The sequence below is a fragment of the Malus domestica genome, chromosome 02, assembly GCF_042453785.1.
Source record: "Malus domestica chromosome 02, GDT2T_hap1".
Taxonomy (NCBI): Eukaryota; Viridiplantae; Streptophyta; class Magnoliopsida; order Rosales; family Rosaceae; genus Malus; species Malus domestica.
In genome coordinates this window covers 14,900,052-15,044,230 of record NC_091662.1, presented here as the reverse complement: position 1 = coordinate 15,044,230, position 144,179 = coordinate 14,900,052, and the positions used below count along the sequence as shown (strand labels likewise).

At 37.7% G+C, this 144,179-nt stretch overlaps 8 protein-coding genes and 1 pseudogene across 9 annotated transcripts; 6 read left to right on the top strand and 3 right to left on the bottom strand.

Moving 5' to 3' along the window:
• The first annotated feature begins 24,572 nt into the window (after window positions 1-24,572).
• LOC103445095 (filament-like plant protein 7) lies at window positions 24,573-31,021 on the top strand. Of its 2 annotated transcripts, XM_029092027.2 has the most exons (8): window positions 24,573-25,235; window positions 25,362-25,500; window positions 26,966-27,110; window positions 27,194-29,612; window positions 29,727-29,781; window positions 30,077-30,509; window positions 30,613-30,698; window positions 30,894-31,021. In XM_029092027.2, exons 2-7 carry the CDS (start codon window positions 25,393-25,395, stop codon window positions 30,654-30,656), a joined length of 3,204 nt encoding a protein of 1,067 aa, XP_028947860.1. In that variant the 5' UTR covers window positions 24,573-25,235; window positions 25,362-25,392; the 3' UTR covers window positions 30,657-30,698; window positions 30,894-31,021. The 2 variants fall into 2 exon arrangements, with proteins under 2 accessions (XP_028947860.1, XP_070672067.1); XM_070815966.1 differs by lacking the exon at window positions 30,894-31,021 and having other exon boundaries at window positions 30,613-30,876.
• A 266-nt stretch (window positions 31,022-31,287) lies between these two features.
• Window positions 31,288-34,032, bottom strand: LOC103445096 (protein IN CHLOROPLAST ATPASE BIOGENESIS, chloroplastic-like). Its single transcript, XM_029092038.2, has 11 exons — window positions 33,873-34,032; window positions 33,688-33,771; window positions 33,166-33,240; window positions 33,029-33,071; window positions 32,902-32,959; window positions 32,616-32,783; window positions 32,473-32,535; window positions 32,286-32,380; window positions 32,103-32,184; window positions 31,716-31,826; window positions 31,288-31,626 (listed from the first exon to the last, which is right to left on the bottom strand). The coding sequence occupies exons 1-11, from the start codon at window positions 33,985-33,987 to the stop codon at window positions 31,486-31,488; spliced, it is 1,035 nt and encodes a 344-aa protein (XP_028947871.1). The 5' UTR covers window positions 33,988-34,032; the 3' UTR covers window positions 31,288-31,485.
• A 3,756-nt stretch (window positions 34,033-37,788) lies between these two features.
• LOC114820757 (protein ENHANCED PSEUDOMONAS SUSCEPTIBILITY 1-like) lies at window positions 37,789-44,378 on the top strand (annotated as a pseudogene).
• Window positions 44,379-74,174: 29,796 nt separating this feature from the next.
• Window positions 74,175-75,837, top strand: LOC103445094 (uncharacterized acetyltransferase At3g50280). The gene has a single exon (XM_008384061.4). It carries the CDS (start codon window positions 74,276-74,278, stop codon window positions 75,626-75,628), a length of 1,353 nt encoding a protein of 450 aa, XP_008382283.2. The 5' UTR covers window positions 74,175-74,275; the 3' UTR covers window positions 75,629-75,837.
• Window positions 75,838-80,908: 5,071 nt separating this feature from the next.
• On the top strand, window positions 80,909-81,535 carry LOC103416124 (uncharacterized acetyltransferase At3g50280-like). Its single transcript, XM_008354383.4, has one exon. The coding sequence runs from the start codon at window positions 80,909-80,911 to the stop codon at window positions 81,533-81,535; it is 627 nt and encodes a 208-aa protein (XP_008352605.3).
• Window positions 81,536-98,121: 16,586 nt separating this feature from the next.
• LOC103403246 (histone-lysine N-methyltransferase CLF) lies at window positions 98,122-105,880 on the top strand. Its single transcript, XM_008342074.4, has 17 exons — window positions 98,122-98,377; window positions 99,030-99,134; window positions 99,239-99,558; window positions 100,376-100,537; window positions 101,116-101,200; window positions 101,372-101,527; window positions 101,612-101,659; window positions 101,735-101,806; window positions 101,904-102,613; window positions 103,098-103,233; window positions 103,348-103,571; window positions 103,768-103,899; window positions 104,728-104,818; window positions 104,994-105,041; window positions 105,117-105,245; window positions 105,330-105,407; window positions 105,487-105,880. The coding sequence occupies exons 1-17, from the start codon at window positions 98,315-98,317 to the stop codon at window positions 105,676-105,678; spliced, it is 2,751 nt and encodes a 916-aa protein (XP_008340296.2). The 5' UTR covers window positions 98,122-98,314; the 3' UTR covers window positions 105,679-105,880.
• Window positions 105,881-110,820: 4,940 nt separating this feature from the next.
• LOC103403236 (PI-PLC X domain-containing protein At5g67130) lies at window positions 110,821-114,335 on the top strand. Its single transcript, XM_008342067.4, has 9 exons — window positions 110,821-111,145; window positions 111,228-111,350; window positions 111,499-111,636; window positions 111,858-111,956; window positions 112,058-112,361; window positions 112,444-112,664; window positions 112,752-112,838; window positions 113,111-113,548; window positions 114,060-114,335. Exons 1-8 carry the CDS (start codon window positions 111,023-111,025, stop codon window positions 113,288-113,290), a joined length of 1,275 nt encoding a protein of 424 aa, XP_008340289.2. The 5' UTR covers window positions 110,821-111,022; the 3' UTR covers window positions 113,291-113,548; window positions 114,060-114,335.
• Window positions 114,336-114,758: 423 nt separating this feature from the next.
• Window positions 114,759-117,812, bottom strand: LOC103403226 (F-box protein At5g67140). The gene is made up of 5 exons (XM_008342057.4): window positions 117,010-117,812; window positions 116,726-116,872; window positions 115,570-115,705; window positions 115,376-115,474; window positions 114,759-115,275 (listed from the first exon to the last, which is right to left on the bottom strand). Exons 1-5 carry the CDS (start codon window positions 117,096-117,098, stop codon window positions 115,066-115,068), a joined length of 681 nt encoding a protein of 226 aa, XP_008340279.1. The 5' UTR covers window positions 117,099-117,812; the 3' UTR covers window positions 114,759-115,065.
• Window positions 117,813-124,900: 7,088 nt separating this feature from the next.
• On the bottom strand, window positions 124,901-125,786 carry LOC139190418 (uncharacterized). The gene is made up of 4 exons (XM_070810694.1): window positions 125,579-125,786; window positions 125,436-125,510; window positions 125,246-125,354; window positions 124,901-125,138 (listed from the first exon to the last, which is right to left on the bottom strand). Exons 1-4 carry the CDS (start codon window positions 125,771-125,773, stop codon window positions 125,059-125,061), a joined length of 459 nt encoding a protein of 152 aa, XP_070666795.1. The 5' UTR covers window positions 125,774-125,786; the 3' UTR covers window positions 124,901-125,058.
• Window positions 125,787-144,179: the final 18,393 nt, after the last annotated feature.

Sequence of the window (144,179 nt, the reverse complement as noted above, 5' to 3'; positions counted from 1 at the left end):
CATCAACCATGTAGGTTTTGTCCACCTTGTGTCTACAATACTACAACAAACAAAACCCAATCTAAATGGAACTCTGTTGCTATTGTTCCATACGTAGAGTTTAATTCCTAGGAATTATTAACTTTTGGGTCGAACGGGTATTTATGTTGCACATATCAAAAAATATTATAAATGTTGCACATATAAAAAATATTATAAGGTAGGATATTATGTTCTTTTTTTCCTCTGATGTTTCTCTCCATAGTCAGTCCTCCACCACTGATCCTACTACTCGGCCCATTACGTGTCTTTTTTTGGTGGCGCATTTTGATGTTGGATGGTTGTTAAAGTGCTTTTAGCACTATTTCGTAGGACTATGTGAGTGCTTTTTGTGACACACTCACCCTATTTTCCATTCATCCAGTTTGTTCGTGGGTTCTTCCTCGTAGTGGTGGCGGCGGATCGGCGATGGTGGCGCAGCTGGTGTGGTGGAGTCTACATTCTTCTATATCTAGGTTTTTGTTGTTGTGGGCTTACTATTTTTGAGCTTTTCTGTTTTATTTACTTTTGGATTATGCTTGTATTTGAATTTTCTTTGAACTTTCTATTTCTTATATTAGTTTTTCTTATTAATGAAACGTCTCTAGTTTGACAAAAAAAAGTGACTTATTTTTCTAATCATTCGTCAATCCATGAACAACAATTACAGCATTGTTTAAAGAAATTCAACTTTTTTTAAGTTGGAGGTGTGAAAATTTTGTAATGCAATGATGTGTTGCATACATTTGTTTTGGATCCACTAGACCACCAAATATTATGTTTCATGCATTTAAAACATACGAATCAAGCCGCTGTTTCTACCGATATATATTGCATATATATAGCATATATAGTAAGAAAACTCTATTAGTGTTAGTTAACGTGTAATAGTTCCTAGTGTCACGGGCCATGTGCTAAAAACAAAGAAAATGCCCAAGACATCATATATCTAAGCCCATGAAGCCATGTCTTCATGGAAGCTTCTGGAACGTCCCGGAGAAATCAAGAACGTGGTGGAGCATTCAAGATAATCTTAGGGCATTCCGGAACATTCCACACAAGTGTACATATTTAAGCCTCACCTAGAATAATCTAGATTAGGCAAGTTGTATCTAGAACTATGCTAGATATTTTTGGATGTAAGTAGGGGATTCTAGAACCCTCCATTGAGGAGGTGACTTAGGCCTATAAATAGGAGGTAAGGCCATTTGGCCAAACCATCCAAGAATTGTAAGCAATTGTAAAGTTCTCTTAACTTTCAATACAAAGCTTCCTTTCTCCCATCTTCTAAGTGATCTTAGCATTCTCCAAGCAATCTTAGCTTTCTTTGTGATTCGATCCGGGGAAGCGAGGCTTCGAAGGCTTACTTAGCTTGTTCATCGAGGTATTCAAGTCTAAGTGCCGCACGGGCGGAAGGCTTAAAGAGTCATCCCGTGACAGCTGGTATCAGAGCCAAGCTCGTGAATCACTTGAAGGAAAGTAGGATATGGCAAGTGGAGAGATGGTGTCCGGAGTCTCCGATCTAAGGGAGCGTACTGCCGAGGTCCAAGACGTTGCCAAGAGCAAGCCAAAGTTAAAGGACTTGCAAGCATCGATGGAGACCATGGAAGAGCGACTTGAGAAGGTGGAACGAACCATACTCGAGTTCGATACTCGACTTGATGAGGACGTTGTCGACAAGGAGGAAATCCAAACCATGGTGGACGATGGTAAGGATGAATTGCGTGGCTTGGTGGAAGGGCTACGAGATGAGCTCCTTGGCGCTCTCAACACCATGGCAGACAAGATGCGGAGGGAAGTCCAGGTTCACCTTGACAACATAGAGGCAAGGTTTGTGGCGCTTCAAGAAGAGATAAAGGACACAAGGGAACTTAAGGGAGATGTGGCGTTTTGTAAAGAAGCAGTTGTGAAGCAATTCGTGCAAGGGCCGAGGGAAATCAAGGCGTTGGACTCCAAGGTAATCGACTCATTTAAACCCAAATCCTATAATGGGAAGAGGGAAGCAAAGGAGCTCGACACATTCATGTGGAACGTGGAGCGATACTTCAAGTACCTGAAGCTTGAAGATGACGAGTCCAAAATCTCAACGGCAACCATGTTCTTAGCTGACAATGCCCTTATGTGGTGGCGTCGTCGGAGCATGGAGATTGAGCAAGGTACGTTCTCTCTCACCACTTGGGATGAATTTAAGAAAGATCTTATGTTGCACTTCTATCCCCAAAATGCCAAGTACGAAGCCAAGGAGAAACTAAGGTGGCTCAAGCAAACGGGGAGCGTCAAAGACTATGTCAACGCCTTCGTGAGCTTGTTATTCGAGGTGCCCAACATGTTAGAGGAAGACAAGCTCATGTACTTCATGAGTGGACTGCAAAATTGGGCAAAACTCGAACTACAAAGGAGACACGTGCAAACATTGTCTGATGCCATTGCCGCTGCCGAATCCTTGATTGAGTTTAAATCAAGCCACCAAGGTGATTCCAAGTCCACGGGGAAGAGGGGTAACCATGAGAGAAGTGGGGGAGAACATAAGCCGAAGGACAAGGCCGAGACAAGCAAACCGAAGGAGAAGAAAGCCGATAAGCATGACAAAGGCAAGGGTAAGTCTTGGCAACCCACTTGTTACCTATGCGACGGCCCTCACATGATGCGAGATTGCCCACAAAAGAAGGCCCTTAAGGCCATGGCTTTCAAGGAGGACAAGGCCGAAGAGAGTAACGATGCAACGATGGGATGCATCCGTCTACTGAATGCCATCCAGACAACCCTCCCACAACCTAAGGCTCAAGTTGGGGGAGGATCATTGTTCGTCGACGTCAAGACTGGTGACAAGACGACGCGTGTGTTGGTGGACACGGGAGCAACACACAACTTCATGACGTCGGAGGAAGCCACAAGGCTTGGCCTCCGAGTCACAAAGGAGCCTGGCAGCGTGAAGACGGTAAATTCCGCCGCCACCCCCATTGTTGGAGTTGCGCGTAATGTGCACGTAGACATTGGCACATGGAAGGGAACGATCAACTTCACCGTAGTCAAGATGGACGACTATGGCGTAGTCATTGGGTTAGAGTTCATGGACAAGGTACGAGCCTTTCCCATTCCCTTCTACAATATCTTATGTATCCTAGCCGACGGGAGACAACCTTGCCTGGTGCCATTGGAAAGGCAAGCCAAGAAGTGTACCCAACACTTGTCGGCAATTCAATTTGCCAAATCTTGGAAGAAAGGCGAGGCCACATTTCTTGCAACCCTAATGTTGAATGAAGGGGAGGAGAAGTACGGGCCTTTGCCGAAACAAGTGGAAGACGTCCTTGCGGAGTTTGCGGACGTGATGCCTAAGGAACTGCCAAAGAAGTTGCCACCAAGGAGAGAGGTCGACCATGCGATTGAGTTGGAGCCTGGTGCTAAGCCTCCCTCCAAATCACCTTATAGGATGTCGCCACCCGAGTTGGCTATAGGGCAACAACCCTTGACCCCGAACACGGTCGTGACTGGCTACACGGGGAATAGTCCAGCCGTTTTCAAAACCGCTAAGGAGTGGCAATTAGCCCACGAACTTGCTCGAGCTCATTTGGAGAAGGCTTCAAAGAAGATGAAGAAATGGGCGGATCGCAAGCGAAGGAATGTGGAGTTCCAAACTGGCGACCAAGTCTTTGTGAAGCTCAATGCGTCTCAGCACAAGAGTACTCGTGGCTTGCACAAGAGCTTGTTGCGGAAATATGAGGGACCATTCCCTATCATCAAGAAGGTTGGCAAAGCCGCGTATGTTGTGGAACTCCCACCCCGCCTCAAGTTTCACCCGGTGTTCCATGTGAGCAACTTGAAGCCTTATCATGCAGACAATGAGGAGCCAAGCCGAGGTGAGTCTCATCGAGCACCCCCTTTGATGACGGAGGCATTTGACAAAGAAGTGGAGAGCATTGAAGCCAAGCGTGTCGTGGTGCGACCAAGACAACCAAAGCATGTGGAGTACTTTGTCAAATGGAAGGGGCTACCATACTCCGAAGCAACATGGGAGAAGAAGACGTCCTTATGGCAATATAAGGACTTGATTCAGACATTCGAGAGGCAAGAGTCGACGAGGACGTCGACGGCTTAAGTGGGGGAGGATGTCACGGGCCATGTGCTAAAAACAAAGAAAATGCCCAAGACATCATATATCTAAGCCCATGAAGCCATGTCTTCATGGAAGCTTCTGGAACGTCCCGGAGAAATCAAGAACGTGGTGGAGCATTCAAGATAATCTTAGGGCATTCCGGAACATTCCACACAAGTGTACATATTTAAGCCTCACCTAGAATAATCTAGATTAGGCAAGTTGTATCTAGAACTATGCTAGATATTTTTGGATGTAAGTAGGGGATTCTAGAACCCTCCATTGAGGAGGTGACTTAGGCCTATAAATAGGAGGTAAGGCCATTTGGCCAAACCATCCAAGAATTGTAAGCAATTGTAAAGTTCTCTTAACTTTCAATACAAAGCTTCCTTTCTCCCATCTTCTAAGTGATCTTAGCATTCTCCAAGCAATCTTAGCTTTCTTTGTGATTCGATCCGGGGAAGCGAGGCTTCGAAGGCTTACTTAGCTTGTTCATCGAGGTATTCAAGTCTAAGTGCCGCACGGGCGGAAGGCTTAAAGAGTCATCCCGTGACACTAGGCAGTACAGATGATTGAATTAGTATGAAATAACTCTCTAAGTTCAAGGTATTTTGAAAGTAATGGAGAATGATTTTCATTTTGAGAAAATTAGACATAAATAAGTTTTCTTCCTAATAATTAAGTTTTCTTCCGATTTCGAGGAAAACTAGAATAAATAAGTTTTCTTCCTAATAATTATTCATTTTTTTATTTAACATGCCTTAAAATAGTTATTTATGCATTCTAAAGCAATCCTTCGAAACAAGCCTTATCCCGACTCTTATCCTATTGTATTGTGTAGCACATTCCTTATTCCTAATTTTGACTCACTGTATGAAGATTCTGTGTTTCTTTTCATGCTTCTTCACCGGATGCTGCTGCCCGCAGCTGCCGTACTATAGAATCTCACATCGGCGGGGTGAGGGTTGGTTCCTGCCTTATATGTACATGCTCCTCACTTCCTAGCATGACGTGTTTTGGGTAGTGAGGTTCTCTTGCCCAGGAACAAATGCGTGAAGGCGTGGCCCAAAGCAGACAATATCATGTTAGAGCGGAGTCGGGATGTGACAATTTGGTATTAAAGCCAGACTCACCGTCCGTTCGAAAGTGCCGACGAGGACGTCGGTCTCTCTTAGGGGTGGATTGTAAAATCCCACATCAGCGGGGTGAGGGTTGGTCCCTGGCCTTATATGTACATGTCTCTCTTCCTAGCATAACGTGTTTTGGGTAGTGAGGTTCTCTTACCCAGGAACAAATCCGTGAGGACGTGGCCCAAAGCGGACAATATCGTGCTACGGCGAAGTCGAGATGTGACATGTACTGCAAACTGCAGACTGACCAACTCATAAAATAAATTGAAAATATGACTTTAGCCTTTAAAACTTAATTTTCTTCACATAAAATCCAATAGTACATGCAAAATAATTTACCTACATAATAAAACAAACCCAATAGATGCATAATACATGCAAAATAATGTATCTACATAAAAAATAATATTTTTTATTCAATACTAGTTTACCTGTTATTTGTACATATAATAATAAAATGTGCCCAATATATGATACATACAAAATAAAACACCTACATAATGAAGAATGTTATTTGATTCAAAATTAATTTGCCTATTATTTGTACATATATCTTATAATAAAAATGTGCCAAATATATGTAATAATACATGGAAAATATTTACCTACTAAATAAAAGAATGTTATTTGATTCAACATCAATTTACCTACAAAATATGGACCCGGCTTCTCTGCCCTCCCAGTTCCCATCCCCTCCTATTTTGTGCGGTCACGGTTAAGCTACGTCAACATTTTATATTGATTTTTTTTAAAGAGATAATAAGACAAAAAGCAATAGTGATATAAAATGTTGACGTAGCTTAACCGTGACTGCACAAATAGGAGGGGATGGGAGTGTATGGGAACTGGGAGGGCAGAGAAGCCAGGTCCACAAAATATATGTTAGTTGCTCATCATAAATTTACATATAGGTAGATTAATTAGTATAATATGTTTAAACATATATGTAGTACTATGCATATATATATATATATATGTGTGTGTGTGTGTGTGTGTGTGTGTGTGTGTTTGAACATATATATATATATATATATATATATATATATATATGTATATGTATAGACAGAGAGCTTAAGGGGAGGGATCCCCATTTTTTGAAAAAAATGGAGATTAGGTGTGGGGCCCACTTCACATCGAATTTCAACGATCCGAACCGTCTATTTTGCTAGTCTCGATTCATAGATCACCCTTGCAAAAATTCAATTCAATCCGAAACCATTTGCCTATTTAATTATCAAGATCAAATTTCATTTTTTCTTATATAACAAAGTATTCGTTCATTTCCTTGAACCCAAGTAGATGTCTTAAACATTTCCAATTTAGCTAATATTTTGCAAGGGTGATCTATGAATCGAGACTAACAAAATAGACGGTTCGGATCGTTGAAATTCGATGTGAAGTGGGCCCCACACCTAATCCCCATTTTTTTCAAAAAATGGGGATCCCTCCCCTTAAGCTCTCTCTGTATGTATAGATATATTTTTTGAGCTTATGGTAGTACTATATACATTTGAACGTGTGTGTGTGTATATATATGTTAGGGGTAATAACATGTGTAATAACTATTTGTTCATTGTAATTAAGGTGAGTAATTACATTTATTGATTTATTTTGAATATTGTGGTACAAGTTGTAAATATCTTGTAATAATAGGTCAATTATTTTTCTATTTGGTAGTCATTTTCAAATTTAGGTTTTATTTGAAAGTTTATAACTAGGTGGGTTTTTTGTCTAGAAAATAAGAGTTACAAATATCTATATTTAAAGAACCCTGAAGTAAAATGTTACAGTTTACATTACATTATCTCTTCACATGTACATGGTATTATTATTGCTTACAAACAATAAAATTGACCCATCAGAAACAGTCACCTTTAGACACAGATAAGTTTTTAATTAGGGCGAGGGGAACCAAATGAGTGAGATGAGAGTGAAAAGAGAAGGAAAAAAACGTCGACAAGGGCAAGAGAGAAAAAGACTTGAAGAATTATGCATGCCATAATCCCCATGCATTGTGCCCTTATTTATACTAATAATAGAGAGATAATTCTTACTCTCCAAGTAATACAATTACAACTAAGAAATTATCTAAAAGATATTGTAGAATCCTACACATTATGATTTACACAATCATACTCCCAATGAAATTAGGATAGCAACACTTCCCCTTGAGTGTGTAAATACTCAAATAGATGGTGCATCAGGTATTCATGTGATGATGTAAAAATAATTGGTGACGCCATTCCGTCTAGTCGGCACAATGAGCAAACGCGAGTCTTAAAAATAAACAAAAGAATGCATAAGAAGTGAAACTCACAAAATATCGCTATGAACAAACCCAAGATAGGATTAAAAAAACTCATAGTCTAAGGAGAAAAGTGAGAAGTTGCATTAAGTCAAAACTAAACGCCATGCAAGTAGAACACACACAAGAGTATGAACAACCCAAGATAGGTGCCTCGTTAAAATCTTGTTAGGTAGCAAAAATTCAATGGGAAAATGCTCATAATGGGTAGGGAAAAAGAGTACATTAAGATCAAGTAGTATCTTTGCTACAGATGATATATAAATTCAATTTCTCCGACGAGCAAGCTTAGCAAAGTGTGCTTGTGGGTACATGATCCTTACTTCAAATAAGGAGATGCTTCGTGTAGTACGTGGCATCACTGTTCAACAAGTGTCCCAATTGGTCATGTCAAAGCAAGTAAACTGCTCAAATCAACCAACTCCAAGCCTACCACATGTGGTGTGTCCTAGTTAAGAGGCAACTCATTGATCCCAAGCTTCATATTTTGGAGGTGGTGCAAAGATATTCCACACTATTTTCTTCGGTGGTTTCATTCATGATTATTGCTTTCTCGAATATCCTTTAAACTCAACGAGGTTCTTTCGGAACAGAGTGTATATAAAGCTCCTTAACGGGTATTCAATATCATTCATACAACAAGCAATTGTGTCAATGCCATTTATCAGGTGGATAGACTTGAATTTGTTGTTAGATAGGTGATTTAGGTATGAAATTAGTGTGTGTAACAGTACATTCATCTAGACAACTAATTTCCTCACATTTATACCCTATCACGTGTTAATTGAATTCGGTCACATTTGTAAGAAACATGATTCAATCAACTCATGTTCGATAACAATATTCATAACATTACCATAACTAAAACAATTACCAAACTTGAATCCGGGAAGATAGGAAATTGTTCACAAAGTAAACCATAATTTACTAACAGGATTTGACCAATTTGGCCCTTCAATTTCACAATTTTGCTTTTCCAAATATGTTACGTAGAGCAAAATTAGTCTCATAGATTGACTATGAGAATGACTCAACAACATTGGTAGGGTTGCTGATGCACAAAATCAGTGAGGACTTTGGTACAACAAAAAATGTTAAGTTTGTAACCTTCGCTAGACTGTTTCGGTCACTAGTATGGATAAGTATGTAAATGGATAGAGACAGGGAAGCAAACACAAGATGTACGTGGTTCACCCAGATTGGCTACGTCCACGGAGTAGAGAAGTTCTCATCAATTGTGAAGGGTTTACACAAGTACATAGGTTCAAGTTTTCCTATAGTGAGTACTAGTGAATAATTTAGTACAAATGACATTAGGAAATATTGTGAGAGAATGATCTCTATTTATAGAAGAGAGTTTCTAGTTTCATTCTGACATTGACATGTGTCGTGTTATGATTGACTTCTAATGTTGACATGTGTTGCGCTATGATTGGTTTTTTATGTCGACACGTGTCGTGCTGTGATTGGCCTCCTGGTTTGAGGGAAACTCTTCTGGGTCCTTGACGGTATAACGTTGACCGGTGCTCAGTAGTTTCGGGATTGGTCAAGTATGGTACAAATAGTGCTCCCCTAAGTTCACGAGTAAGGGAAGCTCCTCAGTTGGGGACTTACAAGATCCAAGCTATTGAGTAATCACGAAACTTCTAAGTACCGAAGTATGGTATCATTTTCACTTACCTTATCTGTCTCATATGTAGATGTGGCATCTTCTCTAGAAGTACTTTTCCTTTATCCAGGGGTGGTATATTTAATCGATGAAGATGCACAAGGTAATGTATCAATTTCACTTGAAGCTTACTTGTAGTTTTGGGCTTGGTTAAGTGTGATACAAACCTTATAGTAGGAGTCCCCCAAGTCGCCGAGCTAAGAGATTTGCTGAATGAGGTAACAGACAAGGTAAGCAATCAGACTTCAAAGCAAGCAACCTGGATCGGAGGTTCGACTTCGACTTCCGGTTGATTGTTCTCATTTTCCTTGTGTCATAAACAACAACAAGGATAAGGAGAAGCAAATGGAGAAGAGATGATATGAGATACTTTTGCTTTTGAAGAAGTAACTTTCCACAGGCTTATTCTTGAATTGGGCTGGAGGGTTTTCTGGTTTCCTCCAGAGTATAAGGCCGACTCAAGAATTTGAGGGTCAAAACACATCCATCAAATCTAGAGTACGTTCAACCCTGATGATATGAGATACTTTTGCTGTTGAAAAAGTAGTGGATGTATAGGCACGTGTTCTGTTACGCTTGTCTCCACATGCTTCCTTGTATCCTTCTCACTTGCCTTATCTGTTCCTTAGGTAGATGTGGTATATTCTCTAGAAGCATAAGATGTTGAAGATGAGTACTCGAGAGCAATGCCAGGTAAGTAATCAGGCAAGGGGTTCCAGGCAGTCAGTTCCTGATTAGAAGCTTGATTCCAAGTGCTGACTGATTGCTCTCTTTCTCCTTATCTTGCAGGTAAGAACAAGGCCAAAGTAAAAGACAGGGAAAAAGCATGATATGGGATACTCTTGCTTTTAACCCTGATGATATGAGATACTCTTGCTCTGGTGTGGCTTGTTTGCTTATCGGGAGGAAACGAAGCTGAGTATTTCGAGAGACTCTACTGAAAGTGTCCTCTCAGATGTGAAGAAAAGTTGAGCATTTTTTTTATTTGCAGGTCTGCTTGGTTGTGGAGGATAGAGGTCGACATATATAGGAGTCTCCCTAACAACAAATAGTAGTGTTATTCCTTTACCCTTCCTGGTCATAGCAATGTAGTGGGAGCTGCAAGCTTCACGTGTTTTAACTTTGTTAGAGCACTTTGAAAAAGTGGTCTATGGTATCTGGAAAGCTGATGTTGCATGTGAAGGTTGCAGACAAGCTTTATCCAAGGAAATCTGGCTCTCGAAGTTCGGAGAGCGGTGCCTCTTCGGTTTTCGAACAAGCAATCATGTCGGGGTTCTAGCTCTCGAGATTCAGAGAACGGTGCCTCTTCGATTTTTAAGAAAGCAATCATGTTGGGAGTCTGACTCTTGAGATTCATAGAGCAGTGTCTCTTCGATTTTTAAGAAAGTAATCCTGTTGAAAGTCTGGCTCTCGAGATTCGGATGGCGGTGCCTCTTCAATTTTTGAGCACGTAATCTTGTTGGGAGTCTGGCTCTCGAGATTTGGAGAACGGTGTCTCTTCGATTTTTGAGAAAACAATCATGTTGGGAGTTTGACTCTTGAGATTCGGAGAGCAGTGTCTCTTCGATTTTTGAGAAAGTAATTCTGTTGGGAGTCTGGCTCTCGAGATTCGAAGGGCGGTGCCTCTTCGATTTTTGAGCAAGCAATCTTGTTGGGAGTGTTTTCTCGAATGTGAGTAAAGGTTGGAGATTTTTGCCAGTCTGCCTTGCCACGGAGCACGGAGGTTGACACACATTGGGACTTTCTAGTTATTAACCAGTGGTGCTATTCCTTTACCCTTGTGAGTAATAGTAGGGTAGCTGGACCTACAAAATTTATGTGTCTAACCTTTATCAAAGATCTTTGGCAAAGTTATCTGTGGCACCCGAGGAGCTGATGTTGTGCGTGGAAAGTGGTGCCTCTTCAAAATCCGGAGAGTGGTGCATTTTTTATTTTTGAACCAACGGCCGTGTTGCCCTTTCTTTTATAAGGGCACCAATTGTGTGCAAGAAGTACATTCAGAGAGTTATTGCTTGTAGGAATTTTTCCCTTATGTCAGAGATTTATTGCACCTCATTTCTCCTTCATCATTTCTATGAATGTTTGGTCCATCCGACCGTCGTTTTGACTTGAACTTTGGTAAAGAGGCAGTCATGCCTTCTCAAGACAACATATGGCGCCCATCCTTCTTATCCCCTACTGGTCCTCTTACCGTTGGGGACTCTATGATGAAGAATGATATGACCGTTGCGGTGGTGGCCAGGAACCTTCTCACTTTCAAAGATAACAGACTACTTTCCAAATGGTCTGACGAGTTTGCTGTTAAGGATTCTCTGGCTCTCAGTGTTCAGTGTGCAGGTTATGTGTCTAATATGGCCCAACGCCTATTTGCTCGAACCCGTCAAGTTGAATCATTGGCGGCTGAAGTGATAAGTCTCAAACAGGAGATCAGAGGGCTCAAGCATGAAAAAAAACAGTTGCACAGGCTCACACATGACTATGCTACAAACATGAAGAGGAAGCTCGACCAGCTGCAGGAATCTGATGGTCAGATTTTACTTGATCATCAGAGGTTTGTGGGTTTGTTCCAAAGGCATTTATTGCCTTCATCTTCTGGGGCTGTACTGCGTAATGAAGCTCCAAATGATTAACCTTCGGTGCCTCATCCTTCTGGGGTTCTGCCTAGTACTGAGGCTCCGAAAAATCACCCTATGGTGCCTCCTCTTACTGGGGCTCTGCCGACTGTTGAGACTTCTCCTGAGCAACCTTTGTGAAGGCTCCCTCTCATTTGTTTATTTTGATTCATGTATATGTACATATTTGTAACTTATCGGAGATATCAATAAACAAGGTTTGCTTCATTTCAACGTATTGTGTTAAATACACCAAGGCCTTCTTCACTAAGTTCTTTGAATTTTTCCTTTTGTTGAATCTTGTATGTTGAAGTTTTATGAGTGAAGCATATAGGTTGAGGTAATGCTCCCTTAATTTCCCGAGTGAGGAAAACTTATCGGTTGGAGACTTGAAAAAATCCAAGTCACTGAGTGGTCATGAGACTTCCGAGTATCAAGGTGCAATAGCATATGGTAAAAGTCCCCCAAGTCTCCGGTCGAGGGAGTTGACGAAAGATGTGTTTTGCTAGTAGCCAAGTTTCCAAAATAAAAAAACTTCACCATTTTCCTTTCTAAGTGGTAGCCCAAAACTCCTCCTTCATATATATTTGTTATGAAAGTTGTTAGGTCCAAAGAAGAGGAGGCCTAGGCAATTTTTTTATTTTTTGAATTTTCGAATTTTCGAATTTCCGAAAAAAAAAAATATATATATATTTTAAGCTTTATAGGTGAAGCTTTGAGGTTGAAACTTTGTTGGATACCATGAATTGATTTTGCTTCACACTATCTTGATCAAGATAGTGTGAAGCTTTTGTAAGTGAAGTTTTTGTGGGTGAAGCTTTTGTTGGTGAAGCTTTTGTGGTGAGGGAAGCTTTTGTAGGTGAAGCTTTTGTGGTGGGTGAAGCTTTTGGTAAGTGAAGCTTTTGTTGGTGAAGTTTTTATGGGTAAAGTTTTTATGGGTGAAGTTTTTATGGGTAAAGTTTTTATGGGTGAAGCTTTTGTAGGTGAAGCTTTTTGTGGTGGGTGAAGCTTTTATGGGTGAAGCTTTTGTAGGTGAAGCTATTGTGGATGAAGCTTTTGTAGGTGAAGCTTTTGGGTTGAAGCTTTGTAGGTGAAGCTTTGGAGTTGAAGCTTTTGTTGGGTACCGTGAATTGATTTTGCTTCACACTATCTTGATCAAGATAGTGTGAAGCTTTTGAGAATTTGTAGTTGTCCTCCATTGATGAAGCTTTGTTGAATTTCCCCTTCTTTTTTTTTGGGGAAACTAGAAATTTGAAAATGTAGGAGAGACAACATATACAAATTTTGCTTCCACACTGTTGAGCAAGAGATTGTGATGCAAGCCACACCTTGTAACCATATAAATTGAATTTGCTTCGAACAGTCTTGAATTTGCCTCAAAGGTTTAAGAATTGTAGTTGCCCTCCATTGATGAAGCTTTTGTTGGCATCATAAATTGGTTTTGCTTCACACTGTCTTGATCAAGTGTGTGTAAAGCTTTTGAGAATTGTGGTTGCCCTCCATTGATGAAGCTCTTGTTGGCACTATAAATTGGTTTTGCTTCACACTGTCTTGATCAAAAGTGTGTAAAGCTTTTGAGAATTACGGTTAAACTCCTTTGATGAAGCTCTTGTTGGCACCATAAATTGGTTTTACTTCACACTGTCTTGATCAAGAGTGTGTGAAGCTTTTGAGAATTATGGTTGCCCTCCATTGATGAAGCTCTTGTTGGCACCATAAATTGGTTTTACTTCACACTGTCTTGATCAAGAGTGTGTGAAACTTTTGAGAATTGTGGTTGCCCTCCATTGATGAAGTTTTTGTTGGCACCATAAATTGCTTTTGCTTCACACTGTCTTGATCAAGAATGTGTGAAGCTTTTGAGAATTGTGGTTGAACTCCTTTGATGAAGCTCTTATTGGCACTATAAATTGGTTTTGCTTCACACTGTCTTGATCAAGAGTGTGAAGCTTTCTACGAGTTGTAATGTTTGCATTGTTATAGAGGGGAAATGTCTGAAGCAGATGCAAGAGGGCTGAATAGCTTAATCTTCGTATGCCATGCACTAAAGTTGTTGTTGGCTTGCAATAAGACTTTGTTGGTGACTATAACTCTTGTTAGGCATAAATGCTCCCCTAGTTGAGTTGTCAAGCTTGAGGGTTTTTAATTATTTGTGAATGCTAGGAGTTCACATGTACAAGTTGTACCACTCGTCTTCTGGTAGGTGGATTGAATGGTGAATTGCTTTCATCACTTGGTTAATGGTATGAAGAGGTGTTCCATCATCACCTTTCATCACATTGCATCACCTGGTTGGTGGCACGAGGATGAGTTCCTTCTTCACCTGGTTGGTGGCATGAATGGCAAGTTGCTAAATGATATTAGAGTACGGGTTGTACATTTCACATCTGGTTGGTGGCATGAAGAAAAGTACGAGTTGTACATTTCATCACCTGGTTGGTTGCATGAAGATGAGTTCCTTCGTCACCTAGTTGGCGACATAAGTGGCAAGTTGCCAAATGATATTAAAGTACAGGTTGTACATTTCATCACCTGGTTGGTGGCATGAAAATGAGTTCCTTCTTCACATTTCATCACCTGGTTGGTGAGAATAAGGGCAATGTGTTGAGGCACATTGTAGCAAGTGTCGAAAACACAAAGTATATCGAACCCTTTCGAATCACAGTTGGCTTATGTATGGATGTGTTGGAATGTATGATGTTTATGTATGAATATGTTGGAATGTATGATGTTTATGTATGAATGTGTTGGAATGTATAATGTTTATGTTGATTGATATGAGTGATGCTTATGAATGTTTTGCTATGCATGAAGGGATCCATGCTTTTGATATGTGAACCATGTTGGTTGTAACACTTAGTATCACATACTTTATGTCAAAGTACATATGTTGAAACTCTGAGTTAGAGTATAAGGGTAGGTCAACGTAGACCAAGTATTCCAGTGCTAGGAACACAAAAGACTCAGAAGAAGTTTTCTGAATTCCCTTTTCTTTAAATATTTGCCGAATGGCTTGTGTGACAAAAGATCTCAAGCGGTTGAAAGTCAAAACATTTGTAATGTATATGCCTTCTTATAATAGCATTTCCTTCAGTATCTAGTCCTCCACTTTGAAAGAGTGAGGCTTGGCCCCATAGTCATAATAGTCGACGGTACGTTCACCCCTGGTTGTCTTGATACGAACTTTTATCCCTCTTGTTGTCATGGGCTTGCTGAGAGTAAAAATTCTTCCTCTTACCAAGAGACAGATACGTTTGGTGACTTAGCGAGTAGCTAAATGAGGTAGAAGATGATGCAATGGGTGTCTGAATGGCCAATATCTTCTCACTTGGTAGAACTTGACTTCCACTTCCCATTTGTTGATAGGGGTTAACCATATGGGGGTTCCCTTGGTATGTTCTTACTTCGGCGGAGGCGTGGTTGTAAGTCTGTGTCATCACCTTAGAATAAGTCTTCCAAGTGTTGGCATTGATCATGTACTTGAAGAAACAATCACGTAGGCCTGCTGTGAAGGCCTTGAGGGTGGTCTTGCCATCTGCCTCAGCGCAGCGAGAATATTCATGGCTGAAGCGACCGGCATAGTCTCGTAGTAACTCGTTCAGCTTCTGGCGAATAATGTACAAGTCATCTACAGAATGCAAGTGATCGGTCTGGAAGATGTGTTGAGAGACAAACAGTTTCTTCAATTCCTCAAATGAGTCTACTGTCTAAGATGGAAGATGGCAATACCAGTTTAGAGCTCCGCCAGAGAGGGTGGAGGGGAAGAGAAGACATCACTCTTCGTCGGTGTACATCTGATATGCCAAGGTGGACTTAAAGAGGTTAATGTGTTCAATTGGGTCCTCTTTTCCAGTATAAAGTTGTAAACCAAGCTTTTGCTTTGTCTTCGCTTGGAGGAGGGTGTCGAGGATCCTTCTTATGAGAGGGTCAGGCCTGGGTTGGTTCCAGTCAGGTATCTCGGCCTGACATTCGGCCTTTAACTTGTTTACTTTCTCAATGAGCTATAGGATAAAGAGGTCCTGAGTGGAGTCATGTACCACTAGAATTTTCTTTCGTAAGTCTCCATCGCCTCTTGGAAGTAGGAAAGTTTAAGCAAGGGTGTGTGGTTTTTTTCTTGGACTCGTCGTACTGACTTCTAGGGCGAGTATGTTAGAATACCTCATAGTCCCCCGTACCTTCATGTTCCTCTGGGACCTGTCGTTCCTTTCCTAGATTAGCAGCTGGCCTGGGTCGTGGGAAGGGACCGAGTCTTTCATAAACCCTTGGGTCATTGATCTTCGAGCATATGTGGAGAGGATTCTCTTGACGTTGCTTTAAGAAGTCTTGGGAGTCACGATAAATAACTTTCGATCCTTCTTACCATTCAGCAAGTCCACTTCTTCTACTTCGGGTCGAAGCATCTGGGTTGAGAGAAGTTTCATGTTGATCAATGTTTTGATGATTAGCTCGCTCCTCATCAGGGATACCCATGTCAGATGGAGGTGACCCTCCATGTTGGGGGGCACCTAGATGATGGTTGATGTCCACAAGGGTAACGAGCTCGCGTGTTTGAGTACGCCTAGTTTCGTCAAGCGTCTCAAAGAGCTTCTCATACTGCTCCTAGAAGACCTCATTCTTCATTGTTATCTTGTTGTTCTAAGCTTCTAGCTCATCGACTTTAGCTTGAAGAGCAACCCTCTTTCCTTTATTCTTTCGTTGCTTCGCACTAGGTGTAAGAGGGGTGTCATTCCGTGTGTTGTGGCTTCCTTCGCTCCCCATGTTGGAGAAGGATGCCTGATCAAAAGAGAGTGTACGAATGGTGGAAACCAACTTGACAAAGCTGAAGAGAGTGGGAATAAGTGTCGTTCCCACAGACAGCGCCAAATGTTGATGCACAAAATCAGTGAGGACTTTGGTATAACAGAAAATGTTAAGTTTGTAACCTTCGCTAGACTGTTTCGGTCACTACTATGGTTAAGTATGTAATTGGATAGAGACAGGGAAGAAAACACAAGATGTATGTGGTTCACCCAGATTGGCTATGTCCACGGAGTAGAGAAGTTCTCATTAATTGTGAAGGGTTTACACAAGTACATAGGTTCAAGTTCTCCTTTAGTGAGTACTAGTGAATGATTTAGTACAAATGACATTAGGAAATATTGTGAGAGAATGATCTCTATTTATAGAAAAGAGTTTCTAGTTTCATTCTGACATTGATACGTGTCGTGTTGTGATTGGCTTCTGATGTTGACACGTGTCACGCTATGATTGGCTTCTGATGTCGACATGTGTCACGCTGTGATTGGCCTCCTGGTTGGAGGGAAACCCTTCTGGGTCCTTGACGGTATAACGTTGACCGATGCTTAGTAGTTTCGAGATTGGTCAAGTATGGTACAAACAAAGGTCACAAAAAAGTTCATAACCAATGATCTCTTTTATCGAAACAGAAATAGATTATGCAAGATCAAGGTTCCAAAATATTCCCTTATTCTTGAAGTTTTGGATCTTAGGTGTCAAGAATTACGCTTATGGTCGTGATTCCACCATTTGGCAGGCTCTAATTCTACCATATTTTGTAAAACAAACTCTAAAGTGGATGAGAGATAGACAAACTCACATGCTTGTTCGGTACTCCCCAGCTGAAGCTAGATAAGCAAATTCAATAAATGTCTGTCGAAATAAAGTCTTTTGTTTGGTACCCCTTTGCCGAAGCAGAGCATTTCCTTATGTACACTTTTACCGAAGCAGAGCATGTCCTTCTATACATCCTTGCTGAAACAAGGCATGCCATTAGGTGGGTTTCATACAGAAGCTAGGCCAGACCTTCCGGTAGACTCTAGCCGAAGCTGGGTATATACAATTGGGCATACACCAACTTAAGTCAGGTTCATACCATTCGGTACCTCCCAGCCAAACCAATGAGGTACCTCTCTTTCACTGTTGTGGTAGTATCAGATTCGAAAATTTGGTAAGCTTCCACTTTCTATACTACTGCTTCAAGAGCAAGTTAAAGACATAGAAGGACAAGAAAAATCTTCTCCAATCAAAATTTGAACGAATTCTATAAACTTTAGAACTATATTTATTCATGGATGTTTTGCTTCAAGCAAGATCATTTTTCATGATCAAAGAGTACAATTAGTTTTTACCTAAATCGAGGCTAAGGGATGGCCAGATGTGGCAGGACCTAAAAGTTTCGATCGGTTTAAGTTTTATAGATTCTAAGGTGGATTCAAGCCTGCAATGGTTGATGGGGAGTCTATTGGTGGTCTTGAAATTGCCCAATTCAACAAGGATTGACGAAATCACTCGTTATATTCTCTTGAGTTCTAACTAAGCTAGAGGATTCCTCGATTTGGCTTCGAGCTCGAGGGCTCTGTTTGTCTCTGGGTTCGGGGCGAGGATAATGAGTTAGTGGCGGTGGTATTCTTGCTAGGGTGAAGTCAATGATGAGGTGGTTTGTTGTCCTAAAAAAGAATAAGAGAAAAGAGTTGAGGGAGAAAGAGTGACTCGGGAAAGGAGAGAAAGAAGTGGGTCCCACCAACTGACAAAACAAGATAGAACAATAAAGAATATTGGTAGTGCACAGACGAATTGTGAAATTACAAGAATGCCATTGACTTCGTTGTTTCGAAGATTCTTCGTTTTACTCCGAATTTTGTTCCTCTTGAGCTCATGCCTTCATAGTCACGAGAGCTACAAGAATATGCTAAGAGAATGGATCTGTTCACTGTGTGTGTGTTTGGGTCAAGCCAAAACAATAAATTAATTATGCATTAGGCCTAATTAGAAAATGATAAAATAAATTAGCCAACTTGTCTAACAAGTCCAGCTAGCAAACCAACAGTACTACAGTCTATAGCCAGTGATACTGACAACTATTGATGTCTTGAAAAACAAGTTGTGGAGTTCCGAGAGGGCAAAATTGCCATTTAGCCCTCACCTTGAAATGTACACAACTCGTTTGTAAGGACAAGTACTATCTAAGTAAGACGAGAAGAGGGACAAAAAAAATAAAAGAATTCAGATGTTTACATAGGATTTCTACTTTGCCCGCTAAAGGCATTTTTGTAATTTTATAGCATCCGGAGATAAAATACAATAAATCTTAAGACGAATGTAATAGATGTCTCGTCATGCTTTCATGCTTGGATTCCTACACACTGAATGGGCTTTGATTGATTATTTTGGCATGGGCTGCACTGCAATCATTTCCATAAGTAGAAGTTACTTGGTCTTTAAAGCCAAGCCTTTCTTGTCACCCAACCACCAAATTTAGTCTTTTCTGTTTTCTAAGCTAAGCATATTGCCTTCATGTGACATGCATTTGGGTTTTGCTTGCAACTAAAGAATTTACCCAAAATAAATTATCTTTGAAATATTGAAAAACTGGCTAGGTTGGTGGCAAACAATGTACCCATCTCTTTTCTTGCAATTTTGGAGTTTTTGAAAGGCGGTTTCTAATAGTTTGCCTTAGGTTTTTGAAAACACCAAAAGTGGTATATGGGAAGTGATGTTTGTCGACTCCAATTTAGAATAATAGGTCTTAAATTGCATGCTGTCAGTCCGCAAAGAAGGAAACCCAACAACGTTTTAGGGTTTTAGGTTCGGTGGGAGGTTTAGCTCAAGCTAGGGCCAGGCCTATATAACCTAAAGCCCTAGAGAGCTTCAGCTGCAGAAAGAGGAAGATCATATGACCCAGTAAGGTATGAGCAGTGATTTGACTTCCATGTCTGTTGCGGTCAATTATATAATGATATATAGTGTTCTATCCCGTGTTCTGAACACACTGAAAATCTCTCGAACTTGACATCTATGTTCCAAAACTTCAATGTTCTCAATAACATAATGGAAGAAGCACTTGAAAAAAAAAACTAGCTGTAATTAAAACCACACAAGTGTTTCAGCAAGACTTGAGTAAATGGATCACTTGCTTACCTTTTGCATCAAACAAGTTATGGGGAATCTTCAATAGTGGTGTCATATAGTCGGTCATGTAGAGCAAACCAGTAAGACGAGTTTGAAGCCAAAACATAAATCTACACGAAAAGTACATAGGCAAAATATCTTGTTTCGTGCAAAATTATATTTACAATCTTCAAGCCCATCTCTTAAATGGTTTCTTTCCACCAAAAACAAAAGAACCCTAAGTTTTCTAGATGGGTTTTGGGTTCTTACAAATTTTGGACCTTCCTTTAGCTATACAAAGCTTGACCATAGTCTGTATGATATGTTTGGGCTTCAGGGAGGAAGCCCATATGTATTGGGAAATAGCAGAACCCTACCTCAATTTGAATCTTTTGGTGTTTTCCTACCCTTCATTGTTTTGATACAATTCTATTGGAGAAAGGGATTTCGAATATATCAAAGTTGGATTTAGACATCTCATTTATAAGTGTAGCAAAATACCATTAGAACATGGTCTTATCTCAAATTTTTAAATGCCAAATGATGTGGCAACATCTCATTAATTTGTTTCTACTTGTGCCCATTTTCATTCTCATTTATTTCTATCTCGCAATTGACGTGATACAACTTATTAAATTGAATTGGATTAGATTCAATTTGATTCACACCAAAACTCCATCATCTAATCCAATCATGCCAATTTTGAAATTTAGAGATTCAATCCAATTTTTCAAGTCACTGAAACGATCAAAGTTCTTAATTTCTCTGCACTCAATCCCTACTTCTCACTTCTTTACTTTTTTTGTTTGAAAATAATGCACGATAGCTTTTTATGAGTGCAAATGATAGCTTCCTTTCATTTTCACACGTACATGTAATAATTAAATTGAGTCAAATTTCGAACCAACTACTCACTAAATTACTGTTGCAGTTTCTAGGTTGAATGCATTTACAAGGAGAATAGGCCAAATGGTACCTTAAAATTCACAACTCTAAGGTAGAGAACTAGATGTTTGCTCGTTAGGTGTGGGATGTGACTTTTGCCTTTATCAATCCTTGTTTTGGTAGGAAGGATATATGTACTATCTTGTTTTCATCAGATTCGAAAAGGGTAATATTATCCACACATTCATTTTTATTTTGTATAAATCATTTTCAATTTGGATTGAATGACAACTTCCCAAAATTTCATAATTTTATCTTTTTTCCTTTAAAACTCAAAAGTTGTAATATCGTTGCCAATACAAGTTGTATGTTTATGTTGATATTGTATTTGTTTCAAAACAATGTCGTTTCATATTGTTTCAAAAATAAATTATACTAGAATTTTAAGATCAATCAAACCCAAACATGACTTAATTTTAATAAATCATAAGTAAAGGTCATCAACTTGATCGCAAGTTTTATGTTTGAATAATGTGAAGTTCGTTGGTCTAAGTCGTCAGTCATGATGATGAGCTTATTTGGAAGTTCTTTTTAAAATGATTGAAATTGCTTGTAGAGAAAATATTTTTGGATTCTAATAGCACTTGAAGTGCTTCTTTCAAGATTCATTTGCGTTTTTATTAAAAAAAAATTTTTAAAAATAATTTCACTAAAAATATTTTCAATTATTTTAAAAGTACTTCCAAACAACTCTATCATCGCACATCATGCCTTAATAGAGTTAGCAACAACCGTCCAATTTTACCAAATTTGTCAAGGACATATAGTTACTTGCCACCTGAAATTAAATGTACCAAATGTATTTAATATCAACTTATGATAACTCCACCAATTGTACGTATCACGTGTGGTTGTCTTTTGTTGTACCACCCTATGCACTCGGAGCCAAACAAGACAACATATATATAAAAAATATCTACACTTACATAAAATAATTGAAACACCAACAAAGAGCGTGAGAGATCCAGTGATAAAGGACATGAACTAAAATTTTTTAATAAACAAAAAATGTGAGAAGTTTTGGATTCGATGCTCCGAGCTGGTGAGTCTGCTTGACTATGACGATAGGCAGAGTGAAATTCCCATAGCCTCTTCAAATGCCGAAACAGATAAATAACCGTGACTTATCATTCGTTGTCTTATTTTTTTAGAAAAATAAAAAACAAAGAGTGTAACATGGGTTTTGTCTTAGTGCTTCGTAGCATGTACTACGAAAAAAATATTAAAAATATTTTAAAAGATGCTCGAATATGTTGCGATGAAGTCCTAAAATAAGTTTGTATAAAGTAGATAGAAATTAAAAGTCGAGAGAAGAGTTACATAGAGTGAGCGAGGTTGATTAAATTATGAAATTACTTAATCGTACATAATTAAATTCAAGTTTTAGACAACTAATAATTTTTTTTTTCAAATTAAAATGAGGTTTTAGAGTCATAGGAACGATGCTAACATTACAACGAGTTTGCAGTGAGTGAGCCTAACTGGCGACCACTCAGATAATGACATGTGTGTAATTGTACTTTCTCTTATAGGTTTTTGTAACTTTTTTTTTCGGCTTCTAGTTGTATATTTTTTTTGACAATCGATATTATTTACATTAAAGATGAGGTGGTGAATTTAGTCTCACAATGAGCTAGTAATAATGTAGTTTAAATTCACTTTTAGCGAGAATCAAATTTAAAAGCTCTCACTTATCACTAGATCGTACTATTAAGTGGTAATTTCCAGTTGTATTTAATTTAAGAAAAATCACATGTCCTAAACCCATATCTAGATCGAATTCCAATTCAGATCCAGTTCTCTGTCTCCCCATTAAATGATCTTCGATAGATTTTTTTTGTTAACAGAGGTTGAGACACAACATTAAAATGTTGAGGGAGAAATGCAAAGGTCTTCTGATTCAGAATTTGTTTGATGTGAAATTCATATTACATTGAAATTGAATGAAAACTTATATATGATGAATTGTATTTTGCCATGAAAATATGAATTTCCGGAAAATATTTGTTGGTGCTAAAATGGAGAAGCAGCCTTGCAATTGTTGGCTCTCGGTTTCTAATTTTTTCTAACTTTTTTTTTAATCAACCGTTCAATTTGAAATGAATGAATATTAACCGTTTAATATACACTGTCTAAAGATTTAGTGTATATAATTATAAAAAAATAATAATAATTTGTTGAGTCGGTGGCAATGGCATTCGACAAGTAGTGGTTCGATGTCGATTTTTAATATCATGAGTGGAAAAAGAGTTAGCCCAGGTCAACTATTTGATTATGGTTATTGATGTCTTGCACTTCAGCTTTCTGACTTGCCTCCACAAAACTATGGGCTGATTTGGTATTGCTGTACTTTGAAAAAAAGCTGCTGTGAGAATAAGTGGCTGTGCTGTGAGAATAAGCGGCTGTGAAATAAATCAGCAGAGCGTTTGGTAAACGTTTTTGTAAAAGTGCTTTTGGAAAAAAAAACAGTCTGATAGTGGGTCTTTTCATTAAAGGAGCACTTTAGCTCCATGTGCTTTGAAAAAAAGCCAGTTTTCCAAAGCTGCAAATAGCAGCTTCAACTTTTTCCTTTGATTTCAGCTTATTCTCACAGCAGCTTCCAAAATAAGCCTTTTTTTTTCAGTTTACCAAACACCTAAAACCCTCACAGCTTTTTTTCATAGGTGCTTTTTTTTTAAGCACCTCACTCCCAAACTAGGTGTATATCACCTTTTACATCGCCAATTTTAGACTTTAATATTTGGAATTAACTTGGCTTTTAATAGTGGAGGAGGAGTTCCTCCTCAATTCATTTCATAGCCGATTCACGAAATTTCATATTTGTAAGCTATGTTTTCTCAGAAGTCGTTGTAAAGCGTATAAAGGACAATACTCTTTCCTCTAATTTTTTGTGATTAATTCTTTATTAACTCAACTTGAATTCTTCATGCCATGAAAATCTCTATATATTTTTTTTTCAATCGTAATTTATTACTAACATAATGTACACGAAACAAGAAGTTCACTGACTCCATCACCATTCTAGCTAGAACAAAGAAAACACCCCCACTTATACAATAAGTGGAAAAAACAACACTAATTGGTCACATGTAATTGTTTATTTGCACGTACATAATTTACTTCCCTTCGTCCTCGCAAGAAAAAACTTTCTTTCAGAGTTTTTTAAAGGAAAATTAAAGGAAAATCTAAAAAAACTTTAGTTTTAATAAAAAAAATGACAAATAAAGGTGTAGTGAATAAAAAAACTTTAGTTTTAATAAAAATGTGATTTTTCATTAAAATTGAACAGTACCAGAAGTGTTTCGTTAAAACTTCATTTTTTAAAACATTTAAAAAATTGGGAATATATATATATATATAATAAGTAATTTTAGATGAAAAAATTAATAAGCATGTGCCAATTTTAATATTCAGATATTAAGTATGATTAAATATAATACGATTACATTTAGATAATATGTCATTCTAAATATTCTGACAAAATCAGTCATGTTTAAATGCGTAGTGTTAATATCTTCACTGTGCGTAAAACTCATTCTCTGTAATCACGCTCACAATGACTAATGCTAGCACATATTGCGATTGTATTGGATAATAACGTACAATTTTTTTTGTTCTTAATTTTTTCCAGGAAATGAAGTATCAAAATCAAATTAACCACCACCAGATGGTCCAGTGTTGGGAACAAATTTTAGGCCCTATCTCATAGCACATTTTGATTCCGGACGCTACTGATTTGCACGATGGTGGTAAAAAAGAGATTGAAATGTCTACGTGAGTCTTTATGGCCCCCGAAAAGGTGGACTGCCATTTCTACGCTAAGAGGAGAAAATGAACTTAACCTCACAATGAACTAATAATAATGTAGTTCAAATTTTTCTTTAACAAGAATCAAACTTAAAACATTTCCCTTACAACTAAAAAGCAATATCACTGTACCGTAGCATCAGCTGGTCTTATTTTCAAAGAAAACAGTATCAAAATCGAACTATAGTTCACAAAAAAAAAAAAAAAAATACAGTCGCAATTGTTGAAGACCGTTGTCAACAAGGACAACGACTTCCGCTCTTCCAGTCCGTCGGATGAACGCAAAAAACGACCAATAAATAAACGGAACTCGACGACTCACCAGCTACACGTACGCTTCGGCTCTCGTGTCAGAAGCTCAGATCCATTTCCGGCTCCCCCAACTGTATCTTCCTCCATACTCCTCTCTCTCTGTCTACATTTTCCCACTCTTCACTTTTCCCGCATTTCACTTTTCCTGTTTACCAAACACACACCCTCTCTCTCTCTGTCTCTCTCTCTCTCTCTCTGACTCTCACTTTCTCTCTCTAGGAAAGCTAAAGCTTGGTGGTTGGGTCAGCCTCCATTTCGTTATCATCAACTCCTCCTTCGAGTCCGCTCTCTCTGCAACCAAATCAAACTGTCGGTGGTGGGATCGGACTTCGTTGATGGTTTCTCTCTCATAAAATTTCTCTCTCTAATTACCGCAATTTCTATAGAGAAATAGAAATTTCAGCTCCTCTGCATTTTCTGGTATTGGGATTTTGCTCGTTCATGCAATGCTCACCTGGTTGGTACTTAATCTGTTGATTTTTTCTTTTGGGTGTAATTATTTTTGGGTTTTGAAATTTGGGTTTAATCTGTTTGTTTGCATGCATCTGGTTGTGATTGGATTGAGTGGTTGTTTGGATTTTAGAGAGGCAGCAAGTGGGTTGGGGAGGTGAATCATGGACCACAAGCCATGGCTTTGGAGGAAGAAATCTGCAGATAAAACCAATTCAGCAGCAGCAGAAGGAGACAAAGTCAATGTCTCAGTCAAAGGAAATGGAGAGGAGGTACACATTTTCCTTAACTTTTATGTTAAATTCATAGTTTAGTGAAATCCATGATGTTTTATTCCAATCTACATTACCTGTAAGTAGGAGGGGTATTTTGATATGGATCAAAGTAACTAAAAATTGGACATATTTCAAAAATCAAAAGTTAATAAAAATTGGACCTATTTCAAAAGTAGGCCTATAAAATTGGATCTATTTCAAAATTTCCCTAAGTAGAAATGTTTATGGTTTTTCTTATGCTATTATGCTAGTTCCCCTTAAAAGGAACACTTATGTAAGGTCCAAGGTTGTTCTTGTTCCTTGGAGATTCACTTGAGACATTCTTAAAATCGAATAACTTCTTGCAGTTCAAACAACTATATTGGCATAAGGAGGCCATTTTTTTTTTTAAGAAAACTGGTCATGCATTACACTAGTGAAAGTAGAAACAGGAAATTGTAGCAAAGGTGCTTAAGCTATACCATAAGTTTGGTTTTGGTCCCTGAACTCTACTAACAGTTGCTCTCGTCCTCGAATTATGCCCCGTGTTGCACTTGTGATCCTTTTGTTAAGTCCTTCGACTTTTGTGTTAAGTTAAGGGGTAAATTGGGTATTTTAAGGAGTTTCGATCATACGCACGAAGTTTTGTGAATAGGTCACGAGCTATTTTAAGGAGTTCCTCCTCAATCCCCTCAACTTCAAGGAAAAGTTTTGGAGAAACTATTAGTAGAGTTCAGGACGAAAACTAAACTCGTGGTATAGATCAAGTACCTTTGCTAAAAGTTAGTCAGTATATCTTAGTGGGTTTTGATGACCAGAGAATAGAGATTTTACAGGAGAGTGGGTCAATTTTGACAAAATTTCCTTTTCAATATGTTAAGCCTTCAACTTTTAGATAAATATTTATATCAATCAGAAGTTTTCCCGCACTTAGTGGGAAAAGGCTTTGTTGTTTGTTGTTGTAGAAGTTTTCGACCGCAAGAACTGTGATATATCTTAAGGTTAAAAAACTAGTGCTAAAGTTTCAAAGTTTCTCCTATGTCAGAAATTAGCATTAGAGAAAGACACTAAATTGGCCCCAATTATCTATTCCACAAACCAAGCCTACAATAATATGATTGTCAATCAAAAGGACAAACCTGCGTGGGGTAAATTTTATAGAGACATCAGGTATGCGTCCCCTGTGGCAGCGGGGATTCTGAAACCAGTTTTAGACTTTTGATGATCCTAACCAGTCAACTGCTGTCAAAAAGGATTTCCTCATAATGTGTACAGTTTTTCTAAGAGAGTAATGGTAATTAGTTATCATCGTTTACGGATGTTTATGATTCCTGTTGTTTGAGGTTGCTACATATGTTTTCATTCAGAACTATGTTTTTTTATTCTTATTTTTTATTTTTAAATAATTTTCAGAACTGTTCAATATTCTTGGAGGCATTAATGATACTATTTTTCACTTTACTTTGTTTGCTTTCTTTTTTAGGTAGAAGCACTTCAGGCTGAGAAGGCAGAACTGGAGAACAACCTGAAAGCTCTAAGCGATAAGCTTGCTTCAGCTCTCTCTGAATGTAACAGTAAAGATGCACTTGTGAAAAAACATGCCAAAACGGCACAGGATGCTGTTCAAGGTAATTCATGAGTCGAAAAGTTCCAATAATCTGTGCATTTTGTCAGTATATTGTCTTCATTTTCATATGGATGTTTTATATAGGCTGGGAGAAGGTGGAAGCAGATGCGGGGTTTCTGAAGCATGAATTAGATAAATCTTTCCAAGTCAGAGCAGCTGGTGAAGAAAGAATAGCTCAATTGGATGGAGCCCTCAAGGACTGCATGCAGCAGCTACGATTTGTTCGAGAAGAGCAGGAGCAAAGGGTTCACGAGGCTATGATGAAGGCATCAAGAGAATTCGAGAAATCCAAGATGGCGTTGGAGGAGAAGTTAGCAGAGACTACTAGAAGGCTTTCTAAAATCGGTGCTGAAAACACCCATCTTAGTAACGCTCTTTTAGTGAAGGATAAGTTGATAGAAGATTTAAGAAAACAATTGACACAGGTGGAAGCTGATTTCAATGCACTCACGCTCAGATTAGAATCCACTGAGAAAGATAATGCTTCTTTGAAATATGAGGTACGGGTGCTTGAGAAAGAGCTTGAGATCCGGAATGAAGAGAGAGAATTCAATCGTCGAACCGCTGATGCATCACACAAGCAGAATTTGGAGGGTGCAAAGAAAATTGCAAAGTTAGAATCAGAATGTCAGAGGCTGCGGCTTCTAGTCCGGAAGCGGTTACCAGGCCCTGCTGCTTTGGCAAAAATGAAAAATGAAGTGGAAATGCTAGGACGGGACTCTGTTGGCATGGGGAGGAGAAAGTTGAATGACTCCACAGTTGATAACTTTCCTGAGACTCCCAGCAAAAAGGTTAACATTTTGACTGAGCAGTTATATGCTATGGAAGAAGAAAACCAGACTCTCAAGGAAGCACTCAATAAGAAGATAAATGAACTCCAGTTCTCCAGAAACATGTATGCCCGTGTAGCTTCTAAATTATCGCAATCTGAGACACCGCTTGAAGAATCATTAAAGGGCCAGGCAACCATGGAGTCAATGAGGAGTAATCTTCTGTCACAAGAAGTCTCTGTAGCATCTATGTCTGATATTGGCAGCGATGATAAGGTTAGTTGTGCCGATTCATGGGCATCTGCCTTGATTACAGAACTGGAGCACTTCAGAGCTGAAAAACAAAAAGGGTCTCTGATGAACAAAACTGTAGGAGCTTCAGACATAAATCTGATGGATGACTTTGTTGAAATGGAAAAATTAGCAGTCGTTTCTGCTGATAAACAAAGTGCTGGTTCTCCTGTTTCTTCAGTCCAGGCATTTGCGCGCCCCTTGGAATCTGAGTATTCCTCCGAACTTGTGGGCAGCCAGATGGTCCCTATTTTGGACGGTGAGTCAGGCTTCAGTTTGTCAAACAGGGAGACCAGGTTTAACAATATTGTCAATGGCAAAGCTCCTCATTGGGTTGAGGATATAGTGAAACTGGTGATGGAGCACAACCGTGTTGCAGGAAGAAGCCCCGAACAGATACTTAAAGACTTAAGAATAGCTTTGGCATGTACAGAAGATCCAAAGCCTGGTGAATTTGTTAATGCAAGGACAAATCGAAGCCATCTTGATGCATTGAATCCTTCCTCCGTTAAGAGCTGCACCTCATGGAAAGGTTCAGATAAATCTCTAGTAAACGATTCACCCAGAGGAGTAAGTGATGTGGACATCTCAAACCCACAGAAGAGTAATCCGCAGTTCCAGCCAGATCTGAGTAAGTCATTATGTAAAGTAATTGAGCTTATTGAAGGAATCCACGTTCCATCTCCAGATTATAACCCAGAGAATGGATCCAGGAAGGACGGAAACGTGTCGACATTTAAAAACTCGGAAAACGCAGGCTACATGGTTCGTGTTTTCCAGTGGAAAGCTTCTGAACTCGGTGATCTTTTACAACAGTTTGTTCATGCTTGCTATGATCTGTTGAATGGAAAGGCTGGTCTCGAAAAATTTGCCAAAGAATTAACTGCTGCATTGGACTGGATTTTAAACCACTGCTTTTCACTTCAAGATGTTTCAAGCATGAAGGATGCAATTAAGAAGGAATTTGATTGGGATGATACACGAAGTGAAACCGAAGGAGAAGTTGGAGCGGTTGGTCACTTGTCAAATGGCCATATTATACAAATAGAAGAGCTGCAGGCCAATCTGGTAAAGGAAAACAGAAAGTTAAAGAATGAATTGGTGAATTTAGAATCTGCAAGGAGAGAGTTGGAAGGGAGACTTCAGTCGGCCAGTGATAAGAGCGAATACCTGATTAACCAGCTCAAGGAATCTGAAAAAGCTATTGCCAGCTTGAGAACAGAGTTACAATGTTTAAGAGAGTCAAAGGAAATCGTTGAAGATCATTTTAAAAATCACAAGATGATGAATGACGATCTTGAAACGCAGCTTACTGAGGCCAGAGTTGAATTAAACGAAGCTCTCCAAAAGTTTTCATCCCTAGAAGTTCATCTGCAGAATAAACACAACTGCTGTGCAGAGTTGGAGGCTACATGCCTGGAACTGCAGCTTCAGCTTGATAGGTACGAATGCTGATATAAACCACAAATACACACACACACACACACACACATACGAATTACAGCTTTACTCATCTACAATATTCATATGCATTTGACGTATTTTTTTATTGGCAGTGTGAAGAAAAGCCCAAATTCCAATCTTAATCAGGAGGAAAGGAAAGCCCAAAATGTGAGTTAATATCCTATTGTTTTACATGCATTTACGTTTGTTTGAGAATCTTTAATTTGTGAATGGTAGCTAATAATTCTACGGTGAAACAGTAATCGCACTAGAAACACCATCGAGAGTGATCGACTTAAATGTAGACTGAGAATTCCGTTTTGAAAGAAAACTACTGCAAGCGAAAAATGTTTCTACCGTGCTTTCTTGTCATTCAGCTGCAATATTACACGAGTTACTGTTTTTACAGTTCAAAGAATTTTGATTCTGAAGGTAAATATTTATTTTCCCCTGAAAATTTCAGGATTGGGAGATAGCAGCTGCTTCAGAAAAGTTGGCCGAATGCCAAGAGACAATACTTAACCTCGGGAAGCAGTTGAAGGCAATGGCTTCACCAAGAGAAGCAGCCCTTTTCGACAAGGTCATCACTAATCCTTCTGATACAGACACCCCCACAGCCAAAGCTGCAAGCCAAACCCCACACAGGAACTCAAACCAACGATCCTCATTACTAGATAAAATGCTAGCAGAAGATGGTGCTAGCGTCAAGGACTATACGTCTCCAACGACAAAAGAGGTTGGCAGTAATTCGACTTCCACGTTCGGTCCTAATATCCTTGTTCTAAATAGTAAATACCAGGATGACAATGCAGCTGTTGGTTCGTTAGCTATAGTGCCCAGCAAGAAATGGGGAGGTGGGAGCCTATGGAGAAAGCTAGTGTGGAGAAAGAAGAAAGGTAACAGCCTAAAGACACCCCTTCCGATTGGCCCATGATCAAATCTCAATCAAATGATAACGCGATAACAATGTCGGTGTTCCTTGCTGTGTTTTGATGGCAGTTTTGTTTGTTTCACACATGTATTTGGAAATAATAAGGATATGACTGCTGTTGGTGATTTGAGAGATTGCAGAGTGCGTCCGAGAGGTAATATTTTGTGTATTACTCGTGTATATATATATCATGGATTTGTAGGCAAATCGGAATTTGAAGCAATGTCAGCACACGACGTGTTTGACAATTGTGTACCCCATCATGTATTTTCCAGTTTTTGCACACGTGTAATCTTCCAAGTAAATAAATATGTTTCTCTTTCGTCCTGATATATTTAAGTTTCTGCAGAACCATTTTAACATCAAGGAAGGATTAGCACCATTTTACAGCTGATCAAGCGGAGTCCAAAGTTATTACTTTTATTTCGGTCCGTTTAATAACCATTTCATTTTTACTTTTTAGTTTTTGTTCATTTCTTCCACTAGCCTTCACTTTTCTTCATTTCTCCCTTCTCCCACATACCATTCCTCTATCTATAATATACAAAAATTAAAAACAAAATGATTACCAAACGAGCTCTTGGATTTCTATAATGCGGCTAATGCCTCAGCAATCTGGACAGGAAATCAACCAACTTTCACAATAAAATTAGCAAAAAAAGTTACCCTAAAAATGCAGATTAAGCAAAGGCATAGTTTGATAATATTATTTAGCTTCCTGGAATCTGGTAATGCCTCAGCAATAGAGAGAAAAACAAACAGAATTTAGAAAATTAAGAGAAATGTGATGTAACATATAATGAGTAAAAAATATAAAGAGAGACAAATTCAGAAAGACGGTGCACATACTAATTACTCAGCACAAAAATCGTCTCCGGTCATGGAGCCAATTTCATGACACTGTATATTCAGTTTTAACATAAATCTCTTTATCTCCATCATCAATCTCTGTATAATACGAATCCTGCAATATCCTGGAGGCCCGCCTCTTTATATCGATCAGCAACCTGCCAGACATAGTCATCCCAAGTCCCGTCAATGGAAGCTAGATCCAGCAAAAATGCTGCTTCATCCAATGCAACCTGCAAATGATGGAACTCTGAGGATAAGAAATTTTTCTTTTTTTTTTTTTCCTATTCTGAGAGTTAATAAGGAATGACGGGTACAAAACCTGCGCAGGGGCCTTTCCCTTTTTAAGATCCGCCTGCCTTCCCTCCTCTGTCACCTTCTCCTTAATGTACTCTATTTGCTCGTCCTCCCATTGCGCTATATTAGCAACTTCCTGTATCGTAAGTACTCAAGTGAATAATGTCGTCGGTCGTACCCAGTGCACAAGGCTCCCGCTTTACGCAAGGTCTGGGAGAGGTGAATGTCGGCTAGCCTTACCTCCATTTTATGGAGAGGCTGCTCCCAAGTCTCGAACCCGAGACCTACCGCTCATGGGCGAAGGCACTTGCCATCGCACCAAGTACTCAAGTGAATAATGTCACAAAAAAAAAATTCATGCAGAGGAACAGGGAGCTGCGACAATCTAGGAATGATCACCAAAAGTAGAAACCTGATAGCTGCAACCCAGTGTCCACCATGGTGATTTTAGAGCTCCCCTAGCGGCGTCTTTAGCTTCAACAGTACGCCCGACCCTATAAAACATTTGATTTTAGAAGTTGGAACTTGAGTGATTCAACTGGCTAATTCAGAACAAATGCATGGGGGAAAGTAGCTAGCAAAGTTTTCTACGAACTTCAGCAAAACCTCAGCATTGAATACGTAAGGCCGTGCAAAACCAGGAAAATGTTCCTTCTTCGTATAGAACTCTCCCGTCACCAAGGCTGAAACCTTTCAAAAGCACACAAAGGAATTAGAATTGTAGATACACACTAATCAAAGATGCCTATAGGCAGTAACCAAAGTGAGGTGATGAATCTTACATAGTCCCCTTCCTCAAAATGCCACTTCACTTTGCGCTCCAAGACATCTGGAAATAAACCAACCTGAAAAGGAACCATTTGTTAAAAGAAAATAAAGGAGGAAGTGAGGTAAACAAAGTAAAATATAGAATTTTCTTTGGTACTTTTCTTAAAAGGTAGAAATCTAGTTTTGAAATCTGCGACTTTGCAAAGTCACCCTTCGTATAAAGTTTCTCCCCAACATCAGCAGAAGCTTGAAAGAGCTCTTCATTTCTTTCTTCAGAGTTCTTAGCATCTTCTTCAGCTAGGATTCTGTGAATAAATTGGTCCACCTGCGGATTAAAGATTGGACGTCTGCTCTGAGAAGAGTTGTATAGCGAGTACATAAATGCATTCACAGTCACATTTAGAGATGTATCGCACTTGCACCACTGGCATTGCTTCACTTACATTCTTGGCTAAAAGCCACACCCCATGCTTCCTGACCTCAACGACTGGCATGTCCATACTGCAGGCATTGGACTAGATGAATCAAACTTTTAAAAAAGGATCAAATTTGTTCTTTCCAAACACTTACCCTGCCGGAGCTGTAGGCCACCGGAGCAGTGCAGTTACAGCACCTATTGACGAGGAAATATTTACAAAATTAGAACAGGCAACTCCTGGGATAATGGGATTGGTCAAATTCCAAATACAAGTAAAGGTTTTCCATACCTGAGCTGTTTCTCGCAAGTGGTATGGCAAGGGGGATTAGCCCTTCCTTGGCTCCCGGAGAAACAATAGATTCACCTGTTCCATAGCAATGTATGTGAGAATTTAGTATTTACATAGAATTTCCATTAGCAATGTATGTAAAAAGCTCCTCTGAGCCAGTCCTTTGCAAACAAATCTCAGTCTGACATGCGTGCAAAAAGTTTTGTGATTTTAACAAGTTAGTTTGCAAGTGCGTCAGACCGTAATTTGAAACTAGGAGCTAAGCACTGTTCCATGTGAAATAACTCTAAATTATAGACCAACAGTTAAACACATTGTCACATGTTGTACTATAATCCTGAGAATGTAGCTAGGCAAATTGTTGTACTATAAATCATTGTCTTTTACAAGTGCCACTGTCACATTAGCATAATTTAAGGTAACAAACCAACATATGCAAATCCGAAAACACAACAAAGTGAGAGAAACCCAACAAATTGATGATGTTTGATGTTAGAAATGTGAAAACTTGAAGAGACCCACCTCTTGTCTTGAGCATTCTCAGCAACTGGCTCAAATGCTGCGGCGGCTGAGTGGAGGCAACCTCCTTGATGAAAGACACATGGTCTGCAATTTCCGACCACAAAATCAATTCCCAAACTTTAAAAAACAGTAACATTAATAAGCACTTTCTAAAAAGATCCAAGCCAAACAGTGCCTTAAGTTACCTTGCGTGACAAAGGAATAAGAGCAGCGCGGCCGAGCTCTGCCGTGCCGAAGAAGCACAGTGGGCAGAGCGGTGGCGCGAGAGCCTCCGCACACCAATCCGCCGCAAACTTTCATTTTTGTGGGTCTCTGGTGCTCTCTGGTTTGTCTTTTGTTTATCTTTTATCTGAGCATCAAAATTCTCAGCCACATTGGATTGGGCCACAAAAATTCTAAATTGACTACCCAGCCCAGGGAGAAAAGCCTCTGGCCCAGAAGTGCTATCTTGGGCCTCAACAAAAGGCATAGAGTTGTGCAAGTGTGTGCTTTCAAATACAATAAACTCGCTCGTAAGCAAAGGTATAGCTGAGTTTGTTCAGAGTATTCACCATTGTATGCTAGTTTTAAATTCGATTCACGTGTCTAAATTTTGAGGTAATCAACTTTTGTGTACATGAAAAAAATTGAGGTTTTAAGTAACCTAACAACTTATAAGCCCTTGCATAGTTTAGTTTTTCTGATTATGACTTTGTCCTCACATTCTTACACGCCCCCTTATTTGTGGAGAATTTTCAAGCTTAATACGTGGACAACACAAATTAGACGATTTTTAAAATATGCATAATAAAGGACCAAACTTTCTAAATTCCAAGGATCAATTGGAGAATGCAGATGGATTCATTGCAAATACTAGAACACATTTAAATCTACAGACCCACATAAATAATCACAGAAATCACACCAAAATCACCACCTAATCATCAAAATCAATGAACAATCCCACAAATTACTCAATGGCCTTTAGCAAAAATTGAATTTAAATAATAGCAATTAAATCCCAACGAAAAAGTAAACAAAAAGCCAACATACCAGTAAGAAGGGCCCAAACAGAACGGCGCGGGTTTGATGCTGGGAAATCTTACTTGTTAGGTTGGGAATTAGGGACGGGGAGGAAGCCGAGAGGTAATGGAGGACAAGTGGTCCTCCCATCATATTTTAATATTTTTTTTTCAAATTAAGCCCAATTGCCCAAACACACCGTTTCACTTACTTTTCTAGGACCGAAACGACGTCGTTTCATCCTGGACTTAAATAATAATAATAATAATAATACTAAGTTTTCCCTTCCCTGCGCAACTGTGGAGAACTGCTGCAGTTGCAGCAATTGTGAGCTGCAATCCGGTGAAACCAGAGGGGCGATGGGGCAGCAAACCATGATTTCTGGGCATGTTTTCCGGTGAGAGGAGGGGCGGACCCCTCCATGCGCCTTAACAACTTCGCCACTGCGCGCGCTTGTTTGTGCAGCTGCAGCAAAATACATGGCTTGTCTTCATTTCCGGCGAGAGGAGGGGCGGTTACTCGCTCCTGGGCTTCATTTCCGGCGAGGGGAGTGGCGGCCGCAACTTCTCACCCTCACATGGCTTCGCCACTGTATATATACACACACACAACATATCATAAACAAGTGAGCAAATATTTTAAAATATATCATCTTCTGTAATAATATTATAACACATAATATACAAGCTTGTGTTTTGGAACATGTAAAGTCTCTTCATAAGCAACAATTAAGGAGACTTCAATTTCAGCAATTGGACCTCTTTTCAAACACGACTGACATTATCCTCGTTCAACTGACGCCATATATTAGCTGCATAACAATTACTGACAAGTTTGCTAGTGCAGTTGCCGTGGAACACTCCTTGGATATAATTTCTTTTCTAATGTAATTCACATCTCAGCCTCAAAGTTAGACTTAGTATTTGTTCGGTTAGGGTGACAAAGAATTTAGGTTACAATAAAATAGAACAAAACCACCGTACTTTAGACCAAAAATATGGTTCCACCAACAGATCGATAAGTTAGAACCTTTAGACATGACAAGAAGTTACGTACATGTTTGATAACCATTTTGTTTTTACGTTTTAGCTTTCACTTTTTTGGTAGGAATAGAAGAGATGTAGTAGGGAGAAAAGCTGGATAAGCAAAGGTACGTGACCGAAGGGTGGTGTATAAATTTGGCAAGCTAATGGGTAGCCATATTTGATCGTCTCTGCATAAGGAAAAAAAGAACATCGCGGTTTCGAAAATATAGAGAACGCAATGGGAGGCAGTGGCGAAGCCACGTGAGGACGAGGAGTGGCGACCGCCCCTCCCCTCGCCGGAAAACACAGCTGAAGCCGAGGTTTCGCCCCTCCCCTCACCGGAAAACCCAGCCCCCCCATCTCTGTTTTGGCACCGGTGAACTGGTTTTGCTGCTGCGTGCAGCAGCACTGGGTTCTTTTTTTTCCTTTTAAATTAATAAAAAATTTAAAATCTGGCCCGCATGTCCCAAAGTTAGGCCCCTCCATGTCTCATGTCTGTTTCAAATTAGTGCCCCTCCACGTGAAACTTTCAATGTTTGAAAAAAACCAAAAAAATATATATGTATTGGGGGGACCGCGTGGCATGTCCCCCATTCCTTCACTTAGTCAGCCCGCGTGTCATGCTTTACCATTCCAAATTTCTCCCTTCCCCAATCAGAGAGAGAGAGAGTGCAAAGCTTCTCCCAAAATCTCAGCAGCCTGAGCCTGCAGCCAACGCCCAACCCCAACGGAACGGAAAATAAATCCCCATTGGCTGATTTCTGTTGGCTTTTTGCTGCTAACACTAGCCACTCCAGCCGCTAAGCCGACTTCTAGCCTTCAATTTCAAAGGTAAATTTTTTAATTCCTAAATTTATAATCCCTAACCCTAATTAATTATTTAATACGAATTTTGTTTAATTAGTATAGAATCATATGGTAATGCACTAATATGGTTATTGATTATTGATATGATTCTATGATTATTGATTGATATGAAATTATGAAATTATTTTTTAGGGTGAAAATTAAAATTTGAATTTTTGATTAGTTGTATTCATATGATTAGTTGAATGAATTTTTTATTTATTTAATAATTTATATGCTTATTGGTATTGATTAATTGAATTGTTGGTTGGGTTATTATGCATATTAGTATAGTCTACTCTAGGATTAAGAGTCTAAGATTTTTTTTTCTTTCCATTTTACAGTTACGTAATGGAACGGTACTATAAGAAACAATGCTCCTCCTTCAAACATTTCGAGTAGTCCTTCTCCTTCAAATATTCCAAGTAGTCATCCTCCTCCTCCTTCAAATATAAGAAGTCCTCATTTGAATATTCTGAGTAGTTCACAACAAAGTGAGCCCACTGAGTTGGATGAGATATTGGCTAATCTTCATGCAGACCCTGGATATAGACGTCGAATGCTTGATTATCCACCTAATTATCGTGAAGCAATTCGTAGGCACTATCTCCAAAATGATCCTTGTCAACCTAGAGACCACATTATGTTTGAGTCCGGTGAATAATTTTGCATCTTTTGACAAAGCAAAAATTGTTCGTTTAGCTCAACTTTATCCTCAAGATTTTGATCGTATGGACCTCATGAATCTTCCAATTCAACTTGACAATTACATTCACGATATGAAGATGCATAGTGAGTTTTCATCATTGAGAGGAATTGGTGATCTTGCAAAGGAGTTGGTGAAGACTGGGAGGTGTGCAAGCTACATATTAGTGTATAAGCTTCTTACATTGGCTTTGGTGTTACCGGTTGCAACCGCTTCGGTGGAGAGAGCTTTTTCTGCTATGAAGATTGTGAAAACACCATTGCGTAACAAAATAGGAGATCAATGGTTGAGTGATAGCATGCTTGTTTACATAGAGAGAGATGTATTTGCTTTTATTGATAATGAGCCTATTATGCGACGTTTTCATGGTATGAAACGTCGTCGGCAACAATTGTAATTTGTTTATGTTGATAAATTATGGAAGACATTATTATATAAAATGATTTGGTTGTTGCTATTCTTTTGAACCTTGCACTCTTTTAACTTCGCCCCTCCTCCCGTCAATTCCTGGCTTCGCCACTGATGGGAGGCATCAGGATCTTCACAACTAGTTCAGTGAAAGCAGCGAGTCCAGATAAGAAAGTCTCAATTCCAAGAGTTAAGTCCATGGGACCTTCAGGTTCTTCGTCTTGATCACAACCAGAAAGGCCTCCTTTTCACAAACCTAAAAACTTTTCTCAACACAATATTTAACATCTTAAAACTTCCCTTTCTCGCACACTTAACTTCTTTCCACCACTTGCCGGCCGCCTCACAACTATCGAACACGACGACAACACTTTGTCCTTCTTCATCAACTGTAACAATGTAGGCGCTTTATTTGTCCATGCCAAAGCTGATGGTGTCACTCTATCTGATATTAAACACTCTCTCTACGTTCCTCATTATGTCCGCTCTTTTTTCCTTCTAAATGGTGCTCAAAACTACGAAGGCACATCCAGGCCCTTACTTGCCGTTCAAGCAACCGAGCTTGCGGATGGTATCTTCATAGGCTGCACCATGAACCACACTGTTGTTGACGGAACTTCATTTTGGCACTTCTTTAATTCTTGGTCTGAAATTTCTCGTGGTTCTGATTCTGTATCGAAAGCTCATCTTCTTGAGCGTTCGTTTTTTTATGGCACCATTAGCACTCCCATTCGAATTCCCATATTCCCCAATACTCTTGGTCGGGATCAAGTCTTCGATGATAAAGTCATTGACAAGATCAACATCCCGGCTGTTGTACCATTACTAAAAGAAAGAATTTTTCACTTCTCAAGGGAAAAAATTGCTCAACTAAAAGCAAAAGCAAATGCTGAGACTGAAACTGAAAACCCTAATAGAAAAATCTCCTCCTTACAAGCAGTCCTAGCTCATCTTTGGTGGTCCATCATACGTATTCGTATTGGACATGGTCTTCACCCTGACAAAGAGTCTAGTTACCGGTTAATCATAGGCACCAGATCCCGATTGAACCCACCATTGCCACAACAGTATTTTGGCAATGCGCTTCAAGCCGGGACAGTGACCAAGAAAGCAGGCGATGTTCTAGAACGTGGGACTGGTTCTGTGGCTTGGGAAATGAACAAGATGGTAGCTTTGCATACAGAAGAGAAAGTGAGGAGCTTTTTGGAGTGTTGGGTACGAGAGCCGGAGTTTATGACAGTGGACAACTTGACCGGTAAAGCTTTGGTCACGAGCAGTTCGCCGCAGTTTGATGTGTACGGCAATGACTTCAGTTGGGGAAGGCCAGTTGGGGTGAGAACTGGTGCTGGGAACAAGTCACATGGGAAAATTTCAGTGTTTGCTGGAGATGAAGAGGGTAGGTTGAACTATAAGTATTTGAGCTGAAATGTTTTAGAATAAGTTTTGTTTAAATTGGTGAATCCACTTGTGCAGGATGAGGCAAAGTGTAAATGTCTAGTTTTGTAAAAAGGCCATGAGTGCCATGTGTTGGTAGATCCATGAAATTAGAGAGATGTGTGTCTAGGATGAAATGTAGTAGTTTATGTGGTCCCAAGTTAAGGACCTTCAGTTAATGTAAAGCATGTGAGTGCTCATTTCTAAAATGAGTAGCAATATTCCTCTGTAAAGTTTCTGCAGAGAGAAGAACAAGAAACCGTTCGCTTTCTCCAACCTTTGTTCATCGTGTGTTTTCTGTACAGCTCCATCTTCATCAAAACTCTCATTGAAATCAAGTTACACTAACATGGTATCAGAGCCAGGTTGGGTCTAACAAATCTGGGCGTAAATCTGTGAAGCTATTTTTGAGCTCAATCGAAGCTCTCTTAAAGCTCCGTGAACGTTGTCGATTCAGATCAAAACATGTCTGGATCTGGAGGCTCGGAAGTGAGGACTCTAGTTTTCTTCGGTGAGAACTACGAGTTCTGGAGAATTAAAATGGCAACGATATTCAAATCCCTTGGGTTATGGAATTTGGTAGAGAAGGGGATTGAAACCTCCAATCCGAAGAAGAAGGAAGCTGGAGAAGCATCGAAGGATGATGAAGAAATGGTAGTTGTTCTGATGAAAGACGCAAAGGCTTTGGGAATCATTCAGAATGCAGTCTCGGATCAGATCTTCCCACGAATCGCCAATGCCGAGTCAGCTAAGATGGCATGGGATTTGTTGTACGGGGAGTATCACGGTGGTGATCAGGTACGATATGTGAAATTGCAGAATCTTAGGAGATAGTTTGAATATGCTAGGATGAGAGATGATGAGTCTTTATCTAGCTATCTTACACGGCTGAATGAGCTAATTAATCAAATGAGAACATTTGGTGAATCTCTGTCGAATGAGAGACTGGTGCAAAAGGTTCTGATTAGTCTTAGTAAACCTTATGATTCTATCTGTTTGGTTATAGAAAACACAAAGTGTCTAGAGACTGTAGAGTTGCAGGAAGTAGTTGCAATCTTAAAAAGTCAAGAACAACGGTTTGATCTGCATACTGTTGATACTACTGGGAAAGCATTCTCATCTTTCTCAGTGAGTTCAAAAGAGCAGGATAGGGGTGAAGGTCAATCTGGTTCATCTCAGTTCCAGAAAAATTGGAATAACAAGGGCAAGAAATGGGGTTCAAAACCTAAGTTTCAGCAGAAATTTCCTGCTAATCCTGCACATAATGCACAGTCAATGGGGCAGATAGGTACAAAACCACAGTGCAAGGTATGTTCTAAGTTTCACTTTGGAGAGTGTAGGTATAAAGGGAAACCTAAATGCTATAACTGTGAAAAGTTTGGTCACTGGGCTAGAGAGTGCACAGTAGGTAAATTAGTGCAAAAGGCAAATAGTGCTAATCAGGTAGAGGTGACAGGGAACCTGTTTTATGCAAATAGCACAATCACTGAATCAAAAGTGAATGGAGAATGGTATGTAGACAGTGGTTGTAGCAACCATATGACAGGGGATTCTAAGTTGTTGATAGACATGAAGACAAATGTGGTTGGCAAGGTTCAAATGCCCACAGGGGAACTCATGAATGTGGCAGGTTTTGGTACACTTGTGATAGACACTAGCAAAGGCAGAAAATATGTCAAAGAAGTAATGTACCTACCTGGGTTGAAGGAAAATCTGTTAAGTGTGGGGCAGATGGATGAACACGGTTACTACCTGTTATTTGGGGGAAAGATGTGTAGTATCTTTGATGGACCTTCATTGGATTGTCTTGTACTCAAAGTTGAAATGAAAAAGAACAGATGTTATCCTTTGACACTGATACAAAATGATCAGGTTGTACTGAGAGCAGGTATTTCTAAGTCTACTTGGATATGGCACAAGAGACTAGGCCATCTGCATTTTAGAGGTCTTCAACAGCTTAAGAACAAAGAAATGGTGCATGGTCTCCCAGTTTTAGAAGAAATGGATGAAGTTTGTGAAGGTTGTCAGTTTGGGAAACAGCATAGAGAGTGGTTTCCAAAGAATCAAGCGTGGAGAGCAAGTAAACCTCTAGAACTGGTGCATGTAGATCTGTGTGGTCCTATGCAGAATGATTCTCTTGCGGGCAACAAATATTTCATGCTTCTTGTAGATGACTGTACAAGAATGATGTGGGTTTATTTTCTGAAATACAAGTCAGATGCATTGATCTGTTTTAGAAAATTCAAGTCCATGGTGGAATTACAAAGTGGTTTTAAGATAAAATGTTTGAGGAGTGACAGAGGGGGTGAATTCACATCTTGTGAATTCAACAAACTGTGTGAAGATGCAGGGATTCAAAGACAGTTATCTATGGCCTATACTCCACAACAGAATGGAGTGGTAGAGAGGAAAAACCGAGCTGTGGTTGAGATGGCAAAAGCTATGCTTCATGACAAAGGACTACCATACTACTTATGGGCAGAATCTGTACTCACAGCTGTCTATATATTGAACAGGTGTCCTACAAGAGCTCTTGGAGAAGTAACTCCATTTGAAGCATTCAGTGGTCGAAAACCTGGAATTGCACATCTTAGAATCTTTGGTTGTCTGTGTTATGTACACACACCAAATGAGTTGAGACAGAAACTAGATGCAAAGAGTGTCAAGGGCATATTTGTAGGTTATGCAACCTGTGAAAAGGGGTACAGAGTGTATGATCCTCTTAGTAAAAAGCTTATACTCTCAAGGGATGTTGTGTTTGATGAAAATGCAGCCTGGGAATGGAAGACAGCTCCTGAGAACTATGTAACTGTGTTTAATCCTAGTGAGTTATCTGTGCTGCCTAAATGTATCTCATCAGAGACAACTCCAGAGGAAAATGATTATGTTTTGTCACCAAATCTGGCATTTTCTCATGAATCTGTAAGTGATGTGGACAGCAGCATGAGAATGACTCAAGCCTTTGATCACACTCCATTGAAATGGAGGAATCTAGATGATGTCTTGGCACAATGCAATCTTTGTATTATGGAACCTGAAAAATTTGAAGAGGCAGCCAAAGATGAAGCATGGATGAAGGCTATGAAAGATGAACTGTCAATGATTGAGAAGAATGCAACATGGGATCTGGTGAACATACCAAGTGATAAACCCATAATTGGGGTTAAGTGGGTGTTCAAGACCAAGCTTAATCTCGATGGGACAGTGCAAAAGCATAAGGCAAGATTGGTAGCCAAAGGATATGCTCAGAAACCAGGTGTGGATTACAATGAAACGTTTGCACCTGTAGCTAGACTGGATACAATTCGGACTCTAATTGCTTTGGCAGCTCAGAAAAGTTGGAAATTATACCAACTAGATGTGAAATCTGCTTTTCTGAATGGAGTACTCGAAGAAGAAGTTTATGTAGAACAACCAGATGGTTTTGTGATCAAGGGGAGTGAAGACAAGGTGTACAAGCTTTATAAAGCTTTGTATGGTCTAAAACAGGCGCCAAGAGCCTGGTATAGTGAAATTGATACCTATTTTGCTCACTGTGGGTTTGTGAAAAGTCAGAGTGAAGCTACTCTTTACATCAAAGTAAGGGGAGGAGAAATTCTGATTGTTTCAATCTATGTGGATGACATAGTGTATACTGGGAATAGCACTGAGATGTTGAAGGAGTTCAAGGAAGACATGATGACAAAATATGAGATGACAGATTTGGGGCTCCTTCACCATTTCCTTGGTATGGGAGTGATTCAAACTCACACAAGCATATTTATCCATCAAAGGAAGTATGCTGGTTCTTTGTTAGATAAGTTTGGTTTGAATGAGTGTAAATCTGTGTTTACACCACTGGTTTCATCAGAGAAGCTATGCAAAGATGATGGCAGTGGTTCAGCAAGTGAGGAACAGTATCGAAGAATTGTTGGAAGTTTGTTGTATCTCACAGCAACTCGACCAGATATAATGTATGTTGCAAGCCTTCTAGCTCGATTCATGCACTGTCCTACAAATAAACATCTTGGAACAGCCAAAAGAGTGCTTAGGTACATCAAGGGAACTTTAGATTATGGTCTGGAGTATGTAAAGGGAAAGAATGCAATGCTAATCGGATTCTGTGATAGTGATTGGGGAGGATCTGTTGATGATAGCAAGAGTACTTCTGGTTATGCATTTTCCTTTGGCAGTGGAGTGTTCTCATGGGCCTCAGTGAAGCAGAATTGTGTAGCACTCTTTACAGCAGAAGCAGAGTACATCAGTGCCTCTGAAGCAACTGCTCAAGCCATTTGGCTTAGATTTGTTCTTGAAGATTTTGGTGAGATGCAAACTGAAGCGACTCCAGTACACTGTGATAATACAGCAGCAATTGCAATTACTAAAAATCCTGTTTTCCATCAGAAAACCAAGCACATTGACAGAAGGTATCATTTTATCAAGAATGCACTCCAGGAAGGGATAATCGATTTGGTGTACTGTCCAACAAATGAGCAGGTGGCAGACATATTTACTAAGGCTTTGTCTAAGGATCGATTCAACTATCTTCGAGATATGCTTGGTGTGAAATCAGCTCAAAGCTTAAAGGGGAGTGTTGAACTATAAGTATTTGAGCTGAAATGTTTTAGAATAAGTTTTGTTTAAATTGGTGAATCCACTTGTGCAGGATGAGGCAAAGTGTAAATGTCTAGTTTTGTAAAAAGGCCATGAGTGCCATGTGTTGGTAGATCCATGAAATTAGAGAGATGTGTGTCTAGGATGAAATGTAGTAGTTTATGTGGTCCCAAGTTAAGGACCTTCAGTTAATGTAAAGCATGTGAGTGCTCATTTCTAAAATGAGTAGCAATATTCCTCTGTAAAGTTTCTGCAGAGAGAAGAACAAGAAACCGTTCGCTTTCTCCAACCTTTGTTCATCGTGTGTTTTCTGTACAGCTCAATCTTCATCAAAACTCTCATTGAAATCAAGTTACACTAACAGCATTGATGTTGAAGCTTGTCTTTTGGCTGAGACCTTGGGGCCATGGGGAATGATTCGGAATTCATGGATGCGGTCACAGTAGGCTGAGACTTCGATAGCTTTGTGCATCACGCATGGCATGATAGCAAGTTTTCATCGGTGTTGTTCACTAATAATTCAGATCTGATGATCTTGATAAACATGAATAAAACCGGACGAGTGTTGGGAAGTTGTTTGTTTGTATTTTATGAGTAGATATATATTATGCATGTATGCAGCATAACTAAAAGCCAGAGAAAAGTGGTTTGGAAGGAAATAATTCAATGTTAAGCGTTCGACCTAGCAGTTCATATTATTTTTCAACTCTTTTTGTGGCCTAAACATTTGAAGTAGTCAAAATCTCTCTACCTCCAATAATTAGTTTATTAATTTTTATATCCAATTGCCACAGGTTCTGTGCTTTATGTAAGATCCCACATTTCCCAGGGGTAAGGATCCGATAAGCCTTATATGTATATTCTCATCTCTACCTAACACGAGGCATTTTGGGAGCTCACCAGCTTCGGGTTCCATCGGAACTCCGAAGTTAAGCGAGTTCGGGTGAGAACATTCCCAGGATGGGTGACCCACTGGGAAGTTCACATGTGAGTTCTTAGAAACAAAACTGTGAGGGTGTGGTCGAGGCCTAAAACGGACAATATCGTGCTACAGTGGAGTCGAGCCCGGGATGTGACACTTACACTACTACAAAAAACATTTTGTGCAACAAAATAAGTTTGGTCTCGCAAAGTTTGTGAAGCTAAGGTTTGCTCGACAAAAATTAATCTTCATCGCACAAAGCTACTTTGCACAAAGAACACTAGTACAAAAACATGTTTGCGTGACGAAAACTTGTGCGACGCATAAAATTACGTCGCGCAAAGCCGTTTTGCGCTACGTAGGTGTACGTACGTCACGCAAAACATATTTGTGCAACGTCAGTTTGCGCGACGAAGGACTACGTCGCGTAAACTTTTGACGCCAAACCAAAAGAATTTACCGCTTTTTCCCAACTTTGCGCGACGCATGCCCACCTACGTCGCGCAAAGTTGTTTTGCGCGACGTAGGTGAGCATGCGTCGCGCAAAGTCAACAACTTTTTTTTCTTTTCATTTGATCAGTTTGGGAGGCAGAAACTGCATATCTAGTTGCAGCAGCTACCTCCATCGCCCATCTCTCTCTTCAAAACCATCTACCAGATCAGGTTTGAAGTTTGAATTACTAGGAATAGCCATAATGCCTAAATCTGTAATCGTTAGAAACAGTGTTATTATTTTGTATGTCTTGCTCTCCCCAAATCCCACATTAGTTAAAGTCTTGTGCAGTCCGCAAACTTTTCTTCTTTTTTTTATAAGATTATGATGATTGTTTCTTAAGCGTTTAGTCCTTGGTTTTTATTGTGTACTGTGGAGCCAAAAATATACATAAGGCGACACGTGGATTTTTTGACAAAAACGACAAAAATACCCTTGCAGTACAACGAGGTTCCTACGCGCAAGCAGTGGGCAACCCTCTTTCAACCAAGATAGAAGTGCCCAAAATAGGTAACAATTCAAAGTCCATCTCATCAAATCATTTCTACAAGGTAATTCCCAAACACATTCCTTTTAAATTATGTTAATTGGCTAATTAATGGGTTTATTGCCTAATTAACCCATTAATTGTCAATTAAACCATCCATTATATCCAAATAACCACAAAATACATCCAATTCAACCCTAAAACACCACATGGCCGGCTATCCCCATTCAAAACCTAATCCATCACTTTTTCTACCTTTTTTCACCATTTCTTCCTTTTTATTAGCCAATTAATTCCATAACCACAAAAATATTTCCTTTTATGTTTAATTAGCCAATTAATTGGCTAATTAAACCAAAATAAAACCTAAACCAACCTAGCCCTATAAATAGGCTCATATTTTCACCAAATATTCATTCCAACACTTTGGCAAAAATCCCAAAATTCTCTAAACACTCTTTCTCTCTAAATTCTAACTTTGGCATCGGAGGTTCTTCGGCCAAAGCCCCCCACCATTCATCGTGGACGCGTGAGGCTCTTGGCCTTAACCTAAGGTGTTAATTGTTTTGTAGGTGCAAAATTGTCCAAGATCAAGGAGGAAGAAATTTGCATCCACAAATTGGTGCTTTCATTGAGAGTTGAAATCCATACTCGTAGAAGACTCTCGCACAAAAATGTTTTTTCTTTATCTTCTAGTCCATTTGAATATTTTTGATACGTTCTTATTATTAGAATTTTTTACGTGCAAAGGTTCTTTGATAAAACGTATAAGCAAAATATAATGGCTAGAAATTTAGAAAATTCCACAAGTGAAAATTCTAATGTTCAAGAAATGGGATTGCGGAGATCCGTGAGGCTAAATGCGACAATAAGTGGAGCAGCACCACCATCACGAGTTTCCACCATGGGAACCACCACGGTGGCTACTTCGGTAGCCACCCGTGGCGAGGTCCATGGTGCCTTCACCACGGCTCGAGCCGTGCCATCCAAGGCTCACGGCACCAAGGCCACGGCCCAAGTCGTGCCATCCAAGTTTGCACGGGCCCGGGCCCAAGCCTCGCATTCGCATGCATCACATACTAAACAGCCTGCTCCCGCCAAGCAACCTGCTCTCGCGACCCAGCCTGCTCCCGCTAAGCAACCTGCTCTCGTGGCCCAGCCTACTCCTGCCAAGCAGTCTGCTCCTGACAAGCAGCCCATTCCCGTGGTCCAGCCTGCTTTCGTCTAGCAGCCCACTCCCTTAGCCCAACCTGCTTCCGTCGAGCAGCCTACTCCCATGGCCCAGCCTGCTCCTACCAAGCAGCCTGCTCTCGTGACCCAGCCTACTCCCGACGAGCAGCCCACTCCCGTGGTCCAGCCTGTTTCCGTCGAGCAGCCCACTCCCATGGCCCAGCCTGCTCCCGTCTAGCAGCCCACTCCCATGGCCCAGCCTGCTCCCGTCTAGCAGCCTACTCTCACGGCCCAACCTGCTTCTGCCGAGCAGCCTGCTCTCGTGACCCAGCATGCTCCCGATGAGCAGCCCATTCTAGTGGCCCAGCCAGCTCCAGTCGAGCAGCCCACTCTCACGGCCCAGCCTGCTCCCGTGGTTTTCCAAGCAGCCCAAGTCGGCCCAAGACTATCTCAACCATCCGGACCTACCATCGAGCCGAGGGCATTCTTACCACATTTTTTCACGGATTTGACATTTCCCAACTCAAATCTCGTGCCCGGAGTCTACCACCCTTCCACTACCCAAGGAGGCACATTCCTTCCAAGCTCTTCCAATCCAAATGGCGAACAACACTTGTCTTGACAAGTCATAGAGTTGACGAGCGCCCTTGCACAACAGACAACCTTAGTGAATCAACTTTTGCAACGCATCGGGATCCAACGTGCCCCGGACAAGGGATCCAGCGTCCCGGTAAGCAGCCATTCGACCAGCCACGAGCCCAACATTTGGGCAGTGTACATTCCCGTCTTAGCACGCGGATGAACATGCACTCTCGATTAGGCCCACGGATGAGCATACATTCACGGTTGGGGTCATACTCCGATAGTCAACATGAGCAACCTTCCGGACAAATTGTCCATTCGCGACTAAGCCCACAAGGAGCATCATTCACCTCACATCAGAGTAGGCAGCACGACGGACGGAGAGAAGCAGTCACTCAATCCAGCTCAAGTTCAACCAGCAGCCTGTGAAGAACTCGTTCGCCTACTAGGAACGTACCACATGCACTGCATCCGCGGCATAGACGAGCCAAACATATGGAAGAGCAACCTAGACCAGCAAGTCATGGCTGGGGGCAGCCGAGAGCTCTGCTACCCCAACAAATGCAAATTCAAGAAGAAGTAGAGAGACTATTGACCAAGCGATTGCATGATTTCCAACGCAACGAGGTCACCGACGAGGCACTACGACGGAACATGACCAACATAAGCAAGTCACCCTTCACGGACGAGATCGAGCAGGCAGAGCCTCCACGCAAGTTCAGCATGCCACATTTCACATCTTTCAAAGGGGATGAAGACCCGGAGAGACACTTAAAGCGCTACCAAAGTGCAATGATCCTTTATCGAAACAACGATGATCTCATGTGCAAAATATTCGCCACCACTCTACAAGACGAGGCGCAAGATTGGTTCTACACCCTGCCGTCACAATCCATCCGGAATTTCTACGAACTTTCTTTGGTTTTCACCAAAGAATATTCATCTTATCGTTTGATCAAAAAGAAGTCTGACCATTTGTTCAACATCAAGAAGAACCCAAAGGAGTCGCTTCGCGACTATGTGAGGAGGTTCAAAGTAGAGAAGGCAAAAATAGTCGGATACAACGACTTGATAGCTAGAGCAGCCTTCCAAAAAGGACTTCCAGCAGACCACCCGTTATTCGAAAAATTGATCATGAAAGAAGATCTAACTCTGGCAGACTCTTTTGCTTTGGCAGAGAAGCATGCACTTTGGGATGAGGCTCGCCAATGCACATTCAAGGACTTGAAGAAGTACCCGACATCACCTCCCTAGAAGCAGCGGATGACTTATTTGCATGTTTGATGGTATCTAAAGTAACAATAAGCTCTACCATCATGCGAGAAGAGTTAGGGGCCCGACTACCTGTATTCTACAGTTCAAAAGCTCTCCTCAATGCTATTAAAAATTCAAAAGTTAACTTTGGCGATAATTGTTGTAACCCAAAAGCTTAAGTTTTACCTTCAAACGCAAGCAGTCATCATCATGACGCACTATTCCGCTAAATCCAAACCGGCGACGATAAAGGCTTAGACCCTGGCAGATGCAAAGTTTTCTGACGAACACAACAACTCGGTTTAACGACGCCTCGAAGGTAGCCGAGCACACTTTAGCCACACCTGCTCATTCAATGGAGATTTCTGGCGTTTGCATGTCGACGGCGCATCCAACTATGAAGGCTCGTGAGCAGCCATGGTTCCTGCCACCCCAGACGTTTCAATGCTTAAACAGGAGATCACTCTAAGCTTCAAAGCATCTAACAACGAAGCAGAGTACGAAGCCCCATTAACAGGCCTTCGAATGACAAAAGACTTGGTGGTGAAAAAGCTTTCCATTCATTCCGAGTCCTAGCTAATCACCAGCCAGACTACCAGGGGCAAAAACATGATAATCGTGGCAACCGACTACTTCACCAAATAAGTAGAAGCAGAGCCTATAACGATCATGGTTTAGACGGATATAGAGCGCTTCATATGAAGGAGTATCATTTACCGATTTGGCATCCCTTAATCCATCATCACCGACAACGACCCATAATTCGTGGGCAAAGATTTGGTGAAGTTCTTCCAAAAATATGGCATCAAGCAGCACATGTCTACACCAAGATATCCTCAAGGCAATAAGCGGGCCAAAGCATCCACTAAGATGATCCTCGACTGCCACAAGAAATCCCCCACCAATAAGAAAAGAAAACGGCCAGACGAACTCCAAAGATGTCTATAGGCATATCGCACAACCAAAAGACGAGCAACCGAAAAGAGATGGCCACAAGCTTAGATCTGGCAGAAGAGAGGTGTGAACAGACTATCACTCGCATTGCAGCCTACCAGCATCAGCTCCTCTCCAACTACAACAAAAGGGCCAAGATCCGGCAGTTCCAGCCCGGAGATCTGGTCATAAGAAAAACCTTTATCACTGCCAGCAGAAAAGGCTCCAAAAATATGGATCCCATCTGGGAAAGTCCGTACAAGATCAGCATAGTAGGTGGCAAGAACAATTACACCTTCGCCACCATAAAACGACAAAAAGATCAAAAAACAATGGAACGCCTACAATCTGAGGAAGTACCATGTGTGACCTCTCGCTACATCAAAGCCCGAAAACTCAAGCAGCTCGACGGGCACTACCTCACCAGCCAAGGATTATCCAGTTGTTATGCAGTTCTTACCTTACATCTAAGTTCTTGTTCGTTTAACTCATTTTTCAATGAGGAATTTAGAAGTAATCACGACCTGGCTTGGCTGCATGCTTACAACAACTGATCACTCCTGCACTTCAAAAGAAGACCGTGCCCTTCTTAGGGACTTACCACAGGAATTGCGCCCCCCGAGGGACCAACCATGCTCTCCAGTGCGAGAGGGTAAACTAATTGCTCTCCAACGCGAGAGGGTAAACCAATTCCCCGACACCCACATGGGTCAGCTCTCCAAGAACGGGAGGATAAACTATGCACTCCGAATATCCAGACGTGGATGAGCCAGGCTGCCCTAGTATAACTAGATGCACGATGGCTTGCGCCGGGATTCCTAGAAGTAGCCGCAATGGTCTTTTTCAAGGCTTAGCTAACTGAAGGATTTTGGGTCTCTTGGCCTAATCCGTGGGGAACCGGGCCCTAGAGACGGAGAGGGCACATTACGCAGTACATCCGATGGACGGCTGCCCTGGAATCCTAAAGCTGCTACCGAGTGCACTAAGGTAGCCTACGGATTCCGGAAGACTGCCTACGGCTTGCCCTTCGAGCAGTAAAGCCGCACTAGATTTATACAACCGCACATTCTTGTGAAAGGTTAAACAAGCTAGCACGCATATACGAAGTTTTATCCACTACTGACATGCTACGTAGTCGATAAGCTTCACCTCTGCCAAGCGCGGAACAACCTACACCAAGTCCTAAAGTGTTGTGATACTTGCTACGCAACCTACGGAATTGGAGAAAGTCAAGGTTAACAGCCTAGTGGTTACGCGGACTTGTCTGCTTCTATAAGTAAGGCATCCGGCTGCCAACCCAATGGCTAACAACTTTGCAAAGTTCTACACCAACACCTACGGCTGCATAGGCTACGCGAGCTTGTCTGCTTATAAAAAAGTAGCATGCTTGCCACTGGTCTATCAAGTCTAAAGGTTAGGGCATGAACAAAAGAAGCAAAAATGAAGAAAAGCTAAGGAAAACATGTTTATAAACGACTAGCAAAGGCCGAATGAGTTCAAGCAAAACAAGAGCTACAAGGAAAAACAAAGAAAATCTTAAAGGCTACCTAGATGACTACACTTTAGCAGCCTGGACATCCCACAACTTTTCGGTCGCCACACCTTCAGCAGCCACGAAGCTTTTAGCAGCGGCATCACCCCTGACTGCTCCAGCCTGGGCACCAACTTCTCCAACTACTTCACCAATACCAACATGGACGCGCTGCAGCTCATCCACTTCTTTCTTCAAACTTTCGTTGATCTTCAGTACACTTTGAAGTTCCAACACTTGGGGTTCATGCCTATCGACGATTCTCTTGAAGTGGATCACTTGATTATAAGCAGCAATCAACTTTTCATCCTTTGCATAAGCAATGAAAGAAGTCTTTGGTTTTTTCTTAGCCGGCATCTCTTGAGCAGGCAGGGAAGATCCATTTTCCCACCTTCACTTGCAGCAGGATCCACAACGGTGATTGGACGAGCCAATGCATCCGCCTTGATCCTATTCACCTCTTATTTTGGGAGCAGCCCACGTTTCTCCTGATGAAGAGAGTTAAAGTAGCCAACGCCATTCGTACTACCCAGCAGGGGAGTTCAACCCAACATTCCAGCAGCTCATGAGGCCCGCAACCTCTTCATTTCTCTCAATCACCTGCCTAGCTCGCGTCATGTCCAAAAGCCCAAAAAGACATGAGCCATGTGACTCGCCTAGCACTGCGCCACAGCGCCACAATCCGTGGCCCCAGCCATACAAGCTGCCATTGGTTCTAGCCAAGTCGAGCAGCTTAAAGCAGTGGTCTCTGCCACAATACCTCCTCGGCCCATGCCGAGCCGACTCCTGGCCCATACCAGCCGACGTGCCGCACCACCCCGACGGCTGCCCCGAGGTAGCACCATCTAAGAAGAAGACAAGAAAAATTAATTTTTTCTTACCTCAGTGCAGCACGAAGAAGACGAAGAAAGCAACGAAAGACGGTCTTTTGCACGGGCAAGATGTAGAAGATTGTTAGAGGAGGGGGAACAAATATCCTCTAAGCTATCTCTCTCTTGTAGGGTAGAATAAATCGCTCTCCAAAGTTGATTTAATAACCCACTTAAGGTGGACTTAAATAGGCTTTGAGAGAAATTTATTTCCCTTTCCTAGAAGGATCTAATTTCTTATTAAAGAGAGAATCTACATCAAAATAGGAAGCAGTCATAAGTTTCCTAAAGTAAGAAGATCTCTACACCTGCTGCCCTTTTCTGCGAGCAGATCAACAGGTGTGGGGGCATTTGTGGAGCCAAAAATATACATAAGGCGACACGTGGATTTTTTGACAAAAACGACAAAAATACCCTTGCAGTACAACGAGGTTCCTACGCGCAAGCAGCGGGCAACCCTCTTTCAACCAAGACAGAAGTGCCTAAAATAGGTAACAATTCAAAGTCCATCTCATCAAATCATTTCTACAAGGCAATTCCCAAACACATTCCTTTTAAATTATGTTAATTGGCTAATTAATGGGTTTATTGCGTAATTAACCTATTAATTGTCAATTAAACCATCCATTATATCCAAATAACCACAAAATACATCCAATTCAACCCTAAAACACCACATGGCCGGCTATCCCCATTCAAAACCTAATCCATCACCTTTTCTACCTTTTTCACCATTTCTTCCTTTTTATTAGCCAATTAATTCCATAACCACAAAAATATTTCCTTTTATGTTTAATTAGCCAATTAATTGGCTAATTAAACCAAAATAAAACATAAACCAACCTAGCCCTATAAATAGGCTCATATTTTCACCAAATATTCATTCCAACACTTTGGCAAAAATCCCAAAATTCTCTAAACACTCTTTCTCTCTAAATTCTAACTTTGGCATCGGAGGTTCTTCGGCCAAAGCCCCCCCCCCATTCATCGTGGGCGCGTGAGGCTCTTGGCCTTAACCTAAGGTGTTAATTGTTTTGTAGGTGCAAAATCGTCCAAGATCAAGGAGGAAGAAATTTGCATCCACATGTACGTTTTCCTTCCCCATTCCCCCTGCAATAGCAAGATCTTTGTGTACTTGCAGTTCTTTTATTATCCTTATTGACTGATTTGGCTCTTTTCTCTAGCAAGCAATGCAAGTCATTCAAGGTAAGAGCTGATCAGGTCAAAAATGGTTTGGAGAAAGGTGTTCCTGGCATCAAAGTTCTACTAAACCCTGATAAGGTATACTTAATGAAGGATATTAATGTTTTCCATGGATTCGAGCTTATGTGGATGGAATGATTTAAAAGAAAGGATTTGGATATATTACAATAACGCTGAATTAGTAGAAAGACCAAAAACATTAGTTTTATGAATTCGAATTGAGTGGATACAAGGAATCAATTGAAACCATAAAGAATCAGGGCATAAACATTGTTTGTCGACCATTGTATCCTATAACTCACACTATTATCCAATCTTAACAATGTGAGATTAGAATCGTGCAAAACCTTTACTGTTAGGAAAATAGTAAGTACATGTTTAAGACTAATCTGTTTCTTATCCAAGCCGTTTTTCAAACGATTGCAGATATTCGTCTTACTCTTCAATCATTCAACAGCCACTGAGCACAGCTTAAGAAATTACTAGGAATAGCATTGTGAGGCTTAACGGCCTTCTTTTAGTGTAGATAATATCATTTGTTAGAGAAAAATTTTATATATATAAAACAAGGAAGAAAATGAAAGAGGACAAATAATAAGAGAGCAGACGCATGATCGCCTACAAACTTCGATGTAAACCCAGCCTGCTTTATTCGTTTTTTCAGACCGATTAAACAAAGCACATAACTTATTCCTCCTTTTTTAATCCCTTATTAATCCCAAGTCTATGTCTTAAGACATTCTTTATCTTCAACTACTTGCATGTTTGACATATCTTAATAATATTTTGTGAGTAACATTTAGCTCTGAGTACTTATCAAACAGACATTAAGATGCTGCCAATCCTCAGACTGCAGCCTATCATCATTTGAACACTTGTTCAAGTTTACAGTTTTGATCCCCTGTCAACACCTACTCCCTTCTTTGTTTTAATCCAACACCTTATTTCAAATCTGCAAATAGTCACTTGCTAAGAGAATGAGCAATGTAATTGTTGCATTTAGAAGTCGGATTGTGTCAGTCGAGTGCAAGCAGGCAATGAGCCTTTTAGTAACGCCATCTTCTTATGTTCATAGAAGTTAGCAGTCTGCAAGTTTAAGCACCTTGTTTGTACAGTTTTACATTTGTGTACCTAGTTCCATTCATAAGTCAAATTATCAGTCGATTGCAAATGCAATCAGCAAGCAGAATATGTCAATGTATTTAGTAACAAATGTCTCATGCTTAGTAAATGACTTGCGTATTATCTTCGTAAATTGGCTTTCATAACTTGTATAAGATTAGTAGCATCCATAAATTTCTGTAGGGAAAGGTTTGAAATTGGATTTGTGCATGATATGGGAATTTGTGAGGATGTATGTTTGCTCTTGATGTCTGTGGTCCTCCCCTTCCTTCACTGCCTTCGCGTGACGGTTCTTGCGCGATGAAGGTTCGTTTGGCTAATTTTTGGGCAACGTATTTTTGACTTTGCACGACGACGGTCCTACGTCGTGCAAAGTCTTTTTTGTACTAGTGGAAGCTTTGCATGACAAAATACTTCATCGCGCAAAGTCGCTCAAAGTAGCTCAAAGTAACTTTGCGCGACGAAGATTAATGTCGTGCAAAGTTTTTTGTTTTTTAATTAAAATAAATTAATTTAATATTTTGCACGATGAAATATTTTGTCACGCAAGGTTTTTTATTTTTTTGTTTTATTATTTCTCTTATATTAATTTAATTATATTAATTGTTTGCACAACGAAATATTTGGTAGCGCAAGATTTTTCGAATTTTTACTTTTTAAATTTAATTTTATTGTATGATTTTATTTTTTTTAATTACCTTAATTTAAATTGACATATTCAAAATACAATTACATATGAAAAATAGTGATCAAATTATCCAATATATATAATATTTTCAAAATGTACACATAAATTAAAAAAGTACAATAATAAAATCATAAACAAGTATATTGTGGTGATAGTGGCAGGGGATATGGTTCGATAGCATCCTAATCCTCAACTTTAGCTGTCAAAGTATCGATGATTCCCTACAAAAAAACAAATATGGTCAAATAACAAAAAAATAACATAAAATAATACCAAAAAATTGGCATAATCTCCCCTGAAATTGGTATACCCCAAACTCCACTCCTCACCCTATACTCGACCCCAAACCCCACACCAAACTCAAAACTAACTCCAAAAACACATATTAATAAATAAAAAAATTAAAATTCGGGGAGAATATACCTTTTGGCAAGATTGAGAGTGAGTGAGAATGAGAGGGAGGAGTGAGTGTGAGAGAATTAGAGGAGATAGTGAAAGAGAGATGAGTGAGAGTGAAAAGTAGTGAAGAGAGATTAAACGAGAGGAGTGAGTGTGAGAGAGAGGGTCGGATTTGGGGATAGAGAGGGAAAGAAAGAGGAGAGGTAAGAGTAGAGAAAGATATTGAGAAAATGGTGGAGGAGTTATTTTGGTTTTAAAAACCGTATTACTTTGCGCAACGAAGGATACGAGTTTGCGTGACGAAATATTGGTTACACAAAGTCTTAAAAAAATTTAAAAATAAAATTTCCCGCGTCCCAATTTTGGTGCCCGCCCAAATTTTTAGAGTTTTGTGAGACGAAGTGTTGGTCACGTAAAGTTTTACGTGACGAAAAATTGGTCGCGCAAAGTCTTAATAAAAAAAATTCCCACGCCCTGTCACATCTTGACTCTGCCGTAGCACGATATTATCCGCTTTGGGCCACGCCTTCACGAATTTGTTCCTAGGCAAGAGAACCTCACTACCCAAAATGCGTCATACTAGGAAGAGAGGGGCATGTATATATAAGGCCAAGAACCAACCCCCACCCTGCCGATGTGGGATACTACAATCCACCCCTCTTAGAGAGATCGATGTCCTTATCGGCACATCCGAACAAACGGTGAGTCTGGCTCTGATACCAAATTGTCACATCCCGACTCCGCCGTAGCACGACAAGCCCTCACAAATTTGTTCCTGGGCAAGAGAACCTCACTACCCAAAACCCGTCATGCTAGGAAGAGAGAGACATGTACATATAAGGCCAGGGGCCAACCCCCACCCACCGATGTGGGATGGGTCTCGTCCAAATTTAAGGATTTTGCACGACGAAATATTTGTTCATTGCACAAAATTTATATATAAATAATAAAAAAGAAAATAATTTTATTTTACAATTTAAAATATAAATAAATTAAAATAAATAAGGTTTAGGCGACCAAATGTGTATTCGTTGCGCAAAGAAAATAATAAAAAATAAAGAAATAATTTAGTTTAACAATATAAAATATAAAAATAAGTAAATAAGGGTTAGGCAATGAAATATTCATATTCGTCGCACAAAGTTTTTTAAAAATAATAAAAACCTATGAAAACAACTATATTTTAAAATTTATAAAATTAAATTAAATAAAAAACAAAAATAAATTGGTTTGCGTGACGCATGTATATATTATGACGTCGCGTATTGGTTTTTGCTCAACAACCCCATTGTGGCGTCGCACAAGTTATATTTAAAAAAAAAATTAATATAAAATTTACTGAAAATGTGACTTTACTCCCTTCAAATTCAATTTTTTTTTACATAAAACCCACAATAATATATTTTTCTAACAAAAACCCGATCTGAACTACAATAATAAATTTAAAGTTACTTAATAAATATATATACCATTCTATTTCTTAAGTGTTATACGTACAAAATAAATAAATGTAAAGCTACTTAATAAATATATATGTCATTCAACGATCCAACCGTCAAACTTGTTTGTATGTACTTCGAGATCATATACGCCAAAAATTGCTAAAAACAAACATTCAAATATCAAGTAATAAGACAAAACTTTTCGACGGTTATAAATGAAAAATCACGATTAAACGATTATTTCAACTCCAGTTTTGATGATTTTTTACAGCTACACTCATTGATCCTATATGAATACAATGAACTAATTCGATCATCAATTTAAAATATATTTTTCTAATAAAAATGCGATCCGAACTACAATAATAAAAAACGAAAATTGGTTTAGGCAACGAAATATTTGGATTAAGTCGTGCAAAGATTTAAAAAATAATAATTATTTTATTTTATTTATTTTTGTAAAGACTTTGCGCGACGAAGTTTAAAGTTTCGTTGTGCAAAGTGACTTTGCCCGACGATGTGTGTTTCGTCACGCAAAGTGACTTTGCGCAACGATATATGAAGTTTAGAGTTTCGTCGCGCAAAATCACTTTAAACAATGCGCGACGAAATTTAGAGTTTCATCGCGCAAAATGACTTTACGCGACGATGTGTTTCGTTGCACAAGGGTATTTTTTTACTATTGTTATGTTCTTTTGCTACTGTTTATCCCGGGGTTTCTCTTTACTAGACTTTAATGATCAAAAGCTATGGATTTTCAATCTGACTTCCTTTATCAGTACCCTAAACCCTAAATTTTGTTGATTCTCGCTTTCTCAGTTGGAGAATATGACCCCGGAAAACTCTTGGGGATATCTTATTAATTTTTTCACGATACGCGCTGCATCATAGACCAGATGTTTAATTAGGTTTTCTGCGTTTGTTTAGGGTTTATATATTCGAAATAATGTAATTAATCATGAAAAAGGCATCTTATCTAATTTCATGATATTATATTATAAGCCACACATGCAAAACACTAATCTATATACATATAACGGACGGTTTCAAATCTCAGCGGTCCGGCTTCGGTTTGGGAAATTGAAAAACCGATGAGGCCAGTAGGGTTACGGATTGGGCTTGATGGTCCAATTAACCGAACCGTGTCTGGATATAGTGGCCATTGTCTCCATTAAACCATCTCCACTCTTGAGGATAAAGTTTAAAAATTTAAGCCAGAAACAGTTTTTTCCCTCCAACTCTTGTAGCTTAAAATTTTAGTCCGTGATGATTAAATGATTTTAGCCTAACTTTTTGTTTTCAGTAATTTTTTTTAAAATAAAATTTATGTAGATTATCATAATTGTTGTGAATAATATGTGGATGGGCCACATGAATAATTGTTGTTACTATTTATGCACAGTATTTTCACTATTCATTTGCGGAAAATTTGTAAAGTGAATAGTGCTTTCTTTTGTTTATAAAATGAATTATAGGTGAAGAAGGTGGGGAGACTCACGGGAGAGATAGGAAGGAAGAAAGGAAGAGAGAAAAGAGAGGAAGAGGAGAGAAGATAAGAAAGAGAGTTATCTTTGTATTCCTATTATTCCAAATTATAATGAAAGCACCACTGCTGCCTCGATAACGTAATCCAGTCACACTGACTGTAGAGGAACCTCGTAAATTTTGTGTCTTGTTTCATTTATTCCACTGCACCCACCGTCGATTTTACAACACGTTATCAGCACGAAAAGCTCGTATGTCCGTGGAAAGCATAACGTCATAAATCCGGTGAAGCATTACCTACCTCCCACCTCTGCTAGCCAAAAAAATTCACAGAATAAAAGGTATGTCCATTTTCTGTATCTCCCACCGCGCCAGAAGCGCCCCGCCGTATTCTGGTGAGAATTGAAATTTACAATGACTTGTAGTTGTCACGAGATAAGAAAACTCGTACCTGACAACTAGTTTCCAGAGATCCAGAAGAATCTCATTAGACTTGGAAACCCAGATCGTGTTGTTTTTTACGGATCTCGAAAACTCCCGTGAATACTCGGTTGTCTGAGATGGTGATGGCATGACTGACTCCACAAATGCCTCCCTCTCTTGTACCTCCATCAACTCCGCTGTCATCTATGTCCCTATAAGGAAGTTCTTGCTTTGCGACGTCATGTTCTTTGGGCCATGCAAGAACAACGTTAGTCTTTGGTAGCCTTATTGGATTGAATTGGCTCTGTGTGACCTCCACAACAACCCAGATGGCCTTGGGTTTGAGACTAGTACAGACAGACAAATAAGAAAAAGGAATGAGGGATTATGGAATGGTGTTTCAAGCACCGTGTGAAAAAGAATTGGAAAAGTGGAATTTTTGGACAAAGGTTTCTAATGATGCATCTACACCATTCTGAAAAGAAAAAATAAAAAATAAAATAAGCACAATTTGGATGGGTAAGTGAAGGGAGGAATATAATAAAACATAAAGGGGAAAAGGCCAAAAGGCTTTGAATGGTGCATGTGATCCATTATTAATACTGGGTGTGCGCATGTGTGTGAATATGATTCCAAGGGAAATAATACACAAAGTACCCACAACATTTCTCCAAATATTTCTGGAACCACCATTCTGAAAAGAAAAATATATATATTTCATGTTATTGTTATTTATGTGAATGGTGTTGGCTTAAAACATTTTCACAAGTTCTATTTACTTTAAAGCAATTTATTTATCATGGACAGTTTTACAGGCTACTGCTTTAAGTTTTGATTTATGTGAATGGTGCTGAATTAAAGCCCTTGTCACAAGCTTTATTTACTTAAATGCAATTTATTTATTATGGCTGGAATTACCGCCTATTGCTTTAATTTATTTATTGTACTTACCTTTTGTTACGATAAGTATATATAAGGCCCAAAGTTCCTTGATCATATCAGAACCTGAAGTTTCTTGATCCTCATCACATAAAATGATTGGACCCGAAGTTCCATCATGCAAAAAGATCAGGCATGAAGTCCCTAGATCCTCAAGATCGGACATGAAGTTTCTTGATAAGTACCTTAAGTTTGAAGTGCCACAGTGCCTCAACTTAATTGTAATAAAGGTCATAAGAGTCTCAGTCTACAAACTATTAAATAAGGACCAGAAGTTCCTTATGTCCATACTCAAAATTGTTTAGCAGAAACATTTATTAAGCGGATGAAATTGATTACCCGCGCTCTACCCATGAAAACCAAATTGCAAGTTTTCTACATGTGGACATACCATTTTACATAATTCATTATTAAGTTTGGTTGAGACCAGTTGTCAACCATCAATTTTTCTCAGTACAACTCGTGTTTGGGCACCAGCCAAACATTAACATTTACAAGTTTTTGGTTGTGTTATCTATATGCCTGTAAGACTGCCACAACATACTAAAATAAGGTATCAATACAAACTGGGAATTTATGTTGAATTCGATCCACCATCTATCATTCAACATTCGGAACCCTTGACTGGGGATATATTTACCACATGATTTGCGGACTATGATTTTGATAAGACAGTTTTCCCGCCATTAGGGGGAGAAAATAACATTGTTCTAGAAGAACGATGAGAAAATATCATTTCAGAAGAATGATAAGAAAAGACCGTTCCAGAAGAACAAAGAGAATTTGTCTTATTTTGATTCACGAAGCAATCAATGAGAAAATGAAGTAAGAATAATTGAATGATGCAACGAAAGTGATGAAATCATATATACTTACTGCAAATGTGCCTACAAGAATTGATGTCCCTGTTGGACAAAATAATATGGCAGCAAATGATTTATCTGTTACATGCCTGAAGCGTGGCAGACCCTCAGACTCAAAAGGTTCAGTCATTCGAAAGAAGAAGAATATGCATTACTGAACTATTGCATTCCCGAAGCATAACTGTTGCATGCCAAAAGCATGACAGTCGTCACATGGATATACATCCCAGAAAGAACAATCCGTGGACATAGGAATGTTAATGTCTCATGCATGAAGCATAATAGACATATAGGTTCCAATGACTCAACTCCCGGAAGTGGAGATTAAAATCCAAGCTCTATAACGCTCAAGAAGAGGTTATGATCCGCATTCTCTAAATTACGACTATCTTGGAAGAGATAATGTAATGTCCTTGAAGAGGCAATGGATATCCAAAAGAAATGAAAAGCTTTTATGCATGCGCATGGACATGAGAATATGGGATCACGGATTGACGATAACCAATGGTAATTTTGGTTTTTATAAGTAGCTACAAAATCATCAATGAGCTGTGTTGATATTGAGTCTCGTTCTTTTTCGTCAACAAAATTATTGGCCAAAATGGAGAAAGGCAATTCCATTACAATTTTGTACGAACGTGGAAAAATGGACCTATATATTTGAATATAATACAAATAGCCAAAAGATGTTGAACCAAGGAGGTTACATTGGGCATTTGTAATACAGTGAAATACACTCACATGATATGACACAAGGTATTGAAACCTGAAATTATACTCTTGTAAACAAGTTCATATGAATGGAGAATTATATACGAAGGGTTGTAAGTCGCCCACACAATATCTCCATAAGTAAATCCCTCAAGTATACATGGGAGCAAATTGCTCTATATAAATTCCAAAGGAAAATGTGTCATGAAGTGTAGAAAATCCTTGAAGGATTCAAATTGCTTAAAGTAAACCCCGGAAGGGTAAAGCATAAAATATGTACTCAATACCAATGGATGGTATAAATTGCCTTTGTGAGTACTATCATTATGATATTGTTGCAACATACTAAAATCTCTTGCAAGAAGTTGATGATATTAAATTAGAACTCCTGAATAGTTGAATTGAAACTCCCGAAGAGTTTAGAAAGAATATAAAGTGTTGAGAGAAATATTGTCTCGAACTGCAGATCGAACAATATGCCAACACAAATCTCATCTATAATGTTTATGATATTAAAGAATCATATGGATTGAAGATTATGAGTTAAATACTCAAATAATGTCGACACTAAGAATGATTATTTATCTTCGTGAGGGTAAAGATAAATTAATATTTGGTCTAGAAGTACCACATCTTAGTGAAGTATGTGCTTTATTGTATTTAGCACAATACATTGAATGAAATAAAACTTATCTATTAATATCTCCGAGAAATTACAGATATGTACATACACATGAGTTAAAACAAACAAACAGGATGGAGCCTTTACAAAGGTTGTTCATGTGAAGCCTTAGTACTCAGAAATACCCCAGAATGGGGATGCACTGGAGATTGATTATGTGGCACCCCAGTACTTGGCAAAACACCAGAAGGGGAAAGCATCAGTTGCTTTCGGAATCTAGCAACAAACCTCTGGTGATCACTTTGAATCCGACTTTCCGATTCCTGCAGCTAATCGAGCTTTCTTTTCATGCTCGTCGAGTAATTATTTGCAAGCACATGTAACACTATATTCTTGTGCTTGAGCTCTCTGATTTCTAGTTTAAGACTTGCCACCTTAGCCATCAATGATTCAACTTGGCGAGTTTGAGCAAGTAGGCATTGGCCCATATTGGATACATAGCCCGCACATTGAACACTGAGAGCCAAGGATTCTTGAACGGCCGACTCATCAGACCGTTTTGAAATGATCATGTTATCCTTTGGAGTGAGAAGATTCCTAGCTACCACAGTAGCGGTTATGTTATTCTTCATCACTGAGTCCCCAATCGTAAGAGGATCATTAGAAGATAAGAAGGACGGGCGCCATATATTATCCTGACGCTGCTCGTCTGTATCACTCCTAAGACTCAAATCTAAGCAAATGTTAGATGGGCAAGTCATTTTCAAAAATGATGAAGGAAAAATGAGGTCAAGTAAAATTTCAGAAGTGCAAGAATGAGGAAATTTCTACAAGCAGCAACTTTCTGAGCATACTCTTAAACACAATTAATGTCTCTATAAAAGAAGAGGCAACATAGCCACTCGTTTAGATATCGAAGAGTCACCGCTCTCCGAATTTCAAAAGCTAGATTTTCCTAAATAAAGTTCGTTGACATTTTTCAGACGCAATCTCAGCTTTTTTGGATATCGCGTGCAACTTTGTCAAAGATCTCTAACAAAGTTGAAAACGCGTAAATCTTACTGTTCTAATTACACCACAGTTGCTGACAAGAGTAAAGGCACATCACCACTACCTGCTATTGAAAAATCTTTATATATGTTGATCTCTGTTCTCCATAACAAGGCAGACCTGCAAGAATACCTAACTCTTCCTCATCTCCGAGAATGCATCTTCAACAAAGCATCTCGAAATACTCAGTTTTCTTCCTCTCCGATAATACCTCTTCAAAACAAGTCACACCAGAGCAAGGGTATCTCATATCTTCAGGGAGGAGAGCAAGAGTATCTCATATCATGCAATCTTCCTGTCATTTCCTTTGTCTTTGTTCTTACCTGCAAAGACAAGGATAAAGAAAGCAATATGTCGGAACCTCCACTCAAACTCACAGTAAGAAACCGACTGCCTGGAACTTTTCATGATTGCTTACCTAGTATTGCTCTCGAGTAACCATCTTCAACTGTTGTTAGAGCTGGGTCTCCAGTCACCAAAAAGTGATGAACCATCCAAATGCAAGGGTTGCATTCCACTCCTACATCAGAAGGCAAATACTGTAGGAGAATATGCTACACATGCATGGGGGAAAACCAAGGAAAATACTACTTAAGCAAGGGGAGCAAGTAAGGCAAGTGAAAATGATACATTGAAGCATGTAGAGACAAGCGCAACAAACACGTGCTGATTCATCCCCAACAAAACTGAAGATCACTTGCCACGTGAAGCTCCTCATGGTCCAATTTCATTCAAGATCAAACCTCGAAGCCCTTGATGAAATCACAAGTCCGATTCAAGATCAAGTGTCCACCACTTTTGAATCAAATTCCGCTCCAGATAAAACGAGTAAATTCAGACCTTTGGGGTAAGTCTAACAGAAGACCCTCCAACCCAGTTCAAGAACAAGTCTGTGGAAAGTTAACAAGAAGTAAAACACATCTTTCGGCAACTCTTCTTACTAAGAGACTGAAGCAGAATGATCAACGATCAGCTTAAATGTTTTGAAAACAGTGGGAGATACTTATCAGGGAGAGCATCCAAAACAGATCAAGATTTTAACGAGTCAATAGAAGACTTGTGGTCATTCAAAGGGGAGTGTTGTGAATAATATGTGGATGGCCCACATGAATAGTTTGTTACTATTTATGCACATTATTTTCACTATTCATTTGTGGAAAATTTGTAAAGTGAATAGTGCTTTCTTTTGTTTATAAAATGAATGAGAGGTGAAAAGGGTGGGGAGACTCATGGGAGAGATAGGAAGGAAGAAAGGAAGAGAGAAAAGAGAGGAAGAGGATAGGAGATAATAGAGAGAGTTATCTTTATATTCCTATTATTCCAAATTATAATGAAAGCATCACTGCTGCCCCAATGACGTACTCCAGTCACACTGACTGTAGAGGAACCTCGTAAATTTTGTGTCTTGTTTCATTTATTCCACTGCACCCACCGTCGATTTTACAACAATAATTTATTTTTATGAACATTTTAGTCTAAAAATATTTAAATTCTGATAAGTAATTAAAAATCATACAAATACATAGGTATTTATAAAGTTTTAAGTTAAATTTGATTTAAATATTTTTCTTAAATTATTTTAAACGTTAGATTTAATTTTGGGCCGTCAAATCTTTTTTTTACTATTAGATTTGATCTCATTTGATCATAGCCGTTAAATTATAAGTAAAAAACAAAACAAATGTTTGAAATATGACAGTTTAGTAGGTCCAGAATAATCTAAACCAGACTTAAATCTTGGGTGGAATCTAGCCCATTGTAGATATATTTTATCCTCAAGACTTATTTTAGCTCATGGTTGAAAATGGTTTGGGGGGATTTTAAAGTTTATATTTTAAGTTTTATCCCATAGGTTGGGGATGATCTTACATCAAAAAGAATATATCATAGATCCATCGTATTGCTCTATAATCCTCAAGGAAGAGTAGGATATGACAAGTACTTGCACCAAAATTAAAAGCTTGGAAGTATTCAAATGCATTGGGTTTGAGCCCTACTTTCTCAACTATTACTACTATAAAATAAATTAAAAGTCAAAATATGCTCCTGATTCAAATTAAAGAAAAGAATGATTTTCTTTTCGGGTGATGGTAGAGAAACTATACTTTTAAATTATATTTTGTAGACCACTTGATGTGTCAAATGAAATCCAACCATCAACTTTCACAATCATGTAGTTTTGTTGACCTTAGAAATTACAAGAACTACTTGGCGTGCATGCTAAATAACTATTGATCTAACTAAATCATTATGTTAATGTAGGCGTGCCAATTAGTAACCAAGCTCGATCAGACGAATACAAATACTATAGAAGCATACAAAAGTATAAGTATAGAAGAGTCTAATAGCCAAGATAGTTATCATTTAGAAAACTCAAAAGAAAATGATGAGCATAATAATATAGAAGAGTTTGATGGAGAAATATTTGAGCATGAATATCCGATTTTAGAATAAGGAACCCGTATAGAAATATTACAGTTAAATAGACCAAAGGGTTTAGAAGAATTGTTACAATTAGCAGAACAAACGCGCTACTGACTTCTGCACCGAGCTACTATGGTCGAGGAATGAACACTCTCAACCTAGAGTTCCAGAACATGAAGACAAGACTATGCAATTCACTACTAAGTTCATGATCTTCTGCACTAGTTATAGCAGTTTCGACTATATTTGTGAAAATATAAGCGCGGAAAATTGGTATTAGTTTTTAGGGATAGAGATACTCAAAGGAAATGAATGTCTAATGTTGTTCGGCTGTCTAAATGCCAAACTTTGAAGTGCACTTGTGTGTAATCGATCATAGAACACCCCACTTCGTTGGAAAGCTGATGAAGTGACCTCCTTCAGCGAAAGAATTAAAAACTCTTCTCCGACTGAGACATAGATAGATAACCAACCAAAATATAAGCAGTATTGTTAATCTAACTGAAGATACTCCTAGATCGACTGATTCTATGACTCGAGTGATGTTTATCCAAACTGAAAGTACTCCTCGATCGACTGATTCTATGACTTCAATGTTATTATTCCAAATTAAATGTGTCGCCATGTTAATCCCAAATGAGAAACCACATGATAGTGCTTAAGTGATGCTACCTAATCAAAAGATTCCCTTCTCCAACTTTCTTGTCCAGATGCGGCAATGTATTTCAACAGCAAATTGCAATACCACCTCACTTGGCATCATCATATGTTTTCTTTTCCGTCTAATTGCAATGCATGCATTATCACAAAATCCAATCTGATCACATCACCAATCTCTGCATGCTAATTCCACTTTTATAATTCATTTTGACCAGCCAAAGATGTTCATCTCTTATACTATCATTATCTCATGTTATCTGGAGACCACGTACAAATTCCAACCAATCACAACTCAATTTGGATTATACCAATATCCTATATCAGGCGTTCTTGTATTCAAACATCTTGCCCAAGTAATTATCAAAAAAATATCAAGATGATTCCAATTTTTCGAAAGATAATTATTATGGTGATTACAACTATTATAATAAAAATAATTGAAAATCACCTTAATACTTTACTCATCCAACGACCCAGAACTTCGTTAATACAATGACCTCGTTCATACAAAGCTAACATTGGGTCCAAAAACATTTATAAATAGGGATGTGATATCCACACATTCTATTTTACTTCTCATACACCTTTTTAAATTTCGACCGTCGGATCAGATGAATTGAAGAAGATCAATGGACAGAAATGATCAAGAAGTGTGTGAGAAGTAAAATAGGATGTGCGAATATTATAAATATGGTCTAAAAGATGGTTTCCCAATATTTTCTTCTTCTAATTATCAAAGTCACGTCACGTCACGTCACGTCATATTGGTTTCAGGACAAAGTGAATCGTGTGGAAGAGAGAAACTAGTAGACAATCCAAGAAACAGAACATAGTGAATCGTGTGGAGGAGAGAAAATAGTGAATCGTGTGGAGGAGAGAAAATAGTGAATCGTGTGGAAGAGAGAAACTAGTAGACAATTCAATCGTGTGGAAGAGAAAAACTAGTGGACAATCCAATGAGAAACACGCATATAACCAGTCATGGGGTTTTTGTTTGACTTCCTGACATAAAGATCATGTTAGAATCGACAACGCTTACGGTACTGATTTAAATGTTATAATCGACAACGCTTACGGTACCAATGTTTTGAGATACATGTGGCTCATATCGCAGGAGAAGGTGCTGTCTTGATCAACTGAGGATACTTCTTGTGAGAATTATATGAGTTTTCAAATCGTGTTTATTTATCGTATATCGTAAAATTATAAATTATTTTACATATTTTTATTTAAAATTAAACATGAATAATATCTAACGAAAACTAATCGCACGATATACGATAATAGACACAATTTAAGAATTTTCGAGATCCTTACAAAAAAAATCCGAAGAAGAACACGGATGTTTTTAGAATCGACAACGCTTACAGTACCGATGTTTTGAAATACATGTGGCTCATATCGCAGGAGAAGGTGTTGTCTTGATCAACTGAGGATAATCTCTATGAGAATTATGAGGGTTTTTAAATCGTGTTTATTCATTGTATATCGTAAAGTCGGAAATTATTTTACATATTTTTATTTAAAATTAAACATGAACAATATCTAACGAAAACTAATCGCACGATATATGATAATAGATACGATTTAAGAATTTCCGAGATTCTCACAAAAAGAATCCGAAGAGGAACCTTATTCGTCTTGATCGGCTCTAATTTGGGGTGCCAAATCGGATTAAATGAGTAGGAGTTAACTTATTCCACGTAATAGAGTTGTAAATTAATTTCGATTGTATCCCATCTCAAATAAACCCAATTTTTGAACTACATCACCACGTCTTGTAACAATTTCATTTCTATCCAAATTCTGTCCATCTTAAAAATAATAATTTAGTTTGATTTATGGTAGAATTTGACTTTTTTTCGTGCTATTAGAACATATGTTGGCATATGTATAAAGTCCGATGCATGCTCCATGTGATTAAATTTATGTTGTCCACGCAGGGACAAAACTAAAAATCTATATATAGGGGTATCCTTAAACAACAAAGTCACAAATGAAAAAGCTTAAGAATTTAATGAATAAAACAATTATCTATTAATCTATGTAGTTTTGCATACAACATATTACAATATCTATTGACGCGTTTTCATGTTTAGGAAGTGTTGCATGACAACTTCATTGCCAATACCATCAAATATTCTCTATCTATTAAATAACTATGTTATCATTTATCCATTGTTCTCCCATTCGATTTCTCAATCGATTATTCAGAAATTTCGTGGCTGAAAAAGCTCTTTCAACCTTGGCAATATCAATTCGAAGAGTTAATAACTTAATATCAATGTCACAAGCAAGTAAACTAGTGGATACACCTTATCTTTTTTACACTAAACCATTTTTTTGCAAGATATCCAATCTCAATGCTAGACCACACATCCACATGTGGAGTGAAGTAAACCCATATAAAGGAATGAGGATCCTCTCTGAATCCTCTTTGTGAGGATCCAGAGGATCCTTTAATCGTATCCGGTCATCGTAAATCGTGCGGTCATTTTTCATTAGGTACTATTTGTTTTCAATTTTAAATAAAAAATTTAAAATAATTTCTGACCGCACAATATACGATGAATGAACACAATTAGAGGATACCCAAGATCCTGACAAAGAGGATCTGGAGAAGATCCTCATTACATATAAAGCACCTTGTTAGGTGAAGTTTTTCAGTCAAATTCTGATACTTGGTTAGTTGAACCCCAACGTGTGGATGCAAATTTCCACCATCTCTTCATTTGACGAAAATGCACCTGCAAAATAATAACACCTAAGATTAAGGCCAAAAACCTTACGCGCCCACGATGAGTGTGGGAGTTTGGCCGAAAAATCTCCGATGCCAAAGTTAGAATTCAAAAAAGAATATATTTTGGAGTTTGTGCGTAGCAAAATGGCTTAATATTTTAGTGGGATAAGAGGGGTATTTATAGGAGGGTGGAGAATGGCATGGTTTAGGAGAATGGAAAGCCGTATATGGTGGTATTTGGAGAATAATTGCAAGATATTATGTGAAATAATATCTTGTAATTAACATGACAATTATTCCTAAATTAAATAGGAAGTTTTGGGAGTTACATTTTGAATCATATCAATAAGGGATTGATGAGGAGTGATGAGAGAGATTTGAATAAATACCATATTAATCACCTTTGACTTTTCCTTGATTGAGCCGTTATTGTTCGTTGCATGTGCATGGGAATTTAGTGTGTCTCGAGGGTAATTTTGTCCTTCTAACCCAAAAGTCCACGTGTCACCTCCTTATTTTTTTTATTATTTTTGGCTCACAAATGCCCCCACACCTACTGGGCTGATCGCAAGAAAGGGCATTAGGTGTAAAGATCTCTAACTTTAATGCAGATTCCCACTTTGACTTGGAATTAGATTCTTCTAGGAAAGGGAAGTAAATCACCACTAAAGCCTATTTAAGCCTACCTTAAGTAAGGGATTAAATCAACTTTGGATGGCAATTATTTATCCCTACAAGAAAGAGAGAAAGCTAAAAGATATTTGTTCCCCCTCCCCTAGCATTCTTCTTCGCTTGCCTGTGCAAAGAACCGTATTCCGTTGATTTCTTTGTCTTCTCCACGCTGCACCAAGGTAAGAAATATTTAATTTTCCTTGTTTTTTTCTTGGGTGGTGCTGCCGCGGGGAAACCGTCGGGGTGGTGCGGCACGTTGGCTAATAGGGGCCAGAAGTTAGCTTGGTATGGGCCGATTATGTGGTGTGGTAGGGGCCACGACTTGGGCAGCTCGGCTTGGCTGAAGCCAAGGGCTAGCTCGACATGGGCTGTGGAAGTGGCGTGGCATTGGCCACAGTTTGGGTTGCAGCATCTGTGTTGCTTGCCAAGAAGAAGAAAACTGCTTGAGTTTGATTTCTTAACTGTCGTATATGGAGCAATCAATGACGAAGCTGCCAAGATCGAAGTTGCTGAAGATGAAGTGTCGGATAAGCAAACTACTAAGTACGAAGTGGTTGCTGAGGGCAAGATGGTTGTTAGAAAGCCCTAGGTCATCCAAGCTACTAAATGAGTAGTTTATTCTATTTAGCTTGTGTCGAATTTTGGTGACCTTCGCAAAAGTTTATCAATTTGCTAGAAATTTAATAAATTGTTTTCTTCGCTTTGCTCCATCTTCATTTTTTCTTGAAACTTTGCTTGCTTGAAGCGCCTTGCAAAACTTTTAGCCATAAAATCGTCAATTGAGCACGTTGTTTAAAAAAAAGTTGATCATCCTACGGAGTCACTAGGGCTGTGAGTTTTTGCTTCTTGGGTGTCGAGCTGTTGAGTTCGTCGTCGACTACTGCCCCTTGACCATTTGCTGCTTAGCGGGTCTTCAAGTATTCAATCCTTTGAGTTGTTTGGCCTACATCACAACATGATAAAGATATATGGAATATGAAAATCGTTAACTAATCACATCAAAATGAGTAGTTGTGTGGAAATTCATGGGCAGTTTGCCCCTTTTCGTTGAAGAATAGACCCAGATGAGTGTTGGAGAATTAGTTTATCCTCTCAAATTGAATAGCAGACCCAGATGGTTGTGGGGAATTGGTTTATCCTTTCGCACTAGAGAGCAAACCCAGATGAGTGTCGGGGAATTGGTTTATCCTCTAATCTCCAGTTTACCCAAATAGGTGTTGGGGAATTAGCTTACCCTCTTGCACTAGAGAGCAATTAGTTTACCCTATCTCACCAAAGAGCTTATCCATATAGGTGTCGGGGAATTAGTTTACCCTTTCGCACTAGAGAGCAATTAGTTTACTCTCTCGTATTGGAGAGTTTACCTAGATTGGTGTCGGGGAATTAGTTTACCCTTTCGCACATGAGAGTAATTAGTTTACCCTCTTGCATTGGAGAGCTTACCCAAATGGGTGTCAGGGGATTGATTTACCTTTCGCACTAAAAAGCAATTAGTTTACCCTATCGCATTGGAAAGCTTACCCAGATGGGTGTCGAGGGATTGGTTTACCTTTACCCTCTCACATTGGAGAGGCTACCTAGATGGGTGATGGGGGATTGGTTTACCCTCTTGCACTAAAGAGCATGGAAGTCGTTGTCATAAGCGCAGTTGAGGAAAGCTGGACTGCTAAACAACTGAAATAATCCCCAGCATGTGAGGTCTTGTTCGGCGATCTACTTAAGACTTCAAACTTGAGCTACTCCCTGACCTTCTCCAAGTATTACGTCATTCTTAGATGTTTATCGTATGTTCTTTTCAGGCTTGATTGATGGTCAGTTGAGAATCTGAATGGATTGCAAGCTTTTTCACCGCTAAGTTTTTCGCTGAAAGGGGCTGCTAGTAAAGCCTCGTATTCTACTCCATCGTTAAATGCTTTTAAGTTTGAAGTGTCTTAGGCTTAGTTGGCGCAGTTAAGAGCTTCAAGATGGCATAACTGGGGGCCGTGGTGTAAGATCAGCACGGTTGGAAAACCATGGTGACAGATCGAGGGTGGCAAGGAGTTATAAGGCCAGTAGACATGACTGTGAGTGCAGAGCTAAGGCCGACTTAGGCAAGGTTGTACGCAATAGGAGAAAGTGAACCACTAGGTCCGCGGTGCTCAGCTACTGGTGATGTGCTTGGGTTGGTGTGACATTTTGGTACCCGTATACCCTCAGTGTGCCATTAGGCTAAGCTATTACATTTGTCGAAACAGTATCCGCCAATGTATGTGGGATGGTTCCGTCTGCTTGATTTTGTCAATGAAATGTGACATGCTTATATTAGTCATGCCTCGTCGAAGCGCCTCATCAGTAGCTTCGTTATGTTGGAAATTGCTTAATCATACGGTTAAGAACCTCTCAACTTCTTCCTGAATTTGCCTCTACTAGGGCAGCAAAAATTTCAACTACCTCCGGTCGTGACCTGTTGGTCTAAGCTGTTTTTTCCTATGCTCAGTTAGTCTATGCCGTAGTTGTGGTACATATGGTACGTTCCTGGAAGGTGAACGGGTTACTCGCAAGCTGCCGGTTAAACTTAAGCTGAATTAAGTGACTGTTTCTCTCCGTCCATTGTGCTACCTACTTCGATGTTAGGTGATTGATGCTCCTTGTGAGCTTAGACGCGAATGAACACTTCGTGTGGAAAGTTGTCTATGTTGATTATCAGATAGTGGCCTCAATTGTCAATGTATGCTTGTCCGTGAGCTTAATTGGGAGTGCACGTTCCTCCACGCACTAAGATAAGAGTATACGCTATTTGGGGGCCCAGTCGGGAGTGTTCATTGTCAGAACGCTCGATTCATGGCTGGTCGAGAGGCTACTTGTGGGGATGCTGCTGGAGAGGTCGTCGTTTATCCTTGTCCTGCTTCAGGACACCTTGTCTAGGGCACGTTGCATATTGGTGCATTGCAAAAGCTGGTTCACCAAGGTCATCTACTGCGCGAGAGCGCTTGTCAACTCTATGACTTGTTGGGACAAGTGTTGTTCGCCATTTAGACTGGAAGAGCTTGGACGGTATGCGTCTCCTTAAGTAGTGGAAGTGTAATGGACTTCGAGTGCGAGATTGAGTTGGGATATATCAAATCTGCGGAAAAAGAGGGTGAAAATACCCCCGATTCAATCGTCAGTCCAGAAATATGAAGCTAGGACGATTGAACCAGTCTTAGACTGGTTTGGACTGCTAAATGGGCCATGGGAGTGGGTTGGGCCATGTGCATGGGCTGCCTCGCATGCGGTGTGAGTGGGCCTTGAGCTTGGGCTCAATTTTGGAACACGATGGGCTCACACTGGCCTTGGCCCCGCGAGTGCTGGGCTACTCCATCTTCCACAACTTTTTGGGCTTAGATGGTTTGGGCTGCCTCTAGCGTATGGGCCTACTGCTGCAAAGTGGCGTGGGCTTGGGCATGTGACTGCCTCGTTGCTCCCTGCTCACCGTGGGCTTGCTGCCATGAAGCTAGTCCACTCCCCACTGCCATGGTGATCCTTATGGTTGCCATGGTGGTGGTGCTCCGTGGTGGCAAAGTTGCTCTTCTTGCTATCGCGTTGAGCCTCGTAGATTGTCGTGGTGGGGCTACATCTCGAGCTCCATTTTATCCAAATCCTTGAATGTAGAAAGTTCCATTCGTAGTGGTTGCCAAATTTCCCACCATTGTATTTTCTCTTCGTCTATTCAAATAATTAAAAAATTATAGGAATAAGAACGTACGAAAAATTTACGAACGAATGAGAAATGAGAAACTTTGAATGTGGGAGTCTTCTTCGAGCGTGTGAATCAAACTCTCAATGAAAGCACCAATTTATGGATGCAAATTTCCGCCATCTCTTCCTTTGACGAAAATGCACCTGCAAAATAATAACACCTAAGATTAATGCCAAAAAGCTCACGTGCCCACGATGAATGAGGCGGTTTGGCCGAAGAATCTCCGATGCCAAAGTTAGAGTTCATAAAAGAATATATTTTGGAGTTTGTGGGTAGCAAAATGGTTTACTATTTTAATGGAATAAGAGGGGTCTTTTTAGGAGGGTGGCTGACCCTTAAGGTGGAGAATGGCCGGCCTTATATGGTGGTATTTGGAGAATAATTTCAAGATATTATGTGAAATAATATCTTACAATTAACATGCCAATTATTTCTAAATTAAATAGGAAGTTTTGGGAGTTACATTTTGAATAAAATCAATAAAGGATTGATGGGGAGTGATAAGATGGATTTGAATAAATATCATATTGATCACCTTTAACTCTTCCTCAATTCAGCCATTATTGTCTGTTACTTGCGCGTGAGAATCCTGATGTGCCTCGAGAATATTCAAAAGTTCACATATCACCACCATAATTTTTTGAATTATGTTTTGCTCCACACAATGTGTTTCTGAAACCCTCGATTTATATGAGTTTGGTTGAAAGGGGAGGAGGACAATACGAGGACGACAGGATTTGCTTTGTGGTGGGGTTGAGTTTTGTCGTGATTTGGGTTAGGACATGTGGGATATTTTGAATCAAAATTGAAGTTTTGATTATTTTTATGATTGTCATGGCTAACCCGTGGGATTGCTATATGCAACATGCACATTTTTTCCCACCAAAAAAATGAGTGGGGACTTCCACTCATAATTCGTCACATGTGATAGGTCGTGTGAGAATGTGAAAGACAAAGTTTCACATAGGTGATGCAACAAACCTTGTCAAAAATTATAAAAAGTTAAATTATTTCCAATATTACCAATTGATTTTATAATAAAACCTCAACTTAAAGATCTAACCTCGCAGCGAAGCCTAGTATATAAATATATGCCGACCTCTCCAACCTGAGGATTGAGCATGTCCCAAAAAACAAAAAGATAGCAAGTTTTCAAGACATTAGGAAAAGCCATGGGAGGCGCCAAGGTCATCTCAACAAGTACAGTGCAAGCCGCGAGCCATAATGTTAATGAGTATTGCTCAACTCCAAGAGTTGAGTTAACTCCGTGGGATCTCCAACTCCTTCTTGTTGATCCCATCCAAAAGGGACTCCTCTTTCACAACCCGAAAACCTTATCACAACATATTCAACATCTGAAAGTCTCCCTTTCTCGAACACTTGACTTCTTTCCTCCACTTTCCGGTCGCCTTGCCACTATTCACCACGACGATAACACCACCTCCTTTTTCATCAATTGTAATAATGCAGGGGCCCTGTTTGTCCATGCCAAAGCCTACGGTGTTACCGTCTCCGACATAAATGAATCTGGCTATGTTCCTCGTGATGTTGTCCACTCTTTTTTTCCTCTAAATGGTGCTAAAAACTACGAGGGAACCTCTAAGCCGCTGCTTGCAGTGCAAGTAACTGAGCTTGGGGATGGTATTTTCATAGGCTGCACCGTCAACCACACAGTTGTTGATGGCACTTCCTTTTGGCACTTCTTTAACTCTTGGTCCGAAATTTCTCGGGGTTTTGATTTTGTCTCAAAACCACCTGTTCTTAAGCGTTGGCTTCTCGATGGTACTATTAGTCCCATTCGAATTCCATTCTCAAAAATTGAGGATCAAGTCTCCGATAAATACATCGGAAATATCCGAGTACCATTACTAAAAGAAAGAGTCTTTCACTTCTCAAAGGAAAAAATTGCTCAACTGAAAGCAAAAGCCAATGCTGAGATTCAACTTGAAAATACTAAAAGAAAAATCTCTTCTTTACAAGCAGTGTTAGTTCATCTGTGGCGGTCTATAATCCGTGGTAGTAATGGAGATCTTGATCCTGATAAAGAAAGTAGTTATCGATTACTCATAGGTGCTAGGTCAAGAATGAACCCACCATTGTCACAACAATACTTTGGCAATGCAGTTCAAGCAGGGACTGTGACCATCAAAGCAAGGGAGGTTATCAAGCGCGGGCTTGGTTTTGTGGCTTGGGAAATGAACAAGATGGTGGCTTTGCACACAGAAGAGAAACTGAGAAAATTCTTGGAGTGTTGGGTACAAGAGCCTAAGTTGCTGACAGAAGGAAACATGGCTGCTAACGCTTTGGTCACAAGCAGTTCACCGCGGTTTGACGTGTATGGAAATGATTTTGGTTGGGGAAGGCCAGTTGGGGTGAGAAGTGGTGCTGGGAATAAGTCACATGGGAAAATCACAGTGTTTTCTGCGGTTGAAGAAGGTAGCATTGATATTGAAGTTTGTCTTTTGGCTGAGACTTTGGAGGCTATGGGAAATGATTCAGAATTCATGGATGCGGTCACAGTCTAGTTGTAGGACCACCTTCGGGTTTGTGGATGAACGCTCTGTATCCTCTACCCTTATACTCCAAGGAGCTAATATCGCCTAATGTTTTATTAAAATAAATGTTTTGATGCATAATCAAATTATCATTCTCTGTTGATATGTCCAATTTGCTGGTGTAATCATTTCTTCTCAATTAATATTCAATATAGAAAATGCATGTCATGCATTTCTAATTTCTAGAGTGGATTAGTAGGATAACATATGAATGCTTTGCCAAGCGATCACGCATTGGCCACGGGAAGCTCGCCACGTGCATGGTAACGATTTTGGTTGAGGAAGGCCTCTGGCAGTTAGAAGTGGCGCTGGGAACAAGTTCGATGTGAAGCTGACGGTGTTTGCCGCGGCTGAAGATTGAAGCATTGATTTTGAGGCTTGTCTTTCGCTGCAGACGTGGCAAGCTAACTTTCCTCATGGTGGAGGACGAAGAGTTCATGGCTAGTGTGGCTTAGTGAACTTTATTTTACTTTATTTTACGTTTATGTTTTTCAAAAACTTCGGCGTAGGAAGAAATTTTATCATTAGGGATCTTGACGTTGATTTCTTTGGTTTATTATTGTGCCTATGTTTTATTTTTGTGTAATTTATTCTTAAGAAAATCCACCGTCCCACTTAATTAAATCCTCCAGTCAATAATTGAAAATTAGTTGGTTTTATTACAGTTCTGGACAATTAAAAAAGGAAAACTAATGAAAAGGGCTTGAAAACTTTGAGTTTTAATGATAAGGACAAAATAAAGAGTAAAGTGAATAGTACCAGGATTGACTTTTTAGTGTAAAAATGTGGTTTTTCGTTAAAGTGAACAGTATCGGATGCTTTTCGTTAAAGTTCCCAATTAAAAATGGTTGTAGGCTTTCCCCTACACCATGTCATCATGAGTCAGCTAACAGTCAGCATCGTAAATAAAGGGTCAGAATTATTATAGGATAGTGTTGTTGTTTTGTTTTGTTTTTTTTTTTATAGGAAAACTAATGAAAATGGTTTCAATACTTTGATTTTTAATCAAAAACCATATAATAACTTTATTTAATGGTTAGGACAAAACACAATATCAAATCAGCCCAATAAAGACTGGCCCAAACAAATAATTTATTGAGCTTCCAATTTTACCCTACCGTCAGTATTGGCCGTTTATGTTCTTCGTTTCCATCACGGGTGTTCTTCTCATTTGGAGATCGTCTTCTCTCTCCCTGCCTGCACTCCTCCTTCTCCTCCTCCATGTCCGCCATGACGTCATCTCAGTACCTCATAAACCCACCGTCCCTGCAACCACAAAAGCCATCCACATCTTCCGAAGCGCTCGCATCCACCATCTCCGGCAACCTCAAGATCAAACTCAATTTCCCGATATCCACAAGCTTTCACCTGTCGATGATGGCGTTGTATTTCAGAACCCGCATGATGCTATATTGCTATATGGACGAGTGGACGGATTCATGGTTGAACTAGAACCACGTTTCGAGAAGACCTTGTCAGGTTTAAGAGCACAGCTTGTTTTAGTGATTATTATTATTTCTCTTATATATGTCAGTCCACCATCAATATCTAAAGTTCATCAATCCTTCCTATGGCCACCAAAATTAATTGAAAATTCAGAAAACCTTATCAGCTTTGCCTTTGGTTGTGAACTGCTATCTCAAAATTGCCAAGAGCTCTTTGTGTGTGGCACGACTTTGCATTTTGTTTTTTGTTTTTTTCTCTCTCTTTGCAACCTTTCAAGTTATCGAAATCAAAGTTTTGAGTTTACATGCATTAGTGTGACAAAGCTTTTGCTTGATTTTATATATTCTGTCAAGCTTGAGTGAAACTTTAACCAAATAAATATTATTCTTGAAGCTTTGGTTTGGATATTTCTTATCATTTCGAGTTTAGACCTTCAGTTAATTTCGGTTCGTCTTGCTAATGTCATTGCGTTTAGTAGTATTCTTTTTTATTTGTAAGTGAAAATTACGTGCAACAAATATATTATTTTAAAGGTCACAATGGTGCGATAGATAAAATTATCATGTGTTTATATAATACAATTTGCCCATTATGTACTTATAAGGTGGTGTCACCGATTACAAGATAGTTTCCTCGACTCTTATAATGTTTTGGTTGTGAAATTTTTGTTTTTGGTTGTTTGAAGTTTTTGGTTGAAGTTGCCAAGAGAGGAGATTCATGTTATTATAAACTTTGATTTTTATGTGCATATATTTTATATTGATAGTACCAATATTCAGTTTCAGAAATAATATATTACTCGAGTTCAGTTTCATAAATAGTCGGTTTCAAAAATAGTATAATGCCCCTATTTAGTTTTAGAAGTATAGTACCCGCAGTCAGTTTCATAAATAGTGTGGTACCTGTGTTCAGTTTCATAAATAGTGTGTGTGGTACTCATGTTTAGTTTCAGAAATAGTGTAATATTCGTGTTCAATTCATAAATAGTCAATTTCAGAAATAGTGTAGTACTCATGTTCAGTTTCATAAATAGTGTAGTACTGTTTCAGTTTCAGAAATAGTGTAATACTCGTTTTCATTTTCAGATTTAGTTAGTGTTCCGTTTAAGAAATAATGACTGGTAGTAACTTTTTTAAACCCACAACAATATCAAACTGACTCTTTATAAATAACTTAAATGAAATCTATATTAATCTTACTTTGATTCTATTATTTCAATAAGCATTTCAACACGATTTTGATATGGTATTTTGTGGTGGATGCACATATATTTATAGGCCTGATTATAGTACTAATAAATTAATAAATAAAATAATAATAACGGACTAATAATTGGGGATGAAGGTTATAATTTTGGAATGAGAATCCTCGCCAGATTAAACTTTCAATGGCAGCATCATACATTTGTTTACCATTTAGCACAAAGATGAGGTTAAGGAGTCAGAAGATGAGGTTAAGGGAGTCAGACTCCACAATTACTTTCTACCTTCTCAACGTAGGCCCATAAGGCCTCCCTCACCGCCATAGATTCGATGGCTAAACTAGAGGCTACCCTCACTCCACCACGACCTCCTCCCAATTGGAACCAACCACTGCTGTTTCTAATCACCCAACCCGTACCACTAATCGCCATCTCTTCTCTCCATGCACCAACATAATTAACCTTCCACCAACCAAATGCTAGTTTCCTCCACACAAAATAAACACTATTTATAAAAAGATAGCAAAATAACTCACAGTATTTCTGGAATTGAACGAAATAAACACTAGTTATAGAAATATAGCAAAATAACATACACTATTTTTGAAATTGAACCAAAATAGTGCACACTTTTTTCTAGAACTATCGCAAAATTACACATTATTTATGAAACTGAACCAAAATAACCTGTAATATTTTTTAAATTGAACCAAAATAACACACTATTTCTGAAACTAAGCAAAATAACTAACATTATTTATGAAACTGAACCAGAATAACTCGCACTATTTATGAAACTGAACTAAAATAACACGTACTATTTTTGAAATTAAACCAAAACAACACACATTATTTCTGAAACTACAACAAAAGAACCCACACTGTTTCTGAAACTGAACCTAAATAATTCACACTAATTTAGACCAAACATAATCATAAACTAGTTTCCAAAAAAAAAAAAAAAACATAATCATAAACATTGATGTGAGTCTCGCACTTTAAGTTTCACTGATCCAAGAAATCTTGCCTTAACCTTTGTTGGTAATTTTAGTGCATTGAGTGCCCTTTAACTCCACATCACCTTGCCGGACACTGATCTCGAGGGCCTCCTTGTTGAGCCCCCTCATAGTTCCCCAAGTACCTCTACAGAAGGTTCACTACCTGATCCTCCAACATAATCTCGTCGGCCGCCCAATCTTTCTTCCAAATCACTATCTCATTTTAACCGATTGAAGTCGGAAGAAATCGCAAGGTGAGAGGAAGCTCGTTCGTTGGAGGAGGTAGGCACCTTTTGAATAACAAACCTATTGATCTTTGTTTGGTGGATTAATGAGGTAGTGGCATACTTGTAAATAAAAAGAAGTTTAATTCTAACAGATTGGTTGACAGAATGTGATTTCTGTTAGGGGGAGGGGCTGGAAAAAAAATTTTATTTCGTTTTGGGCTTTTAATTCATCCTATGTGGGTTTAATGGTTGTGGGCATGAAATAGATTAATTTTGTTCTTATAATTAAATATAAAGCCCATTTTATTAAAGCTCCATTTTTTTTATAGGATAGTGTTATTATTCACACCTTTATTTTTTTCCCCACATTTTTATTAATTTTTATCAGTTGATTTTTTTTCAAATAATTCAATATTAAGAAAAGTGTGAAAAATAAAAATGAGTGTGGATGGAATGGATACAGACACCCTCGTTATATCGCATCATAATTGATGCTAGCGTTAGCCTCCACCCAGTCAACAGCAGTTCTAATCTTTATTTTGTCGTAATTGTTTATGGTCCAGTGCCACACAATATTGTAGCCTTAGCCTCTGTGTTTTCCAATTAAATTTTGAAACGAAAAAAATGAGTCGGATTCGGCATATATCCACGACGATTGTCTGACCAACAAGCTGTGATCATCTCTTAACTCGAAGATTAATCGAGTTAACTCCGTGGGATTCGAGACTAATCCAGCTTGATTACATCCAAAAGGGACTTCTCTTTCAAAAACCAGCAGAGAGCAGTTTGATACAACACCTAAAAGACTCCCTTTCCCGAACTTTGGATATCTTTTATCCACTCGCTGGCCGCCTCGCTGTGACGGAAAATAAGGATAAGACCCCTTCTTGTTTTTCTATCAACTGCAATGGCGACGGAGGACAGTTTGTCCATGCAGCTGCTGATGGTGTTGGAGTGGCTGATATTCTCGACCCTGTTTATGTTCCGGAGGATATTGTCTCCAACTTCTTCTCCATGAATGGGATTTTGAACTACGAAGGCGTGTCCAAACCCTTGCCTGCCGTGCAAGTAACTAAGCTGGTTGATGGCATTTTCATAGGTTGCACAATGAATCACTCTGTTGTTGAGGGGTCATCATTCTGGCATTTCTTTAACACTTGGTCGAAAATCTCTCGTTCGGGCAAAAATTCTGAACCCCCTCCCATTTTTGATCGGCCAACTTCTTGATGGCTTGTTTCATCTCCCAATTCCAATGCCCTTCTCACACAGCGGAATCTCAGATAAGGTCACTCGACCGATCTCATTGAATTCTTTACAAAGGGTATTTCATTTTTCCAAAGAAAAGATTGCACATCTCAAATCCAAGGCCAATGCCGAGATGGGCACCAATAACATTTCATCCCTTCAAGCACTCATGGCCCATCACTGGCGAGCAATAACTCGTTGTGGACATCTCAACCCTGATCAGGTGATCAGTTATCGGGTTGCAGTAGGATTGAGGCAAAAATTGAAGCCACCATTGCCAAAGGAGTGCCTCGGAAATGCACTTCAGGGAGTTTCTGTGAAGTCCACGGCATGTGAGCTTTTACAACACGGACTAGGCTGGGCGGCTTTGCATATAAACAAGACCATTGCTTCCCTGACAGCAGAGGAAGTGAAGAAGACATTGAAGGATTGGGTAAACGCCCCTCTAATACTTTCAAATATGAGGAGTAATATTCCAACAAGTACTAGTACCGTTTCATTGCTCATAGGAAGCTCACCACAGTTCAATGTGTATGGTAACGACTTTGGGTTGGGGAGACCGGTTGCTGTGCGAAGCGGAGCTGCTAACAAAATGAACGGGAAAATAGCAGTTTTTCCTGGGGCCGAAGAAGGAAGTATTGATTTTGAAGTTTGCCTTTTGCCTGAGACTCTACATGCTATGGCAGAAGATGCAGAGTTCATGGAGGCTGTGGCCACATGTACTAAACCCTGCATATATGAAAGCTGTCTTGCAGATTAAATTACCAATTTGGTTAAATATCCAAAGGTTAAGGTTGGTATTATTAGCTTACTAGATGAATAAGGAATCTGTAACAAATAGACAATTTGATAACCATTTCGTTTTCAGTTTTTGTTTTCAAATTGAAGAATTCAAAGGGAAATCAAATAAAGATGTGTAAGAGGAGAAAAAAGTATGAGAAAATCATTTTCCTTACTTTTTCCATCTTCTAAATTTGTCCTCGTCATATTTTAATTCATAATCTCATGCTTCCTTATACCGGCATCCCCAATTTTTCTTCTTACATCGTTTATTGGTGTAAGTTGACTCGATACAAGTCGTTTATTGGTGTAAGTTGACTCGATACAAGTAAAAAAAATGTGAAGTAAGCTTATTGGGTTCGATACCACCCAGAGTATTAAACCTAAACTGTTAGAGGTTTTCTATTTGAAATCGCTAAAAAAAATCCCGGCCTAGTGCTCCATCTCATATTAAAACCCTTAAAAGAATAACGTCATTATGTTTTCTTTCCTTGTTTACTTTGTTAATTCATCTTAAAAATCAAGCTATATACTCAGACTTTGTGTTTTGTTTTTTTGGTCGAACTACTCAGAATCTGTGGTTTTGTACCATGGTTCATAATAACAACTTCAAATCGTGGAAGACACCTGCTTGAACATTGGCAAACCCTAGATTTGAACGAATTAATTGAGTTTTTTTTTTTTTAATTGTTACGGGATGTTGGAATTCTAAATTTTTTTTTTAAAGCATGGAACAGGAATAAAATTTTCATTTCGATTAGATCAAACTAATTTTCTATATTTTGGAGATTCCTACAATATAGGGACTCGAGTGCGCCGCAAATAATCACACTCTAAGAAAACACTATTCTTTTCAAAAAAAAAAAAAACACAATATCTAATCCTAGATATCCTAGGGTTCTCCCATTCAATACAAATTTCATATAAGTTTTTCTCCGGACTAGTATAAATACCCTCATTTAGGGTTTATCTCTAGTAATGTAATCATCGCAGATTTTACTCCCTTGTCCACTAATTGACTCTTATATCTAAGCTACTTATTAATAGAAGTCTGTCAGTCAACCAAAACTCTATGCAATTACTGTTCTAACCCTCTCATCAAAGCTAAATAAAATTAAAAGACATGGCAATTTAGTAATTATATATCACTTAAATTTTTAGTTTTTTACACAAACATCACAGCTAGATAAACATAACACATCCTATTTAAAAAATAAAAAATGGAGGATGTCTTTTTCTTTAAACCCACGTCTCCCACTTTAAAACCACCCCCTAACCCCTTCTTCAAAGTTCCACGCCCAAAATTTTTTTTGAAAATTTTTATTTTTTATTTTTAAAATAAGTGATATAAATATTTTTGTAACAAATAATAGACAAATTTAATTACACACGTATAACGTGTGCGCACATGACTAGTTGCTCATTAACTTAACCGTTGAAGAGCCTTTGACCGCTCCACCGGCCCAAGGTTAATGGTGGGTGTTTTCTCTTTACACGAAGCCGGATTTCTTCCATCCACAACGGTGCACGAATTTGGTTTCAACAAATACATTGATTTCAACCAACTAATTATGACAATTGAGTGAAAAAAAAATCAATTACCTTGAAAAAATACAATTTTTTATTTTAAAAATAAAAAAAGCTGAGGTAAAAACCTATTAATAATAATAGGCTAGGGGTACAAACTCAAACATAAATTAGAATTCCCTGCATTTTTTTTATACTTTTTAGATCAAGCATTAGTTCCATTTTAAGATTTAATTAAGGCGCCTTAAACAATAGTCACATCAGCATTTTTATATTTATTTAAATTAAATGTCATTATTCTATTTTTTGAAATTAAAATGTTAATTATTGGATTCCAAATATGTCCTTTTAGGCAGATATTTCTTTGTACGTGACCTTTTTTTGTAGGAAGTGGTTTGGTTTGTTGAATTTCAGAACGTAGATTTCTTCTCCTAGGTTGAATTTTTTTTATCTCTCATTTTTGAATTTTGAATGGATTTATCCATTTCAATTAGTGGTTGTTTGCACAATTTTATCTTGTTATTGGGTAGATAATTAAGAGAACATATCCGGTTTGTTTTGGGAAAAAATTTCGTAAGAGTATGGTCAAAATTTTCAAGTTCACTGCAGAAGTAGTTGAGGTAACATGCAGATTTCGAGAAAAAATGGTGGTGGACTAATTGACAAACTCTTGGAGGACTTGCCCAAACAGAACTATGCTGATCCATTCTTCTTAGGTGCCAGGTACGATTTGTAACGCCCCGCCCCGAATAAATTATTTAATTCAAGAAATAATGTTATTATTTGTTGATAGGCCCAACCTAAAAATCATGTTTAGTTGATTACCATTAATTGTTTATTTTCTACTATATTCAATTCACTAATCCTTACATTAAATTCAAAACCGAATAAAAAAACATAAGGTAAAACTCAAATTATTTACTAAATTCCTTCCTTTAATTCTATGTCTTGTTTCCGACCTTGATTCATAATTAAAAAAAAATTAACACCAAACGTACAAATTTATTCTCATCTTGTCTCTATTTCCTTTTATAACACACTTCTCATTCTAAGAATTATTTCTCGAGTTATTTAAGGCTACATCTAACACTGTTAGACTACCTACGTACCCTGGAGTGGGATCAAGCCTTTCGTAGTTCACATATTCCAAAATTAAATAAAATCTGAATATATTCAGTTAATCCAACATATACCAAAATCGTATTAATATTCAAACCACAGCAATTTGATCTCAAAAACATAATTAGAATAACGAAATTCACATAAAGAACAATTGTCGGCTCCCTGACCGTGCGCCGGCACACCCGCCGCCCCGACTCGTCGAAAAATTCAATTATTTCTAAAAATTCTCAAAAATTACAGAAAAGAAGATCTCAAAGAATAGAGAAAACTTTATACATGTGACCAAGTCCAATTTGGTCTAGAAATGCTCCAATTTGGCCCAAACCTGCTGGAACCCTAGAAATTTAGGTGTCCTCGACTCGACTCCATAGCAGCTCTGACGCCCCAAACCTTGTTTGGGTTTTATTCCTGGGTTCTCAAGGAACATGTTGGTGGTGGTAATTGGAAGAGTTTGTTTCAGATTTGGTGGATCGCCACCTATGAACTCACGCACCCACCGGTGGGGTTTTGCACAGTTTCAGGGCCAATATCTATCTAATTTATGATAGAATCAGTCAAGGGGAGGTCATGAAACCTTTTTAAGATGGTTTGGTAACATAATTCGTTGGAAAAACTAACGAAAAGCCACCGGAGGAGGTGGAGAAAGCCGGGTCTCGATGGCATAGAACCGGGTTGAAGGATCCGATGCACTTCCTTCCTCTCATTTCCCCTCATTTCTCTCTTCTCTCATTGGTCACTCTCTCATCTCCCCCTTTCCTGATTGGGCTTCTCTCTCCCTCCTTTCTCTCCTTTATCTTCCATCTCCACCGCCTAACTTTTCTTCCTTTTAATCTGGGCCACACACGTGGCCTTCCAGATTTGGCTCCAAAAATCTAGAGCATTCTATAAATGATAAATTTACAATTTTACCCTCGACTTTAAGCGTTAATAACTTCTTATTTATATCTCCAAATTGTGTTCCGTTTGCGCCTACGCATTCATGAGATCAAGCTTTATTCAAAAACATAAATTTTGACCTTGAAAGGTCTACATATTTTCAATAATTAATATCCAAATTTTAAACCTCGTAACTAGTTTAATTTAAAACTAAAATTCTATCAATTAATATAAATTCCCAATTCTTTTTACATATTCATAATTATGAATACCGAATTCCTATATTTACATTTTTTAGGGTATTACATTCATCCCCTGTTAAAATAAATCTCGTCCTCGAGATTTCAACCATTGAATTACGAAAAGAATTTAAAACCATTTCCTTTAATGATGAATAAAATTGTAATCTCAGTCTACAATTCTATTCAAGCTCCAAAAATAAATAATTTAATGAAGCAATCATTTGTACTCAGATTTCCTACCACCCTCAGTGGTAGAAATAAGTATTGGAAAATTCAAACCATACTCATTTGCATAGATAATATCCAACATTAGGCCATAGTTCTCATTGGCTAAATAAATACCAAAACTAACAAGCCACACACATTGGCAAAATACATATAAGAAATTCCAGCTAAAATCCTTAGATCTTCTAATCATTATCATTGTATAAAAATTTTGAAATTTAAAACAAATTCGAAATTTCCGTTTATATTAGACGAACTCAAATCTCATCCTATAGTTTTCCTCAAATACACCAATTGCCCAAACGGACATACATGCTTAATCTTATCACAACTTTAAGCTTCCAAGGATCCAATTAAACACATACACCAACCAAAATACAATAAGCCTTCACGATGCATATCGAATTCAATGAGACAACCAGTTTGGCTTTGGTAAATGACTTTGTTTTGCTCATTAAGTGAAGGGAACCGTCTTCCATATTTCAATGCAAAGTCAGAACAAATATAACTTGCTCAAAAAAATTTAAGAACCACATCAGTGGCAAGTGTGATATGTAGACTTTCAACATTTGTACAACTATCAATTACTGATTGAGCTATTTGGTTTCAATCTCTAAAATCAACTTTTCTTAATAGGTTTTAAATGAAAAATCTCCATGCTCCTTCCACCATTCCATCTATAGTGGACAATCAAATAGCAAAAATTTTAACCAAAATCATTGAAATTTCAAACATAATTACTCACCATTAAATTAAATTAAAGGTCTACAATTTTGTTACCACGGAATGAAACTCTCCAAATGAACTCATCTAGAAAACGTTTATATTAAATGAACTCAAGATCTCATTTCATATTTTCATTCATGTTCATCCATTACTACAACATATAGTCTTATTTCCATTTGGTAAATTGTCATGACTTAATGAATACCAAATTTCCAACCACAAATAATGCACTATCAATACAATTCATAATTCACACTCACAACTCAATAATGTCTCATAATACATAACATAATGTCAATCCAATTCATTTCACTTCATAACGTAAATCACAATTCCCATTAACGAAACTTCCATATTGACCAAGGAAATTGCACCACAATCATAATACGATTTATATATGTATTTCACATATAAAACATGTATGCCACCTTTTTCCTAAAAATATGAATTAATGCAACCCCAATGCATGTCATAATTCACACCAACAAGACTCAAGAATAGTGCATCTCATATAGTAGGATCATTTGCTCTGATACCATTTGTAACGCCCCGTCCCGAATAAATTCTTTACTTTGGGAAATAATGTTATTATTTTTTTATAGGCCCAACCTAAAAATCATGTTTAGTTGATTACCATTAATTGTTTATTTTCTACTATATTCAATTCACTAATCCTTACATTAAATTCAAAACCGACAAAAAAAAAACATAAGGTAAAACTCAAATTATTTACTAAATTCCTTCCTTTAATTCTATGTCTTGTTTCCAACCTTGATTCATAATTAAAAAAAAAATTAACACCAAACGTACAAATTTATTCACATCTTGTCTCTATTTCCTTTTATAACACACTTCTCGTTCTAAGAATTATTTCTCGAGGCTACATCTAACACTGTTAGACTGCCTACGTACCCTGGAGTGGGATCAAGCCTTTTGTAGTTCACATATTCCAAAATTAAACAAAATCTGAATATATTCAGTTAATCCAACATATACCAAAATCGTATTAATATTCAAACCAAAACAATTTGATCTCAAAAACATAATTAGAATAACGAAATTCGCATAAAGAACAATTTTCGACTCCCTGGCCTTGTGCCGCCGCACCCGCCGCCGTGGGTGCGGTCGGCCGCCCCGACTCGCCGAAAAATTCAATTATTTCTAAAAATTCTCAAAAATTATAGAAAGGAAGATCTCAAAGAGTAGGGAAAACTTTATACCTGTGACCAAGTCCAATTTGGTCTAAAAAGGCTCCAATTTGGCCCAAACCCGCCGGCACCTTAGAAATTTGGGTGTCTTCGACTCGACTCCATAGCAGCTCCGACGCCCCAAACCTTGTTTGGGCTTTATTCCTGGGTTCTCAAGGAACATGTTGGTGGTGATAATTGGAAGAGTTTGTTTCAGATTTGGTGGATCGCCACCTATGAACTCACACACCCATCGGTGGGGTTTTGCACAGTTTCAGGGCCAATATCTATCTAATTTATGATATAATCAATCAAGGGGAGGTCATGGAGCCTTTTAAAGATGGTTTGGTAACATAATTCGTCGGAAAAACCGACGAAAAGCATAGGAGGAGGTGGAGAAAGTCGGGTCGGGTCGATGGAGTAGAATCGGGTCGAAGGATCTGGTGCACTTCCTTTCTCTCCTTTCCCCTCCTTTCTCTCTTCTCTCACTGGTCACTCTCTCATCTCCCCTTTTCCTGATTGGGCTCCTCTCTCCCTTCTTTCTCTCATTTATCTTCCATCTCCACCGCCTAACTTTTTTTACTTTTAATCTGGACCACACACGTGGCCTTCTAGATTTGGCTCCAAAAATCTGGAGCATTCTATAAATGATAAATTTACAATTTTACCCTCGACTTTAAGCATTAATAACTTCTTCGTTATATCTCCAAATTGCGTTCCGTTTGCGCCTACGCGTTCGTGAGATCGAGCTTTATTCAAAAACATAAATTTTGACCTTGAAAGGTCTACATATTTTCAATAATTAATATCCAAACTTTAAACCTCGTAACTAGTTTAATTTAAAACTAAAATTTTATTAATTAATATAAATTCCCAATTCTTTTTACATATTCAAATTATGAATACCCAATTTCTATATTTACATTTTTCAGGGTATTACACGATTGTTATGTTGAATTTTAATGAAGTAAGAGGTGCTTGTGTACAGGGTTCAAAAGTGCACCATGTTTTTTACTTGGAGCGATGTGCACCTTACGTACCAAATGATTTGTATTTTTTTAAATTAACATAAATTTAAAAGACCTATTGTCACATCCTCGCCCGGGCCCTCACCACATCCCGGGCTTGACTCCGCTGTAGCATGATATTGTCCGCTTTGGGCCCCGACCACACCCTCACGGTTTTGTTTTTGGGAACTCACACGAGAACTTCCCAGTGGGTCACCCATCATGGGATTGCTCTCGCGCAAACTCGCTTAACTTCGAAGTTCCGACGGAACCCGAAGCCACTGAGCTCCCAAAAAACCTCGTGCTAAAGAATGTGGGCATGTACATATAAGGCATAAATGATCCACTCCCCTGGGTAATGTGGGATGTTACAATAATTAATTGTCACATCCGGCCCGAGGCTCCACCACATTCCGGGCTCGACTCCGTCGTAGCACGACATTGTCCGCTTTGAGCCCCGACCACGCTCTCACGGTTTTGTTTCTGGAAACTCACACGAGAAATTCCCAGTGGGTCACCCATCCTGGGATTGCTCTCACACGAACTCGTTTAACTTCGGAGTTCCGATGGAATCCGAAGCCAGTGAGCTCCCAAAAGGCCTCGCACTAGGTAGAGATGAGAATATACATATAAGGCTTACATGATCCTCACTTTTAGGCGATGTGGGATCTTACAATCTACCCCTCATAGGGGCCTGACTTCCTCGTCAGCACACTTCCGACCAGGGATTGGCTCTGATACCAAATTTTCACATCCCAGCCCGAGCCCTCACCACATCACAGGCTCGACTCCGCTGTAGCATGATATTGTTGTCTTTGGGTCCCGATCACGCCCTCACGGTTTTGTTTCTAGGAACTCACACGAGAACTTCCCAGTGGGTCACCCATTATGGGAACTTCGGAGTTCCAACGGAACCCCCTCGTGCTAAAGGAGGTAGGCATGTACATATAAGGCATAGATGATCAACTCATCTAGGTAATGTGGGATGTTACAATAATTAATTGTCACATCCGGCCCGGGCCCCCACCACATCCCGAGCTTGACTCCACCGTAACACGATATTGTCCGCTTTGGACCCCGACCACGCACTCATGGTTTTGTTTTTGGGAACTCACACGAGAACTTCCCAGTGGGTCACCCATCATGGGATTACTCTCGCATGAACTCACTTAACTTCGGAGTTTCGATGGAATTCGAAGCCAGTGAGCTCCCAAAAGGCCTCGTGCTAGGTAGAGATGAGAATATACATATAGGGCTTACAAGATCCTCACTCTTGGGCGATATGGGATCTTGCACCTACCAAATAAGACATGGTTAAAACTCACATTATATAACATTGCATCAGTCGAGTACGTACCAATAATAAAATATTATGTACCAAAACTCTGGTACGTTCTAAATTAATCTTGTTCATGAACCTGTTGACCCTAAAAACTACCAAGCCTACGTGGCACGCAGGCCAAGTAATCTATGAGCTAACTACATCCTTTGGTTGAATGCAGGGCGTGCCAAATCGTCGGCCGAGCTCGGCCGAGGAGTAAAATATGTTGATATTATGTTGGGTGCGCGGCTAACTTCTACATCTTGCGATTGCGGCCGAAGAAGGAACATGTCTCGGCCTCCTGGGTTCTCAAACCTGAAGACAAAGTTACTATTCTTACGAAGTTCACAAATCGTCATCATCGAATTCAGTCACTATGATGGTATTCGTCAGAGTAAACTCACGCTGAATCGACACCAAAGTGTAAGGGCATAAATACTCAAAGCGGATATAAGTTTTAACAGTAAACGTGGTTCGGTCGTCGAAATGTCGAACTCTAAATCCCACTTGAGAGTATCCAATCATAAAATAACTCGGCGTGCTATGTGCCGAGCTCAATAAACTGTAACACCTCACTTCGCCGAGAAGGCTGATGAGATGACATCAACCAACAAGGATTCGGAAATCTTTCTCGACCGAGACTTGGATAGATAACCAATCGCCCTCGACGCAGTGCTGTTTATGCCAACTGAAGATGTTGCGAGATCGGCTGATTCTACGGCGACAGTGCTATTTATGCCAACTGAAGATGTGTCGGCGAAAAAGAAAATAAAAAATCTCAAGGTTATTGAGAGAATTTGCGCATGGCAGTTGTGTGTTGAATTGGATGAGCTTTTTCCGTTGTCATTGCATCTGTATTTATAGTGATTGTATGCTTGCTTGGCATGGCTAGATAATTGTGTAGAGTCTGACTGCAACTCTAACTAGCTGAAATAAATCTGATCTGTGGCCTTCAGATTTCGCAACTTCTAAAATAAAGCTAATCTAGACTTTGTCATACCACATCAGAAACCTAGCCCATCTAGGCTTCTGATCTAATTAAAAAACCTCCAGTAGAAAACTTTATCACCATGCAAAAACCTAGTCTCCCTAGGTTTCTTGTATCATCATTACCACCTAGGCTTATCACATCTCCACCAAAAGCTTAGCCTTCCTAGACTCCTTGTCTTATCCATCACCCAAGGCCATCATCATGTATCCTAATCCTACCTGAATAAATTTTAAAATCCATTTTGAACTGTACCGCACACCCACATCCGGATATCAACTTGAACTGTGCTGACATGTTTCCAGTTGGAAATACATCTTATCCTTCATAATAAACTATTATTAAAAGATAATTATGATAAAACATCATAACATTATCCTAAAATGAATTACCTCTATTTCTCATTCGACGGTGTGAAGCTATGCTCACTCAACGGTGTGAAGCTATACTCACTCAACGGCCTCAATTACGCGGGCCGAATGTGTAAATTCGGGTCCAAACATAACCATACAATCATTATGTGTCAAATTAACATGAATTAATGTACCAGTTAGTTGGTAGTTTAATACCAAATGATCATTACTTGTCGAGATAACGTACAAAGACATACCAAATAATTGGTACTTTTCAAACACACACTGTACAATGTTTAATCAGATGGGTACGTTTTAAAAATAAAAATTTTAAATACCAAACGTCTGGTACCTTCTAAATCAATATTATTTAACGAACCAAATGATCAATAAGTATCAACATAACATTAATTAATGTACCAATTAGTTGGGAGTTTAACACCAAATAATCATTACTTGTTGAACTAACATATAGACATGCCAAACAATAGGTACGTCTCAAACGCACATTGTATAACGTTTCATCAGAATGATATATTTCAAAAATAAAACCTTTACGTACCAAACGTCTGGTACATTTTAATTTCATATTATTTTTTAACTCAACAATCAATATGTGTCAACATAAGATTTACTAAAGTACCAAACTCCTGGTACGTTACAAATTTATTATGAAAAAAAGGCGTTTAAAACTTATAGTACGTTAGTTCAGAAAAACAGTTCATTCATGATTTGTAGTTGATTGTAGGGGTGTTGAGTTCAGAAGTTTATCGTTGTCGACCATCTTAATAGCCTAGGTGAACAATAGTGAATTCTAATTTTAGAAAATTGTTTTCCAAATCGACAAATTAAATGAGAAACTAGTGTCCTATTGTGATTCAAATCTTTAAATTTACAAGATTAATATCTTTAAATTCAAATTCTTATTATCTTGAACAATCAGTATTGTTCTTAAATTAAAACTCTGAGACATCAGTTAGCAAGAATTTAGGAACCTCCTCTCTTCTGGTGCGAAGAAACTGGATACCGAAATCAGATTTGTTAAAAGCTACGGCAGGTCATGTAATTTAGGGACATCAAAATGGGTAAATTAAGATCAAGGAAGAAAATATCGGTAATATCGGAAATATCGGTAGTCCGAAAACACGGAAATATCGATGGAAATATCGGGATAATATCGATATCGATAAAAATTACATGGAAACCACGGAAATTGTAAGAAAAACTTGGAAATTTTTATTGAAACTTTGCAGGATGTTTATTTAGTCTATTATCTATTAGTTTATCACAAAAAATTGGAAAGAAATGCATTGCATGATGGAAAAGTGATTGTAAAAGCAGTCAGATGAGTCAGATTGAGTCACCCAACCACACACACACACACACAGATATGCCATCACACACGCACACAACACACGCACACATATCTCACACGCATACGTCTCTCTTTCTCTCTCGAATTCTCGATCCTTCTCTCTTATTCTCTGAGCTCTCTTCTTCCCCTTCTCTATTCTCCCACACACACACAGATCTCCCACACACACACAGATCTCCTACTCTCTCGATCATTCTCCCACACACACGCACAGAGACCCAGGGTCTCTCGATCATTCTCCCACTCTCTCGATCCTTCTGCTCCTCAGTCCGACAATCTCGAATCCCTCCACGCCCTTCGGCGCAAACCTGACCCGACCCTACCCGACGGCTAAGGCGTGTTGCTGTTCACGCTGCCTCTGTTCCTGCGCTCTGCTCCCCCTCTCACAAATCGAAGAGAACAAAGTCGCAATTGGACGGTCGGGTGCGATTCCGCTGCTGGTGAACCTTCTGGAGTACGGTGGTTTTCGCGGGAAGAAGGACGCGTCGACGGCTATGTACTCGATCTGCTCAGTCAAAGAGAACAAGATTAGAGCCGTACAATCCGGAATCATGAAGCCGCTGGTGGAATTGATGGCGGACTTCGGTTCGAACATGGTGGACAAGTCGGCGTAAGTGCTGAGCGTCCTCGTATTGGTATCAGAGGCCCGCGCGGTGTTGGTGGAGGAGTGTTCGGGTTCTTCGTCACTCTCTGCTTCGTCTTCGACTCGAAGATAATAAGTTTTCAGGTGAGATTCCATTGAAATTCAGCACTCTCACCGACTAAACCCTATGTTGATTACCTCTTGCATGCGTGAAATTTGAACCTTATATGTGAAATTGAAGTTCAAAATCGTGTTTTTGCAAGGTTTTTGGGACGAAATTGGCTCGGGAATAGGCACACCATCTCCGGCGTTCTTCTCCGATTGCACCGTTCAGAAAATATCGCGATATTATCGATATTAGCGATAATATCGCGATATTTGGACGAAAACCGTTCGGATACTTATTTAAATATCCATTGCGCGAAAAACCGATAATATCGGCGATATTATCGGCATTTTCTTCCATGATTAAGATACACATGGCACAAAAATTGTAAAAGAATGTTTAACCAAATTGTTAAACCAAACATATGTTTAGTCTAAGAAGCTTAAAAACGAGGGGGCTATATCAAAACAACCCTTTTTGGAAATATGCATTTTTGATATAGTTCAATCATTGGGTACGTTTTAATTCGGAGTTGGTACATTTTTATTTGATGTTGGCAGTGACAGATCTAGGAAATATTATTCAGAGGGTCATATGTAAAAATTCACAAACATTTCTTAGACATATAATAACTTTAAAAAAAAAACTGTAGTTCCATCATTCATAATTTTATAAAACAAATAACAATACAAGTTACAATTGTCCATGATGTAGCGTTTTCATATTTTGAAAACACTGCATTATATCTCCATTAATTATCAATGAAAGAAAAAACATTGATATCTATATAAACTATTATGTTATCACTCAACCATTTTCCTTTCGGTTACGCAGAACTTTTTGCAATATTCATAGCGGAAAAGACTCTCCACTCTATGCTATTACTCAACCATTGATCTTCCTTTCGGTTACGCATAACTTTTCACAATATTCATAGCAGAAAAGGATCTCCACTGAAGTAGTAGCAACCGATAGAATTAAAGTTAATATAATTGGCAAATACACATGATTATATACTATGTTCCTTCCATCTCCACCATTTTTTGGGAAGACTACCAATTCTTTTCATTTGAGAAAATTCACTACTCGAACACATATCAAGAATATAATGCTCAAGTTGATATTTTTTTTTAATATCTAAGCTACCTATTAATAGAAGTCTGTTTGTCAACCAAAAGTCTATGAAATTACTGTTCTAACCCTATCATCAAAGCTAAACAAAATTAAAAGACATGGCAATTTAGTAATTACATATCACTTAAATTTTCAGTTTTTACACGAACCTCACAACCAGGTAAACATAACACATCCTATTTAAAAAGTAAATAATAAATAAAAAGGCTTATTATATTAACACCCCACAAATTGTTGAATAAACCTCATATACTTAATACACCATACATTTTCTTTTTCACTTAAAAATTATCTTAATACACTTCACGTACTTTCCCTCCACACCCCACATTCTCAATATACACCTTATATTTTGTACATACACCCCATATTTTCTATACACCTCACATTTCTCAAATCTTATAACACTCATTTTTAATTTTCAGGGACTGAATCTAATCATTTGAACATTTAGTTAGCCGAAAAATTTCAAATCATTTGAAAGTGGCATGAGAGAGTATGCTTGTCTTTAATGATGCCCGTCTGTCATCCTTCTGTCTTTGCTAACAGTTTCTTTTTTGCTTTAAGATAGTACCAAAGATCTAGGAAGCTAGGGTTGCAGTAACCTTAGTTTAAATAGTCTATTAGGAGACCTCGTACTCAGTCTATTACTAATTTCATGCTAGAACCCAGATTATAAAAGCTTAAATAATGCAGCAAACGTAAGATTAAATAATTATCGATGTCGTCGAAATTACTAAAATAATGAAAAATATGAAATCTTACCTCTTGTGAAGCTTCCGAAACATCGATTTCGTATGTCATTCGTCAAAAGCAATTTTTCTCAATTAACATGTTTGTAGTTTCATTGGTTAGAGTTTTATTCAACAATAGATGGTGGAAGGGTTTTGATAGTTGAGAAGATAAATAATACGCTAAAAGTGATTTGGGGTGTATTTAGAAATTTTTTTTTTTTAAATCTTAATAAGGTCAAAACTGTCATTGCATAATAGAGTAAATAAGTTATTTAATATTAAATTTATATGTGGGGTGCATTCAATATTTTATTGGGTACTAATATAAAAAGTCATAAAAATGGAGGAGGTTTTTACTTCCACGTCTCCCACTTTAAAACCGCCCCCCTACCCTCTTCTTCAAAGTTCCACGCCCATTTTTTTTTTTTTTGAAATATATATATATATATATATATATATATATATTTTAAAGTGATATAAATATTTTTATAACAAAAAACAGCCAAATTTAATTACACACGTATAACGTGTGCACACATGACTAGTTGCTTATTAACTTAACCGTTGCATAGTCTTTGACCAATGTTCCACCGGCCTAAGGTTAATCGTGGGTGTTTTCTCTTTACAAGAAGTCGGATTTCTTCCATCCACAGTAGTGCGCAAATTTGGTTTTAACAAATAAATTGATTTCAGACAACTAATTATGACAATTGAGTGAAAAAAAAATTAATTACCTTGAAAAAATACAAATTTTTATTTTAAAAATAAAAAAAGCTGAGATAAAAACCTATTAATAATAATAGGTTAAGGGTACAAACTCAAAAGGACTTTGATAGAAAGTTGAAAAACTAGTATACACTCAATCAAAGAATATTAATGACTAGAGGCTACATTCAAAATAGACGATGATTATTCCCCCGCCGCAATTTATTGCACTTTTTACACTTTCTCGCTGACCCAAAAAACACAATTTCCTACCAATAAAAAAAATTTAAAAGACATTTTTTTTTCGAGATATTTTAATACAGACACCTAAGTTTTGAATTCGTTACACTAAACATCTATGCCTTTTAAGTTTTTGATTGAAAATTTCTTTTACTAATCAACATCCAATAGCTTTTTTGTTGATTCATAATTATCTCTACTAATTAATGAAACCCTCTTTGTCAACCAAAAGAGGGTGAAAAGACAATTTAGTCTTTTATCACACAAAAAAATGATGGACAATAATGTAATTTCATAAGTCCAAATTTTACTGTTTTTTATTGAAATCTCACCTACATGTGATGTTAAAATATCTCCAACATTAAAATAAATAAAAAAAAAACAAAAACAAAACTTCCCACTCCCCCCACGTTCTCTCTCTCTCTCCCTCTCTCCTTCTCATTTTCTAAAAAAATATGTTCATACATACAAAATGTGTAGGCAAATACTAATATTATTTATAGTAATTGGATTTATCTCCAATTCAATTAAAAGTTGTTTCAGACTTATCTTCCAGAGCATTTTCTTTGAATCAAACATATTTTTAAACTATTCCAAAATGATGAAATATGCAGTTTTGATATAGTTCAATCATTGGGTACGTTTTAATTTAGAGTTGGTACGTTTTTATTTGATGTTGGCAGTGGCAGATATAAGATAAATATTATTCAGAGGATCACATGTAAAATTTCACAAACGTTTCTTAGACATATAATAACCTTAAAAAAACCGTAGTTCCATCATTCATAATTTTATAAAACAAATAACAATACAAGTTACAATTGTCCACTACATAACATTTTCATATTTTGAAAACACTTGCATTATATCTCCATTATCAATGAAAGAAAAAACATTGATGTATGTATAAACTATTATGTTATCACCAACCATTGATATTCCTTTTGATTACGCAATGAACTTTTCACAATATTCATAGCGGAAAAGACTCTCCACTGAAGTAGTAGCAACCAATAGAATTAAAGTTAATGTAATTATCAAATACACATGATTGTATACTATGTTGCTTCCCTCTCCACCATTTTTTTTGGAAGGCTACCAATTCTTTTCAATAGAGAAAATTCACTACTTGAACGCATATCAAGAATATAATGCCTAAATTGATTTTTTTTAAAATATAATAAGAACAGTTAGAGAATATATATAAAGGATAACTCCAAGTATTTGGGGTGTATTCAAACAGTTGAAAAGTATGCAGGGTGTATTAAGAAAAATTTTAATTGAAAAAGCAAATGTGAGATTTATTAAGTATGCGGAATGTATTCAACAATGTGTGAGATATTAATATAATAAGCCATAAAATATTGAAATTGAAATGTAATTAAACTCAATTAAACTGAAATGGCTCAAGTCGGAGCATCTTAGGCCATTTTCAACTGAAGGGTCCAGAAGGACAGAGGGTTGAAAATAGCCTGAAAACTGTCTTCAATCGAGGGTCAGGCCAAAGGGCTCGTGGGGGCCCTACTGGACAAAAAGGGACCAACTAATTGGTCATCTTCAGCCAGCTAGAATTAATTATTATTATTATTTTTTTTTTGTTCTTTCCATTTGCCCAGCCCACTTTAGGGTTTAGGGTTCAGGGCTTAGGGTTTTTTTTTTTGTCCCAGCCCATTTTTTTTTTTAATTTCTAGCTTTTTTCTTACATCATTTCTCACATATTTTCACCATTTCATACTATCTTACATCATTTTATTTCAATTCTTCACATTCCATATTATAGCCTTTTGACCATCGATTAGAGACGGTTTTTGTGACAGGGCTAAAACTAGCCCTATAATCCTTTGACCCTCGGTTGGAGATGATAATAAATATATCCCTGCATTATTTCTTAAAATATTAATTTCTTGGAGAGTTAGAGGGCTTACGAGCCACCTGACCAACTTTCAATTGAAGGTGGCCTTAATGAAAAAACTTAAAAGCTTAATAAAAAACTAAAAAAAAGCATAAATGTTCAGTTAAAAACGTCTGGACGATGGCATCTAATTCTAATTTCCACTTTTTTTTTATTTTATAAAATAATAAATGAAATTACGTCTCCGTTAAAACGGCCAAAAATCCTCCGTCGGTCCCTCCCACATTGAGACCTGATTAGCGTTTCAAGCCCGACCCGCCAAATTCCTCTCTCCCAAACCCTACCGTACACTTCACCAGTCCTACCCAGGACTGCTGCCTCTGTACGAATCGGATCCGATCCGGTCCAAAATTGCGTTCCCGGCCCGAATAACCTCCCCCAGCTTCGCCGCCAACAATGGCGTCGAAGGCTTCGCCTTCAGCTTCCGCCAATAGATCGGAGCTTCACGAGGACCCTCCGGTATAATCCTTCGGCTCTCCTGCTCGATCTCTTTCTCTCTGTAAATCAATGAAAACTCTGCTTAAATTATGCCATTAATGGAAGCTCTTGTATTGAGTTTAATCTGGTCAATGTGTGTGCCTTTACATATATATATATATATATATATATTTGTTTTTTATATTTATATACATTCAATATGCATTTAATATAAGTGCATACGTGTAGGAATTTTATCAATGTGGGTTGATTTGGAGAGATATGTAGCAGCATTGTTTATTTGGCTTCTGCTTCATTAGATTTTAAGTGCCAATTTCGATGATGCTATCTATGTTTCGGTTAATTTACCATGTGATTTCAACGAATGCCTTTCAACTTAGGAATGGTACTACAGCATTTGCAAAAATAGTTTCGCTGATCGACAGTTCTGGACGTAGTTTTATTTTTTCCTGCTTAGCTTGCATTTTAAAAAGTGATTGCAATAGAAAGATTGGATATAGCTTTTTGTGCTCAAATTGTTGATAGAGAGTGCTACCCGCTCTTTGAACCACTTTGTTCTGTGTTCATTCAACTCCAGCGTGACTTCTACCTGCTTATTTATTCTACTTTTTGTCTGGGTATTTTATAATTTAGGGTTATAAGTTGGATCACACGTAACATCTAGTTTGTGCAGATGACGAGATCGCAAGAAAACATGGATGTAACCCGGAAGGAGATTTCACTGCTCATAGAAAATCTAAAGAAGCAAGTTGTTTTTAACCGGGCTACTTCTATAAAGGTGCATCTTCATGGATCTTATAGCGATTATTGTATTGATACCCGAAAGTAATAGAACTACATCAGGTTTTTGTTCTCATAATACTAAGTATTTTCTCATTGCAGAAAAGAATGGAGGTAAACAAGCAGAAGTTGGCTGGTGTCACCAACGACATGTATAAATTGTCAACGGAAAGAGGAAGTAGTAGGTTAACTGATGCTAGTAGAAGTGTAGATCTATTGACAAAGAGGCAAAAAGATGCATTTGCCTTGCAAAATGGAATTGAATTAAGCAATGAGAGCAACGATAGCTCTCAAGAAGATGGTCATGGGTCCACGGCAGTTCTACTAGAATCTAATGTAGCAGTCAAGAGTTCTGTTCGTCCTATCAAGCTTCCGGAAGTTAAAAGACTACCCCCTTATACCGCATGGATATTTTTGGACAGGTTTAGCCTACACACGGTCTATTCTTTTCATGACCCATATACTTCAACTTGAATATATTATTGTGTTGCATATTATCACATGCTCCATGGTCCTTGTTCGCCTGTGTGAAGGGGAATATGTTTTACATTCTGGAACACCAAAAAGATTAAATTTATAAGTTGATTAATGAAATTTGAGGTCCTTCTACAGAACATCAGCTAGTTGCAAGTATATTGTATGGTTTAATCTATGTTCATGGAAAGAGATTGAAAAGAGATTGAAATGAGATTGAAATAGTACAAAGGGAATCAGTCTCATTCGTCATACTCTTTTTGTAGTTCCAAACTAATATTGTATGTACATTTTATTGAATAGCAGTGACTGGTTGAAATAGATTTAATATTCCGGACAAGAGAAAACATTTACTATTATGTCTTCAACCTTTTGCTATAAGCAAGATAAGATTTGTTGTATTTATTGGTCTCTTTTTTCTCTTATTCTCCCTTGTTTCCAATTAGATCATGCAATTTTTAGAGACCATTTCATCATTAACATCCATCGATTACTGCTTCAAATATATATCGTTTTTCACTTTACTCGTTTGACTTTTGTGTCATCTTGTATTGCACTATTAATTGGATCTGGTAACATGCAGTTACTGAGTTCTACTATTTGTTGGATGTGGCCTCTTTTAGTTGATGGTTTACATTGTTGTTCAACAATGTGAAACTCATGTCATATAATCCGTCTGTCTTTTTTTTTTCTTTCCGTTTCTATTCATTTGTGCCTATTTGTGATATCATTGTTTTTTTTTTTTTTTTTTGATATGTGGTACAGAAACCAAAGAATGACAGAAGATCAGTCAGTGGTAGGTCGAAGAAGAATTTATTATGATCAAAATGGAGGTGAAGCGCTTATATGTAGTGATAGTGAGGAGGAAGCAGTTGATGAAGAAGAGGAAAAAAGGGTTTTTGTTGAATCTGAAGACTTTATACTTCGGTTGGTATAACCATGTTTACTAATGTGATAAACTATGATTTATTTCCTTTTGTGTGCAGGCCTAATATAGTGTAGGTATATATATAAGTTATCAACATCTAATCCTAGAATATTTTGTCTTAGCCAATAATACCACTTCAAGTGGCTTTCACTGACCTAATTTATGGTTATAGTCCTTAGCTTTAGCGGAAGAGTTAAATTTGTTTAGTGCCTGTCACTCTCTCTCTGGGATGGACACAGTTTTATAATAGCTCGGTCAATTTTGAATGTACAACATTGTAAGGGAGAAGAAACCAAAGTCCATTTTGTACTGGGTACAGTTGAGTTAATTGAATTACTATTTCATTTCTTTTCATTATGCGGAAACTATATAAATGTGAACTGAACTGACCTTTATATTCAGTCCTCTATTGCAATAATATTAGTCCAAGACCTAGGTTATCATCTTGACATAATAATTTCAGTTTGATATATTTTCCTTAAACATATGTTGAATCTCAAATTTGAAATTGTATGTGCTTATATACCGTATGAAAAGTGAACTAATTGGTTTATGGACATTTCATTGAATTTACCAGCTCGGCTATAAAAGAAGTTGGCATCTCTGATCCAGTGCTGGAGTCATTAGCACAATATTTCTCTAGAAGTCCATCTGAAGTCAAGGTATGGAAGTTTCATTTTTCTATTTTTCAGGAATGCTTGCCATTCTGCCATGCTTGTTTCCAATTCATAACATGATAAAAACCAGTCAGCGTAAGCTTTGGTCCAGCCGTTTCCCATTTGCTTTGTGCTGGCTTTACAGAGATATGAAACTCCATCAAACGTCTTATACAGGCAAGATATGATACTCTCTTAAAGGAAGAGGAGGCTTCGGGGGGATGTAAGAATAGGGATACTGAAGACAGTTCACAAATTGGGAATTCTTTTCTTGATAAAGATCTGGATGCAGCTCTCGATTCATTTGACAACCTATTTTGTCGTCGCTGCCTAGTAAGTATTCTTTTTCTACTTTCACTTGCATGTTTGTTGGGTTATCTTTTCTAACTCTGTTCCGCGGTTGTTTCTTTTTGGCAGGTATTTGATTGCAGATTACATGGATGTTCACAGGATCTTGTCTTTCCTGTAAGTAATTTTTTAATAGCTGTCTGACCGTGACACCAGACTTTTATATCCTGTGCTGATAAAAGTTATTGTCAGATTGAGAAACAACCTCTTTGGAGACCCCCAGATGATGAAAAAGTATCATGCGGTCCGAATTGCTATAGATCAGTATGTGTCGTGCACATGATTACTGTGATGTGTAGCTGGGAATTGTGTAAAGAATTGGAAAAAAATGATTATGTGGTTTCAAATTGTCTCATTTTAGGTACTGAAGTCTGAAAGAATTGCTAGAGTGAGCAATGGTGATCCTGAAGAAAAAAATGCCACGTCATTGGATGGTGCTAGTGCTCAAATATCAACCAGAAAGAAATCTTCTAGAAAGAAGTCAAAGTCTGGCCAAAGTGAAAGTGCTTCATCAAATGCAAAAAACATCTCAGAAAGCAGTGATTCAGAGAATGGATCCAGGCAGGGTAGTGATAAAAATCATCAATCGCCCACAAAGACTAGGCTAGCTGGAAAAAGTGGAATTCGTAAGAGGAACAGCAAGAGAGTTGCAGAACGTGTTTTAGTTTGCATGCAGAAGAGGCAGAAGAAAATGGTGGTTTCTGATTCCGATTCCATTGTTAATGTTGGTCTTTGTTCAAGTGATATGAAGTTTAGATCTAATTCATCCAAAGATAATGAAGACACTAGTTCTTCTTCACAAAAGAATCTGAAATCTTCTACCAGTGGAGGGTTTAGGAGGAAGGAATCACCTGCCAAGGGCAGTAATACAGTTGTTCAGGGTGAATCTCTTGATGGTGCATTGGATGAGATGATCGCTGATCCACCTGCCACAAGTAGTGATGACAATTTGAGGAGAGAAGAATGTGTTGATGAAAACATATATAAACAAGAATTAAGTGATGATAAAACATGGAAAACCATTGAGAAGGGCCTTTTTGAGAAAGGCAGAGAGATATTTGGCAGCAACAGGTCAGTGGATGTAATGTGTTTTCTTTAGTTGATTTATTTTCTGTTGTGTATGTAATTAGTTAATGGTACTGATGTTGGGTATTAGTTAGATACATGTAAACTTATCTGCACAAAGAGCAGCAACCCAGACACACAATACCACCCCCTCCTCAAAATAAAATAAGTAAAGAAAAGAAAAGAGTTAACGAGTATGTCTTAATTTTTTGTTTTGATGTGGGTATGCCTTGACCTTGTAATGTTTAGCATCCTATAGTTTTGTAATCAATCTACCGTATCGTCTAGGGAAGTTCCTAAGGTGGATACAGAAGAATTTGGTTAAGAACATCCATTCTTGAAATATAAGGTGCAACTGTGCCAGTGGTAGAGAGTTTCCTTTTGATTTTAACTGCATCTTTATGTCTGGATAGCCCATTGGATTTATTAATTACTTAACGTACTTCTTCCTGTTTCCATCTTATAATGGGTTTCACATCTCTCATCGCAGCTGCTTAATAGCAAGGAACCTTTTAAATGGTATGAAAACGTGTTGGGAGGTGTTTCAGTATATGAATTTCTCAGAGAGTAAGATGTCCTGCCAAGCAGGTGATGCTGCAAACTCCCTTGTTGAAGGGTATTCCAAGGTTGACTTAAATGGATTTATAGTCCTTTTTTTTTTATAGGCTTATCTACTTATGACAGAACCCTCTCTGCCCAAACAAGTGATTCTATTTTGTCTATGTTGAAACGAACTTTAGGGTAATAATGAAGCTAGAAGAAGATCAAAATTTTTACGTAGAAGGGGTAGAGTTCGTCGTTTGAAGTATACTTGGAAATCTGCTGCTTACCATTCAATCAGGAAACGAATTACTGAGAGAAAAGATCAGCCTTGCAGGCAGTATAATCCATGTACTTGCCAAACAGCTTGTGGAAAACAGTGTTCTTGTCTACAAAATGGGACTTGTTGTGAGAAGTACTGTGGGTGAGCTTTTCTTTTTCCTGATAATTATATTTCTGAAAAAGGACAGATAATGGCTTTTGTAAAATTTTCTCTTGCTCTACAGCTGACCTCATTGATTTGGCTTCATAGATTTAATTGTTTCTTTAGTTCATGTCCGTCGAATTTTGGCTTTTCCAATGATAATTCCAAACTTATCTGCCCAAACTTATTTGTCTAGGTGTCCAAAGACTTGCAAAAATAGATTTAGAGGCTGTCATTGTGCTAAAAGTCAATGCCGAAGCCGTCAGTGTCCTTGTTTTGCTGCAGACAGGGAATGCGATCCGGATGTTTGTAGGAATTGCTGGGTCAGGTGCGCTTATAACTTTTTGTTTGGTGAAAAATCTTTTCGTGGTACTTGGTGATGTGTTTGGAGCCTGGACTATGATGCATGGCATTATTGATGTGCTTCAGACAGCTCATGCCTCATTGTGATCGGATTTATAACTTCTAGTTTTGAGCACATTCAACTTTAACCGTATTTATTTGCAATGCTGAAATTAGTAACACAGTTAAATTTTCTATGCCTAATCTATGGCTCTGTATGTCTACACCATTTTCACATTTTTGAATCAGATAGGCATAATTAAGTGGTAGCAAATTCAATTAATCCCTTAAAGATTTTCCACCATTCCGGTGATTGTTGTGATCGGATTTATAACTTTTAGTTTTGAGCACGTTTAACTTTAACCGTATTTATTTGCAATGCTGAAATTAGTATCACAGTTAAATTTTCTATGCCTAATCTATGGCTCTGTATGTCTACACCATTTTCCACATTTTTGAATCAGATAGGCATAATTAAGTGGTAGCAAATTCAATTAATCCCTTAAAGATTTTCCACCATTCCGGTGATTGCGTGAACAATGCTCATTTTCTACTGTATGAATTCGTTTCTGAAATTTACAGTTTGATCAAATGGTTGAAATTTATCTAATAAGTCAGAATGGCGTGGCATTTTATGCTATAAGTATGCGCAGGGTTTGGACAATATAACTTATCGTAGGCTTATGTATATGGAATATATAAACGTAGGAGCAGTAGGTGCTGTGTGACTAAGAAATAAGTTCATACAAATGTGGGCTGCATTTTTTCTCTGTTAAACTTTCAACGTACGGACCTGTCAAATTTCATTTTTCAGTTGCGGTGACGGTACCCTTGGGGTTCCAAGCCAAAGAGGTGACAATTATGAGTGTAGAAATATGAAGCTTCTTCTGAAACAACAGCAAAGGGTAATCACACCTCTTTACTGTTTCATTTCTTTTTCTTTCCTTGTATAGATCCATGGTCAAAATCTAGCGCATTATGTGAAAAATTTACTTCACGGGTTGTTGAAGTTGCGGAAGGAATACTCAAAATGATTGAAGTCCTCTAGTAATGACTGCTTTTATCCTAATTTATCTTCAGGTCTTACTTGGAAGATCTGACATATCTGGCTGGGGTGCGTTCTTGAAGGTAGTGTTCCATTTTAATGATATCTTGTGTGTGCTTTTCCTTTTGCGCTGGCTTATTTTCCTTGCCACCCATCAGAATAGTGTCCCCAAGCACGAATACCTTGGTGAGTATACTGGGGAGTTGATCTCACATCGTGAAGCAGATAAGCGTGGAAAAATATATGACCGTGAAAATTCATCATTTCTCTTCAATCTGAACGATCAGGCATGTATATCAACACCTTTTGATTCGACGTCATATCTAGCCTCCTATTGTTCAACAGCATGAATAAGCATTTGTCTTGTGCAGTTTGTCCTTGATGCTTATCGAAAGGGTGATAAATTGAAGTTTGCCAACCATTCTCCAGATCCAAATTGCTATGCGAAGGTACCTTTTTGACATATTTTTTCCTTCTTTTTTCCCGCTAAAAACATTTTGGATATGACCATAAACCCGTCCATGGCAGGTCATTATGGTTGCGGGAGATCACAGGGTGGGCATATTTGCCAAGGAACGAATTGCGGCAGGAGAGGAACTTTTCTATGATTACCGTTACGAGCCTGACAGAGCTCCTGCTTGGGCGCGGAAGCCTGAGGCATCCGGGTCAAAAAAGGACGATGGAGCTCCTTCAAGTGGTCGTGCGAAGAAGCTTGCTTAACCGGAAGATTAATTTGAATCAGTAGATTTACGATTCTTTCTTTGGCCATTCTTTTAGAGTTAGAGAAGATGCATCATTTTCATTGACCACAGATGTATTCTTGATCATTTTGTTGGAGAGAGGCCATTGCCTTCTCAAAACAGAAAAATTGAATTACATTTTCTAACAATTCATGTTTATTCCAAAAGCTAAATTTATTTAACTGGCATGATCTTATTATTTAAAACATAGATGTATATGTCACCGAATACATTGACTAGTAAGATGAAGAACTCGTTTGGGAATGCTTCTGCTAAATTATTAGAAGCACGATAAGAATTTACTATATAAAAAAGGCACCTAGAAGTGGAGGTATCAGGTGCTACTTTGGGAATTACAAAAAAATGCTCATATGTTTCGTTTGGGATTGTTAATATTGGTGACTAGGGGAGGGGAAAGTTTTAAATTCGGGATACATGGGTAGAAACTTAACACCCTATCTATTAGGATATTGGACCACATGCAAAGTGCTTCTATTATAATTGTGTTAGAATAAACTATGAAATAGAGAGATAAATAGAAGGTTGGGGAGAAATCAGAGTGTATATTTTCTCATTATATAGCTTATTTATAGGTTTAGAATTTACATAGAAAATGTCCTAACTCATTACATATTACATATGATCAAGGTAAACAGTCACTTAATAATATTTACAATACTTTCCCTTCGATATTCACCAATCAATGGTAATTGCATCGATAAAATCTTGTATGAAAAACCAAGTGGGATGAAACCTAAGCGAAAGAGAAAAATCGGGCATCACATTTATCAAACATTGGTATGGTGGTGGATGCCCATAATGTTGCCTTGCAAAAACCTTGCCAGAAAAAATTCACTGATATAAAAACCTGATCAAAAGAAAAATAGCACAACATGCTTTTGTGGTATAACGTATTATCGAAGACTCTCCCTGACGAATAACTCCCTTCGATGATTAACTCCCCCTAAAGATAGTAAGCCTTTATTTGATTGTCGTCATGGTTGAGTTTAATATAGACGAACATTCATCTTCAATAATTGAACTTTTAATGTAACTTGTTCTTAGGAAGTATAGGAGTTTATCGGGAGTTGACAATAATATTTTGTATCCATGCAAAGAACAAATAAATACAAACAGAAAATTTAGGATTCGAAATAAACTATAAGCGTTTTAAACTCCATGGCAGATATAAGCCATAATAGGCTTTTCCAGAGTCATTCTAGAAATGGGGACTTTTTTATGGCGCGTTTTCGTAATAGTAATGAAAATAAAAGGAATTAAATTGAGAAGAAGTTGGAATGAGGAGAAGTCAGAATCGGATTCATGTTGAAGCTGTTTACTTAAATGTTCTAGAATCGGAATATAAATGACACTAATTTCATAAAGTTGTTTACTAATTCAGCAGAATCGGAATATAAACTAGTATGATTACTAAAATGCCCTTGTCCCAAATCAAATATATATATATATATATATATAAAATAAAATATGATATAATATATAATACAAAACATTTTGTATCCATGGAAAGAACAAATAACTACAAAACAGAAAATTTAGGATTCGAAATAAACTAGAAGCATTTTAAACTCCATGGCAGATATAAGCCATAATAGGCTCTTCTAGAGTCGCTCTAGAAATGGCGACTCTTTTAATACATTTGAACAATATAATTTTAGTTCAAATTAATCAAATTACAAGACAATTTATACCACATTTATCTAGAATAGGTATTAAGTGCATATTCTAAGATTCATACTCTTACTTTGAAATTTAATAAAGAATTTTGTCTTTCTATAGGTTAACAAATCGCTTCCGAGAGATATAATTTAAACACATGCCATAAGTCTCACGTTTAAAAAAATGCTATACTTATAGAATGTGGTTGATCCACAATGGGAGAATATAATCGCGTCTATATTACGAAGCTTTATGCTCTCAAAAATAGAATTTGTCTCTTTCCAATTTGGCCAAGACTATTACAATTTGTAGACATTAATGGGAAAATGTGGTTGAATAGCCCTTGATGATATGAATAACTATTATAATCAATAGATAAGCTTCATTTCATTTCAATACCCATTTGTTGGTTTTGTGATTCACTAGAAATGTAACATCTGATTCAGTGTATTGTGCTTAATATAGTAAGATGCGTACTTCACTAAAATATGGTACTTCCGGACCAAGTATCAATTCACCATTTCCTATTAAAGGATGGATCATTTTTCTTAGTGTCCAAATATTGGTTAATCATTTGAGTATTTAACTCATGATTTACAATCCACATGGTTCTTTAATACCATAAGACTTTGATGGATAAGAATTACATTGGCATATTGCTCGATCTGCAGCTCGGGATAATATTTGTCTTTCAAAACATTATAATCTATATAGGCTCTTCAAGATTCCAATCTAATATCAAATCTTGCAAAAGATTTAGTATGTTGCAAGAATATCATAATGAAAGCATTTCTATTTCTTTTTTTGTCAAACATGATCAAAAGATTTTTTTTTAGTTGTCAGAAAACACTCTTAGCCATTTCGAAAACAACCCCAAATAAACTCTTATCTAATTCAATAAGCGATTTGGTTATATGTAAGAGTTTTTAACCGTTTTAAAAGCAACATCAAATAGCACACATAAACACATTGGCTAGAGCAAATATGATTCTTCTATACACCCAATTTTGAATTTTTATCTCTATAAATTAAAAAAACACCATTCTTCGTAAAAGAGTTTGAATTTCCTCTCTATAGTTTAAACTATATTAAATAAATAAAGTATCCTCTTTTTTTGTTTACAACAATTGGATAATTTACACTAAATTCACGGAGATGAGAACTCTAACAAGAAACCTCAAATGCATGAACAAACGCTCTTAATTAACTGACCTACAAATCACTTGCAATAAAATATCCTCCCAAAAAGTAATAGCATTGTCAAACCGGCTACATGCCCAAAACTTGTATAATACAACCACCAGGCTGCATTTCTTAACAAACCAACCTAACCACATTACATTATTGGGCTTAGAATTATGTTTCTTGTAAGTATGAGCTACACACAAGCCTACAAACGAAATTGCGTGACGACATACGCAGATAATCCCACACCTGAGTGTCCTGTTCTATGAGAAAATAATTTTTTTTTTTGACATATGATGTACCGGCTCGTGTTGCTAATTGAGAAATCTCTCGTGCTCTACTGTTGAAGTCGCTGACCAGAAGCAAAACCTATCCCCTACCCCACCATGTGAGAGGCACTAAAATGTAACTTCGCAATGTCATCATGGGGGAAGGAAATTCCAAAAGCTTTAAAAGACAAACTGCCACGGACATAACTAAAGGAGAATGTAAACGCATACTTTTTATGCTCACTTTATAATTCATTATTTTTTAAATTTGATATCCTATCTTTTCTTTTTAGGAAATTTTAACAAAACATTTTCAGTATTGTTTTTTTTTTTTCACTTTTAACGAAAAAACCATATTTATACGTTTCTCTGATACTATTCACTATACCTTTAAAAATGGTTTTTCATTAAAAAATAATTTTTTTTTTACTTTTTGTTAGTTTTTCTTTCTTTTTATTCTATTAATTTTTTTACTACGACCCATTTTCTTGTTCGATAGAACAAAACCAAAAATTAGTGTGTATAATATCAATTATAAGACAAATTAATTTAGGCTTGTTGCAAGGCCAATATAAACATTTTGTGTAAAGGTCAGTTTGTAGAGTGTTTTTAAAGATTGTAGAAGCAATAGAAGCTTAATTATCTATATTATTTATTAATGGAATTTTCTTTGTCTTACAAAAAATGGAGAAAAAATATAATGGTATTCTTTCATGCATAATTGAAACAAAATGGGATTGAGGGAGGGTCTAAGATTTGATAGACGTAAATTTGATGGAAGGAGATTCAAAACTTATCATCTGTGATGTTCAAGGAAGTTGGGAGGTCCCTTGGAACCTTAAATTCATTATTGAGGATATTCGTGGCGGATGTGTTAGGCCATCTAGGTCTTACCATTGTTAAACCCCACTTTGGGAATCATTGTCTTCCCTAACTTTATGGCTGATTTGGTATTGCTGTGCTTTGAAAAAAAATTGTTTCTGCTGTATTGTGAGAATAAGCAGCTATGAAATAAAGTAGCAGAGTGTTTGGTAAACTTTTTTGTAAAAGTGCTTTTGAAAAAAAAAAAGCAGTATTATAGTGTTTGGTAAACTTTTATGTAAAACAGATGTGAAAAAAGCTGGTTTTTCAAAGCTGGGTTTGCAGCTTCTTGTTTTTGGCTTTTTTTTTCACCCAAAACTGTGAAAAAAAACTGAAGCTGAATGTTTACCAAACACAAAAACAACTCCCAGCTTTTTATGATACTTGTTTTTTTCAGAATCACCTAAATACCAAACCAGGCCTTAATGCCCTCAATTTTGATTGCTTGGGCCGTGGTTGTGGTAGATGATTTTTCCTTTATTTGAAGTTATTTTTTGATAAAAAAATAAAACTTTAACGAAAAACTCCCGGTACTATTCACTTTAACGAAAAATCACATTTTTACACTAAAAAGTCAATCATGGTACTATTCACTTTACCCTTTATTTTGTCTTTATCGTTAAAACACAAAGTTTTCAAATCATTTTCATTAGTTTTCCTTAAAAAAAAATTGAAAGAAAATATTTAAAAAAAAACATGAACATAAAAGTAATTTAGCTGAACAAAAGTTTTATTGTTCTTTTCTCTCACCCACATGTTATCAAAACAAATTAAAAAAAATAAAAAAAATTCCCCTCGTTCAAAAATAACTTTACCAACTTTTTTTTCTTCATCTTTTCAACTTCTCCAACATCCCTATTGCTAGTAAATAATAATAAACACCGAATTTGTGAGTATGTAACAGTAGCCAACTAACCAAACCATAAACTGGAGGAAAAAAAAACGAAACATGTTATTTTTATCATCTATTTGTGCTATTATTTAATATTATTTTTTTTAATAAAAATAAAACTCAAATGTATCGATAATCTATTTGTTTTAGAAAAATAATACAAACGATCGTACAAATAGACAGAAATAGAAACCTTGGCTGACAGATAAAAAGGGCGCTTTCTTCCATAAAAAAAGAAAACGAAAACTAAAGGCTTTTCTGTTAAAGTCAGAAAAACGCAAAAGTGAAAAAGCCCGCGTTTCAGACCCAAAAACTTGTCACCCTCCCCTCTCTACAGTAAAAGTTCTCTTTCTTTTGCTTTCTCTCCGAAACTTCTCTCACTCCCTCTCTCTCTGGGCGGTGGATTTCTGGAGCTTTCTGCATAACCACAAGTTGCCATGCCTCCGTGCTCGGCGGAACACGGCGGCGTATCCAGAGCTTCGTCAACTGTCGTCCTCTTCCTGCTACTCTTCTCAGTCCTGGCCACCATTTCCACTGCTTGCTCCAACGGCAATTGCCAGGTTTCTCTCTTTTCTCCCCCAAAGATCTGCACCATCTCACATTTTCTCTCGGAATTTCAGCTGAAGCGTTGATATTTTACAGGTTCTAGATGCTTGTGCGGCGGCGACGGACTGCGGGCCGGGTCTTTACTGTGGCAACTGCCCTGCTTCCGGTAAGAATCAGCCCGTTTGCACCAGAGGCCAAGCAATCGTACCCACTTCAATTGTGAGCATTTTCGACTTAAAATTTGTAAATTTTTTATGGGTTTGTATATTTTGAGCTAAATTCAAGAAATTTATGTCTGCCCTTTTTTGGTTTTTGTGATTTTGATGATGGGTTTGTGCTATTTTTTTGGAATGTCTTGGTGTTTTAGATTAATGGGTTGCCATTCAACAAGTACACATGGTTGGCGACTCATAATTCTTTCAGCATCGTTGATGCACCGCCCGTGGCTGGTGTTCAAAGACTCACATTTTACAACCAAGAGGACACTGTTACTAACCAGTTGAGGGTATGTGCCCTTGCTTTTAAGTTTTAACTTTGCTGTTTTCGGTATATTCTTTATAACGAACAGATGAAAGGATCAAATCACTGGAACATATACGTTTCGAATGTCATTCCTTTCTTTAACTTTTTTTTTTCCTCGAATCCAAAATTAGAATGAAACTGTCTGCTTCTTTTATTCATTAATTATTCGTTTATGAGTATTAACTTATGCCATATTGTTTTTAGAATGGAGTGAGAGGGCTGATGTTGGATATGTACGATTTTGAGAATGATATCTGGCTTTGTCATTCCTTTAAGGGGCAATGTTTCAACTTCACTGCATTTGTAATCTCTCTTCCCCCTTATCAATCTAAGACTTACTATGTGAATTTTATGGTTATAGTTTTGCAAGGTTGTTTATGATGTGTCCATTGGATTTTTCTCAGCAACCTGCAATTAACACTTTGACGGAAGTGGAAACATTTTTAAGTCAGAACCCAACAGAGATTGTGACCATTATAATTGAGGACTACGTGAAAACTCCAAAGGGGTTAACGACATTGTTTACCAATGCTGGGTTAGATAAGTATTGGTTTCCTGTAGCGAAAATGCCAAGAAAGGGTGAAGATTGGCCCACTGTTACTGAGATGGTGCAAGAGAATCACCGGCTTCTTGTTTTTACGTCTGATGCTTCAAAGGAAGCACAGGAAGGAGTAGCTTACCAGTGGAAATACATGGTGGAAAACGAAGGTACTTATAAATGATATATCATTGCATCTTCAAATTATATTTGAATTTTATAGTTAATAGCCTGTTGTTTACTGGGTTTCAGCTGGAGATCCTGGGGTAAAACCAGGTTCATGCCCGAAGAGAAAAGAATCAAAGCCTCTGAATTCAAAAAGTGCATCTCTTTTCTTTCAAAATTATTTCTCAACATATCCTGTTGAAGCTGAAGCTTGCGAAGAGCATTCAAGTCCACTGGAGCAGATGATCGGTACCTGTTATAAAGCTGCAGGGGTGATGCCGAATTTTTTGGCAGTCAACTTTTACATGGTATGAAAATTTTAGCTAGGGAAGAAGCACATACTAAAACATCATCCAACTAGGAATTTTAACTAGCATAAAATAATATCAATGCAGAGGAGTGATGGAGGAGGTGTGTTTGATGCTGTTGATAGAATGAATGGTCCAGTGCTTTGCGGGTGTAGTACTGTCAGTGCCTGCCAGGTTTGTTTGTATAACTTGTTTCCATATTCATTTTATTATTTATGAACTTCTTTATTGCTTTTTATGATCCAAATCGGTGGTTAAAAGCTCGTGGCATGAGTCCTACTTTGTCCAACCTTAACAATAATCCAAAAGTTCACCAAATGTTCAAACATTTCCGATCTGTCTAAAACTCTAGGGTACTTCTACTGATTTACCCATACCCTAGTGATGACACACCAATTTTCGTAGTAAGGAAAACTGTAAACCACTCTACCGTTGGATTTTCACAGGCTGGAGCACCTTCTGGATCTTGCAAGAATATTTCTGTACCAACTAGAAGTCCAGTGACCAACAATGCAGGAAGCTTTACCGGCTCTGTTCAGTTTTCAAAGTCTGCTTCAACAGTCTATTCTGCAAATCGCTTGGTTGTCTTCTTGTTTTATCTTCCGTTGATGGTATTTTGGCTATGACTGTAGCATCTAAATACTAGGATAGGTCATTAGTGGCGGTTCTTCTATGTCATATACTAAAATTTAGAGTGATAACCGTTACACCCTGCCTAGTTGAGTGGAAGGTCAAGGAGTCGTTCTGTGGTTCTAGAGTAATGACACGTGATTGTAAGGAAAAATCTTTTATAATTATATTGGGACAAGGATTATGGAGTTGCAGAGGCATCTGAAGTAGATAGTTACGACGAAGGACCAAGAATGTACCAGGAATCAATTCAGGTATGTAGCACTCTTCCTTTTATGGCTGGTTCTCAGCCATTGCAATGGATGTTGAAAATCCTGTAGTTTCATCTTTTAACTTAAGAGCTCAGTACACATATCACATAACAGATCTCGACTTCATTTTTCTTTGTTACATATGGTTGCTCAGTACTATAAAGGCATATGGTTTTTCAAGAGGTCACTTAGGGTTGAATGACATGCCTCCTTTTGGTCGAATAAACATTTTGACAATAAATTGGGTCCATCTTTTTATGGTCTGATTTGCGTGTATTGTGGAATTCACAGCTTTTTTTTTTCACAATCATACATTGCGTTGAGCTGTTTTCATAATCAAATATCTAACATGTGTAGAAATGGTAAAAATCATACAAACATAGGTAGCCGTGGCACCAACCAGGATCTCATACAGATTCCATCAGTGAACATAGCTAGCTTCACTTTTGTTTCGTTTCATCCATCTTGTTCCCACTTTGTAATCAGTACTAACACGTTCCTTTTCTGTTTTCAGGTCCTCTGTCAGGGAGCGGTGTGTATGTAGTATAAATAGGGTATTGTAGCATTTGCGGATGTGCTCGTATCACCAATACTAGGTTCTCCTAATTGTTGTATTCTAACATTTAACGTCTTCTTTTATTCGCTTTCGCTCTTAAAATCTGGTCTTCTGGCCTTTCAGTTTTTTCTCCCCCATTATTATCGTAGGTTGCAGAGACTCGAGACCTTTAAAGGGGGTTTATTCCGAAAAATGTAGTTTGAAAATGGAAGGTTGATTTAGTTTTCCACTTTATCTTTATGCAGTCTCAGATTTAGTTCAACCTTTGGCATGCAAATGATTTCTTATCTCATTTGAATACCGTTCAAAATTTGACTAGCCTTGGATGCTCTTTGTTTCCTGCCCCACATCATATTATTCCTAGAATTCTACCTTTGAAAGGTGGAAAATTGCAATACAAAATTGGTCTAAGGAGGCCTTTTGTACGGAAATGATTTATGGGTGGTGCTATTCACACATTTTTACCGCTCATACACTTCGTTTCTGGTTGTTGGATGGAATGAATTGAAGACCAATAGATAATAATTAACAAAGGTATGCGAGAGGTAAAAAGATGTGTGAATACTGAATAAACCTATCCTTGGTTATTTAACAGTATACGCACTTTTTTAGCCATTAGATTGTGAACAAATTGAAGGAGAATAAGTGCTAGAACAGTGCATGAATCACTCTTCTATTTTAACCACACAATAGTCAACTTAATTGGACTTGGAAATCTCTTTGAGTTTTGAATCACTTCGACCTTTATGTGACCTTGCTCAAAAGAATATAGGTGGCTGTAATTCATGTGAATTATATACAGAACAAGAGTATTGAGCTGATAATGTAACCCCAACCTCCCCCATCGAGGGCGTTGAGCTGCAATGTCGAAAGAACTTGTATGAATGGGCGGCTTGTACATCTGGAAACATAGAAGCATCAACATTTAATGGCAATGTAGAAATAACTTATATGAACAGGCGGCTTATGCGATGGGCAACATCGAAGCGTCCACATTTAACGACAGTCCTCTGGGTTTTATCTTTAGCGCCGGACTGATAGTTAGCAAAGCAATGAAGCAGTCTACAGGAACTCTAGTCCCCCATACATTGATGGATTCAAGCTTGCGGCAACAGTTTACTAGAACAAAGAGGCCGTTCTCGGTTACATGACGGCAGCTCCACAGGATGATGGTCTGGAATAAACAAAAGAGAGGAACAAACAGAGGTGAAATGCACTTGGAACAAAAATTGGGGTAATGAGAACTTGTGTCGTAATTTCCGCGAACAAGTTACCTTCAAATGCGGACAGCTATGAGCAATGGCATATAACGAGTCATCTGTGATAAATGTGCCACCGATATTCAGGTGGTGCAAGGAGTTAGCTCTTGATATCTGTTGGAAAGGAACACCAAACTGAGGAAGTTAAACCATAGCTCACGTAAATGAAAGCAGTAAATCAAACATACGACATTTGCTTGTACACATACCAGTTGAACAACACCTTTATCTGTGATCCCTGTGATGCCCCATAGCGATATGGATGTTAAGTTGCTGATACACTTTGCCATAGATATTCTGTCCAATCCAGTGTCGGTTATCTGGCAACCCCAACGACGCCTTGAACTGAGTAAACAAGAAGATAAAACAAGAACTAAATCATGAAAGAACCAAAGTGGTACATCTCGAAAGAACTAAATCTTGAAATGAGAAAGAACTAAATCATGAAATTCAAATGCTGAGACTATGACGGTATTTAGGTATCCCTCCTACGAGCTTTAGCTATGCTGTTATGCATGAAACCAGACTATTCCAAATCGAATACTTACAGTAATCAGATGCAAATCTGATGAAAAGACAAAGGAAAAAGCATAGACATTGGTGAAGTCCGAGTTTATCTATTAATAAACCTGGATACATACAGAATGACTTCTTCTTTTGTGTCGCTAAACCCGGTATGAAGTACAGAATCATGGGTTAGTAGTACTTAATAGTGATACTAACCCAAAAAAGTTTCTACCAAATGCCAATGAAAACCAACAGATAAGAACACTTCTAACTCGCAGAACTTTTCGAAGTACAACCTAATCGTTACAGACCTACCGAGTACTGAATGCGAAAATACACTCTTAACATATAACATACCAAGCACAAAAACTTGGAGGTAAGTTATTCGAGTAATCTTGAAAAATGACGCTCAAAATTGGGCACGAAATCGTGAAATTCAACCTAACCCGTTCGTGTTCGTGTTCTTGTTAGATTAGGAAGCTCAACACTTACAACCAAGTTCAGAGCCTAATATCTCTTCTTCTCAATGGATTGTGTCTCAATTTCTGAGTACTTTACAGAGCTATTTTCCACAACCAAAAAAATTCACCAAAAAACAGAAATTTAAGACCTACAAAATAATCCAAGAAACAATGTGCATAACCTTCTCCATGGAACTTTAAGCTGTAATTAGACTAATCAGTCACTTAAATCTCTAAAAATCAACAAAATTATAGAAAATACCATCAAAGGGTAAAAAGTTAGAAACTTTTGTTCTGAAGATTCCCTCAAACACACAAAATTAAACAGAAATTTCATAAAAATAAATAATAAATAAATAAAATATTTAGCAAGTAAGAGAGAAAGCAGATATTATACATGTCGAGCTCCTTGAGGCTGTAAGCAGAGCGAAGCAAACGGGCGGTGGAGTCATCGTCCATCTTCCAACCAGCAAAGCTCAAACTCTCCCTCCGCCCCAAAGACTGCTTCACCGCCTGTTTCCATTTCCGGCAAACACCGCTTGCCCTTCACAGAATTCACAACCACCACACAAATTAAAAAACAAAAAAGAACAACAACCCAGAAAATATAAACCACCAAAAATACAGAAGAAAATTAAAAAAAAAGGAAAATTAAATCGGAAAAAGAAATCAAAAACTTACTGGGCTAAATCAGTGAAGGAGGTGATGAGAACAAATATATGAGCCAAGAGGTCTATTGGCAACCGATCAATCTCCGCCTCTCCCTCCATCCCACCAAGTTCTTCCACCCCACAAAATAGTTATTTGGTTCGTAAAGATTTCTCAGGAACTTAAGTTTTGTGGTACGTTGAAACTTGAAAAGTCGTAGACGTAAAAATGGAGAAAATATAAAATAAATGGAAAGCCGGACAGGATGTGATCATTTTTCCGTCATTTTTGCAAAATAATAAAGAGGAGTGTTAAACCCACCCCCTATTCTTATTTCCCCACCCTACTTAAATGTGAAAATTTCATTGACAACTATGTCCTTTTAGAGAACGACCGTAAGGACCTAAATAATAACCAATTGTATTTTGTCAAATAAGCATTAGATTTTTTTTCATTAAAAACTAAAATAGTAGAAAAAAAGAAAAAAAAATCAGAAAACTCCCACCCTGTTCTCACTATTATAACCACAACCACATGCCTCCCTCACGGCGGCATCGATGATGGCTACCTTCTTTTCAACTCCTTCCTTTTCCCTGTATCTCATGACAATGTACAATCTTGATCTAATTCTGGTAGTGAAAGAGATTGTGTACAACGAAGGAAGATGGATAAACCCATGGAGGTGGGCAGTTTTGAGGCTATGTTGGTGCTGCGAAGGTTGGATGGGGTGGAGCCTGGGTGTTGGTGCGGCTGCCATATTGGGGATCGTGGTGCAGATGGGGTTTGGAGGTCTGTTGCTTCAATGGTTTTGGAATTGGGATGGTTAACCGATTTTTATCATTTTTTTTGTTAGAGAGATATATATATCCTCTATATTCTAATAAATAAAATTTAAAAGATTTTAGAGATATATAAAAGGTTATATTAGGAATAAGGGTGGGTGGGAAAAGAGAGTTTTTCATTTTTAACTTTTTATGATGGGTGAAATTATAAGGTAGATGGGAAAATAAGATAATAGGGTGGGACTAGTAACACTCATAATCAATTAATCGAAAAAATAAATGAGTGTAGCAAGTGATCATTTACTATAGTAGTGGAAATGAGTCCAGCCCTTGTATGACGTTTTGGATTTGAACCCTATCGTTAACTAGGCTAGCATCTAATCTAATAAAATTGACAAAAAATAAGCACATCTTTATAGTTATGGACTTGCAGCACACACGTGATGTTCTATGTGAAATAATTCATCTTTAAAATTAAAATTATTTGAATTTGTAAATATTTCTATTGTATAATTCAATTTTATTTTCAAATAACATATCTTTACTAAAAAAGATAAATTGAACACCTTTTTCTATTTCTCAAATTAAAAATATTAGCGTTGGTCTATCCTTGCATATTCTTTTTCCTTTTGGTGGGGCATGTTTTTTTGGAATCCGGTTTACAATTTTTTTTCTCACCGCTTTGCGTATACTTTTTTTCTTCTTGCTACAACCGCTTTACGTATAAATTGTATGTTTGAAGAAGTCTCTTTGCGTTTTGTTGTCCATGAATTCGGCTGGATGCATTAAATGTTATAATATAAGTTTTGGATATTTGGAAAAAATTTTAATAATTTGTTTTATAATACTTGGTATACTAAAGGTGTTTCGGACACATTGAAAAATTTCTCAACCATGTCGATGCATTTTGTTTTTGTACTTTTCGTGCATTCATCGTCAATTGGTGCAGATTCTCCACTTTTATCATGGGACGATTGAAGCCTAATAATTCTCCACTTTTATTCAGTTGTAAAACCACAACTAATGCACATTCACTTAGTGTCCTACAAACAAAGGGATTTTATCCTCCAAATGGTTTTGACTTTAATTATTAATTCCACGTTGATTATCCTTATTGTACTCATTGAAAATTCACATGGTCCTAACATTCTCCCATTTGAATTATCACTGATCATATCCTTCGTCAACGTATCGAATCAAATTAATCCCATAGTGATCACTTTAGCCAATACAACCATTAATGCCTTTGCATATCTGCCATAGATTATTTCAAAGAAATAAACCTTAGAAAACCTTGTATATTAATTCATACAAGCACCCTAAGATCACATTTCCCAAAATAACTTATGCATGATACAAAATACAAAACATGCTAAAGCACATTGAAATGCTTCGTCTTCATGCTCCCACTCATCAGACCAACATCACCATTATCAAGCCTTTGTTTGGCTCCAATGGAACACTTTAATTTCCAAGCTCATTATTATCCAGCCTTGCGAACAGTTTCCAATGAATTCATTGCCATTCAAACAAACACATGAATTCATACTTATTTAAATAAAAGGTTAAAACAACATGAAAGAAAAAACGTTTACTCCCGCATATCCGCGGAATCAAATGAATGAATGACTTTCATATGCATGTCATGGTCCTTGAATATCCCAACTGCCAAAAGCTTCGTGTTTCACGTCCATCATTCATACATGTTTATGTTACATTTTTGGGCAAGAAACATAAACAACCATCATTTTGATAATGGATTATAAAACCTTATTCTATAACGGCCATGTAAAAATTAAGAAAACAACCAAGATTTCAAGTCTTTGGACAAGAAAACAGTCAACTTAATTCTCTTAAAAATGTTATACCTAAAAAAAAATCTCAAACCATTCATCCATTCCTCTCTTTGGAAAAGAATATTGACATATTATGAGTTTTAAAACCATAATTTACATAATCCAGTTCCTGAAGTCTTTTCACTTTGGTGAAAAAATATAGGGTAAATTGCACTTTACCACCTCAAGTTTAAGGTTTATTACAACTTTATACAACATCTTTAAAAAAATCACTTTCATACTTCATGTACTATTTTATTTCAATATAATATCTCCGTTACATTTTCCATCCATTGGTCTGTTATGAGCTGACGTGGCAGTAGTGGACCCCATTACACGTCAGCCCGCTCCCTTCGAAACTTAGACAAGTAGATATTCATCTGCCATGTCAGCCCACTCTCTTCTACCACCCAAGGCCTCCATATCCTCCAATCTCCAGAACCACCAGCGCACCACCCCTCCCAATCCCTAAACCCTCATTCCCTAATTCTCCAAAAAAATTTAATTCTTCTTCTTCCCAAAATCTCCGTAAAAAAATCTCTCTATTTTAGCTCTTAATTCGAAAAAAAAAAACCCAAAAATTTGATGGATTTCAAAATTTTATTTCCCAAAATTCAAAACCATCATCTTTTCTGCGTCAACCTACCTAAGGACGAGGAGGCTTCTGAGGACAAGGAGGGCAGTGAAGAGAGTGGGCAGCTCCAACTCCAAGATTCAGACTTTGACCATAGCCAACAATCTTTGAGGAACTACCTCCACCCGATCCTAGCCAACAATCTCATCTTCCCATTGCAACCACCTTCATCCCCCACCCATCGCATCCATTTGGTTACCTTCACCCCCACAACCCACAAATGACGAACCAGTAGTGGTGTTGATGAAATTTGAGGCTACGGCAAGACCCCAACCCACTTCCTACAAATTGGTTTCCAACCACCACCAAAACCCCAAATCCCCATAATCCCCAAATTAGCCAGGGGTCATTTTTAAATTTGTTTCAAGTTTGAATGGGTGGTTGTGATGGAAACAAAATGAGGAGATGGAGGTGGTTGCTCCAATGGGAGTGGAGGATTGACATGGTGGTTGTATGAGATGGGTGGTGGTGATGGAGAGAGAAGTACATGAAGTTGGGAGGCTAGGGAGAGAGAAGAGGGGTGGGGGGAGGGGTTGCGTGGGAGGTGGGTTTTAGGTTTTTTTTTTAAATAGGGTAAATTATTATATTTTAAATGTATAAAAAAAAAATTGTCACATGGCACAAATTTAGCAGCCACGTCAGCACAAATGTGGATCTTATATTTGTCATGTCATCACTTAACGAATTTTCTAACGGAAATATGAAATTGAAATAAAATGATAAGTAAATGTATGAAATTGAAATGTTTTAAAGATGTTGTAAGAAGTTGAAATCGATCCCAAACCTGAGGGGGTAAAATGTAATTTACCCAAAAAAATATGTACACAAGTTTGCACTACAAAATCTTGGTCAGAAGATTTTTCCTGAAGAAGTAAAGGTTAGTGATGAAAATATTATTGTAAATAGTTATGATTGCAACCATCTGAAGAAGCCAAGAAACATTAGGCAAGGAAAATAAACCCCAAATGCTATCAATCATAAAATAATTATTTGGTCAAAACCAATTAAGCAATTTTAGCTCAAAATTGTCTCAAAACTTAAGCAGCCGTGAAAATAATCATGCATGTTTATGTCACACTTTTGAGTAAGAGACATAAATTGCCTTAATTCTTTACTGTATAGCCATCACACAATACATAAAGATAGAACAAAATTCATAGCATATACGTCAATGTTACTCTTTATGCCCTTGTCTAGTATCCATGCATAAAACTTTAACAATTCAATTTGATGGTAAGTAAGAGAGAAATCAACCAACCATCCAATAAAAAACCAATTTCCTACACAAATGGTAGAATCTAATTATGGATTATCTTGGGAAATTTACATGTATCTCCTGTAACTTATTTTGAGCTATCTTCAACATAAACATATGGTAACCTGATATGGTTTTTAGAAACCTTCCAACTTCTTTCAATAAACTTTTATTAAAGCCAACTTATTATGTTTTCCCTATGAAAAATAATAAATAAAGGCTTATTATAGTAACACCCTACAAATTGTTAAATAAACCTCACATACTTAATACACCCCACATTTGCTTTTCCACTTAAAAATTATCTTAATACACCCAACATACTTTCCCATAATACCCCACACCACACATTCTCAATATACACCTTATATTTTGTACATACACCTCATATTTCTCAATATACTCCTTATATTCCTCCACAAGAAATTGATGCAAAAAGGTTACCGACCTTTTGTACCGAACACTCAGAGTCACCCTTTTCCGTATGGAGTGGGTTTGCTCGTTGTGTTGCTTGAGGGATTAATCTCATGTACGTGATAACCATGTTACTATCTTGTTCAAGTTCAATGGGACTGGATTGTATGCTATCATGAGATCTGTCTCTCTTTCTTGCTCTAAGTTTCTCACAATTTTCATGAAAGACAATAAACTTTCATAAGATCTGTGTCTCTTTCTTGCTCGGTCCTCATGACAACTGAAAAGATGGACAACTATCCCACACCACCGATGAAACATAGTTGAGGCCATAAGGGTCATTGCCCCCCCCCCCCCTAAAAGATGTTATTTATGAATCTCAACCCAATGAAATCTTGGACTAGGTTGCTGCTCGTGTGTCCGTGTGGGAATAGGAATGAATGTCCTAGTCAGAGTTGGATTGAATCTCCTTGTCCTTGTTGGAGTTGGAACATGTCGCATGAACCAGAGAAGAGACTGGTTTATCACCCCCTTCCTACCCACCCAAGATTTCATAGTTCCCTTGACACCATAACCTTGGGATAATTGTATTTCACAAATGCTACTCATACAAAACTTTCATACAGTACATAAATTGGGAAGAGTCAACATTGTGACAACTTAATTTCTGGCATTATATTGACTAATATCCAGTGAACTTCATATATGGTTTACTTTCAGAATAAATATTTCATGCCAATAACCAGATTACAGAGTTTCTCAGAGAAAAACAAAGCCCAAAAATCAACAAAACCCTAGCAGCAAAGAAACTGATGAACAGCTACAGGTATCCTTGTGATCCCTAAAAGAATGAAAAATATGAAGTCTTACCTCATGTGAAACTTCCGAAACATCGATTTCATGTTCTATTCGTCAAAAGCAATTTTTCTCAATCAACATGTTTCTAGTTTCATTGGTTAGGGTTTTGTTCAACAATGGAGGGTGAGAGGTTTTGATAGTTGAGAAGATAAATAATACGCTAAAAGTGATTTTTTGTGTATTTAGAAATTTTTATTTTATTTTTTTAAACCTAATAAGGTCAAAATTGTCATTGCATAGTAGGGTAAATAAGTAATTTAATATTAAATTTTAATATGAGGTGCATTCAACAATTTGTGGAGTGCTAATAAAAAAAGCCTAACATATATTATTTTCGATTTCATTTTTTTTTTCTTTTTTTTGCATGGCAGCTCCAAATTATTATGGATAGGCGGGCTGACAACTCAACCCCAGAAAATGAGGTAGGTTTGTTTTTGGGAACTGGATCCTCTGAGGCAAACCCTCGGGATCCTGCTGAGCGGATCGAAATCCAACGGCCCGTGTTTCTCGCTCAGCAGGATCCCGAAGGTTTGCCTCGGAGAGGATCCAGTTCCTTGTTTTTGTTACAAAGTTCTCATTATTTTCATATGATATTAATTTCCCTGAGCCCCATCTAATTGACAATTCCCTTATTTTGTTTATTCCATTTGCCTCAGGAGCGTGATAGGCTTGAAGATATGAGCGTGCGTCAGGATATTGAAAACTTGCATTATGTGGTAATTAAGAGTGCATAGTCGAGTTTAATCCCATTTGGCTTATTTTAGCTAAGCACGACCCTGTAATTCACAACGAATTTGGTAAGACGTAATTATCAGATACTGGCCGTAAGAGAGCACGCTGTAAGAGAGCACGTTCTTGACACGCCCAGTACTGCTGGATTACGCGAGGAAGCTATTGTAGCACATTTGGGGCAGTATAAGTATCAGTGTGTCACAACAGGAGATCCAGTGGAAGATTAAAAATGCTGCATTTGTCAGGTATGGCCTAATTAATTAAAGACCAGTCCTCCATTTGATTTCTTTCCAGTTTTATTTTGTATACAATTAATTTGTTTCTGCTCTCTCTTTCTTTTTCTCCAATTTTGGAAAAACATTTGCAGGAGGAATTTGTTGAGGGAGAAGATCTTGGGAAGCTTGGCAACTGCAGGCATAAGTTTCACTTCAACTGCATCAAAGAGTGGCTTCTGCAGGAGAATTCTTGCCCCATTTGCAGAAGGACAGCCCTGGTGCTTAGAGATCTTTTGGGGCAAACTTAAGGATAAGGCTACTTAGCCTGCTTATGTTGGAAATTATATTATTATATAATATTATAATTTCTAATATTAAATGAAAAGTTGTTGTTGTTATTAGATGTCAATTAGTGAAAACGATTTGGTTGTTTTGAACAGGTGTCAGATGTCATATGGTTTAAGGCCAATAGACACATAAGTTTTGAGAAAGTGCATTGAGTTTTATATAAACTCAAGCACTCCGGTCGTAGAAAAACAACTAAAAATAGAATTAGTGAGTCAAATCTTACTTTTGAGAAATATGGTATCATTAACCCTATAGAGCGATTCTCATAAAAATGCAGTAATGATATTTACCTCTCGCTCATGTTTGGGTAGACATGAAGCGGTGCACAGGGTTTGCTTGACTGTAATTTTCTGATGTTATTTGTTTTGTGTTTGATAATCTTAAGAATTTTACAATTGTTTTCACTTTTCTTAAATGCATATGACTGAATTTATGTGGGAGTTAATGACTTTTGCACTACAGTATATAAATTTATAATATACTTGTCTTAGTTGGTATTCAAACTGGGATGAATACACTACAAAAAAATATGGCCAATGCACAGAAAAAATTATTTGTCCCCTATGAGGTCAAATGGCACCAACATATTTGCCCAACAATGCAGCAACTAAACTATATATGTGCCCTCTATAGGCGTGCCCTTTGATTAGAAGGCACGATATGGCCATCAGTGCTTAAAGAGTTGAGTACAAATAAGGGTATTTCTGTGCCCTATTCTGACACATGTGTCAGATGACATTTCAAATTCATGTTAGCACAATTTTTGTAATTGTGCCCTATCAGTTAAATTTATAAAAAAAATTAAAAATAAATAAAAAGCCAAATAAACAAAATGGAAATACCCTACAACCTGAATCAAACATTTGAAAACACCATATTGGGATAGGAAAATATTGCTCATAGTTTCTCTTCTTGACAGATCAATCACATGCTCATACATAACCAAGAAATTAACATTATAAATTAAAGAAAAAAACAAGGCAATGATTTCAAACGTATATTCATCTTTTCAGGCAGTCATCATTCTGGTGGAGGTGCCTATGCTCCATACGCCATCCACAGCAATACCACGTGCAGCGAGAATACGACCTGCAGCCACGCCAGGGGTTTTAGAGTCTCTTTTGGTCCAAAACACAACCATTTTCAAAAATTCAAAAGTCAAAACAAAGCTACGAAGGTAAGGATTCAAAATATACCTTTATCAGGACCATTGGGTGGCCGATGATAGCCTAAAATCAGCCTGAAACTCATAACCCTCACCAAGAATCTGGGGAATTTGTCCCCTAAGTTGAAATTGCATCCAACCTTAACCAAGTCAGGCAAATAGTTCACTAAAACATCTCTAAACAACTTAAAGAACCTAACTAAGGTGTTTTCGAGACTCACCCATACTGGATTCGACGGAAAATCTCGCCTGGAAGTCAAGCCGCGACAGAGCTTGTCAATTCGTCGCGTCAGTTTCTGTTTCCATAAAGCAAAAGGTAATAGGGAGTTTGCAATGAAGAGAAGAAGGTAAAGCTAGTGGTTACCTTGCCGAAGATCAACAGCTCTGCGGCCGTCATTACTTCTGTGCTTCTTTGTTTCAAGGAAGAAGCCAAAAAGGAGAAGGAGAAAAGTTGTGAGAGAGCGAGGGTGGGAGTGTGGTGTTTGGGTGGTGACAAGGTTTGTCGAAATGGCGAGTGAGGTGGAGATGGATGTTGTGGTTTTCTGTGCAGTGAGCACATAGATGGTGAGGGAAATGACAAAGAAAAGCGTGAAGAAGTGGAGAGAGTTAGTGAGAGAGAGGATCGCGTGAAAGAGAGAGACAGAAGAGTGATGGAATGAAGAAATGAGTGAATGCACGAGGAAGGGTGAAGACCCTTGTGGGTGGGTCCCATGGGACACAAAAACCCATTAGAAAGTTAGTAAAATAATAGATTAATTAGATTTCCCCACTAATAATTCAAGTTGGTTGCAACAAGATATTTTCACAAATTGTGAATAGAGAAAAAGTAAATGTAAATGACACAAAAATATATTTTTTATTTAAATATATTAAATTAGAGGACACAAAAGCCTTTATTGTGTGTTTGTAAATTAATAAAAAAAAATCCATCTCTTACATGCAAGCTGGACACAAAGTTTTGTGTTCAAAATGTAGTAGGCACAAATACCCGACACAAAATAATGTGCTTTTTTTATTAGAGGGCACATTTGAGAAATTTTGGTGTTCAATGGAATTTAAAATGCACAAATATGTATTTGTGCTCAATGAAAATGAGAAGGGCACAAATCAATTGTGTTCTTAGCCCATTTTTCTTGTAGTGATAATTCATTTGAAAATTTGATATAAACGGAAAAATTGTCTGTGCAAATTCATACTCTACACTAAGAGATAGCACCCACCAAACTAATAAATAAGACTGAGTCATCAGAATTATATATGCATGAGGTCTGAGGTATTTTTTTTTAGGCCAACACGTATAGAGATTATAAAAGTTAGACACATACATGTTTGCAAAATTTGGAAGATTAAGTCTTCAAGCAGGTCCTTATTTAAGATAATGGAAGATTAAGTCTTCAAATTATCTTGCAAAATAAGAGACATTGTCTAACTACATGCAGGTTGCGACTAGGCAGAATTTTCAACCTCATAGAAAGTGTACACTTGCATGTCGGCCAAAGGAAGTGCATTCAAATTTGTCAACCAATGAGTTTGTTATATCATGGTTGGTCATGGCAAGAAAGATTTTGTGACAAGAAAAAGAATAATCAGACCGTTAAGCTTGAACTCATTATGGATTAGTTGCTTTCATCTTAGAAAAATGATAGTTTAATTGATAAGTAAAGGAGACTAAGGTCTAAAGAGGCGATTATCTTAAAAGACTAGTGAGGCTTTAAGGCCTAAGAAGATAGAATAGCTTCATATGTTTCTACTAATCTCATGCATTTCAACAATCATAATTATTAGAGAATTGTGGGGGTGACTTAAATACCATTATATCTTAATGATATTTAACAAGAAGTATTTGCTACCAAAACGTGATAATATGTAATTTTAAGCTATGGAAAGCTTTAGAGATCTTTCTTTAAACACCTTAAATCTGAGGGAAGTCTACTTGTTAGCAAATTATTGAATAAGTCCTAACTATGTTTTGAGGACTTAACATTGGAAACCACTACTCTCATATAAAATATAATTTTATAAGATGGATTGTGCATACCATTAAAAAGAATCAACCTAGTAGTGGATCCAATTATTAAAGGGTAGACTAGAGAGTAAATAGATCATCGAGGGAAATGAAGCTAAAGCCAACATAACTAATGAATCAATCGGGCAGAAACCTAACTTCGTTGATTGGAGATCCCATGGTCTAAGTTTAATAGGCAAACTGGTTGGGCGTGATTCAAAAAAGTTAACACACTATATACCTCATTCCTATGGTGAAAGAAATATGTTGTCTACGGAAGTTTTAGGGTGTATATTTATACTTAATGACACTGATATTTTATAAATAAGAGGAATAGAGCATACTATTCTTAATCAGTGGTCACCTATGTGAGAGTAGAAGTGGGTCACTTCTATGAGTATGAGATGGTTGAGTTCTTTCAAGCTCTCATGAATCCGGGAATTGTTCAAGACCAAAATGGACATAACCGTATGAACCGTAATATATTATGATTAGTGATATGTGTTTCTTATTGTTTCGGTGTGTGTTTCTTATTGTTTCGATTTACTGTTGCGGTGAACAGTTCATGATTCCATATCCATTACATCACCAAGTAAATCCGATAAGTATTCATTAGGGTAGGTTCAAATCCAAAAGACACATCTCCTGATACATCTCTTGGTCGCATGTACTCTTAAATTATTCATATTTTTTCATTAATGTGGGGGATTGTTGGAAATTATATTATTATATAATATTATAATTTCTAATATTGAATGAAAAGTTTTTGTTATTAGATGTCAATTAGTGAAAACGATTTGGCTGTTTTGAATAGGTGCCAGATGTTATATGGTTTTAAGGCCAATAGACACATAAGTTTTGAGAAAGTGCATTGAGTTTTATATAAACTCAAGCACTCCGGTCGTAGAAAAACAACTAAAAATAGAATTAGTGAGTCAAATCTTACTCTTGAGAAATATGGTTTCTCCACTCTATTTATCTCATTCTCTGTTTGTTAAATTCCGAGTCATATTTTGAGAGTACGGAATATATAAAATTCGCCAGAGTCCGAAGATTGAAATGCTTCAACTTCGGATTATAGATTGTTGAATCTTCGGAGATGGACGCCTACCGAACTATAAGCACAAAAGTATGGGCAAAATTTTGTCTTTAGGACATCGTATTTATGCAACCTTAATCTCCAAGTTTGTCGGTTTTTCTAACTGTCAATCAAGTTGTTTATATTAATTTCATACATAATTAATATCATGAATCTCTTTATAATAATTATTATTATTATAATTGTTATGTTATTTTCATATTTTCTAATATTGCTCCGATTATAATTAGGCAACAGTCGTTAGGCCCTTGAGAAGCCTGATTTAGAATTTTTGTATGTAAGGCTTCCAGTATTTTTCAAAAATGAAAAATAGAGGATATGTATATTAATTAAGCTACGTAGAGTGAAGATATAGGACGCAAAGTGTCTACTCTCAAATCCCAAAGGTGAAGAGTCCTACACTCTCAAGGATCCCACCGCCCATCCATTTCAAATTTTATTGAATAAAATAAAGATACAACTAGTTAGGGACATAAACTTTACCCTTTGTAAACATTAGTATATAACATTTTCATGGGACTCTTAAACTATGTTTGCTTAAAACCCCGTTTGAGCGTGTCTATGTTAGGAACACTTATATATGAAACTTTTTTTAGCAGAAACACAACACCATAGGTAATACAAGCAATGCCAAAACGGCACACTTATATATGAAACTTTTTTTAGCAGAAACACAACACCATAGGTAATACAAGCAATGCCAAAACGGCTTTTAGCTAGCCATTCTAAAGAGTCAAAAAATGCATGCCCTTATGTCCTTATCCTAACATCTAAAACTTGAGTAGTTCGACTCCCATAACCCCTCCCTTAATATGTATTCAAGAAATCATTATTTGAATTACACAAGAAATCATTATTTGAATTACACAGTAGCCACTGCAGGTCAGGTTTTCCCTATATATTGAGAGGCATGCATTTAGACTTAGGTTTATCATTCAAATGATGCGGCGGCATAGGGTAAGGCCATCACCTACAGGAAGCTGGCAAATTTCGATCCTTGGATCAACAACTAAGGATCGACAACTAGGGACTTATTCAGCTCCAATACGAAGTCCTTGAATAACTTGATAGTCGATTCCAATGGTGCATCAAGTGGGGCGGTCACAGACCTTTTCCAGAGGGTGTTGCCGTAAGCAATTAGTCCATTAACTTTCACAAGTTCAATGGTCCTCTTGTGGTAGTTCAATTAGCTAGTTATCCTTGCCAGCATCCACAAAAACAAAATCCAATGTTCCATGATATTTTACCTGCAATTAGTAGGTGGGTTAACTTTGATGAGTTCACTTTACTCAGCAGCTAATTCAGCGCGTGGTAGTACTACATAAAAATTGAAGATTTCTTCTTATATATGAGCAATTATATAAAATATATAATGGACTTGCGTTTTTAATCATATGATATCAACAACGGGCAGGGCTGGACCTTCTCTGAGGTTAATATTGTGAGCAACTCCAGTCTTTTGAACAATAGGACCTTTTATAAAGTTGTTAGGGACATCTCAAGCTTTAAAACAAGATCTCTTGGGCCAGTTTTGGAGTTGTTTGGCCCATGAACGTGGCAAATTTGTAAACTAGCAGATTCTTCATGTTTGATTGGGAGTTTGATCCCAAAGTTATCTTAATTTATTTTAGTTTACTAGTTTTATTTAAAGATCTTTTCTAGGAAGGATTTTGGTTGTAGTAGTTACTTTCAATTAAATTTTGTCTTTGTTTTCTTTGCTTTCAAATTTCGTGATTCAATTCCTCTCCAAAAATTTGTGTTGAAAAGTTACTTTAATCAAATCTTTAAAAGGGATGAATGTTTAATCTAACAACTATAGAAAATATGTAGGGCCTTCTAATTTTCCCATAAAAAATATACTTAAAACTTATGGTACATTTGAGAACAAAAGTATCGACTTTTGGTACGTTTAGATTTCAAATGTATCGAGAAACCAAATGTACCAAAAATTCAAATGTACCATAAAACCAAATGTACCCATTGTTATGTAACCTTTTTTGTACGTTTAGATTTCAAATATACAGAGAAACCAAATGTACCAAAATTTCAAATGTACCATAAAACCAAATGTGCCAATTGTCAAGTAATCCTGTTGGTATGTTTAGATTCCCATTGTACCAAAAGACCAAATGAACAAAAAATCTCAAATGTACCACAAAACCAAATGTCTCTATCAGATAACCATTTTGGTACATTTACATTCCAAATGTACCAAGAAATACAAAAAATCAAATCCACTATAAAACTAAATGTGTCCATATTATAGGTAACTAGACGTAGCTATATTATCAAACAAATCTTTACTATGTGTTGGGTCTTCTAAATAATAAAATTTGACAATTTTTTTTTTATAAATATTCTACTATATTCACAAAAAAAAGTAAATATTATAACAAACAATAAAAAAAAATGCATAGAGATGGATAATAAATGCATAAATATAGGGATAATAGGAAAAGAAAAAAAAAAGAAAACGAAATGCCCAGGAGATGGATAATAAATGCATAAATATAGGGATAATAGAGATAATAGGAACTGAAATTAATAACCAAAATTTTAGGAAAATGTTTGATCAAATTTTCAAAAAGAGTGTATGTTTAGTCTAAAAAATTAAAAAACGAGGCGCCTATATCAAAATGCCCCATTTTTTATATATCTATACATGAAAAAAAATATATATTGAAGACTTTTTATTGATACAATTTTAATAGAAAGAGTATTTTCTTTAAATAATAATAATAAGGAAATGAGGAATTAGTTAATTAATTTTTTATTTTATTTTATTAAAAAAATGTCATTTAATGCGCAAAAGGGGATTGAGGAAATTAAATTCCTATATTATAGACAATTAGTTGCTAAGCTACCTTATACCTCTATATAAATGCATTTAAATTAATGACATGGAAATTAAATAAATAGAAAATTATTGAGGTGGCAATTGATTGAAGCACCTTAATCAAATCTTTAAAAGGGATGAATGTTTAATCTAACAACTATAGAAAATATGTAGGGCCTTCTAATTTTCCCATTATTTTAATATTTCATGTGGAGAATGACCTTACTTGAGTTGTTTATAGTATAATTACCTTGTTCTCTTGATAGAATTTTAATAAATTTATATGTATGGAGAGATATATCTTGTTGCCAACCTTATTAGTAACTTCTGAAGGCTGTTTTTGTGTCAAACTGGCGGAGCTCCTTCAAGGGATGAGGCTCTCTTGTACAACGGCGGAGCCACCCACATGGCTTAGGTGGGCTCTAGTTCAAGGAGGTTTTTGTAAATTCATGTTTTAATTGCTTCTGTTAATGTATGTAGTCTATATAGCCCACTCAATATTAATACATGTTAACATTTAACGTATACTTAGTGCATGATAGGTAATAAATAATATTTTTTATGGTAAAAATAAAATGAGTTCTCTCTTTATTCCACATCCTTGTACAATGGTGGAAAGGATCGTCACCCTTGCATCATGGCATGGGTTCGAACCCCGTCAACTTCCTAATCTAACAAATCTATCGTTTGACCATAAAAAAATTAAAAAAAAAAAGACTTTTTACTCTTATGCAATCCAACCATTGTGCTTCTTACTCAAGAAAAGAAAAAGATTTTTTTTAATCAACCATTAAACCCTAGCTCCGCAATTTTCTTACTTTCCGTTGAGATTTTCCAATAAATGTCACATTTGGTACGTTCCTAATCTCTTTATTCACTATTTTTTATTTAAATAGTAGGTTAATTATTTAATTAGTATTATGATCTAGTGGTTTTTCTCTTCACTTGTAAGTGAGAGGTCTTAGGTTAGATTCTCGCCAAAAGCGAATTTGAATCACATTCACATTATTATGGCTAGCCCAGTGTGAAGCTTAGTCCACTCCTCTACCCCTTAATGTAGATAATATCATTTGTTAAAATATATATGGTCCTTAAATTTGTCCATTAGATTACGATTTTGAGAAAAGTTTATATTTCATCATTGTTATTTCATGTTGATTATTATATAATTTTATATAGGTAAAAAAATGAACATATATACTTTTGTGGTACTAATTTTAACTAGCCCACCCAATAAAAAATTCTAACTCCGCTCTTGCTCTTGCATATATATACATTTCTTTTATGTATCTACTGCTTGCATACCAATCAAAAGCAGATTTATTAGTACAAATTAACTATAACATATTGAAATTACAAAATGAAGGACAAGAATCAGACTAAACCTGGTAAAGAACATCGCTAACCAAGAGATGATCGTGGCTAAGTTCAAAATTAGAAGCCATGCATTCGGGTAACACCACCTTCTTTTGTAGTTTAACTATTTATTGTTGAATCCCACATCAATTGTAGTAAAAGATAAGTAATAGTTTAAATATCATAATTCCACTATAACTAACATCGTGGCCTTTTGTGATAAAACATCACACCTGACGGATTGTGCATATGGTAATTACCAAGTTGGGAACAGTATCGGTGTTGTTGGAAGTAGAGCCCCTAACATGTCTCTTTGATAATTATATATGGTATCAGAGTCAATGAGCGGACCCGTATTGCCACATGATGGGTGGGTTCCTTTGGCCCCGCGCGATGATGGTGGGTCTCATGCCCCCGCATGTAAGGTGAGTTCCCTTGGCTTCACATGATTGCTGACGTGTGGATATCTCACAAGTGACCCACTAATTGGGTCTCACGTGAAAGGGCGAGTTGAATCCCACGTCGACTATAGTAAAAGATAAATAATAGTTTATCACAACCTCACTCTAACACCAAGGTCTTTTGTGATAAAACTTCACAGCTAACGGACACTAGTACATAACAGCATATTTACCACATCAATTCCATCATGGGCATCAACAGCTCGTGGTAGAAACTATTTAATTACCACAGTTAAATGTAGCTCGTGGTAGATAATAGTAATTCACTACGGTCATATTCTGGCCCGTTGTTAAAAGTGAATCATCTACAACAGTTTTAAATTCCGTGATGGAATATCAAAACCAGATATGCTCGTTGTGGTTACTTCAAACAACCACACTGCCTTTTGAAAATTCACCACGCCATCAGCCCGTGGTGGATTTTTTTTTGTGTTTTTTTTTAATATTTTGGAGGATATTAAAATCTAAAATCCCAATTATTTCCCCCTCGCGTGAAACTGGACGAAAACCCTAAAAAGAAAACGTCAATCCTTTGTCTCTGGCCGGTCTCGGTTTGGTCGTCTCTCCGATCATCCCTCCCTCAATCAGCGGCAACCTCTCTTCATCACTCGGGTTTCTTTTATCCTATATCTTTTGATTTCGTTTTCTTGTTTTGAATAAGCATTTAAATTATCATTGATCATCGAACTTGGAGATGTGTATGCATTCTTGTGGCTTACAGCTCGCAAATTTCTCTTCCGGCGTTTTTCGCTCTCTCACACATCCATCCAAAGGCACACACTTTTCACATCATCATCGTAAATATATAATTTTGAGTTGAGAAGAATGTCTTTACTGTTTTGTTCTTCCAATTCAATAAAAAGATTGTATTTCACGCCCCAAAATCAACCCCATGTTACGAGGATTGTGTCATGGAGCAGCACTTGCTGTTGAAATTAGGTTCCCCAACTAGGTGTTTTTACTGTTTTGTTCTTCCAATTCAATAAAAAGTTTGGATGTTGCAGCTACTGCTGTATATACATATATATAAGAACAACATTCAAACTAGTAAAGAGTAGAATGAACTTCCATATATATTATCAATGTAGTAATGAATAAATAGTGAATAAATGTATACAATTAATCTGTTCAGACCAAAAACAATATGTACAATCTTTAAAGGCCAAACTGTATCATCAAAGTTGATCAACCTCTTCTTCCTTAAGTTTTGGTGTAATATTGGAAATTAGGTGTGCATAGTGCAGTAGTGATCAAACTAAGAAGGGGTGCCCTTAATATATGTATACACGCGCGTATATATATATATTATGTATACAGCATGAACCAATTATATATAAGGAAAAAATATATGCAGTAGTAATACTTCGATCAATTGAAACTGCAAAATTCGATTATAATAGTGTAAATGTTGTAAAGAAAATGCTTGTTTACTTTTTTTATATAATATTTTCCTGCTAATTCACAGCAAATGAACTCTTTGCTAATTCACAGAAAATGCTTGTTCACTTTTTTTTATATAAGATTGATTGCTAAGAAGATGGTTTCTATGTGTCTTGTTTGTATGAATCGTATGTACTAGCAAATGGTTTGGTGTATGTATTAATTTGATATTTGTAATTCAAGTGTTGATACAAGTTATACTTGAATAAATATATAATATGTATCTCTCTCTCTCTCTCTCTCTCTCTCTCTCTCTCTCTCTCTCTCTCTCTCTCTCTCTCTATATATATATATATATATATATATATATCATATCATATTTTAGTATATTTTGCCTTTAAGTCGTGAGTTGTGGTTAATTTAGGATTACTTTTTATTTGGAATTGAGAAGCATTGTTGGAAACGATCATTGTCAACTATCTGATTGCAATGGACAAAGATTGGCTAACATTTTCGAGGTATATTATCTACCTCAATGAATTTCATTTTTGACACTGATAACTAGAGTTTGTTTAAAGTGATTAAGATTTATTTATAATACAAACCATCAACAGAATATAGAGAGGGTGCACAAAAGTTTGTACAAGTAGCTAAAGAATATGGAGGAAATCGAGATAAGATCATTTACCCGTGTATAATATGTCAAAACCAATGTTTTCAACTACCTGCGATTGTGTGTGAACACTTGGTTATGAATGGAATAGATCCTTCATATACTACTTGGGTGTTCCATGGTGAACAAGAACCTATTCTTCAATAACATGACTATGCCAATATGACAGAAACATATCAGATGTATAAGGATGTCTTGGCTGAAGATGATGGAACTGGAAAAGCAAACTTGCTAATTGGAGATGAGAATTTCAAACAAAAGGTTGAAGAAGTTGAAGCTCCTTTATATGAAGGTTGTACGAAATACACAAAGTTGTCAGCAACTGTAGTTTTATACAAGATTAAAGCTTCAAATGGTGCAACAGATAAGCTTTTTGACGAGCTCCTCCAAGCCTTAAAGGACATTTTTCCGAAAGGTAATACACTTCTGAATTCAATGAATTCGACAAAGAAGTTACTTAAGGTGTTTGATTTAGAGTTCGAGAAAATAGATGCATGTGTAAATGATTGCTGCTTATTTTGGAAAGACTTTGAACAACTTGAGACATGTCCAAAGTGTGGTTCTTCACGTTGACATGTTGGTAAACATAATAATCACATTTACAAAGGAGTTTATGCAAAGGTGTTGCGCTACTTTCCTATTATACCAAGATTTAAGCGAATGTTTAAGGATGATGACATGGCCAAAGACTTAACATGGCACCATACCAACAAAAGTCAGGATGGTAAGATGTGACATCCAGTTGATTCGCCAGCATGGGAGTCTATTGACACTAAATAACCTGATTTTGCCTTAGATCCACGAAACTTGAGACTTGGTTTAGCTACCGATGGAATTAACCCATTCCGCCAGCTAAGCTCTAGATATAGTTGTTGGCCAGTTATATTAGTTACATATAATCTTCCTCCATGGTTAGCCATGTCGAAGGAGAATTTGATGTTGACGTTAATAATTCTTGGGAAGAAACAACCCGGAAATGATATTGATGTTTACTTGCAACCACTCATAGAGGATTTATGTGTGTTATGGAATGAAGTAGTGGGTGTATTTGTGCAACTACAAACTCTACTTTCAATTTGAGGGCTATTTTGATGTGGACAATCAATGATTATCCCGCTTATGGTAACTTGGCTGGATGTTTTACAAAGGGCAGGTTTGCTTGTGTGGCATGTGGTGCTGACACGCGATCTTTGAGGTTGCCGTTTAGTAAGAAGCATGTATATACTGGCAATAGAAGATTTCTTCCACCTTCTCATAAGTTTCGCTAGAAGGGTAAATGGTTTGATGGGAATGATGATATTGGGCAAAAACCAAGGGTATTGACAGGTGAAGAAGTTTTATGTGCTTCCGAAGCAGCTGGAAGGGATTGGGGAAAAAAGTCAACTACACAAAAAGGCACAAAAAGGCAGATGAGTGTAAAGAAAGGTGTACAGACAACAGGAAGTGATCCTATTAATATATGGAAAAAGAAATCAATTTTCTTTGACTTGTCGTATTGGAAGGTTTGACAATTATACTTAACATTTAACTATAAAGAAAAGTATGATTTTTTTCACAACTAATTTGCTTATTTTTGCTTGTTTTGCAGAAATTATGTTTGAGGCATAATTTTCGCATCATGCACGTAGAGAAAAATGTTTGTGAAGGTATTGTTGGCACATTGCTACATATTAAAGGTAGATCAAAGGATGGACTTAATTGTCGTAAAGATTTAAAGGAATTGGGTATTCGGCATGATTTATGCATAACTGAAAAGAAAGCAAAAAAGACGAAACTACCTCCAGCACTTTACAACTTCTCTAAAGCAGAGAAACATATTTTCTGTAAGAGGTTGTTCAATATGAAGGTACCGGATAGTTACAGCTCAAATATTAGTAATTGTGCGGATCTAAGTGAATGCAATCTAATTGGACTCAAGTGCCTTGATTGTCATGTCCTAATGCAACAATTGTTGCCAGTATCAATAAGAGGTCTTTTGCCTAAAGGTCCAAGACATGCAATCTTTCGGTTGTGTGTATTTTTTCACGAACTCTGTCAAGGAGTTATTGACAAAAGTAAGCTGGAAGTATTGGAGAATGAGGTTGCAGAAACAATATGCATACTTGAGAAGTATTTTCAACCTTCTTTCTTTGATATTATGGCTCACCTTACAATCCATTTAGCGAGGGAAGCTAGGCTATGTGGACATGTTCATTATCGTTGGATGTATCCTTTTGAAAGGTACTTTCATATTTATATTTCTAGTATTAGCCTTTTTTTTTTGGTTTTTCTATTTTAGATGACTTACTAGTTTATGACATGATTAAATTTCTTTCAGATTTATGAAGGTGTTAAAGGATTATGTTAGAAATCGAGCACGATCAGAGGGGTCTATGGTAAAGTGTGTCTTAGCTGACGAGTGTGTGAAATTTTGTAGTAAGTACATAAAACAAGCTGAAAATATCGGTTTACGACATAACCGATATGAGGATGAATCAATTGTTATTGGGAATCCTATTTCAGCTGGTGTGACAATGACTATGTCTTCAGAAATGTACCAAATTGCTCATCGTTACATATTGTTTAATAGCTCAAAAGCTGAGCAATATTGAGAGTGAGTTATGCACCCTTTTAGAAGCTTATGTGCATTGTATTTTATTAAAACTTCATAACATATTATTTTGTTCTAGAATGCATGTTGAGGAGCTTAAGTATTCAGCTCCGAGCCTTGTAGGCAAATTGAACAAGCTACATAGGATGCATACAACACAATTTTCATCTTGGCTCCACAATAAGGTTGGATTTTTATTCTTCTACTTTCTTTTTTTTTTTTTTTTACTTTTAGGTAGGCAATTTGTAGTTCCAACAATATTATGTTTTTAGCATTCCATTAATTACTGAACATGTTATTGCACTGGGAGACACAAGTATCTCGGACATGTTAAAGGGGCTTGCATTTGGACCGATAACACAAGTAATGTCATATTCAAGATATGTTGTAAATGGAAGGCGTTTTTGTACAAGAGCAAGTGAGAAGACTACACAAGACAGTGGTGTTTATCTTGAAGCTGAAACATCGGTCAATGGCACCGAAGAGATTAAAAAGGTTTTATACTATGGGGTGATTCAAGAGATTCTAGTGATGGACTATTACACGTTTCGGGTCCCCATATTTAAATGTGATTGGGCGAATACTAGTAATGGCATTAAGGTTGATGATGGATTTACTTTGGTCAACCTACATCGTCTGAATCAATTTCAAAAGGATCTATTTATTCTCCCTTCACAGGCCAAACAAGTATTTTATTCAAGAGAGAGTTAAACGTCTGATTGGTATGTTGTTCTAAAAGCACCTCCAAAAGGGTTCCATGACTTGGGAAAGTTTGACGAGGATGCTTACATGTCATATGCCCCATTAGATGTTTATAAACTTGATGATTGTGTAGGTGATGAAGATGAAGGTTATGTTCGGGCAAATTGTGAGGCCATTCTTGTGTATAACTAGACTATTATTGAATGAAAACATTTTTCACGAATTTCTCTACCTTTTTCTGGATCTCTTCTTAGGAAAACTGATATTTATGTGTATGGTTGTTTTTTTTCTTCAAATCAGAATTAAATGAAAACAAAAAATTTATCACCATAAAGTCCCCAGCATGTATTGTTCCCATCTCCACCAACTGACCATTCTCTAATCCCAGTTATTTTACTATGTATTCTTTTGCTCGGCCAATTTCCTTCTTTATGGCTCCTTTGGCGGCAAAGCAAATTTCTGTTTGAACTCCACAGGTTCAAAGAAGCTCATACACAAAGGCAAAGATGATTCGAAAAGCATCCAAATGTTAAAAAAACAGGGGGCTCTTCTAAAAGTTATAATAATTGTAACCATTGTAGGACTAGAAGAACACAATCTTACCAATTTCAATCTTCAAAAATCACGGGATCTTGCCGGAGAAAGCACGATAATTCTGGCCAAATTTCAAACTCGCCAAACTTGACTTCTCGACGTCCAAAACACCTCGTTTTTCTTCTCCGAGCTTCATGAAGACGTTCTAAAGCTTCCTAGAGGCTTAAAATCTTCTAAAAACTTCACATTTACATGTGCATGAACAGTACCTCGAATCTGGGTTCTCGGGTTCTCAGGGAAAATGAGGGTTTCATTGCTAAAGAAAGGTATGGTTGTGATCCTTAGCTTGCCAAGAACTCAAAGACATTAACTTTAGCCTCAATCCGTGAGTGATCAAGGGGTTTTGAAACTGGTCCGTACGTTGTACGGAAAATGGAAAGAAACCCGAGAGGAAAGAGAGAGAGAGTGTGTCCACGTGGGTCACCAACAAAATCTTACTTCTAATTGGGTTCAATTAATTAGGAATAGAACTAAATGATCCTCAAGCTTAAGTCTAACTCACACTCCGCAACAAAACTCAACATTTGACCTTTTCATCCTTCTCTCTCCCAAATTACCAAGCCAATGAGTATTTGTTGAGACCATATTTGAAACCCAACACAGATGTATTCTCCTCGATCGACTTGCTTTTTACTGGTTTGAGAAAGTTCTAAAAAAACAAACGAAAAAGAAAGGAATACAACAATTTAATTGGGCTTTGCAAAAGTGTCGGGATGAAGAAGTTCCAAGGTCTAATCAATCAGATCGGTAAACAGATTCCTGTGAGAAAATATTTTATTAAATAAAATTTAATCATACATCAACATGTCGAGCATGCATGAAAGACACGGTCAATAAACTGACCCAATACGGAAGATTACCCACATCACAAACATTTACGCAACCCCAAATTAAGCTAATAAGCACATAAACTCCACACTATCCAAAACCCTAATGTAATTCATAACCCTAAATCTTGATTGTCGTTGCTACGAATTGAAGCCGGCCAACTTGTGGAACGATAGACAAATTTGTGGATTCAATATGGCCTTCAACGGTCTCGTTGTGCATAAAAAGCATATGAGCATACCACAATAAATCCTGCAAATCTCTGATGGATTAAAATTTAGAGATAATAAGCGATATTGGAGACAAGATATTAGTAGTTAACTTGGCACAAAGGAGGAACCAAAAATCAGTGATGGGGAACTTAGATTTGAGTATGGCTCAAATCAAATCACCGCAAGGAAATATTATCCACTCGAAGGAAGAAATGAAAAGACAAGGAGAGACGAGGGAGACGAAGGATTCTTTTTACCAGAGACTCAGAGATGAGAATTTGGTTCTTTTATAGTTTAGAGGAGAGAAAATTTTCGAAATGTCATATGAACTCACTTTTTTTTTAATTTGTTATACGAACTAAAATTTTAAGCTATTTTTCATATCAATTTTTCGAAAACTTTTGGCTGGTAAAAAGAACATGTCAGGTTCGTTCAAAAACTTATAGTCAACTACAAAAAAAAAAAGACATTAGGCTCACTAACATGAATTTTAACTAATTGCAAACTTTAAGAATTCAACATGGTCATTCATATCAATAAAAGGGAGTAAAATGTCATAAAAAAACTTTGAAATTTCTAAAATAATCTTGACAAAGAGTGGAGATTTGAAATGCCCAAAATAACCTTGAAAATAAGTCATGTGCAAGCCATATGGCTTATTTTGGATGGAAAATTTAGCAAAGTTAGAATGAGATGACAAGTTAATGACGTCGGAAAATTAATATGATAAATTGCTTAAAATTTTAGTTCATATGAAAAATTGAAAAATGTGTATACAATCTTGTTTTTGCTGTAGCCATACGGTTCACACAGAGGTGGTGGGTGCCGCAAGTAATAGGGTGGCGATACTGTTGGTGGAGTTGGAGGTGGTGGTGATGGTGTTGGCGGCAGTGGTGATAGTGGGGGTGGCGAGTAAATCGGAGGGGGTGGTGAATAGACTAGTGGGGGAGATTTATTAGAGATTGGCACGGTAATTGGATCATTGGCTTTATTGTTAAAAAATGAGTTGGAGAAGTTCTTCATACTGAGCTTTGGGCTTTGTTTTATGGGTTGAAGATAGCTACAGCTACAAATTTCTCTCATCTTGTTGTGGATGTTGATTCTACTTTGGTAATCTCTCTCATTCATGGTTCACCTAGCATTAATCATCCTCTCTATGCTCTTGTCTAGGAGTGCAAAAGTTTGATCATGGAGAATTGAAGTTGTAATTTGCATCATGTTATTATTACAATAATGAGTAGTCTCCATCCCATAAAATGAATTGCCCGACCAATTATTATTAAAATATTATTTTAAAAACAATTAATATAAAATAGAAACCTCTTTTTATTTTTCTAGAAACCTCTTTCTCTCCTCTCCTCTCCTCTCCTTCTTTTTGTCTGTTCTCTCTCCCTCTCCTCTCTATCTCCTCTTTTCCTCCGTGCCCTCTCCCTCTCCCTTTCCCTCTCCCTCGAAACCTCCCACTCACTCCCTCTTTTTCTCTGTCCTCTTTTTCTCACTCAGCGTAGAAAGCAGAGGCGGCGTAGACAGTGTCGAGGTCGAGGCTATTTATAAGGAACACAACTAAGCAGAAGACGATGACGTGGAAGAATTGAAGGGTTTTCTTCGCATCAAACTCGACGATTTAGCCCTTTAGGGTTTCGATTTGTCACTGTAACTTACTCTCTCTCCGTCTGTGATTTGTGATACTATTATTATACTATTGCTGCCTCATCTCTTTCTTTGTGATTTTTTATGGTCGCTAACATCAGATGGCACGGGTGCAAAGTTAGCGCCAGAATTGCTTGATTGGGTAGTACGGCAATGTAGGGCCTACAGATTACATCACTCCTTTTATTGGGCTATAGCAACTTTTTCATTTTTTGGGCAATAATTGCCCAATTGACCGTCCGATGGTAATACAATCTCGAGGAGTCAATCATATCTTTCAAATACCCGGGCCCACCTGAGGATAGAGAGAGCCAATTACTTGGCGTGTTTGGGCGATGATCTTACGTGTATGACGTCCGTTGATGGTGACGCGGATGCTCTGGTAGACCCGCCCGTAGGTGGTGGAAGAGGGTAGGGTATGATATCATTTTATCCAATCTGAGGGCGCCACGTATGTCAGGAAAATAAGGCAAAGCGAAAGAATAAAAGATATTGATATATATTTTTGCTACATAATTTTGTGCGTGGTTAAGGTGACGTTGGCTCGGACATGACAGCGACAAGGATGTGAGTGGTCTGCTCCTAAAAACTACAAAACAATTATATTCATGCTACTAGCAAAGGTTAATCTTATGCCAGTTACTATAAAATTACAGCTATAATTAAGTTAAAACAAATCATCATTTTCCTTTGTGTTGTCATCTTTTACGCCGTCTGATTCTTATTGATTGCGAATTTAAAATGTCAGTATGCAGAATCTTGTGCTCGTTTTTAAGGGATTTGGACCCTCCTGGGGATCCCAGGGATCAAGGCACAAGGACCGTTCATCAAAGATTGTGCGACCACAATTAAATATTTTTTTATATTTTTAAATGTAAAGCAGTCTCATTGTGCATAAAAAGTTTTTAATTGTGACCGCACAATCTTTGATGAACGGTCTTTGTGCCTTGATCCCCGAGATCCCCAATGAGGGGATCCGAAGAGGATCCAAATCCTTTTTTAAGTAGCAAGGGATTGGTGAATGAGGATTTGAATCTATGTGTTAGTGTGTTTGTATATATTTGCAGGGATTGGTGAATGAGATTTGGATTTAGTGACTATCTCTCATTTTTACGTTTTCAGTGATGAAATTTGGATGTGGTATGATTTTGGTTGCGGATTTGTTACTTTTGTGCTACAAAGTGTTGGTCGAATTGATCATCCGGTCGTTTTCTTTAGACCCATTCCAACACCCAAATTTTCCCTTCCCCCCCCCCCCAAAAAAATCCAATCCAACCCAAAACCTAAACTAAACCTGAAACCTAAAAGGAAGCCAAATACCGACTACAATTTAGCCCACAAATTGAAGTGGGACCCACGGGTGACAGTGAAAAGTGGGCTGTGAAGCCCACACCCCAAAACCCAGACACCCAAACACACGTCACACGCCACAGCCCTTTCCAGCCAAATTCCACCCATGTGGGATTGTCTCCCTTGCGTGTCAGCCTCACTGTAGCTCAATGGCTACTTTTCTTCATCCAACAACCAATTTAATTGGATCGTTGGTTAATCCAACGGTCCACATTCAATTTTTTTTTTTAGTTTATATTTATATATTTATTAAATCTAACGACTTAAATCGAATATAATCAAATCTAAAGGTAAAAAAAAGATCTAATGGTCCAAATTTAAATCCAACGGCTAAAATAATTTTAAAAAAAATTATTTAACTCAAAATTCACCCCAAAACTCTATAAATACCTATGTATTTGTTCAAACATCCACACAAAACTCACTTTTCTCCTATAATTCTTCCAATTTTTCTTTCTACCATTTCTTCTTATTTCCAAATTCTTCAAGATGGCAAAAGAGCATGTTAGAGGTTGTAATTGGACTTTTGACGAAGATATTGCTTTATGTTTGACATGGATTTATGTTAGTGAAGATGGTGCCGTCGGCACGAATCAAAATAGAAAGGTTTTGTGGGGTAAAATCATTGATAAGTTCCATGAAAACTTCAACGCCGGTGGAAGGGAAGCTGGTGGTGTTTATGATTATTGGAAGATTATCAACAAAGCGTGCACTTTGTGGAAGGGAAGTTTAGAGAGAGCCATGGTTGACATGCCTGGTGGAAGGGGTGCCTCAGAAATTGTGAGTTTCTTTGTTGATATTTTATTTCTCATGTACATAATAGTATTTTGCAACTAATTGTTTTTATGTATTTGTTGCATAGGGTGACAAAGTAATGGCAATTTATAAGACAAGAACTACACCAAAAAAATCAAGCTTTTAAGTTGCATCATGCTTGGAACATCCTCAAGGATTGTCCAAGGTAGGGAACTGATGCAGACCAACAATGTGGAAGATTATTTCATAGTGAAGCCCCACCCCCAAATGATGTCAATAAAGGTGTGAATTTTGCCGACAATGAAGGTGTCGAACAAATGACCCCAACTTCTTCTTTTGCAAAGCCCCCGGGTAGAGATAAGCAAAAGGAAGCAAAGAGAAAAGGGAAGTCCTAAGATCCAATAAGTGCACAAATTGCTACAGGATTTGCAAGAATGAACGAAAACCATTTCTCTCGGCAAGAAGAATCAGCC

Coding starts and splice junctions, on each gene's coding strand:
- LOC103445095 (XM_029092027.2), top strand. CDS start 25,393: ATGGACCACAAGCCATGGCTTTGGAGGAAGAAATCTGCAGATAAAACC. Junction 29,613..29,726: donor CTGCAGCTTCAGCTTGATAG/GTACGAATGCTG, acceptor TTTTATTGGCAG/TGTGAAGAAAAGCCCAAATT. Junction 30,510..30,612: donor AGTGTGGAGAAAGAAGAAAG/GTAACAGCCTAA, acceptor TTTTGATGGCAG/TTTTGTTTGTTTCACACATG.
- LOC103445096 (XM_029092038.2), bottom strand. CDS start 33,987: ATGAAAGTTTGCGGCGGATTGGTGTGCGGAGGCTCTCGCGCCACCGCT. Junction 33,772..33,872: donor TTATTCCTTTGTCACGCAAG/GTAACTTAAGGC, acceptor CGGAAATTGCAG/ACCATGTGTCTTTCATCAAG. Junction 32,536..32,615: donor ATTTCTACCTTTTAAGAAAA/GTACCAAAGAAA, acceptor GTTCCTTTTCAG/GTTGGTTTATTTCCAGATGT.
- LOC103445094 (XM_008384061.4), top strand. CDS start 74,276: ATGGGAGGCGCCAAGGTCATCTCAACAAGTACAGTGCAAGCCGCGAGC.
- LOC103416124 (XM_008354383.4), top strand. CDS start 80,909: ATGGGCACCAATAACATTTCATCCCTTCAAGCACTCATGGCCCATCAC.
- LOC103403246 (XM_008342074.4), top strand. CDS start 98,315: ATGGCGTCGAAGGCTTCGCCTTCAGCTTCCGCCAATAGATCGGAGCTT. Junction 98,378..99,029: donor AGCTTCACGAGGACCCTCCG/GTATAATCCTTC, acceptor TAGTTTGTGCAG/ATGACGAGATCGCAAGAAAA. Junction 99,135..99,238: donor ACCGGGCTACTTCTATAAAG/GTGCATCTTCAT, acceptor TTCTCATTGCAG/AAAAGAATGGAGGTAAACAA.
- LOC103403236 (XM_008342067.4), top strand. CDS start 111,023: ATGCCTCCGTGCTCGGCGGAACACGGCGGCGTATCCAGAGCTTCGTCA. Junction 111,351..111,498: donor CAATCGTACCCACTTCAATT/GTGAGCATTTTC, acceptor TTGGTGTTTTAG/ATTAATGGGTTGCCATTCAA. Junction 111,957..112,057: donor GTTTCAACTTCACTGCATTT/GTAATCTCTCTT, acceptor GATTTTTCTCAG/CAACCTGCAATTAACACTTT.
- LOC103403226 (XM_008342057.4), bottom strand. CDS start 117,098: ATGGAGGGAGAGGCGGAGATTGATCGGTTGCCAATAGACCTCTTGGCT. Junction 115,706..116,725: donor AGCCTCAAGGAGCTCGACAT/GTATAATATCTG, acceptor TTGTTTACTCAG/TTCAAGGCGTCGTTGGGGTT. Junction 115,475..115,569: donor ATAAAGGTGTTGTTCAACTG/GTATGTGTACAA, acceptor CCTTTCCAACAG/ATATCAAGAGCTAACTCCTT.
- LOC139190418 (XM_070810694.1), bottom strand. CDS start 125,773: ATGTGCTCACTGCACAGAAAACCACAACATCCATCTCCACCTCACTCG. Junction 125,511..125,578: donor AGCTGTTGATCTTCGGCAAG/GTAACCACTAGC, acceptor TTATGGAAACAG/AAACTGACGCGACGAATTGA. Junction 125,139..125,245: donor ACCCAATGGTCCTGATAAAG/GTATATTTTGAA, acceptor GCGTGGCTGCAG/GTCGTATTCTCGCTGCACGT.